At 47.9% G+C, this 129150-nt stretch overlaps 3 protein-coding genes across 3 annotated transcripts; 2 read left to right on the top strand and 1 right to left on the bottom strand.

The window, feature by feature from the left end:
• Positions 1-49183: 49183 nt before the first annotated feature.
• On the top strand, positions 49184-91400 carry LOC146201125 (protein phosphatase 1L). Its single transcript, XM_084595651.1, has 5 exons — positions 49184-49623; positions 51117-51242; positions 60814-61006; positions 70852-70982; positions 82390-91400. The coding sequence occupies exons 1-5, from the start codon at positions 49318-49320 to the stop codon at positions 82762-82764; spliced, it is 1131 nt and encodes a 376-aa protein (XP_084451777.1). The 5' UTR covers positions 49184-49317; the 3' UTR covers positions 82765-91400.
• Positions 91234-93123, bottom strand: LOC146201124 (elongation factor 1-beta-like). Its single transcript, XM_084595652.1, has 2 exons — positions 92690-93123; positions 91234-91568 (listed from the first exon to the last, which is right to left on the bottom strand). Exons 1-2 carry the CDS (start codon positions 93029-93031, stop codon positions 91263-91265), a joined length of 648 nt encoding a protein of 215 aa, XP_084451778.1. The 5' UTR covers positions 93032-93123; the 3' UTR covers positions 91234-91262.
• A 328-nt stretch (positions 93124-93451) lies between these two features.
• On the top strand, positions 93452-115778 carry LOC146201123 (SRA stem-loop-interacting RNA-binding protein, mitochondrial-like). The gene is made up of 4 exons (XM_084595653.1): positions 93452-93812; positions 96637-96695; positions 112051-112158; positions 115680-115778. Exons 1-4 carry the CDS (start codon positions 93752-93754, stop codon positions 115707-115709), a joined length of 258 nt encoding a protein of 85 aa, XP_084451779.1. The 5' UTR covers positions 93452-93751; the 3' UTR covers positions 115710-115778.
• The last annotated feature ends 13372 nt before the right edge of the window (positions 115779-129150 follow it).

The following is a 129150-nucleotide window of genomic DNA, read 5'->3' as shown; positions in this document are numbered from 1 at the left end:
GAGCCCTTATTCAAGCACTCATATATGTCCTTCACCAATGCGAGCCGAAACTGCGCCCACACATATTATCTACGACCGAGTTGACACCACTGTTTCTCTTGTCCGAACAGTCACTCCCGCATGTTTTGGCGAGTCTTCCGCGCGCTTCTCCGCATAGTCCACCCGTGCAACATACTGAGCCTCTCGGTTTTTTAATGGTATCAGATGCCCGCGGAAGGAAAGGCAATTCTGGCTTATTATAAGGTCGATGCCATGTTGCCGCAGCATGTCCTGACCGACGAGACCCGCTATTTCATCCGGTAGCGATACAGCATCAGAACAAATGTAGCTGAGATGGTCAAAGCTTTCATTTCCAACAGAAAACCGGAAAAGGTACAGGCCCCAGTTCCGAGATTCGCTCCTGTGATCCCCTTGCCTATCTCCCCTCCTCGTTAGCACATCAAAAAACTTTTGCTTTATGAGCGTTATCCTGGAGCCAGAGTCGACCAACAGATTGCAGGTGACCCCATTCACCACAAATTTGGCAATTGGGCAGGACTATCCGAACACGCTTACAATAGCACAGCTATTCGGGCTCTTCCTCGCAACAGGCTCGGCTGCGTGGGACCCCACGCGTTTTTCGGGACATTATAGCTTTTTGTTCCGCCCTCGTCAGAGTATGCTGTTGCTCATTTGTCCGATCAAACTCGCGGCTTATCCTGGGACAGTTTCTAGCGATGTGCCCGTAACCGCGACAACCATAGCAGCGAATCTGCCTTTCACGATTCCGGAAACCGCCTCTCTTGTTTGATCTTAATACTTCCGAAAGGAGCGCCTCGAGTCAGTCTAGCCTATCGGCAGCAGGGTTACAGTTGCGTCTGCGCTTACGCCTTTTGGCTCTGTTACCAACCTCACTTTTTCCTGTGTCGCTGCAGGAGACCAACGACTCGTTGCACTCTTCGTCTACGGCTGCCTCAATCCGCCTTTTGTGCGAGTTTTCTGCGCATGCGCGAACTCGTAGCGGCGACCGATGGAAACACATTGGACGGCGTCGACGGCGTTTTTCGGCGCCGCCAGTGCACGGGGGCGTTTGTTGTGATGCACCGCCGTTCGCGAGCCGATTGGTTGAGCTGGTCATGGCTCGCGAAAGGCAGTGCAATAAAACGCCGTATTTTTTTTTTCTTGTTAGTCAGGTGGCAGTCACGATAAAACATGCTAAATACACAGCCGCCTGTGATATCTAAGCTACCTAGCCCTTTCGCACATAAAGATAAGAAGGGACAAAATACATCGCCTTCAGGCCCCGGTGCAACTGAAGCAATCACGCACCGAAGAAATCCTCATTGCAGCTATCACTGGTGCGCTACAGCCTGGGTGAAAACTCCAGTAGGTACTTTTCGTCATGCCTATTTCGCTTAGATGCATACATACCTGTAGTATCTGTGTTTTTGCCGCTCAGAGCATATGACGCACTTGACACTTGCACGACGCACAGTATTTTTTTTTAATTAAAGGCTCGCCTTCGTGCACGCCAAAGCATCTGGACTATGTTCCTTTAATGTACGCAATCAGATGTACTTCGTTAGGGAGCTTGATAATCGCCGTCTTCGTCCAACCGTTTGCAACGGCAAGGAAACCCCCCGGCACAATAAATGAGTCTCCTGGAGGGTTCATGCTCGTTCACTTGCAGAGTGGATTGCTCTGGACGTAGAACAGGGTTGGTTCCTGACCGAGATGCGCATCCGATATGTAGGAGATTCACATGTGTCACCAAGACGTTGATTCCAAAGTAATCGCGGCGGAGGCAGAACGGTTGTGGATCCTTTCACAACAGAATAACCATTCTCTGCGCACCGAGAACCTTTTCACCACTGCGACCACGTCCGTTCTAACACCTGAGGGCAGAAACAGGCTACAGCGCTGAATCATCCATTGCCAGAAAAATGCAGCGCGTTTCCTGCAGGTGTGCATTCCGGCCGGGATAATGCCCTTTTCAGGGGGTGTGTATATGTGCCTCTCTGCCGAGCTTCGTAGATGAAATCCTATAGCTGCTCGATTGTAGATGACGCGAGGAGGAAGCGACGCCCATTGCACCATGCCGGCGCCGCGGTGACAGCATTGTGCTCGGTAACTCAGGACACCCCGCGTATATGCGCCGCTCGAAGTCACAGGAGACGATTCCACCTAGCTCTGCAGCAGCAACAAACCCCTGGCTGCTTTGCCCTTTGAGATCCCTCTCTCTGTCTCTCTGCCTCCGCGCTCTCCTGTCTGCCGAAAACCTGCACGCTGAGAGTGTCTCATCCTGTTGATTCTGTCACGTCGAACACGGCTCGCGCTACACGCTCTTACAATACGAAGATAGTATATGCGTGCGTTATGAGTGGATTGTGAAAACGCTGTACATTCCCCCATACTGCGTGAACATGATATACTTCAATCACTGTCACTACTTTCTGCCCCGAGGCCAAAAAAGGGGGAAGCTTTCGCTTTCTACCTGCGTTGGCGTGGCCGTTTCGTACGGTGCGCTTTCGCGTCGTCTGCTACACTGCCGTCCAATGTGTTTCTCGCCCGCTCCCGCATAATGGCGCCACATCCTCCCGCAAAAGGCGGATAGCCCCTATGGGTGTTCATTTCTTTTTTCGTTTTACTGGAGGGAGTGAGAGGTTGGTTCCAAGCTGTTCCAAGTCCAATGCGCGGGAAGGATTCAAGGAGGCGCTTGGCCGTCGGAGCGGGGCTTCTAGCTGGAGAGGGGGAGCGCCTAGCCGTCCTCACAGCAGCACGCATGCACGCTTTCTGAAAGAATGAAAGGAGAAGCGGGCAGGCTAGCCAACGTAGACAGCGCGGTTTCAAACCCGTGACGGCTTGGAGCTGCCTTCGGCAAAACAGAGCAATCCTATCGTTTATTTTTTCTTAGCAGTTAGGTATGGGCTGGTTTGACCTGAGCGGCAGCTTAGGTAGCGCTAAAGATTTGACTGCTTCAGAGCGCGCGTAGTTCTCAGTGGGATGTCTCTGCATCCAGGATTGCGCTTCTTAAATCGTCTGTCCATAAGCTAAGCAAAATAGTGTATAATTTCAAAGCGTAATTGCAAACGTCAACATTTACGCGCCCTTGGAAGATGTTCTCAATCTTGACAGTTATTTCTTTTCTGCCATTGCAAAACTGCATATGTGTGGGCGCGCGTGTGTGCAGATAACCCATGCTCAGGTCCTCAATATATGTCTGGCCCCGCATACGGTCAGTGCTCTTCAAGTTTTCATTGCAACGAGGAAGGCAAACACACGATCCGTGCAGCGCGCTGCGAAGACGCGGACTTGCGACTCCGAGTACCTGAGTCGCCTCGAATACCAGCCACCCCACCAAACCACGGGAAGAAAAAAAAACGAAATCAAAAGACTGCGAACGCACAAACCAGCGCTCACTGCCGTCAGTGGTTTGAAACCGCGCTGTCTACGTTGACTAGCCTGCCCGCTTCTCCTTTCATCCTTTCAGAAATCACGCATGCGTGCTGCTGTGAGGATGGCTAGGCGCTCCTCATCCTCCAGCTCGAATCCCCGCTCCGACGACCAAGCGCCTCCTGGCATCCTTCCCGCGCATTGGACTTCAACAGCTTGCAGCTACCCTCTCACTCCCTCCAGTAAAACGAACAAAGAAAATGAACACCCATAGGGCGCGCAGAAGTGTCGTAGAGCCTACGTCAGTTTGTGTCACGCAATTGCGCACTCAGGATCTGCAAAAATATCCTCCCGCGAAGAACACCTTCTAGGCACTACAGCCTAGCGAAGCGACGCTCCGGCGAGCGGCAGCAGCCAATGCGTGCGCGAAGAGCGGCAACGTCAATGTGACGTAGGAGGGCTGTGCGGTGTAGTAGGGTGCCTCGATGCGAGCGGGCGCGCATCGACGTACCCTACGGTGGAGCGCCTCTCGGCTCCACCGTCGAGGTGCTGCCATAGAGAAAGAAATTGGTAAAGAGCGGACACACCCATAGGGCCCAGCGGCCCATTTGACTGTAGCGCACCAACCGGCCGGCGGCAACTACTTCCGATCTTTGTGAAAGGCGCACGGTTTGAATGCTAGCATGCACTGGGCCCTGTCCAGCCTTTTTGGCGCATTATTTTGGTTTTACATGGTCTGCTAGTGTTTCTATTTGTTCAGCATGCATAACAACATGAAAAATAGATTCCCAGTTCTCTAAATTGGCCATCAACGTAGCTGCGCCACAGCCTTTGCAAAACAGTGTTGCAGAAAAGACGCCAAGTGCTCTGTGAAATGAACATTTATTTTGCTGCATATAAAACACATAACAGATGCAACAGATGTTGATGGAGGCATTGGCAAAACTTGGCACACATTAGGCGATATACACAGTACAGGAAAATAAATATGCACAAAGCGAGAAATAACACTTACATAGAGAAAAAAATAGCATGACATTGATTTCCGAATTATGGCAAATGATATGTAACAAAACAGGCATTATACATAAACTAGAGACACAGTCACGGCTACCTTAGCAAGGGTAACTTGTACAGTTCAGGGCAGAGAGGAGAACTGACGCTTGGGGGAAAGCCACACCGTTCACTCGTCGCATCTGCCTTGCTTCGGCGGCAGTCCGTGGGTTCATGCAGCGCTGTTAGAAAAGCAATGAACATGATGCAGAAGGTTGCAATGAACTGTAAGGCCACTGCACCGCGCACACATCTGTGAATGTGGGTGCACACTGAAGCTTGGTGAGCAGCAGCTATTGTCCAGAAGAGGAAAGCTATCATTCGTAAAATTAGTACAAAAGCTACTCTTGTAACTTACAGGTCAGGAAATGCAAGTTAACCGAACCTATCTGAAAATGCATTTCTACAGTGAGTGAAATAACAGCCACTTAAGTAACATATTAATGTTCCTCACAAGCACTGAACAGCTGAAGCAATGAAGCTTGCAGAATATTAAACCATTTCTCACTTTAAATTTGTCCCGTTAAATGCAACGCGATACCAGGCAAGACTAGCCGTTCGCAAAACCGCGTCAGGCCCGTTTCACATGCTGCGACTGCAGCGAAATTTTTCGGTGCAGTCGGTGACGCCGCAGTGCGATTTCGCAGAGCGCTTTCACATGCAGCGAACCCGCGTGCGAGTTCGATGAGAGATACCCTCAGGGTTGTTCGATGCTTTGTAGAAAACGCGCACGCAGAGCGTGTTTGATTTATATATTCAGGTGTATTTTTAGATTCTTAGCGATTACTGATACGTATTTATGAAAATGTGCAGTCTTTCAGCATACAAAAAGCGCGTTGCTGCGTCTAATGAAACCACTCGAACGTGAAAATAGGGGTGTCTCATGAGGGCGCGCGCTCCCCTTCGATACTGGGCGTGCCAGCCCGTTTTACGTCATCATACGTCACATGACGTCGCGGCGCTCCTCGGCTCCTCAGTGGTCAGTCGCAGAACGACCGCGCCGACGCTGCGACTGAATTCCAACCTGTTAGAAACGCCTCCGCGGCTGGAGCGACGCTCGTTCTGCGGCTAGACCGACGAGAATCGCACCGTCGCAGTGCGAAAATCGCATCATGTGAAACGGGTCTCAGGCGTTGCCAACACGGCCTGGCCTCACCGCTGCGGCGAGCACGCCATGTTGGCTTCCCCTTCATGCGCGACATTGTGAAGCGCAGACCGCCGTGTTGAGCTAAACTGCCTGAAATACCGCGCAGTTGGACAAGAATGAAGCATTTCTCACCTTGCTGTTGCCTTGTTAAACGCGACACTAAGCAAAACTAGCCGTTCGGCAAACCGCGTCAGCCCTGTCCAACCGCGTCAGGCCTGGCCGCACCGACCGGCGAATACTCCATGTGGCGCAACAGCGTGCCTTGGTGCCTTCATATGCAATTTTTTTCCAACGTGCTGAGCTAGACTGTTCGAAATGCAGCGCAGTTTCGCAGGAACACAACATAATACACCTCGCCGCGGTTGGAAACTTCCGGGGAATACCCAGAAATGTGGCGCAATAAACACAAACACATGCGAAGAGACACAACACACGCGCACGCTACCAACTGTAATATGGATCTGAACACACGTCCTCTTCACCACTCCTCTTCTTCTACACTCAAATACATCTTCTCATCATCCTCTTCTTTGCCATATTACAGTCGGTAGTGTTCACATGTGTTGTGCCTCTTCGCATGTGTTTGTGTTTGTTGCGCCACATTTCTGCGTATTCATCATCATCATCATCAGCTTGACTATACCCACTGCAGGGCGAGGGCCTCTCCCATTTGTCTCCAATTAACCCGGTTCTGTGCTAGCTGCATCCACTTGACCCCTGCGAACTTCTTAATCTCATCCGCCCACCTAACTTTCTGCCACCCCCTGCTACACTTTCCTTCCCTTGAAATCCAGTTTGTTACCCTAAGCGACCATCGGTTATCCTCTCTTCGCACTGCATGTCCTGCCCATGTCCATTTCTTCTTCTTAATTTCCACTGGGTATTATGCAGCACCAACTAGCCCCTCAAGCTGTTATTTTGAACTGCCGGGGCGTCCCGAACTGCGCCTGAACTCCTCTATGCCTGAACAGCCGGCGCGCCTTTTCACGAGCTGCGAAACATAATTGGCACCGGCCGGCGTGGTCAGCGTAAACTGCTTGAAATGCAGCGTACTTAAACAAAAAACGTTGCTCGCCTTGCCGTCGTTCCAAACCACAGTTGTTCCGCGTAGCAGCCCACGAGAGATAAAAATATGCGGTCTGTGCCGCACAGGCGAGGCGCGCTTAGATAACCAGCCGCTTCCACAACTTTCTGTCGTCTGCTCCGGCGGGCTACCGCTGCAGCGAGTGCCGCCGCGCGCGCATCCGCGCTGGTGCCGCCATCCATCAATCGGTGGCAGCGCAACAAGTCACGCGTCATTTCCTGGGGCCAGTTTTCGCAGAGTGTCCGCTCTTTACCAATCTCTTTCTCTATGGTGCTGCCGAGCGGACGACGCGGCCGCGCCGGCTGCTGGCATCTGAAAAACCTTTCAGTATTGTTTCTTCGTATACATAAAAAGTCACTAAATACAGGAGTGTCAACTACAAAGAAATTGTGAAGATCGCCGGCCAATACTGAAGTGCTGTTACGAGTGATAACTGCGACACAAGCGTTTGTTCGCGCAACCACTGCGGCTGCCCAGTAGATCGCCAAACGTCTGCTCGCTCCGCTGCCGAATGCGCCGCTCAAATCGAGCTTATGTTCATTTTATTATAAGATGACCTTCTCAGTACGGTGGTGGTGAAATTCGAACCTCTATTACAGCGCTGACCCGTTCTGAAGCGCGGTCGCAGAAAAAAATACCCACTTTCACGATTCCAACAGTTCTTTTATTCGGTCAGTGCTCAGGTAATTTGTGTCCATCCACTGCGCCACTGAAGCAACGAGTGCGGCAGGCTTCAGATGCGCTCTCATACATTTCTACAATATTTCCGCTATATGTCACCAGGCGACGCTGCTTAGAGGACCCTATTCGTTGAGAGAACGGAATCACTCTTCGCGCGTAGCACTGGGCGGACACAGGGCTCGTCGAGTTCAGGCGCAACTGCACCGTGGATGCTAAACCTCATCGGGTTCCATTGCGGCGGCGTGCTATCGTGGTGATGCGCGTTCGTGGGTGCGGTGTGTCTAGGGTTTTGCAACTGTGTTTGTGCGGTGGCATTGGTGTGGTGGTGTGATGACGTGCGTTAGTGTGGTGGCGTTTTGGCGTGGAGTGGAGCTGTATGGGCATAGAGCCTTATGCAGTGCGCATTATCAGCGGCGGCGATCATGACTGGTAAAGGAGGGAAGAGTAAGAAAAACGATGGCGGGCAGCCCGGATTGAAGTGTGTCTTCCGGCCAGTGGGTTTTCCTGGACGAAACCCCCTTTGGTGACTTAACAGCGGCGGCGGATGGAGAGCCCTTAACATGCGCAATATGCGATCGAATGACGCCGCTGGATGGCCAGGTGGAAGCAGTCAGCGTGGTCAGAGAGGTCTTCGCCCTGCGTATAGCTCAGCGCACTGAGGAAAGGAAACTAGCAATCGCCAATATGGCCGCACGGATTGAAGTAGAGGTGGCGGCGCGGAACAAGCAACGGGAGAATTTGGAGCGCGAGCTACAGGCAGAGCGAGAGCTGCGAGAGGCCTTACAGGAAGAGGTAGCGGCGTTAAGGGACGAAGCCCTAAGTTAGGAACCAACACCCTCAATCGACCAGGCGGCGAGCACTGATCAGCCAGGCACTAAGGTTTCTGACAGCACTGAAGCTAAGAAAGAGTCGGCCAACCTTGACTATACGGACCACCAGTCGCCGGTCCCGGAGTACGAGGATCCCAGGCACCTGGACGCGAGGGCTCCTCAGCGCGGACGAACCTGGACATAGAAGCCTTTGTGTTTGGGGACGAAAATGCGGTGCACTTTAAACACCCCGTACTCCGGACCACCAAATGGAACCGCCGCATTCAATTCCAGATCATGCGGAACGCGATGGTTGGCGAGGTAGCGGCTCTAATGGATGGAACAGAGGTCCTTTGGAGTGTTTCGAAGGCCATTGTGGTAGTTCAGACCGGTCTGATGGACATCGAACGCACTGACAAGGCACCAAGCACGGTGGTGGAGGATCTGTGCTCTAAGCTGGGAGAGTGGATGGAGAGGGTGGTTTATGCTTTGCCAACTGCATGGTTGACATCGGATGAGGGCACTCGCAGTCGGTGCTGGCAGTCGAATGAAGGAATGAGGGCGGCCTGCAGAGAATTGGGCCCCAGGGTGGAGTTTGTCGCGATGAGCTGGGCAATGAAGTCGGTGGCGGATGGCACGGAATACAGTGCAGGCATGGCGGAGGCGTTGGGAAACCGGCTGGGCCGGCGCCTCAGGTCTTTTTAGGACTGCGCCTCCCCAGACTAATCCAGCACATCCAGTCTCGGGCCACTCGTCTCGAGGTCTCGCTGATAGACGCACTGAAGCGGGCCCAGTGTCAAGCGACAGGGAAACCTTAACGGAGGCCAGCCCCGAAGAAGTAGCCTCACTGAGGCAGTCCGTAGCGGCCCGCGGAGAATGCCCACAGTAGTGGGAGGCTGTCACTCGGCGACAACGAAGAGGACCTCGTCGCAAGCGGTAGAGCGGGAGTACGTGAATCGGGGTCCTGAACATGCAAGGCCCCAGGAGAGAACAGAAATGGGCTGAGCTTTCGAACGAGATGCGGGAGTGCAGAATAGGAATGTTTACGTTGGTGGAAACGCACTTTCGTGAGGAGGAGGTCCCCCCAGCGGAACCAGGCATGTAGTGGGAAGGAAGTAAATAGGCAAACCGGCGAAAGGCGGGGCGATGATGTCGCATGTCTTTGGATGGAGCCCCACCAATGGTCTCGAGAGCGGCAGGCATGTGAAGAGCACATGTGGCTGGGGGAGAAGGTGGCCGGCAAGCCGGGCGAGGGCAAACGTTGAGAAAAATAGGTCAATGAGCGCTTGCCTCGGTGTGGACATGCAGGCTTTGCGTGATCGATACGAGCTCCTGATTGTGGGGGACTTTAACGCCCACAATGAGGAGCTAGATGGCCGTACAGACGGGAATGGCAAACTGCTGTTGGAGATGATGGAGAGAGAGACAGCCTGGTTCTCGTCAATGACAGGCAAATGCCAAGGCATGGTCACGTGGTCGGTGCGTGATGGGTCATCATGCATCGATTATTGCCTTATGTCTGAAGGATTATATGGAGCCTTGTATCAGATGGTCATAGACGGGGATGAGAATCTGGCGAGTGATCACAACAGGTTTCGCCTCGTCCTTGGCCAAGACTGGCCCTGTCACCCACAGCATCGGAGAACAGCTCTGCCGGCACGGCCCAGTGAGAGTGAGCTGGACAGGATGGCAGACCAGCTGGAGAAGATAGTGGACGCGACGGGAACATACGAGCAGATGGTGGCAGAGCTGAGCGCTGTTTGGCTGATCGACCTGCGCGGAAAAAGGGCCGGGCGAGCAAGGGCGTTGTGAACAGCTGAAGTAGCGGCGGCTATCAAGCGCCGTCAGGAGGCCAGCCGGCTGCACAGACACATCAGCAAGCAAGCAGATAAAGAGGCCACGGAAAAAGCTTGGGCAGAGTTCCTAACACTTAAAAGGGAGGCGGCTGCCCTAGTTCAGGAGCGCATGCGGACACTTAACGTTTCTTGGACGACCTTCGGCACTACGGTCCTTTAAGCACATCCTCGTCCGCCTCCGCGCATCGGCGGACGAGGATGTGCTTGAGGGACCGTCATGCATGCCTCTTTTGGAAGCGTGGCTTCAGTCGCTTCAGTGCGACGACGGCATGGCGACAGCACCGAGAGACGTGGAGGCGCAGGATGGGCAGCGCACTGCATGAACAGCTACACAGGACGACTTGACAATGCTAGCCGGCTTGCGACGGGCGCCGACAGAGCGAGAACTCAAACAAGCAGCCCAAAGAATTGATGCGGGGATAGCATGGGGTGGACGATATCCTTATATGTCTGATCAAGACGCCGGGCCCCTGGGCATGGGCACGTCTGGGAGATCTGATCCCTCAGGTTCTAACGGAAGCCATCATTCCCAGAGACTGCAGTGGAAACGCAGCCGTGTCCGCCCTCTGTACAAAGGTTCCGGAGACAAGCTGGATCTTAACAGTTACAGGCCCATGGCAATTAGGCCGGTATTGTATCGGCTGACCATGTAGGTCATAAAGGACCGCCCGCAGCGCTGGGCAGAACGCAAGGGTGTTCTCGGAGAGCTACAGGCGTGTTTCCGGACTGGCAGACGCATTGAGAACAACTTTTTTGTCCTCACACAGTGCATTGACATCGCCATGCTGGTCGGTGGCCCGCTCTATGTGGCTCTCCTGGATATATCTAAGGCATACGACCTAGTCAACAGGGAGCTGCTCTGGGAGATTCTGAGCGAGCTCGGCCATGACGAGGGGGACCTTGACTTCATCAGAGCGCTGTACGTGGACACAACAGCGGAAGTCGAGTGGGGGATACCACGGCTCCGATAGAGGTGCAGAGGGGTCTGAGGCAGGACTGTCCGCTGTCGCCGGTGCTGTTCATGCTTTACGTTTCATGAGTGACGCATCGGTTGGAGGTGTCGGGGCACGGCTACGAACTGAAGCATCATGAGAATGGCCTACGGGTTGTGAGTCGCATCTCAACCTTAGTTTACGCGGACGATTTCGCCGTGATGACAGGTTCGCCGGAGGAACCACACAGCCTACTCGACATATGTGGCAAGGAAATGGCTAGGCTGCAGTTGCGGTTCAGCTCTGAGAAATGCGTGGTCATGGCATGGAGTGCGACGGACTCTCAGCAGTGGGCGTGGTTTCTGCAAGGAGGCACAGTGCAAACGGTGGGAGCGGCAAAATACCTCGGCGTGCATCTGAGCACAGGTCCAGACTACTTGTCAGCTTATGAGCGGTACGTGAGGGTGCGAGCCGCTAGAGACAAGGGTATCCTGGGTTGACAGGCGCTCTGAGCTTTCAACCGGTATGAGGTCGTGCTGGCGCTATGGAAGATGGTAGCGGTGCCCTGGTTGACATACGCCAACGTCGCACTGTGCCTCTCTGCTGGGACACGCAAGTTTCTGGAGAGGCGACAGAGGGACGCAGACAGGATGGCGCTGTGTGTCCACAGAAACACGCCTGTAGAGGGAGTGCAGGGGGGACCTGGGTTGGTCCTCCTTTGCGGCGCGAGAGGCAGTGGCGAAGCTGCGCTACAAGGACCGGCTGCTACGTTTGCCCAAGGCGAGCCTGGCACACCAGATGCTGCTCCACGCCATTTTTGTGGGGGTGTCCACGAGGTGGACCCGACGGACAGCTAATCTGCGCCGCCGCTTTGGTGTTCCGCCATCGCTGCTGCTGCCGCGGATCCCTCTAACGTGACAGGAGCGAGGATTAAGCAACAGGTACGGGAGGCGGAAACGGAGGAGTGGCATAGGGGAGCGCGGACAAAGCCCACCCTGAGACTGTACAGTGTCAGCAAGGACGTCATATGCCGAGAGCGTCTTCATGACAACACGCTAGGCAGCGGCTTGTTGACGGAGGCCCGCTGTGGGGTACCATAGAGTAAGATATATATAAAGAGTGGATACTCCTACAGGGCCCCAGCGCCTCGCTGTGCGCACAGGTTAGACGTCATGGGGCTCCGGAATAGGAGCTTCACCTAGATTTGTGAGGGCCTGGGCCAATAGGGCCTCGGTCCAAACACCTCCTTGTACAAAGTGTAAATAATTGTTTGTCACCACCACAACCACCACAGCGGAGTCGGCGAAGCGTGCCAGCCTCAGAGCGGGGCGATTCAAAATACCAAATCTCGGAGCCCGGAATGTTACTTTCAGTTTCGGTTTTTCGCATGCATCTCGTAGTTTTATACACGGGTGTTTGCACCACTTGCGCGAAGTAGTTACCGGCATTGTTTAAACTAGAGGCAGTACCTGAAGCAATACAGAGCGATGTTGCTCGTCATCAACCCACTCTTGCGCCCCCTTTTATAGGGCCCGACAGGAACGCAGAAGTGTTCGCACGGGCATATGGGGCTATAGATAAAGCAGAACCCTTTGAATCCGGAGGTTGCGGCGCATGCTACCTAGCCGTGACAATTAATACTATTTGTACATATTCTTGCCTTACGTTTAGTAAGCAAATATGCTATATTCCGTTTCTTCGACCTGTCTACAGTTTATATTTAATTACATACAGTACTAAAGCTAACCTTTCTTTTGTCTGTGCAACGCCGTCTGGCTGAGTCGTGGAACCTCTAGCTGGGCCGCAAAAGGCGTCGAGTGCCCTCTATATACATATATATATTACAGTGAACTAGAATATTCTAAGTTCACTGTATATATATGTTCCCTCCTCCATGTATATGTTACTCTATAGGGGTACTGTGAACTCGAGAGACAACCTGCAGAGACAACTAGGCACGTGATCCTGGAATTCCCGGCAGTTTGGTCGGCTCCCGTGACCCGAGTGTTGTCAGCTGCCCTGGGCTTCGGGGAACCTGTGGCACCACGGGTAGTGGAGTGCACGAAACGGCGTCTTGAGTTCTGGTGGCAACAGGGGGCACTGCGACCCCAGCGGCAGCTGGCGCCTGTGTTGTGACTGTTTTGATGACCAGAGAGTCTGGACTGAGAAATAACGGGCGCTGTTTTTTTTTGTGCGTTTGTTCCTTCTGTTACATTTTTTTTTGCTCCACCGCGCGACAAGGCAGCGGTGACCCGCTACAAAGGGCATAGCCACCATCACCGTCACCATCAACGTCATCCCCATGTCTATAGCATGGTCTATAGTGTACTAGAATTTCTAGTACACTATACATATGTCGTCTGCTATTCGCGGTGTCGGCTGCACTCTTGCATGCGCGCCATAGATGTTGGTCAGTTTTTTTTACCAAAAATGTTTTAGTCACATGTTCTCTTTTCTTTGAGAATCCTTCACTATAATATGCGACCTTGGTTATCCTCGGACTTGTTTTGGGCTTCGTCTAGAGATTACCAAGGAGGCCGAAATCGACGGGCTCTTGCTGCATAATTTAGGCATACATTATTCCTACGTTATAAGAGTTAGCTTATTTTAGCAACACGCACTCCCGCATATAAAAAGCAACTTGTCCAACGTTTCCACGCGTGTACATGCACCGCGAAAGTGGGGAGGGGTTAGCGTTATGTTCCTGATTACTGAGGTATTGCCGTCGCTCTTTTGGTCCAAAACCAAATAGTGAATCTCAGACAAGCATATCTTGACGCGAGAGCATACCTTGCGAGGAGGAGGAGGAATAAACGTTATTTTAAAAAAATAATGTAAACACTCCCAGGAGGACCTCTTAGTCCAGGAGCCCTCTGGCTGTTCCTTCTAGCTTAGCCCGCTCGACCAGCCGCAACTGATCTGCAGGTTGAGTGGCTAGAAGGGCAGCCTCCCAGGCGGAGGGGGTGGGGTGTTTGACGGAAGGAACGCGGATGGGATGTGGGCATTCCCATAAATAATGGTAGAGGGTGGGTGGGGGGGGGGGCGTTGCATGTGGTGCAGTATGGTGAGAAGTCTGTAGGGTGAAATATGTGGGCAAATGGAGGAGATGGAAACGAATGTGTTTGGAGTTGTCGCCAGTACGTGCTGTCGATGTGAGAAAGCGTGTGATGTGGTGGCGGGTACGTGGCACGGCAACGACGATAGTCAAGAGGTTTGATGGTGGTGTATATTGAAGGTTTGGGGAGGACATCCACTGGCGCCCAGAAGCTTAGTTCTCGGGCAAACGCATGAGCGCGCTCATTTCCGAGGATGTCCTCGTGCCCCGGAACCCATGTGATGGTGATGGGATCGGGAGGGGTAGGTAGAGTAGATAATATTTTAGCAGATGAGTGTGGGAGTGCTCCTCGCAGTTAATATCTGTATGCTGTTTGGGAGTCTGTGCATATTGTGGGGTGCTGAGTCTGCAACTGATTTATGTGTGCAATTGCGAGTGTAATGGCCAAGCATTCGGCCTCAGTGATGATAGTGCAGTGAATGGAGGCGGCATTGAATGTTGAGCGGCGGACGTCCGTGAATACAGCAGTTCAGATGTGAGTAATGTCCGGATTGTGTGAAGCATCCGTGTAGATGATGTCCTGGCGTGTAGAGTACTGTTTGGAAAAATATGAGGCACAGGCTGCGCGACGGCCTTTGTGGCGTTCGGGATCCATATTTCGTGGGAGGGGCTTGAGCTTGAGGAGGCTCCGCAGATGCGGAGGGATGGCTATATGAGTATCAAGTGAAGGATCAGGGGTATTGTAGCCCATTGAGCGCAAGAGATGAGTGCCTGTAGATGTTGTGCGGAGTCGACGTTGTTGGCTGGAGAGGTGCGCCTCTATGATCTCCTCAACATTGTTATGAATGCCTAATTGAAGGAGCCGAATCATACTGGTATGACGAGGTAAATGGAGGGCAGCTTTAACGGATGAGTGGTGTAGGACATTAAGTTTGGTGATGTGATGGTAGGGGAGGTGGTAAGCTAGTCGACTAACGATAAGGGCATCTACGAGTCTTAAAGTGTCTTTTTCCTTGAGGCCATGATTGCGGCTTGAAATGCGACGAGTGAGATGTGTTATCTGGTTGATTTGGCGCTGCAGGAGGTGTATGATGTAGGTGGCTCTAGTGTCCTGTTGAATGTGGAGACCCAGCAGTCAGAGCCGTGGTACTTTGGGAATCGGAGCGTAGTCAAGGCGTACGGTGATGGTTGGAGCACGTGGGGAAGGCTTGATGACCAGGAGCTCAGATTTCTGCGGTGCACACGCAAGACCTATAGCCTGTGTATATGTGTGGATGGCATCTGTAGCGAGTTGTAAAGTATGTTCAACTTGACCAGGGCAACCCTTAGTAGTCCATAGTGCGATGTCGCCTGCATATATTCAGGTATAGTTTCAGGTATACGTCAGGTATAGTTTTGAGTATCCGGGCTAAGGTAGTTAGGGCGATGTTAAAGAGGATGGGTGAGAGGACTGAGTCCTGCGGTGTGCCTCGGTTAGGTAAATAGATGATCGGGAAGGTGTAGGACCCGAGTGTGATATGAGCCGTGCGTTTGGTTAGGAATGCCTCAACGTAGCGCCAGATGCGTAGTCCGCAGTTAGTTGTGGCAAGGGTAGACAGAATGTGGTCATGGCTCACGTTGTCAAATGCCTTTTGTATATCCAGTGCAAGTATGGCCCTTGTGGCATATTTATGGAGGGTATTGTTTAGGATGGTCTCTTTCAAGTGCAGTAGAATGTTTTGGGTGCAGAGATGTGGGCGGAAGCCGAATTGAGAGTGAGCAAAAAAAGCGGTATATTCGAGTTCAGGTAGAAGCCGTCTAAGGATTACGTGTTCATAGAGTTTGCCAAGACAACTTGTGAGAGAAATGGGACGTGGGTTGTCTAAGGAAAGGGGTTTTCCAGGCTTAGGAATGAAGTTGATTGTAGCGTGTTTTTAAGAGGCTGGTAAAGTGCCCTCCCTCCAGTGTTGGTTGTAGTAAGCTGTGAGTTGAGAAAGAGATGTATCATCAAGGTTTCGAAGGAGTTTGTATGTAATTTGGTCGGGCCCGGATGCGGTGCTACGAGTGATGTGGGCGAGGGTGGCCCGTACCTCCGCGGTGGTTATGTCCTCATCTAGCCTTGGGTTAGGTGGGGGAGGGGATGGGGGCGTGGAAGGAGGTGGGAGGGGGGGGGCGAAATATATCGCTGTGTGAGGTATTGAAGGATGTCTGTGCCTTGTTGTGCTGTAGTGTGAATGAGGCGGTGCGTGTTGATGGCTGTCTGTTGTTTGGTGGCTATGGGGTTAGCAGGGTTCGGAGAATACTCCAAGTTTTTCGCGTGCCTAAAGTACCCTGAAGGCTATTGCAGAGGTTTCGCCAGTTGGAGTTTGCCAGATTGGCTACATACTCTATGGCCTCAGTGGTAATATGTGCGATTCGGAGGCGGAGTTTTCTGTTGTGTCGTCTTTTCTATCTCTTAACGAAGCTTCACATTGCCTCCCACAGATGCAGAAGATGAGGAGCAATTTTGGGTGCTTGCGGAGTGTTTTTGATGTGTTTAGGGATGCGTTTAAGTGCAGATTGGAGCTTATCTATCTAGGCGTTCAGTGGGAGATCGCTGTCCTCGGGAGTGACGCGCTGATTGCTCACGAAATTCTTTCCATTTAGTGAGATGCTGGGTCTTGAATATGAACTGTTTTGCGTCATATTGCAGTTGAATTTGGCCCTGCGGGCCGTTGGCCCTGCTGGTGTCGTCGCCTTTATAATATGCGAGAAATCAGTGCGTCGATAAGGAACCTATAACCGTGCAGCCCACTGACTGTGGCTGTGCCTTATGCTGAAGAAAACATGCCTTACTCTTCGTGCGGTAACTTATCTTCATCAAAAACTTCTGCATGAGGGACGAACACTGTGTCAATCGTCCAAAAAAGAAAAGAGACGTGTATTTTGCTATTGCAGCCTGCAATGCAGACGACCCTCCACCGTGTATATTCTGTGACGTCACACGAGCATTCCAAAATGGCGGTCGCTCTCGGTGGGAGGAGCTTCCCGATTCCGATTTCTATCGCGTCTTTTTTTTTTAATATGCGCCGCGCGCTAGGCACTAAAACTTTGCGGGTAGCATTACAGATCTCTATATTATTCATAGAAGTATAAAACGGCAATACGTTGAACGACCCTGTCATCGCCCCATTAAGAAACATCTAGACTTCCTTATATTTGCGTCTACATACGCTGCGGTAGAAGAGGTGGAGGGAATGGGTTTGGTAAGGTATGGAGGAACGTGTACATGGCCCACAGCTAGATTGATGGCACCGGTGTCCCGCTTGCACGTCGAACGTCGCCAAGCCGGTCGTCAACGGGGCTGAGTCTGAGATGAACGTCAGGACAGACGACATCCTTAGCGCAAAAAAACACACGCACACGAGAGAAAAGGCGGGACAAGGGACAAGCGCTACTCCCTTGTCCCGCCTTTTCTCTCGTGTGCGTGTGTTTTTTTGCGCTAAGGATGTCGTCTGAAGCTGAAAACCATCTAGCCCGTCTAAAAGTTCTTTTAAACGTCAGGACAGCGCGCCGCAAGCTCGGCCTACTTGAAAGAGAGTTCCGGCACGACCAGGCCCGGAGGGAGTCGGCCGATAGCCCCATCAGCACAGTCATAAGGGCGCGTAATTGAGAGCGAGAGAGAGAAACAACTTTTATTGCCAAAAGAGTGTAACCGTTAAGGCATATCGGCATGGCGTGGCCCCCAGGTGGGGGCGACGCTCTGGGACCACGAGACAAGCGCCAACGCGTGATTGCCAGGAAACTGCCTGTGGTCTATGTCGGCCATTGTGTGACAATGGTGCAAATTGAGGGAATGTCTGGCGGTATCCCGCCGCGATGAAAGCAGTACAGCAGAAGTGGGTCAGCAGCGTCTCCATCTGAATTTTGCGAAGCGTGACGGTCTGCTTGTGCCAGAAATCGCGGCAAGGGATCTTCGGAAAGAAAAGAGGGTTTGCTGAGGCCTGAAGGTACGAGGAGTAGCGAGACCAATTCATTTCTTGCTTCCGTATGACGTCGGCTTCTTCAGTGAGGAGCTTGGCGACATCGTCATCATCATCACCGCCAGCCTGGTTATACCCACTGCAGGGCGAAAGCCTCTCCCATATTTCTCCACTTAACCCGGTTCTGTGCTAGCTGCATCCACTTGACCCCCGCGAACTTCTTAATCTCATCCGCCCACCTAACTTTCTGCCGCCCCCTGCTACGCTTTCCTTCCCTTGGAATCCAGTTTGTTACCCTCAGCGACCATCGGTTATCCTCTCTTCGCACTACATGTCCTGCCCATGTCCATTTCTTCTTCTTAATTTCCACTAGAATGTCGGTAACTTGAGTTATTTCTCTGACCCACTCTGCACGCTTTCTATCTCTTAATGTTACCCCTACCATTTTTCGTTCCATAGCCCTCTGGGTTGTCCTCAACTTAAGTAGAACTCTTTTGGTTAGCCTCCACGTTTCAGACCCATAGGTGAGTACAGGCAAGATGCAACTGTTGTATACTTTCCTTTTGAGCGATACCAGTAAGCTGCTAGTCATAATCTGCGAGTGCTTGCCAAATGCGCTCCATCCCAATCTTATTCTTCTTGTTATTTCCTTTTCATGGTCCGGATCTGCGGTTACTACCTGTCCTAAGTAGACATATTCGCCTACTACTTCCAGCATTTCGCTACCTAATGTAAACTGCTGTTCCTTCCCGAGGCTGTTGAACATTACCTTAGTCTTCTGCATATTGATTTTCAAGCCTACCTTTCTACTTTCCCTGTCTAGGTCATCAATCATTATTTGCAGTTCATCCCCTGAGTTGCTTAGCAAGACAATGTCATCAGCAAATCGCAGAATACTGAGGTATTCTCCATCTACCCTTATCCCTACCTGCTCCCATTCCAAGTCTCTGAATACTTCCTCTAAACAAGCGACATAACGCTTCTTGGCGACATAACGCTTGCATATTAGAAGGGGAAGTCCTCTCTAGGACAGATAGTAGATGTGCACGTGCCAGGTGATGGACCCTCTCGTTGCCTGGGATACCGCAATTAATTGGCGGAGATCAGGGGCGTAACCAGGGGAGGGGACTATGGGGCTTCACCCTCCCCCCCCCCCCCCCCCCCCGAAATGTTTCTGTCGTGTTCAAAGTTTAGGGTGTGGCAATTGCGCGTTACTGCGGCAGTGTGGTGTGAGTGGTACTCCAGACTGGCAATCATGAGCGGGACACTATGTTGTGTGCCAGCGGCACTGTGTAGTGCAGTGTGTTTTTTACTGTTGTCACGGCTGGGACCGGACGAAGATTTAATAAAGATGGTGATACCAGGATGGGATACTTGGTCGGCATCGTTGCTGCAGCTGCCAAGGGAAGCTAACATCCCTGGTACCCATCTGTGCCGCATGGCCGCCACCCCCAGTGAGGCCTGCAGTGAATTTTACGACTTGTCCCGCCTCAAGGACTGGGAAGATTATGCACAGCGTTTCGAATTCTTCCTGGTTGCGCAAGGTATTATAGACGGCGGTAAAAAGCGGTCTACGTTCTTTCGTCGTTGCTATGATGCCACTTTTCATTTGGCGAAAGCGCTCGTCGCGCCAGCCCAGCTCAAGGATACTCCGTTCGAAACAATACTTGCCATACTCACGGAGCCCACAAGCCACTGGAGCGCGCAAGGCGATTAAGTTCCACCGACGCGACCAGGCAGATGCTGCCCTTCGAACTATGGGGCAGCATCACCACCCTAGACCCCGTGCTGCAGACCGTTTTGTTTTCGGGTTACGGAACGACAATGTAAAGCGACAACTTTTGGGCAACAAAGAAGTTACCCACGCTAGTGCTGTGGAGGAGGCAACCGCTACCGAGGCCATCGATCGGGAAGCCAACCGCGGCGTCCATCCAAGTGTAACATCGCCGCGCATCGAGCCAGTACATCAGGGAACGAGCGTGGACGTCGATAATGAGCAAAACACTACTGAAGATGTCTTGCGTCTACGGAACATTCCTGCCCAGCGGACGGACCCAGAAAGAACAGTGGGCGTCACCTGTGCTGCTTGCGGCGGTCCCCACGAACGGCGCATGTGCCATTTCAGGGATGCCCAGTGTAGGGGCTGTGAAAAAACGGGTCACATATGATGATTGTCTGCCGTTCTCGAAGGCCAAGAGACCATCGCCAGAACTCCGAGACCGATGGCAGGCCGCCTCGCGTTAGAGCCACGCCTGGCACGAATATTTCCTACTGCGACGACCAAACTGCGACCGCTATCCACGATGTGCCTGCATCCGCCCAGAGGACGACACATGTGCACGGTGGTAAAATTGAAGGATAGCCATGCCGAATGGAGGTGGATTCGGGGTCAACTTTTTGACTGATATTTGACGCCACAGCCAGGAGGATTTTTTAGAGCTGCCGATTACCATCGCTGAAACCGCTAGATATCATGATGAAGGATTATCGGGCCAATCGCATAGCTGGGCACGGATATGGCACATTCAGAGTGAAGTTTAAGGCTTTTGATGGTCTGTTACTTCTTATCATTGTTAAGGGCGAGTGTCCTAGCCTGCTTGGACTGGGCTGGTTCAGCGCTGGATATCAACATCACAGGAGTGCAGCATTCAACCAGCCGTCTCACTCAATTGCTGACATTCCAGGAGTGCAGTTCAGTGTTTGATGGAGCATTGGGGTGTTACGAGGGGTCACATATGCAGTTAGCACTCAATCCCGAGGTTGCGCCAATCCGACTGAGGGCCCGCAGAGTACCTTTCGTGCTTCGTCCGAAAATCGATGTGGAGCTGGATAAGCTCATACAGCAAAATGTCCTGGAGCCAGTTGATCATGCAAGATGGGAAACGCCTATCGTCCCTCTCTTGAAGGCTAATGGGGACGTCCGTATCTGTACAGACTGTGTTTAGAAAAAGCTTTGTTAGACATTAGACATTCACATGAGCGGTGACAAATGACCAAAACAGGAATTGCAAATGATTAACAACAAAGGAAAGTGTACATAAAATACATCCTAACGAACAAATACATTACAGATCAGTATTTACATACAAAATAAAATTTCGGCAGTTCGTGATGATGGTATATACACTTTTTAATGGCAATGTACATGAAGGTATAGACAGTGTAGAAAATTTGCCAAATAAAATAAATATAAACATATACAGCAATCGTATGCACAGTATTTATTGACATGTGGGTTGCAATGTGAACAGCTGTGAGTGTACATATATATTTGCATTATATTGCAGGTACCAAGGTGTGTTAAAAACCACTAAATACACGTCCATTCGACTTGTGTGGATACACATGTGTGTTGCGGTGTGTACAGGAGGGAGTTGACATAAATATTTACATTATATTACGGAACCAAGGTGGGTTAAAAACCACCCGTACACGTCCATCCGACACGGAAACAAAAGGGCAAGACCATTGGCGAAGGAACTCTCGTTCACCAAAGTAGAAAAGTTCCTCAGCAAGAAAGCTTACGATCTCCTTTCGTTGACGCGCTAGGAGGGAAAAGCGCACGTCGGCGCCGGCTCGATGCGACAGTCTCACAACGATTGCGCCATAACGCGAAAGCGCCAGCTACAATCAGCAATCGTGCAAAGCGACCGCTAGGACATCTACCATTTATCTGAAATCGATCAATACCTAGACATCTGAAACCGACATGAACTTCCCTCCAAAAAACACGAGCAACGACGCATTACTGGGCCTTGTGACGATTGGATTCTTGAAGTGGGCAGTTGGGGCACTGCGCTATCCGCAAAATGCCTCATCGCTGCAGCTGATCTCGTGTAGGCAAAACCCCCCACTCCAAAAGCCACATAAAGTCACGTAAATTCCCTGACAGAAACGACGCTGTGAGGGGTAACCAACAAGTGGAATCCGCCCTTCGCCTACGTTCCGCAGGCACCAGCGGAAGTAGTAACGTTCCAATTGACTCCACTACTCTGTTCGCCGAGACGTCTAAGTCAGGGCTCACATGGCGGACGTGGCGACGAAATGCCACCATACACGAATAAAACAACAGGCATCCGGAAAGCCTGAGGTCTCCTATTAAGTGGTATGTCAGAGACCAGCTCCCTGACACTTGTGCCTAAAAAATAGAAGGCAAGCACCAGTGCTGGGCACTCATCACCCTGCAGCAAACGAAGAAGGAAGCATAGAGCCAGCAGCCGACAGCAGACTAACAAAGAAGGGAAGGCAAACCCACCCTTCGAACGTGGCTGGCCAAGTGCCGCACGGCATACTAGTTCCGTGCGACCTGCCCAAAAAAATGAACTTACAAGAGATTGAAGGGAACGCAAAATTCTGAGAGGTGGATGCGTTACATGTGCGAGGTACCATATTCGCCCGCAGAAAACAGTGTGGACAAGGTAGCGTTTCTCCAACATGGGTAGTTCAAAGGAACTGTCTGTAGTCACCTTGCTGCGCACCTCGTTTAAGACGGAAGTCCACACGGAAGCTGCTATCCCACGTGCCTCATAATCAATGCCAAGTACGCGGATGGTGTCGCTGTGAATAATTGGTAGGGCACCATTAAGGCGCGCTTCTGGCCTGCCAATTAAAAGATATTTACTTTTTTTTTCAAACCTGAGAGCAGCCCCAGACGCCTTGCCGTATCTGTCAAAAAGATGAAGGCAGGGCAACAGGCTCGCTTCATCACGCAGATACAGCGTAATATCACCCGCGTAAGCAGTCACGCGAAGCGTCTGACACCATGGGAGAGGGAGGCCGCGGATACTTTGGTCTGTAATTATTGCCCTCAAATAAGGCTCTAAGCTGAGAGCAAGCAAAAGAGGCGAGAGGGGACAACCTTGCCGGACACCTCGGGTCACAGGGAAAGGGACACTTTCCCACCTATCCATCGCCAGTGTGCTTTGAATGCCATCATACATGCTTTTAATTAAACATATTGTAACAGTACAGAAGAAGATGAAGCTTAGAACACAAGTGAAGGAGAAAGACGTTGGAAAAGACTCTCGTGCCGGACGCGCTGCCGTTGACCAGCTGAGCTCCCTGCCCTATCTTCTTCTTGTTCAGCGCTCCGACGTCTTATCCCCGTCGTAACAAATTGGTGGTCAGGTGCTGGGTACGACCAGTACGACTACCCTCAAGACGCATCCTCAACCGCTGGAGCTTCGTCGGAGCCGTCGCCTCGCTGGTCTCCCACCCTTTTCAACAAGAATGCAGTAGACTACCGAGCAGCCCCAAACATCAACACGGGACTCTACCCTCGTCTCGCGATGTACCGCCGACAACCACGAATGCGACGCTACCGTTTCGCGAGCCTCGTTCCTTTGCCGGCCAAGCAGGGGAAGATGTTAATGACTGGCTCACTCATTATGAACGTGTGAACCGCTATAACCGCTGGGATTCAGTGGCTAAACTAGCCAATGTTATCTTTTGTTTTGGCGCAAACCACCTTGATGAGATATGAGAACCACGAGGACTCCCTGACAACTTGGGAAAGTTTTGTCGAAGCAATCAAGGAATGTTTCGGTGACCTAGCTGCAAAGAAGAAACAGGCCGAACAGACACTTGCTCAGAGGGCCCAGGCAGCCGGAAAAACTTGCACCACCTACATAGAGGCCATACTCAAGTTGTGCAAGACCGTCTACAGCAGGATGACTGAAGACGATAAAGTAGGCCATCTGCTCAAGGGCATTCCGGAAGATGTCTACCACTTCATCATTGCTATAGTGCTCTAGAATATTGCCCAATCTTCTAGAGCACTATGTCATTGCCAAGGAAAACTTGAGTCCGGTCTCTGACGTTATCCGGCACTGCCGGACATTCGAGGCCCTAAAGACTCGCCGCATTACCCCGAAATTTGGATGGCTCGCAAATGTGACTACAGTGGCTAGTATTGAAGAATCGCCATCTCAAAGCCCCCTGTGCGCCATCCGTGAAATTATTCGAGATGAGATGTCACGACGTGAGCAGCTTGCCCGGCCCAATGGCTTCGGAGGGGACGTATATGCTCTTCCAACCTATGGGGTGCGTGCCCGCCGATTTCCGCGAAAGTCACCGACTTTGCCTGCCGCGAAGACCTATACACTCCGCGACCAAGACCGGAAGAGAGTTTCCAACGAATATTTTGCCATCAGCGTAGAGATCCTCGTCCTTACTCCAGTCGCACATCGCGCCGACCGCCGGACAACTACATCGTCCCGGAACCACCATCTAGATATTCGTCGTGGCCTACCATGCAGGAACCAGCTGACACGCCACTTTTTGACCGACCTCTTCCGGTGTGCTACCGGTGTGGTGTCGCGGGTCACATTTCCCGCTACTGCAATCGGCGCACATCGTTCCGGAATCCCCCGACGGCATCGAACCGACGCACTGTCCAGCCCTACATCGACAGCTATCGGCCAGAACATCCCTCCCGGAGGGGCCGTTTTCAAAACGAAGGGCTCCGCAGCCATTCGCCAGCGTCTGACCGTAGTGTGACACCACCTCCGTCATTTCGTGTGCGCCGCTCCCCGTCTCCACGGCGCCGATCTCCGCTACCAATGACGAAAAACTAGCCAGCGCGACCAATGGAGGTGAGGTCGCTGGACAATGCGAGCTGATACCTATTATTCCTCCGTCTGTGTGCTTATTAAAGAACAAGGTCAATGTGATTGTTGATGGTTTGCCAACGATGGCTTTGGTAGGCACTGGTGCTACAGTTTCAGTAATGAGTTTAGATTTTAAGAACCTTTTGAAGAACAAAGTTATGTTTGTCTGGGACAAAACTGCAAATTTTTATGGAGTAAGTGGAGAGTTATTGTATCCGGTTGGGGTATGCAGCGTTAAAGTTTCTCTGGGGGGCACAGTATTTCCGGCGCAGTTTGCAGTACTGCCCCGATCTACACACGACGTAATCTTGGGAATTGACTTCCTGCGTATGTGCGGTGCTACAGTTGATTGTCGAACGGGAGAGCTAAGTGTTAGTGGTTCTCTTTCTCATGAACTTTTGGAAAAGACGTCAAGTTATGAAGACGTTTTGCGTGTGTGTGATGAAGTCGTCATACCGCCACATTCTGCAGTGTGTGTCCAGGTGTCCTGCTCCCGTGCTATTAACGACTCTTTTGAGGCTACTGTGGCACCTCTTAATTTACAGTGCGTAAAGAAAAATGCGTTAGTGCTGCATTGTTTGGTTCACGTGAAAGAGGGCCGTACAGGACTGTGGACTATAAATTGCTGATCGGAACCAGTTATTTTTCCAGCGTGCTCCAAACTAGCTTCAGGTAGCGCAACTCTCCCGAATTGTGTAGCTGTCGTTACTCCTTCCCTAGACAACCCCGCTACTAACTCACCTGCTGACGAAAAGCTTCTTCCAATGATCAGCGCATCGTTGAACCCCTCACAACGACAGATATTGAAGAACCTCTTGTCCCAGCACCTATCCGTCTAGTTTCGCGCAGTCCGACGGCTTGCAACATTTTCCGCTGTCGCGCGCACGCCACAGGATTGACACGGGATCTGCCCATCCGATCCGTCAAAAGCCGTACCGTGTGTCGCCATCAGAGCGTAAGATCATCACCGAGCAAGTCCAAGACATGTTAAACAGGGGCGTAATACAGGAATCCTCCAGTCCTTGGGCTGCTCCCGTGATATTGGTAAAGAAAAAAGACGGAACATGGAGGTTCTGCATTGACTATCGTCGCCTCAACTCCATCACTAAAAAGGATACAGTCCAGCCCACTTATAATGAACTTGATCGTCACGCGGCATTTGTTCGTTGTATCCAAAGTTCGTAGTAAGTGGCCCACCTATAGTACGGGCAAAAAGAGCAAGCGAGACGAAAGTTCTTTATTTTTGAAAAGAGTCCGTGATGCATGTCTGCTTCTTCAAAGCTTATCGCATCACTGCCGTTTCTAATTTTTTCAGCGCAGTAATATGTTCATCGGCAAGGCCTCTGCTGCACACGAGTTCCTTAAGCGACGCGATGTAACCGATCGCGGTTGAAGCGTTCACAGCAACCGGCGGTAGAGCAGCATCCCCGTCATCGTCCTCGTCGGTCTCTGGGCAGTCAGGAAGGGCTCGCACTTCACGCACAATAGCTTCGTCAGTGCATGGCTCCGCAATGTCGGCGTCGTCATCAGCAGAAACGAAATCGTCCCAGGCAACGTCAGGTCCGGCCAGCTGCGTGTCATCGACGCGTTGTCACAAGTCCTCGTGCGACCGGCCTTCCGGTGGGTGATCTATGGCGTCCTTGGTGCCTGGGCCCATAAAACCCGCCTTGCGGAAGCAATTTGCTATGCACTCCGCGGTGAGTTCCATCCACGCCGCTTTAAACACCTCCACGGCGGCAAGCAAGCTGATGCGAATTGGCATGGCAGCATCAATCGCGATCAACAAGCGTTGGATGACGCGCCGCCGGTAGCACACCTTGAACGCATGAATGATGCCCATATCCAGCGGCTGAATTTTGCAGGTTGCATTGGGAAGCAAGAAGAGCACTGTCACCGCACTCAAGGAAGGCTGCACATGGTGCGCACCAGGCGCAAGTCAAGCCCTTGGGCTCGCGCGTTGAGGCAGCCTTCAACTCCCCGATCTGGGAAAGGCACGGATGCGGGCACGATGTCAACGCTGTGCCATCGCACAGAAAGAATCGACGGCGGAATGCCCTCAGCGCGGAGTGGCAACGGAGCAACAAATGGAGAACCGGTTTTAGCCGGTAGAGCAGGCGCCTGACTTTCCGGATTGGCCGACGCAGATCACGTGATGCATCACAGCGACGCGGGCGGCGCTACTTTTTCTTTCGTCACCGCGCGCGCGCGCTTTTTCGTTTTCATTTTTCAACGCGCGCTTTTTCTTTTTTTACATCATTTTACCCACAAAGGAGCGCCGGGGGACGCTTTGTGCGCTGTGTTCGCGTCGTGTCAGGGGAACACAAAGTGCGCGAAATTCGCCTGCCGCGGGATCGCAGTCGAGCGAAACCGCGCCAAACACCGCCTGCTCGGTCCAAAAGGGGGCCCGACAGCTTCGCGTTCGCTCTAACCGAGTGTTGAGGCCACAACAGTTCGTTCTATGTGAGACACTGTGCCATTGCCCCAATATATATTTTGACGGTAGCATCGCCCTCGTTCGTACTAAGCGAGCGTTCGTTATATCTGCGGCTGTTATAAGTGAGCTGGACTGTATGTATCCTCTCCCGCGCATCGACAATGCCATAGATTGCCTTTTCTCCGCGTCTTATTTCTCTTCAGTTGATTTGCGATCAGGGTATTGGCAGATTCCGATGGACCCGGCTGACAAGGAAAAAACTGCATTTGTTACGCCGGACGACCTATTTGAATTTAACGTGATGCCCTTCGGCCTATGTTATGCGCCGGCCACATTTGAAAGATTTATGGACACAATACTTCGTGGCCTCCAGTGGAAAATCTGCATGGGCTGTTTAGACGACGTTATTTTTGGCCGGACTTTTACTGAACATAACAGGCGACTCGCTATTGTTTTAGATTGCCTACAGAAGGCTGGCCTTGTTCTGAATTCCAAAAAGTGCCGTTTTGGTGAATGTCAAGCGCTGGTACTCAGACATCTCGTCGACCGCGATGAAGTTCGGCCAGATCCACAGAAGACTGCAGCAGTTGCAGCATTCCAATGACCACAGACTCAAAAGGAGCTCCGCAGTTTTCTGGGGCTGTGTTCCTACTTTCGACGATTCATCCAAAGGTTTGCCGACGTCGCCTACCCTCTGACATCTCTTCTACAAAAGGACGTCCCTTTCGACTGGACCTCAGATTGTGACGAGTATTTCCGCCAACTAAAGTTTCTGCTTACATCACATCCCATACTAAGGCACTTCAACCCCTCCGCTCCGACTGAAGTCCACACTGATGCAAGTGGGATTGGTGTTGGCGCTGTGCTTGTGCAACGTTCGACAACAGGCGAACATGTAATTGCGTATGCAAGCCGTTCCCTCAGCAAACCTGAGCGTAACTACTGTTACGGAGCAGGAGTGTCTCGCTATAGTTTTCGCTGTTCAGCGGTTTCGGTGCTACCTATATGGACGCCATTTCACGGTTGTGAGGGACCATTATGCCCTGTGTTGGCTCGTCAACCTTCGTGATCCATCTGGTCGTCTGGCACGCTGGGCCCTTCGTCTGCAGGAGTACGACTTCACTGTTTCGTACAAGAGTGGCCGCAAACACGCCGATGCAGACTGTCTTTCACGTCTTCCTCTTCCTACGACCGAATGTGACTCTGGTGATTTCGATCATTACATCGCCTCCGCCGTGCCCGAGTTTCCCGACGCCTCGGCTCTGCGGACTACGCAAGAGACCGACATAAGCCTCGAGCCACTCCTTGAGGAGGCGCGGGATTCCACTGCTTCCAGCCCATTTTGTCTCCGTGATGGCCTTTTGTACAAAAAGGCTTACTCAAGCACCGGCACGAATTTTCTACTTGTGGTTCCCGAGAGTTACCGCTCGTGCATCTTACGTGCCATGCACGACGACCCCACTTCCGGTCACCTGGGCTCTGCACGAACGCTCCATGGTGCCCGCGACCAGTTTTATATTGGCCAAAGATGCGCCAGACGACTGAGCGATATGTGGCGAGCTGCACTCAGTGCCAACGACACAAACGCCCTGCGTCCACGCCACAGGGCCTGCTGCATCCTGTGACTCCACCACGTGGCGCACTTGAGAAAATCGGAATCGTCCTTATGGGTCCCTTCCCGAAGTCATCCGACGTAAATCGTTGGATCGTGGTTTGTGCCGACTATCTCGCCCGCTACTGCGAAACGGCAGCTCTTCCTTCAGCCACCGCTCACCACGTGTCCCTGTTCTTGCTCCGTTCTGTGATCCCCGCCATGGACCTCCACGAGTGATCATCAGTGTCCGAGGTCGTCAGTTTATGGCAGATGTTGTGGAAGAGCTTCTTCTTTTGTGTGCGTCGCATTTTCGGCACTCCACACTATATCACCCTCAAACCAAAGGCTTGACGGAGCGCACAAACCGCACACTCACAAGCATGCTATATATGTACATCGCATTTGACCACAAGAATTGGGATACTATACTGCCGTTTATAACGTTTGCATTCAACACTGCAACACCTGAGACGACTGGCTACAGCTCGTTTTCCCTGCTATATGCCCGTCCTCCTCGGTATTGTCTAGACAGCATTCTTCCTTACTCCGTCCATGACGAACCGTGCATCGCGGAAACTCTTTGCCGAGCCGAAGAAGCTCGCCGTCTCGCCCATTTGCGAATTCTCGCTTCGCAAGAGCGTTCAAAAGCTCGGTACGACAGCCGGCATAACCATGCGTCTTACGCCCCTGGAGGTTTAGTGTGGCTTTGGCTACCTCTCCGAAAGCGTGGTTTAGCCCAGAAAATGTTGGCGCATTACGCTGGCCCTTACGTTGTGCTTGAACACGTGAGTGAAGTGAACTACCAAATAGCACGTATGACAGCAAGTGGTCGTCGTTCAGTCAGAACCGAAGTTGCCCATGCCGCCCGGTTGAAGCCGTGTCACTCTCGTGGAAACGAATAACTACCTCGCCCGGGGGGCTTCGTCTGCCCAGGGGGAAAATGTAACAGTACAGAAGAAGATGAAGCTTAGAACGCAAATGAAGGAGAAAGACGTTGGAAAAGACTCTCGTGCCGGACGCGCTGCCGTTGACCAGCTGAGCTCCCTGCCCTATCGTCTTGTTGTTCAGCGCTCCGACGTCTTAACCCCGTTGTAACAATATTAAATTTTGCGGAAACTGAAAAGCACCCAAAACTCCGAATATGTAGCCATGATCTATCCGGTCAAAAGCTTTTTCTTGATCTAAAGAAACAAGGATGCCACTAGCTAAGCGTCTCTGTGTGTAATCAATGTCTCGAGTGGCATACGACAAACTATGTATTTCCCTGCCGGGAACAGAGCACACCTGATGACAACCAATTAGGGAGGCCATCACACCCCTCAAGCACCGAACCACGATGATTGCGAGAGCCTTGTAGTGTACATATAGAAGGGTGATCGGCCTCCACTCTTCTGGTCGAGATGATCCAGGATCACGTTTTGGGATCAAAATTATTAGCCCTCTTCGGAAACTGGCCGGAAAATCTAAATGATCAAAGCACTGTCGAAGAGCATTGGTCAGTGCTGGACCGACAACGTCCCAGAAACCCAAATAAAATTCCACAGGGAGCCCATCAGGCCCAGGCGCTGACCCGCGTTTCATTGACTCTAAAGCTGTCTTTACCTCTTCTAAAGAGGGAAGTGCACAAAGCACATCATGCATCTTCGGGCTGACCAGCGGCAACTCAGCTAACATTGGATGCGTCTCTACAGCTCCTACATCAATCGTAGCATCTGAACACGCCATGCCTTTGAAGTGCGTCAAGAAACGCATACAATCCCTAGTTTTATGGGACGCAGAGTGGGGCGCTCCGCTCAACGCTGAGCAATGGATGTAAGTTCTCCGTGCAAATCGAAGCACCTCAGGATGTGCAGATGAATTACGTCTTCCATGCCAGGCTGCCGCCGAAAGGGACGAGGCTCCAATAAGGCACTGATACCGACTATGTAACTCGTCGCACCATGCGCGCATCAGAGAGGTATGCCAACCCACTCTGTGTGCGATGCAGATCTTCGCAGCCGTGTCTACCAGCTCCTGAGACACGCGACGACGTAGTGCACGACCCTCTACCGAACTGTGCATGCGCCAAATTGATTTCAGCGAGTCCCATTCATTTTCTGCACTGTCAGAAAGCGAGACGCGTAAAGCTCGCGACAAGCGCTCACCCGAACGCGAATCGTGTAGTACGCGCACATCAAAACGCCACGGACGAAATGAGCCAGCGCTAGGACAGGGAAGGCTGAGCATGACTGGCCGGTGGTCAGAAATATGAATGGGCGTCTGAGGCAAGGTCACAACATCCATAGCCGACACATACATTGAAAGGGACTGTGGCACATATGCGCGATCTAGCCTGCTCGCAGATGAACCACGACGCCATGTCCAGCAGAAACGCGACCCATATGCATGACTCCGTGGGCATCAGCAAGCGCAAAATGCTGAACCAGGCGCTGCAGTTCACGTGCGTTCCAAGTCGGTCACCCTCGACCAGGGCCATGAACATCTACGTATGAGTCTATACGACAATTAAAATCGCCCACTGTTATTACATGACGGCCGTCTAAAAAGTAAACATCCAACCCTTTAAAGAAGTTATTACTAAGGCTGGAGTCCGCCGGAGCATAAATGCACAATGCGCAACCTCAAAGCCGCAAATAAGCAATCGAACGTTAGCACACGCCCAAACCCGTCATGCGTGAAGTGATGATCGCGCAAAAGGGATCTGTTTAGCACACAATTTCTACGCCACTGGAGCGTGAAGTGACGAATGAAAAGAAGCACTCCAAATGAAAATCGCGCTTAAAGGCCAATACATCAGAAAGAGTAGTCAAATTTGTTTCCTAAAGACACAAGATATAACAGTTTATTCTGAAAGCCAAATCTACTGTTTTTGTCTGTTTTCGCATATTACGAAACTCATGGGCTTTTAAAGAATTTTCAGTCCTAATGACATATCGGGTAGTGAGGTCGGAACGCCATTAAGGCAGATGCGCGCCCTGAGGTGGCACCACGAAAGTGCGTTGCACTCACGTTAGGTGGAGCTCCCCGGCCCTCCTGAAGAAGGACGGGACTTCTTGGGAGGGTGTTCCTTCGGGCGACCTTGTGCCGCATCCGATCCTAAGGCCGGCGACGAACCACAGCGCTTATTCCCTTCTCGCTAGAGCTCGATGTCCATATCACACTCACTGAGCGTTGAAAGCGACGGGGAGTGTCCGACACCAAGGCTGAAAGAGCTGCTGGAATCGTCCTCATCCTGTTTTCAGCTCACAACCTCAGATGACTCCTTTAAGTATTTTCGTAATGCCGGTAGTTTTTTCACGCGCCCCGTTTGCTTCTCCAGGGCTCCGTGAAACTTAGAAACGCCAGCAGTGGCCGGCGTCGCCGCCAGCTTCATAATACGACCAGCCTGCGTTCCGAGGGCACCGCGGGTTTTTGGTGGAGCCTTCTTGCCGCGAACTCCATGCTTGGCCTGGACGCCGCGAACTTTAGACGTGCACTGAGGTTCCGGTGACGATGTGGCGGGAGCTGCCTCGATAGCTGAAGGCTCACACGATGATTCGGGGACCACCACGGTGTCAGCCGCGTTCGCGCAAGTAATCTCAAGCTGGGACGGACCAGTCGTATGCTTTTCCAACGGCACGTCATCACTGCTGGCCGTTCCTTCCGCCCGTGTACCAATAGTCTAATTCGGCAACGTTTTTGATGTCGTGCCCTTACAGAGTCTATTCGTACTTCCTCCTTGCATTTAGCCGACTCAGCTGGCTTGGCAGATGGGGCACTGTAGGCTTCATGGGTGTAAGCGGAGGAAACGCACTTGTCGCTGCGTCCGAGTAGGAACGGGGCACCGGGCACGTCACCGTCGGGTGGTCATCACTGTAGCGTCGGCAGGGCAGAGCGCAGCCTTCGCCTTGGTGACCATGGATACCACAGCTTCCACAAAAAGGCGTTGAACACTGCGCCCGAAAGTTCTCCGAGGAGCCACATCGCCGGCAAACACGCTGCATAACTTTGTAGTCAAAGGCTACGCGATGCCCAGCGACGCGTAGGTAGTTGAGTACTGGTGACAACGCAGACATCTCCATCCGAACATACCACGTCCCAGTGAGAACACCCTTACGGGAGCCCATCTGGCCCGCAGTGACGGGCAGGACTTTGCCATGCTGACTCAGGACCTGTATGAGCGTTTCGGTTGAGACGTAAGACGGTAGGAAAAGGCAGGCTACGGTGGTAACTTGAGGCCCAACAGGGACGATTGGTATACGCTCGCTGCCGATGACGAGGCAGCCGGCGTCAACGATTAGAGCCATAGATGCCATGCTCAAAAAAACTGGGCGCCCATATGCTGGACGCAGTAAACTTCGGGTAAAACCTACTATTGAGGCCGCCGCGTCGACGATGGTCTCGGAGCTGGTCCCCGCAGGGACGACTATGTCGAAGACCTGAGTCTTCGAAGGGTTCCACGGCGTTGAAGGCGCCATGGTGACAAAACCACGGGACGCCCCTAACTTGAAACACGCAGGGACGCCCGCCACTAATCAAGTCTCCACCACTAGAATCACACGATGGTCATCCGATTAGACGCGGCCTGAACAAATAACGCCTACAGCATCTCAGTTAAGGCACGTAAAATGCAAGTGCACAATAAACAAAGCATTTCAGCAACATATGCATATCCAGTACCGGTGGTGAGCCATGCGCTGTCGTCCCTCTCCGGCGCAACTGTTTTTGCTAAGCTCGATTTGGCCCAAGCTTACCAGTAACTGCCGTGACCAAGGAAGCAGAGGAAGCTCAGACTATCGTAACTCACTGGGGAGCTTTCCGTATCCACAGACTTCCATTTGGGGTCAGCATTGCACCCGGCATTTTCCAGAGTCTCATGGAAAACCTTCTGTGGGGAGTACAGCTGCGGTCATAGACCAGTTGCAAAATCTACAAGTCAGCTTCCCTCTGAGGCAGGAATTCATGCACAATAGCTACAGAACCTGACTCAAGGGTAATAGTAAGGTGCAGTGCATGCATCTACTACAGTCCACGCTGCTTCGGATGCCGTCCCCGTCGCACAGGCCATTGGGAGATAACAGTTTTTCGGGCATTCTTAACGGGGGAATCAATGGGGAGCAATGTCACCTTGAGGGCGAGGAAATATTTAGAATAGGGGACCCTAACCGGATAGGGTAAAGCAGAAGACACATGTGCGAAAGCTTGACCGGCGTGCCGCAGCGAACGCCGCGTGCGAACTGCCGCCGCAGTGCCAGACGGGACACATGGAGAACCACGCTGGTCCGGCGAGCGAGCTCCCTCAAGCTTCGCCCACAGCCGGTGTCACCGCGCAGCGGAGACGGGATTGCTTGGCTTGATAAACTTCACATGAATTCACGCTCGTACAAGAAATGACAAAACAGCGACGTTATCAGAAGGATTGTCTACTGTACTCGTGCAATAACAGCATGCCTGCACACGTACGAAGCTTTCGGCAACGATGCCACCCGCGGACGCACTGGGCGACGAACTCCATCGATTCGTGCCTGCCCTAGATAGATAGATGGATTTATTGAAAGGAAAAGGCAGAGAGGTTGACCGGAATAATTCAAATCTGGCCTGCTACTCTGCACTGGGGAAGGGGAAGGAGAGAAGAAAGAAGGTCATGATGGGTGACGATGTGGGAGAAGGCATATGAAATACAGGAGGCTATAGAAATACATATACAGACACAGTAGCTTGCTTTACAAGCGCGAATCAAGTCCGCTGGCACACAAAAAACGGCAAAGAGCACGCACTGCCTAGACACCCTTTTCCTTGTCCTGCCAAGCTCCCAGCAGCAGTTCCTCCGACAGAGGCCTCTTGTCCAAACGCTTCAAGGAAGCGGCTAGCACACTTCTTTCGCACGCATACGCTGGACACACCAATAATACATGGTCCACAGTCTCTGGGATGCCACAAGTTGAACATTCCGGCGAGTTCGTCTGTGCAATTAAATGTAAGTACTTCCGCGTGAAAGCCACGTTTAAACGAAGTCTATGTAGCAAGCATGCCTGATATCACACGGAACATAAAATTTCAGTGTTCGATCGAGCCTCCTTAGCCGAATGTATCGGGCGTCTGGCTGGGCCCAGTAAGCTGCTGTAGTATTATTCATGCAACTCGTAACAAGGCACGTCGTATCCGCTCTTGAAAAAGGCACAGCTGTTTGGTGGCCATTGATGAGTGCGCTTTTCGCTTCAACGTCGGCCTGTTCATTCCCATGGAGCCAGCAGTGGGCAGTGGCCTTGCAGCTGGGCAGATGTGAGGAGCTACATAATGTTTAGTGCCAGGGACAGATAGGCAGTGTGACGTAAGAAGTTTTCCAAAATTTGTAATGCAGTCTGAGTCCGTAAATATACACCATTTTTGATGTGGCTCCCCACATATGTAGCGAATAGATTCCCGAATGGCTATAAGTTCAGCAGCGGTTGATGTAGAGGTATGTCCCAAAAGGAAATGCAGAGTCGTTTTCTGAGCTGGTATGACCACAGCTGCAGCGGATGCCTCTGCTGACACAGATCCATCGGTGTATACGTGAATATAATTAGGATAGTGAAATTAGAATTGGAATTGGCTTATTGATTCCTCGTACAAGCGAGAGGAGGCAGGGACTAAAGGCTATGTGAAAGCCTTAAGAAACGCCAGAGTATAAAAGCTTCCAATCCAACAGACCAGATCGAATTGGCCGAGATATCGAAGCTAATCAATAAGCGCAAGGTGGCCGATATAAGGAAGTATAACATGGACAAAATTGAGCATGCTGTAAAAAACGGGGGAAGCCTTAAAGCGGTAAACAAGAAATTGGGCATAGGCAAAAACCAGATGTATGCGATAAGGGACAAGGCGGGCAACGTCATCACTAATATGGACAAGATAGTCAAAGTAGCCGAGGAGTTCTATACAGATCTCTACAGTAGCCAAAGTAGTCACGACCGTAATGAGATTGGCGGTAGGGAAAAACAGTCAGACGTTCCACCAGTGACGAAGGACGAGGTCAAGAAAGCACTAGAAACTATGGAAAGGTGGAAATCAGCTGGAGAGGATCAGATAACTACAGATTTGCTGAAGGACGGGGGGATATCGTGCTAGAAAAACTAGCCACCCTGTATACGCAGTGCCTGGTGTCATCGACGGTACCGGAACCATGGAAGAATGCAAACATTATCCTCATTCACAAGAAAGGGGACTCTAAGGACCTTAAAAATTACAGACCAATCAGCTTACTGTCTGTTACGTATAAGGTATTTACTAAGGTAATCACTAATAGAATCAGGACAACCTTAGACTGCAATCAAGCAAAGGATCAAGCAGGGTTTCGGAAACGGTACTCTACTATCGATCATATCCATACCATCAATCAGGTGATAGAAAAATTCTCGGAATATCACAAGCCCTTATACATAGCATTCATTGATTACGAAAAAACATTTGACTCAGTTGAAACCTCGGCGGTGATGCAGGCATTGCGAAATCAGGGGGTAGACGAGCCGTACGTGAAAGTGCTGGAAGATATGTATAGTGGCTGCACAGCAACCATAGTTCTGCATAAAGCAAGTAACAAAATTCCCATAAAGAAAGGTGTTAGGCAAGGAGACACAATCTCCCCAGTACTATTCACAGCTTGTTTAGAGGAAGTATTCAGAGACTTGGAATGGGAGCAGTTAGGGATAAGGGTAGATGGAGAATACCTCAGTAATCTGCGATTTGCTGATGACATTGCCTTGCTAAGCAACTCGGGGGATGAACTGCAAATAATGATTGATGACCTAGACAGAAAAAGTAGAAAGGTAGGCTTGAAAATCAATGTGCAGAAGACTAAGGTAATGTTCAACAGCCTCGGGAAGGAACAGCAGTTTACATTAGGTAGCGAAATACTGGAAGTAGTAGGCGAATATGTCTACTTAGGACAGGTAGTAACGGCAGATCCGGACCATGAAAAGGAAATAACAAGAAGAATAAGATTGGGATGGAGCGCATTTGGCAGGCACTAGCAGATTATGACTAGCAGCTTACCGGTATCGCTCAAGAGGAAAGTATACAACAGTTGCATCTTGCCTGTACTCACCTATGGGGCTGAAACGTGGAGGCTAACCAAGAGAATTCTACTTAAGTTGAGGACAACCCAGAGGGCTATGGAACGAAAAATGGTAGGGGTAACATTAAGAGATAGAAAGCGTGCAGAGTGGGTCAGAGAAATAACTCAAGTTACTGACATTCTAGTGGAAATTAAGAAGAAGAAATGGACATGGGCAGGACATGTAGTGCGTAGAGAGGATAACCGATGGTCGCTGAGGGTAACAAACTGGATTCCAAGGGAAGGAAAGCGTAGCAGGGGGCGACAGAAAGTTAGGTGGGCGGATGAGATTAAGAAGTTCGCAGGGGTCAAGTGGATGCAGCTAGCACAGAACCGGGTTAAGTGGAGAAATATGGGAGAGGCCTTCGCCCTGCAGTGGGTATAATCAGGCTGATGATGATGATGATGATTATGATTATGATGATGATGATGATGAAAGCCTGACAGAGGTCCCTGCCCCCTACACAGATTCTGGCATTAAAAATTAAAAATATGTATCAGTAACAGTTTGTCATTTCACACACTGTTAGGATAAAAACGCACATAATACTGACAGTAAAAAATGGTTGCAATTACTTCTACCATATACTAATTGCACAAGAAAAATTTTCATCTCAAAATCATACATTTTGCACAAAACATTTTCATCTACATGGAACAATTTAAGAAAATAAAACTGATATGAATAGACATGATCAGTTCCTATAACTTATGGAAAACAACCTACTTAGATGGCTGTACAAAAGTTATCTCAAAATCATACATTTCGCACAGAACATTTTCATCTACATGGAACAATTTAAGAAAATAAAACGGATATGAATACACATGAACAGTTCCTATAACTTATGAAAAACAACCTACTGAGATGGCTGTATACACTAAGAAAAATAAGTGCTAAAGACAACAAGATATGCCGATTGTATTCTGAAGGCCACGTTCTGCATTGCCTGAAAGCGCACATAAGATGGATCCCATAAGAGATTGTGAAATCTGAGCAGTTATTCAGTTCCGAAATACAGATTTTGCCGTATTAACATTTCCTTGATCTGCTTTTTAAATTTGCGTTTTGAGCAGTTGAAATCTACTAATTCTTCCACTTGACTCATTATTTGTATTGCTTGGAACAGAAATGTTTGTTTTCCGTAATTGGTTCGTACCCTGGGCGTACATATTGCTTTTGGCCTGAGGCAGTTGCTTAGAGTGGAGTGTTTTATTTTTTCCACTATCCTGTTGTCTTGTAAGGAACGCAGCAATTTCAAATAATATACTTGGTCCGCTTTTATTATGTCGTACTGACTGAAAAGTGAAGCTGTTCGCAGGCTCACATTATGGCCATGAAAATTTGAGAAAATGCGGAGAACTTTCTTCTGTAAGAGGACCAGTTTCCTGTAATTATTTGTCGTTGTGCCCCGTACTAAAGCAGCATAAGTAAGTTTACTGTAAAAAAGTGCGTAATAGAGCTCCTTCTTTAACCACACTGGTATTAGATGCATTATTCTATAGAAAACCCCCACAGTTATTGATAGCTCCGCCTTAAGGCAATTAACATGAGTGTTCCAATTCAGGTGTTCATTGAACTATACCCCTAAGAACTGTTGTTCCCTTACTTGGATTATAGGGCCATTATTGTACATGAGGTGCATCTCGCGGCCGCGGCAGCTTAAAAAAAATGACGTCAGGGCCTCTCCTAAGTTCTTTCCTTCCTCCGGCCCCTACGTATTAGACCACGTGATAGCGTGCGGGGATATCTACTATCACGCGCATGCGCGAATCGACGCCACGCGGCTAGCGCGGGGACCGCCGCGCACGCAGCACCCATCAGCCCGCTCAGCAGACAGCCGCGCGCACTAAAACGCACCGACATCAAAACATAGGGTCTAACTAGGAGAGCGAAAAAACGGGGGAGGGAGCGGCTTCATCGGCACTTGGCTTGCGAAGATGATGATGATGATGATAACAACTTTATTTTCCACCAGATTAGGAGGCCCCCAATTCCCGCCCCCGGCACGCAGGCCTAAGGGGCGGGAGCAGAGACCTCCGCGATCAGAAGCAGGCAAAGAGGTCTTGGTTCTTCGCGGCTTCTTCCGCCAGGCGGATGGCTTGTAGCTGTGGAGCAGGGACCTCGCTCCGCAGCAGGGCTTCCCAGACTTCTCTACAATTTATATTTGTTTTAGCCCCTAGGGAGCTAGTACATTCCCAGATTATATGGTCGAGGGTCCCTCTCTCCCCACAGTGCTTGCATTTATCGTTTCTCCTATCTTCCATTTGGACATAATATGCCCAGACCGTGTTTACAAAGTTCCCAGCTTGCAGGCGCCGCCATGCGACTGCCTCCCTATTGTTTAGACTTTTATCCGGTGGTGGCACCAGTCTCCTGCTTAACCTGTAATTTTGAAGAATCTCCGTATAATTTCGCAGACGCTCGTCCATGTTCCGGCAATCGGGTGGCTCCACAGTTACCCGGAAGTAGAGAGCTCGGGCTAACTCGTGGGCCGCTTCGTTGCCAGGAACGGACGTGTGTGCAGGGGTCCAAATTAGGCGAATTTTCCTGTTTAGTCGTCTACTGGCCAGAATCCTTGCCGCTTCCGGCGAGACCCTACCCTTTCCAAAATTCCAAATAGCCGTTTTGCTATCGCTGATTATGAAATTGGCTTGCGTTCAGACGCAAGCGAGCGCTATTGCAACTTCTTCAGCCGTTTCAGTGTTGCGGATTCTAATGGTGGCGGCTGAGACCGGGGCACCTCGGCCGTCGACCACCGAGGCGACCGCCGCCCCCGTTTTGTCACTTGCCGCATCCACGTACGCAACCGACTTGCTCTCCATCGAATCGAAGCGTCTGATTAGTGCTTCTGCTCTCTTCTCCCTCCTCCCTGTATTGAATATGGGATGCATGTGGGGAATGATTAGATTTTCTCGGCAGTCCTGTGGGATACTTGATTTTTCTTGTAGTCCCCTATCTGTCTGCAGGCCTACCATTTCGAGTATAATTCTGCCCCTGGTCGTTCGACTTAATCTTTCCAGCTGCGAAACTCTGACAGCCTCCGCTATTTCGTCCTAGCTATTGTGCACTCCCACAGAAAGGAGCTTCTCTGTGGATGTGGTAATTGGTAAGCCCAGGGCTCTCTTTATGCACCGTCGAATGAGAGAGTCTAACCTCTTCTCCTCCGCCCTGATATTTAAGAACGGCGTGGCATAGCCCACGCGACTGATTACGTAGGCTTGGATGAGTTTAAGCAAGCTTCTTTCCTTCAGGTCTCGTCCTTTCAACGCGATTCTTCTAAATATTCCAATGGCTTGTGTGGCGAATCCCTCTAGCTTTCTGATCGTTCCATCATTATATCCATTTTCCTGAATGAATAGTCCTAAGATTCTGATTTGATCTACCTTTGGAACTGGTTTTCCTTCTACTTTATTGTCAAATCCCCAGCTGCGCTTGCATCGGAGTGATTTTGGGTTATAGATGAATAATTCCGATTTTTGCGGCGAGCATGAGACCCCACCGGCAGCGCGTAGTCTACGACAGTGTCCGCCGCCGCTTCCAGGCGCTCCTCAATGCTCGCATCACTACCATAGTTAACCCAGAGATTGATGTCATCCGCATAAGTACTGAAATTTAGTCCCTTTATGCTCCTCAGAGCTTCTGGGAGGCCCCTCATCGCCATGTTGAAAAGGAACGGGGAGAGAACCGAGCCCTGCGGCGTCCCCCTGCTCCCTAACTTCACTGTGGGGGACTGAATGTCTTGAAACTTTATGCAGGCAGTTCTGTTTGACAAGAAGTCCTTGATGTACTCATATGTTCGTTCACCTACTCCGATTTCTTGGAGACCGTGGAGGATCTCTTCGTGTTTAACTTTGTCAAAAACCTTTGTCAAGTCCACTCCGAGAATCACTTTGGCATCTCTAGAACGCGAGTCGATTATGTCGTATTTGAGTCGGAGCATCACGTCCTGCGTGCTCAAACCCGGTCGAAACCCAGTCGAAAAAAACCACAGAACTGTGTCAAGAATACGACAAAATATCCTGTAGTTCTGTTGTAACCATCAGATTTTTCTGTAGTTCTGTAGTACTTCTCTGTAGTTCTGTAGTTTTCTGTAGTATATTTCCGTTGTCTGTAGTTCTGTAGCACTTTCCTTTTGTAACATCAGACATTTCTGATGTTACTACAGAATGTTCTGTTGTCACAACAGGTTTCCCGTCAAAAACCGCACAGAAATTCTGTCGTAACATGGGAAGCCGACCATCTCGTGCGGCCACAGGTCGTGTTTCTCCATAAAGCGCGTCAGTCGTGTCTGGACTACATGCTCCATCAATTTTCCCATGCATGAGGTTAGAGAAATAGGTCTTATATTTTCTAGTTTCGGGGGTTTGCCCGGTTTTTGGATTAGAATTACGTTTGCCGACTTCCACTGCCGAGGCAGGTGCCCTTTAGTCCAAATTTCTTGCATATACTCAGTGAGAACGCTAATGGAGTCATCATCCAGGTTTCTTAAAATTTTGTTAGTTATCCCGTCACGGCCCGGGGCCGATTTTGTTTTTAGTCCCAATATTTCTGCCCTGACCTCCACCTCTGTGATGTGTGCGTCCAGCTCCTCGTTGGGAGCTCCATCATACTCCGGGAGGGGGGCACTATGGGTATCGCCAATGTACATGTTGACTAGTGCATCCATAAATTCCGCGTCTGTACCCTTAAACGCGTGCCTGGCTTTTGATAATCTAATTCCTGACTGGGATTTTGAGTTGGTCGGATCTAATAGGTGTCTCAGCAGACCCCACGTTCTGGAAAGGCTCATGCTCCCTTCCATCTCGTCGCATCTGCTGCACCAATTCTGTTCGCATAATTTAACAGCATAATTTTCAATTTCTTTATTATGTCTAGCTATCCTCCTTCTAAGATTACGGTTCCACTTTTGCTTCTTTAGTCTGCGCTCCATACCATGTTTTGCCTCCCACATGTGAAGCAGTTTGCTATCAGCTATCTCCGGGGCATCGTCCCCTTCAAGATTCTTTGTTGCCTCTCCAACGTGACGCATGAGGGTCTTCGTCCATTTTTCTATGTTCGTAATCTTCCTTTCGGCAGCCTTCTCTCGCTTTTCCCTAAATAGTTCCCATTGCGTAACCCTCGGTTGACACACACGGCGCGTCTTTACTCCTTTTTTTGAGGATCGAGGCCAGAATGAAACGGTCGCTGCCAAAATTTTGCTCCGAATTTTGCCAGTTCAGATCTTTCACATTTTTGGAGAAGGTCAAGTCAGGGGAAGTGTCTACGCAGACGCTGTTACCCACCCTGGAGGGAAAACTAGGGTCCGTGTGCAAGGTGAGTCCCAGCTCGTGCGCGTCTTCCCATAACTGCCTGACTTTAGGATCTTGTTTAGCGTAACCCCATTCCGGGTGCGCCGCATTGAAGTCACCGACTATTAGCAAGGGGTTACTCCCGGCTGTGATTATTGCTTTGCGAAAAAGGGCCCTGAATCTCACCTTTCTCTGCTTTGGCGTACTATATAAATTTAAGAGGAACAGGCTTGGTTGCTCTTTTCATCCCGTAAGAATTTCCAATAGCACTGCCTCAATTTCTTTCGAATTGATTTCGTGCATGATTGCAGCATATGTTCCTCTTAACCAATGTTGTGACGCGAGATTTCTCACCTCTGTCACTTGAAAAAGATTGGTATCCCGAGAGTTTTGCTGCTTTACCTGTCTCTTGCGGGGCTATAGCTAGTGGTTTCTCATCTAATAGCGTCAAGTACTGTTGCACTAACGCACGCTTGCGTAGGAAGCCGCGACAGTTCCGCTACCAGATTAAAGACTCACTTGGTGCGCCTCTGGCCATTATGGAGTTGATCAAATTTTTCCTCAGCTTTTTGCTGCCATTCTCCGATGGCAACTAATTCTGCCCTTTGAAGTTGTGCTTCGCCTGTAAAGGTTTGGATCTGGCTTTGAATTTGGTTTATTGCTCCCATAATTTGGGTCATGAAAGATTCAAATTTAGCTTCGATTTTGGCTTCTAATCTTCTTTCTAGTGCCACCAATGGATCAGCGTCTTCCCCTTTGCGTTTCATTGGGGGCGGTCTAGCCGATTCTACTATCATCTTTGCCTCCTCCGGTGCCGCAGGCTGCGTGGAAGTCGCAGCCTTGGGGATCAGGGCAGTTGGTTTCTATACCAATTTCGGTGGCGCTCTGTGGGGGGAGAGGGACCCAGTACGCGCTTGCCCTTTTGGTCTATGCAACTCTTGAGTGAGCTTTTAATGATATCTTTAAGCTCCCCAACTTATTTCCTTAATTTATGGATCTCCTCGTCCTTCTTATCATTTGCCTGAGAAGCCCCACTGTCAAAGCTTACATTTTTACGGTCCCTGCTCAGGCTCCGCTTCTTAGTCCACGGGTTCTCCGGGTCCCTGGAACTCGATCTCCAGCTGCGTCTGGATCCAGAACGCCCCCTGGAGCTGAAATTCGACCGGCTGCGCGGCTGTCGCCCTTCGGTAGTCTCTATCGCTCAGGCTGGCATACGTCGTGTCCATTACCCCATCCCCCCACATCATAGTATCCACCACCGGTAGTCTCCTCCAGCCTCGAGAAGGAGTCGTTTCTGGCGCGAAAAGGTTGGCCGCGTGACGTCATGCTCCCTCCTAGTTTTTCCTTCCTTCATGGCCGCACCCAGCAGCCCACACAGCAGACAGCCGCGCGCCCGCGCCATGGCAGATGCGCGCACTAAAACGTACCGACATCAAACTATAGGGTCTAACTAGGAGAGGGAAGAAACGGGGGAGGGAGCGGCTTCATCGGCACTTGGCTTGCGAAGATGATGATGATGATGATAACTTTATTTTCCACCAGATAAGGAGGCCCCCAATTCCCGCCCCCGGCACGCAGGCCTAAGGGACGGGAGCAGAGACCTCCGCGATCAGAAGCAGGCAAAGAGGTCGAAGGTTGGCCTCGTGACGTCATGCTCCCTTCTAGTTTTTCCTTCCTCCGTGTGGTGCCTAGAATAAGCATCTCGCGGTATAGGACAGATCTCGCGCACAACTCTCGCTGACGGGATTTCATTCCATGAGCCTAGAAAGGCTTTCGACTTAAAAAACTCTAGGTGGCACTTTCTCTCTTTTTTTTCACTTCCACTCTCCTCTTTCCTTCTTCCGTCGGATAGAATTGTGTCTCCATGAAAGTACATCCTGAAAGCGGCGGCTGCGTTTCGATGGAGGCGAAACAGGGGTGGCTGATCCTGGCCCTGATGGGGCTGGGACAGGTGGTGGTGGTAAAGACTTTATTTAGTGAAGGCCAAAACAAATAAAATTATGTTGCCGCCGTTCCGTGGGTGGCCTTCCGGCTGCTGGTCGTGGCCTCCAGGTCACACCTGGCGGCGACTTCCGCTGCCCAGGTCGTAAGCCGCCGTTCAATATGCGGCTCCGAGCTGGCCAAAGTAAAACCCCTCAATAAACTAAAAGTAGCGCCAACTTGTGAAAATTGCCGCCCGCCTCCTCTCCAGCGCTATCCTTCGGCGTTCGACCCTCCCATTGGCCGAGCGCCGTCACGTGTTTGCGCGCGCTTTCCACCAGTGCGAAACGACGACCGGCGCCTGCTCCGAAAAGCAGGCGCTAGTCGTGCACCGCGTAGGCGGAGCCACGGTCGAAATACGAGAGGAGGAGCGGCGGCGGGGCGCTACTTGAGGGGTTTTAGGCCAAAGCAGCTTCCCACAGCTACGGGCTGTTTATTTGCCAGGAGACGGGGGGAAGTGTGCCGGGCAAGAGTGCAGAATGTGAGCATAGTCTGCTCGGGAAGAGCTGCAAAGCGTGCATTTGGGCGAGAAGGCATCGGGGTGAATAAGGGCAAGGCGTGCCGGGGAGAGGAAAGTGTGGGCCTGTAAATGGCGCCACATATTCTGTTTGATTTCAGATAGGGACTTGTGAGGGGGATGGGGGATGAGCGGGAGTTGCTGCAATGGAGGGTAATGTAATGGAAGGTGAGGAGGGATTCACGCTGTCCATCCCGGGGTGGAGGGGGCCAGCTCGGTCGGTCATCTCGCGAGTGATGGAATTTGCCGCCTCATTTCCAGGGTGCCCTGCGTGAGCCGGAACCCTGAAGAGTTGGATAGGACGGGAAGGGGGGGGGGGGAGTGCTTAAGAATGTTGAGAGCAGAGGAAGAGATTCTACCCTCTGCAAAGTTGCGGACTGTGGTCTTAGAGTCGCTAAATATGAAAAGAGCCGGTGTGTGGGCAATGGTGAGGGCGATGGCTGCTTCCTCTGCGGCAGTGGAAGTGAGAGCAGGGATAGTGGTGACGGATAGGTGAGTTCGTGTATTGGAAACAGTGGCCAGGGCATAGGCGGGGTGCGAGAGGTAGGGTGCTGCATCAACATACACGGCGTCAGACCGTGTACCGTACTGGCACCAGAGGATGGAGGCGCGGGCAGATTGGCGAGCGGCATGATGCTCAGGGTGCATATACTTTGAAAGGGGCTTGACAGTGAGCATGGAGAAGAGGGAGCTGGGCAAGGGATGAGTGACACAGACAGGGGTCAAGCGAAGGGAAGTAACAAGGGCTCTGCCAGGGGTGGTGCGAGATAAACGATCGAATTGTGCCACGCGATGGGCCTCCACAAGTTGTGAAAGAGTATTGTGTTCGCCCATCGCCAGCAGACGAGAAGTGAGGGGAGGGGGGGAGTGGAAAGCCCGAGAGCCGACTTATAGGTTTGGCGGATGAGACGGTTTACCTTGTCTAGGTAGGTGACCACCGCTTGCAGCGGGGGCTAGCTTGTCACCGAATTTTTATCTGTTGTAGGCCGTCATTGCACCCGCCTCCGCTTAGGTGGTGGACGACGGCTGTAGCGGCGCGCGTCTTTCTCTCCCTCTTCTTTTTCTTTCTTCTCTACTTTCTGTCTTCTGGCGCCTTTCCCTTCCTATAAATAAATCAAGGTGCCCCGCCGCCCCGCCGGGGTGGTGCAGTGGTAAGACGCCCGACTACTGTGCCGGAGTACCCGGGTTCGAACCCGACCTCGGCGGCTACGTTTCGATGGAGGCGAAACGAAAAGGCGTCCGTGTGCTGTGCGATGTCAGCGCACGTTAAAGATCCCCAGGTGGTCGAAATTACTCTGTAGCCCTCCACTACAACTCCTCTTTCTCTCTTTCCAATTTCACTCCCACTTTCCTCTCCCTTACGGCGCGGTTGCGGTGTCCACAGAAAACAAGTGAGACAGTTATCGCGCCTTTCCCTTTCTATAAAATAAATAAATCACTGCCCCGCCGTGATGGTGCAGTGGTAAGACGCCCGACTACTGTGTCGGAGTACTCGGGTTCGAACCCGACCTCGGCGGCTGCGTTTCGATGGAGGCGAAACGAAGAGTCGTCCGTGTGCTGTGCGATGTCAGCGCACGTTAATGTTCCCCAGGTGGTCGAAATTACTCCGTAGCCCACCACTACAGCTCCTCTTTCTCTCCACTTTCACTCCCACCGTCCTCCCTTCCCTTACGGCGCGGTTGAGGTGTCCACAGAAAACAAGTGAGACAGTTACCGCGCCTTTCCCTTCCTATAAAGCCGCGTTCAGACTACGTGCGCAACGCACGTATCGTTCGTAAGGATCGTAAGCGTAAGCGCAAAAAACGTAACGTGTCTGTTCAGACTGCTGTCGTATTGAGCGTAAAATGCGCAACGTACGCATGTCGGAGGACCCGCGACTTTTACGACTAGCACAGATACGTCTGTTACGCGCGACCAATGCGCACAGCCGTTTCGGTTTTCCCTTTCCGGTCACGCGGCTTCCGGTCCTCCCAGATTTCGCGCGCAAGCCACTAGGCGACATCATCCAACGCTCTATACTCTGCTGCAGTGTCTCGGCTCGCCGGTGTTATTGGTGTTGTGTCGATGATTGTGTCTGTGTCGGTGATTATGTCTGTCCGCAGCTTGATCATGTGCAGTGCGGAATCCTCGCTGTGGAATTATCAGCCTCTCATAAAAAAAGTTCGGCAGAGGCCGGCTCTCTACTACGAGTAGCTGAAATCGCACAGAGAGAAGTGCAAAACGATGCCTGGCTGCAAATTGCCAGTGCGCTGAGTCAAAGTAGTAAGTGGTTTATCAATCCGTTTTTTTTCATGCGCGAACAAGCTCTCAACAAGCAAATGTTTCCTCTAGTTTAGAAAAGTGAGGTTATGGAGGCGGGGGATGCCCGCTTCATCCCCGTGCATTCTCGCAGCCCATCGACTCCGTTGACAAACGAGGAAACAGTTGGCCTGCAGCGAAAGGCCGTTGCGGTCGGGCCGCAGAACGGAGCTGGTGCGGACTTGTCGAAGTTTGAAAGAAGCTCACCGTAAAAGAGAAAAAGAAAACAGCATTTTCTGAAGGGGGACGAGGTTCCGCGGACGTTTCCGTGTCTGCCGCGCGCCCCGGCTCATTGTTTGGAGTCAGTAGTACGGCCTTTGAGTCACCGCCCCGGCCCGTCTCCAAGATCGCTTCGGGGCACTGGTAAAATCTCAAGCAGGGATGCAGGCGGACGGTACGCCTGGTTTGGTGCGAGAGAGTGCGATCACGGGACACCGAGCAGGAGTGCGCGATACATTGACAATGAGAGCGGGCGCGTGAAGAAATGTGCGAAGGAGTGAGCAGTGCGTCAGCACGGTGAGCGGACGTTTGAAAACTCTGTGCGAACGTGCGTGTGTGAAACGAAGTGTATTTATAATCGAGTTGTTAATTGTTAATATACCCATTGTTCTTTTTCGTATTTTATTTGTGTGTCCAGTCTTTTCTTTCAAATCTCATTTTGAGCTTGAAGAGCCCAGACCTCCGTTATCAGCCGCTTGCTAACCGGCGCCATGTTGAGAGCGCTGATTGGCCGGTCGTAAAAAACGCATCTTACCGAACGGCCCAGTGTGAACATGCGCGGTCGCAAGCTACGTAAACGGGAGTTCCAGCCACTATGCGCACTGCGATAAATACGATACTTACGACGGATGCGCACGTAGTCTGAACGCGGCTTAACAATCAGGCAGCGGAGGTGGCCCAGCTACAGAGCTAGCAGCAGGCCCGTGCATTTTCTTTTCCTTCTTCCTACAGCCACCACCACAACAACAGGCAATACGAAGAGGCGTCCGTGATCTGTGCGATGTCAGCGGAGCCGAAATTGCTCCGTCGCCCTCCACTACGGCTCCACTTTCTCTCTTTCCACTTTCACTCCCACCTTCCTCCCTTCCTTTACGACGCCGTTGAGGTGCCCATAAAAAACAAGTGAGACAGTTACCGCGCCTTTCCCTTCCTATAAATCCATCAATCAATCTCTCCTGTCTGCACGAGGCAGCGGAGGTGGCTCAGCTAGCAGGCACGTGCATTTTCTTTTCCTTCTTCCTGCAGCCACCACAACAACAACAGGCAATACGAAGAGGCGTCCGTGTGCTGTGCGATGTCAACGCAGGACTCTCCCTTGATGGGGCTGGGACAGGTAGGTCACCGCCGCTTGTGGCGGGGGCTTGCCTGCCACCGAATTTTTATCTGTTGTAGGCCGTCATTGCACCCGCCACCCCTTCGGTGGTGGACGACGGCTGTTATTGCGGCACGCGTCTTTCTCTCCCTCTTCCTTTTTTTCTTCTCTATTTCCAAGGTCGGGTTTGAACCCGGAGTACCCGGGTTCGAACCCGACCTCGCGCGGCGGCGTTTCGATGGAGGCGAAACGAAGAGGCGTCCGTGTGCTGTGCGATATCAGCGCACGTTAAAGATTCCCAGGTTGCCGAAATTTCTCCATCGCCCTCCACTACTGCTCCACTTTCTCTCTTTCCACTTTCACTCCCACCTTCCTCCCTTTACGACGCGGTTGAGGTGCCCATAAAAAACAAGTGAGAAGGTTACGGCGCCTTTCCCTTCCTATAAATCAATCAATCAATCTCTCCTGTCTGCACGAGGCAGCGGAGGTGGCTCAGCTAGCAGGGACGTGCATTTTCTCTTCCTTCTTCCTACAGCCACAACAACATGTCAGCGCACGATTAAAGATCCCCAGGTGGCCAAAATTAGGCCGGAGCCCTCCACTACGGCTCCTCTTTCTCTCTATTCACTTTCACTTTTATCTTCCTCTCTTCCTTACGGCGTGGTTCAGGTGTCCACAGAAAGAAGTGTGACAGATACTGCGCCTTTCGCTTCCTGTGAACCAAGTATTATTATTAGAGCGGCGCTAGCCATCCAGGCACCGAAGGCCACCTTCGGAGATGATGCCCTGGGCTGCAGCCTCCGCCACTTAGGGTAACATAGCTTGGGATCTTGAAACGCAAATGTGTGTGCGCATTTATTACAATGTTTGCCGTCAGACTTAAACCATGCCTAAACCACCTAAACCACTTTGAACAAAGCACGCACGCGTGCAACCATGCCAATGTGCCAACCCTATTTGCGTAGCGTCCTTATGCGTCGCTAGTTGAACCCAGCAGAATAGGTAGTCAAAGAAACAAAGTAACTCCTTTAAAAATAATGAAGAAAAGTTTTCTTTTTTTTTTCTTTTTTCTAGGTGATTTAGGCAACGACCTTACGTCTTCGTAAGAATACCAATCTGATCCAATCCAATGTCAATCCAGTGTTTGGCACTCGACTCGGCTGGCTGACTGGGCCACCGTGGACTGGGCCGATGCCCCATTATGTTTTCGTAGAGTAGGAGTAGCACTGGTATATTTGCACTGGCAGTGGACGGTATCTTTGTGGCAGCGTTAGTGCGATGGACGACGAGCTTGAAGACGAGCTTGTGCAGGAGATCTTCTGGGCGCACGTGAGCCTGGTTTCTCGCGCGGCCCGCACAGACCTGCGGCCCATGGCGGACACTGCAGCTTTCTACTTGCGCCTGTACGTGCTGCGGCCGGGCACGCTGGCCGTGTTTGTGGCCCTGCTGGCGGCAGTGCTGCTGTGCCAGTCGACGACTGAGGCCTGGCTTCGGCTGCTATTGCGACGCTGCGAGCTGAGAAGTGACGCCGTCAAGCAGATGCTGCGGCGCGGCCCGCCTGAGCGCCGCTCCTGGGAGGCCAAGGTCGGTGGTGCTGGTGGCCCTCGCGAGCACTTTCAACGGCTACTTTGGCGGGCTTCACAAAGTGAATGATGGGTTCAAGTGTCTTTGAGGGATGCCAGACAAAGTGTTCTTGGAAAGTGTCTCTTATATTTGATGTTATAACATTCCTCGGAACTGTACTTCGCATAGCTTCATTATTACCAAATGCCGAGACTCGAGGCCTGTCGTAAACTGTTGTTGACAGAATGGGACTTGTAACCGTATTGAGAGCACCGTCACTGATACCTCGCGGCATGCCATTGACTGCTGTTGACAGAATGGACCATCACTGGTGTTTGAGCGATCGCCCTTGAAGTTTCGGCTCCAAAGTTCTTTCTCGGAACGCTCCGCTTTTCGTGGGTTATGTATAAGCACGAACAAGCAGCATGCTGCAACTTTGTTCTTACAATATCGCAGCATGTGACTTAACCTTCTTAATTGTTAAGCTAACGAAGTACAGTTCCTAAGAAGGCAATATCCTGTGGAAGAGCCACTTTCTAGGACCATCACTTTGACTGGCATTTCTTGAAGGAGACAAGACAAGCAGGCAGAGAGACAGTTAGCAACGCTTTTACTTGCAGGGTTTCGACTCGACAGAGAATAACTGAACAATTGAGTAAGCACTAAGCAACAACTCACCTGTCAAATTGATCCGAGGCTCGTTACCATGTTCTCCCATTTTCACGAAGTGGGAAGCCTTTGCAGATAGTTCCATAAAGATCACCAGAGAGATCATTGATGCCTACAAAATTCATAAGCACGAAAACCAGTGCATAAGCTCCACATCAATGGCTCAGTCTAGAAAAGAACTGCGCTTTTATAAATATCAGTAGATGAATGTGCGCAGCCAGCCATGTGTCACTGTTATGTGCAGAGCTCACGTCATGCCGTAAGTTATTTTTTTCTTGCGCTTGTTTTCATTTGATACTGTTTGCCACAGTATTTAAGCAGTGGTAAACCCTGAATAAACTATCAGCTTTAAGTCAAGTGCCGTGTCTGCGTACTTGTCTTGCCTTATGCGCTGCTCCGATAATATCAAACCAACATGCCCAAGCTTCCATCTTGTTTGATGTGGCACTTCTCTGCCAGTTTGTCGCCCAGAAGGCTCGATATCCTGTCTAGTTACTTCTACCTTGCTTCTGTAGTACACTCTGTGGTATGGTTGTTGTCATCACTTAGTGAAGTAAGAGGCCCTGAAATCCTCTACTATCTCCCCTATTGCTCCTTCCCGGCTAGTTCTTCCCAATTCTGAATTCAAATCAGCACCTCATTGTCGTACACATCCTGCATGATGCCAAGATAAGCGGAATGAAGTATATTTCATTCTTTCTCTTCCCATTTTGTCTCGGAAAATGTAAATTATTTTAGTAAATGGGGACTTAAGGTCATAGGTCTCGTAATGGACAAATCTTTTGTTCTTTTTTAGAGTACTCTGTGCTGCAGGTAAAATGAAGAATCTTCTGTTGGATACACAGGCGGAACGTGTTGGGGTGTATGCACTCCAGGGGCGCAGGCCTCGCATGGAAGACCGCTTCAGCATCCTCAGTGATAAGCCACATGACCTGCACCTGTACGGAGTCTTCGATGGCCATGGCGGCGAGGTGAGCCCCGCAGTGCATGGGGAAATGTTGGGCACCTTTTATTTTTTAAAAACAACGCAACAGATAGCGTACAAGTACAAGTGCAAGGCATAAGCATTGCAAATGCTTAAAGTGCACTCATTCTCTGTTCCATTTTGCATTGTTTTTCTGTCTAAAATGAACCGTAATATCAAAATCACTCAAACGTCCTTCCCATTTCAGTAAAGCATCGCTTGTTGCAAGGTTGACGGTGCAGTGGTCAGGTTGCACACAAAAGTTTTAGGATGGCATGGAAGTGGAAAACTTGAATGTACTCACGTGAAGCATTTAGATTTTTTTTTAGTGTCTCATTTCTGAATTGTCGAGTTCACAAAATTCTGCACATAGATTTTTCTCTTAAGGGGGGCCGTCATGGGAAGCTCTTTTATATGCATATGTGTGACGAGCCCTACAGAGGCACTGTCTTTAGTGTCTTTCAGACACACTGAGAACAGACTAAGTAAATGCCATATGTTGATGGCTTACTGTGTTATGATTGCAGATTCCATTTTCACTTAAAGTAAAGCTTTTGTAAAAAGCTGAAGAAATGTCAAGAGGTGAAATACACGCATCTTTTCAGGCCTTGACTTGATGTCATCAGTTTGATTTGAGAAACAACTGTATTAAAGTGTGTTTGGTTTTTTTTGGGGGGGAGGCAGTATGTTTTTTGCTGCTGGAGGAACATCGGCGTAGCCAGCCAGAGGGAGTCACTGAATGGATATTTTACCAAGAACACATGTTGGATGGAGTTGACCTCAGTAATGCCAGCTTGTGCACGTCGATGCAGTCGCTGGGTTCTGTGGTTTTTTTCATCCCATGATTCTGTGGTCCAGAGTACATCCGGTACATTTTAGGGACATGGTGTGGGTATGTTCATGAGAACAGATGACAGATTGGGCCACAACCACCACCACCATCAGCCTGACTATACCCACTGCAGGGCAAAGGCCTCTCCCATACTCCTCCATATAATCAGCCCTTATACATAGCATTCATTGATTACGAAAAAGCATTTGACTCAGTTGAAACCTCGGCGGTGATGGAGGCATTGCGAAATCAAGGGGTAGACGAGCCGTACGTGAAAGTGCTGGAAGATATATATAGTGGCTGCACAGCAACCATAGTTCTGCATAAAGAAAGTAACAAAATTCCCATAAAGAAAGGTGTTAGGCAAGGAGACACAATCTCCCCAGTACTATTCACAGCTTGTTTAGAGGAAGTATTCAGAGACTTGGAATGGGAGCAGTTAGGGATAAGGGTAGATGGAGAATACCTCAGTAATCTGCGATTTGCTGATGACATTGCCTTGCTAAGCAACTCGGGAGATGAACTGCAAATAATGATTGATGACCTAGACAGGAAAAGTAGAAAGGTAGGCTTGAAAATCAATATGCAGAAGACTAAGGTAATGTTCAACAGCCTCGGGAAGGAACAGGAGTTTACATTAGGTAGCGAAATACTGGAAGTAGTAGGCGAATATAACTACTTAGGACAGGTAGTAACCGCAGATCCGGACCATGAAAAGGAAATAACAAGAAGAATAAGATTGGGATGGAGCGCATTTGGCAAGCACTCGCAGATTATGACTAGCAGCTTACCGGTATCGCTCAAGAGGAAAGTATACAACAGTTGCATCTTGCCTGTACTCACCTATGGGGCTGAAACGTGGAGGCTAACCAAGAGAGTTCTACTTAAGTTAAGGACAACCCAGAGGGCTATGGAACGAAAAATGGTAGGGGTAACATTAAGAGATAGAAAACGTGCAGAGTGGGTCAGAGAAATAACGCAAGTTAACGACATTCTAGTGGAAATTAAGAAGAAGAAATGGACATGGGCAGGACATGTAGTGCGAAGAGAGGATAACCGATGGTCGCTGAGGGTAACAAACTGGATTCCAAGGGAAGGAAAGCGTAGCAGGGGGCGGCAGAAAGTTAGGTGGGCGGATGAGATTAAGAAGTTCGCAGGGGTCAAGTGGATGCAGCTAGCACAGAACCGGGTTAAGTGGAGAGATATGGGAGAGGCCTTCGCCCTGCAGTGGGTATAATCAGGCTGATGATGATGATGATGATACTCCTCCAATTAACCCATTCCTATGTTAGCTGCATCCACTTGACCCCTGCAAATATCTTAACTTCATCTGCCCACCTAACTTTCTGCCGCCCCTTGCTATGGTCTCCTTCCTTTGAAATCCAATTTGTTACCCCAAGCGACCATCAGTATTCCTTTCTACGCACTACATGTCCTGCCCATGCCCACTTCTTCTTCTTTATTCCTACTAGAATGTTATTAACTCGAGTTTTTTCTCTTACCCATTCTGTGCACTTCCTATCTCTTAACTTTACACCTACCATTTTTCGCTCCATAGCTCTCTGCATTGTCCTCAACTTAAGTAGAACCCTTTTCGTTAGCCTCCACGTTTCAGCCTCACAGGTGAGTACTGATTGGGCCAATAACCTATATATGCCTACATTTTTAACACTGCTGTTTGCACTCCAACTCCCTAAAGTTTATCATGTAAGAACTTGTGCTTTTTAGTGTAGGTTGAAAATGCTTAAGGCTTATCCTGTGCAAGGTTTGCCTGCTTTCAGTGTTTTGCACGAAAGAGCCGCTAGCCTTCTCCAGAAGGGGTCAGCAGATTCAACCCCATTGACTACATGTTGATTGGGCAAGATTTTTAAACTAGATTTGCACATTGTCATGGTAATGCATGATAAGAAATATGACATCAGAGTCAAGGTCAAACGTTTGAAGCTTTGCCACTCATAATAGGTTCAGGAGCTAGTGGGTTCAGCTCCCGCTGTCAGACAGACAACGGTCGATTTTCTCAAATGGGTGCAAGCTATTACCTAGCCTCGTGCCCTGCTTTACAGGGTGAATGGCCTGGGAAAGGAGCCTGCACCCCTTCAAGTCCTTTTACTGTGGGCTTTGCACAGCTCAATGGAGACTCAGTAGAAACCTCGGAAGTCATGCAGGCATTGCAAAATCGGGGTGTAGGTGAGCCATATGTGAAAGTATTGGAAGATATATATATAATAGCTGCACAGAAACCATTGTTCTGCATAAAGAAAGTAACAAAATTCACATAAAGAAAGGCGTTAAGCAAGGAGACACGATCTCCCCAGTACTGTTCACAGCTTCTTTAGAGGAAGTATTCAGACTTGGAATGGGAGCAGTTAGGGATAAGGGTTGATGGAGAATACCTCAGTGATGTGCGATTCGCTGATGACATTGTCTTGCTAAGTAACTCAGGGGATGAATTGCAAAGAATGATTGATAACCGACAGGAAAAGCAGAAAGGTGGGCTTAAAAATCAATATGCAGAAGACTGCGATAATCTCAAAAGAAACATTTGACAAAAGTGTGTCTGGTCAGGGAATTTAATTTTAATCTTAAGGTAAAGGTCAATGACTCCAACCAAGTTCTTTAACAGAAAATCACGTTTTGGAGCCAACTTGGCTCCTTCATCATGGTGGGACTCCGAGTGAGGTGCAGCTTGTCTTTTTTAGGCCTTGTGTCGACAACCTCTGGGTCAATGGCTGCAATCCATGAATGTATGAAGAGGGAAGGGTGCCCAAGGAGTGATTAACATTCCCCGGTGTTTGCTGAATATGCCACGACTCGAGTAAAAGCCCCTCCGCGGATTAACTTCGGTATCCAGTATAATCGTTCTGTCAGAGTCAATTTTATGGTCGCATGTCTCGCAGTGTTCGGCCGCCACGCTGCGCTAACTGTGCGTTTGTTGGATGTCCGCTCTATATTGTTTCATTCTTTCTGCGAAGTTTTTCGTTTTGCCTACATATGAGGCTGAGCAGACAGAGCAGGGTACTCTGTATACCACGCCTTGGGTCTTTTCTTTAGGTTGAGTGTCCTTGGGATGGGGGAGGAAACATCCAATGGTAGTGGTCAGTTTTTGCGTTGCCAGCACCCCTTTTCTGAGAATATGAGCGAGACGCTGCCTTCCCGAGTGGGCAGGCAAGAACTTCGCCTTCTATGTGGCGTAAGAGCTAGAGTGATACTAATGTGGATGCACTAGCATGTTACTAGTGGGCCCAGTCTCTTCTTTCATCTATGTTGTATAAATAATATTGTCTCTGGTTCGCTAATCACTGTTCCGATCAAGGCAGTCAGTCGTGGTGGCCAAGTAGCATTGGCAGTGATGTAATTGCTGCACCAATTGTGCCAGACTGCTCTAAAAGCCAAAGCCTGTTACATGCTGCTACCTTGACAAAATACTACTAGTCTGTGCCAAAAGTCTTATTTTCTTACATCTGCGTTAGGTGGTTCTAGTGAGAAAAGTATTTTCGTCGAAAACTCTTCAGCCAGCCCTTAATTGCGTATGTTTATGGGCAGGCCTCATTCGAGGTGGGCCTATTGTCACCCAGCGTTGTAGTTGTTGTTGTGGCTGTAGGAAGAAGGAAAAAAAAATGCACGGGCCTGCTACTTGCTCTGTTGCTGAGCTACCTCCACCGCCTCGTGCAGACAGAAGAAAAGGAAAAAGGAGAGGGAGAGAAAGACGCGCGCCGCAACAGCCGTCGTCCGCCACCTAAGCGGTGGCAGGTGCAATGACGGCCTACAACAGATAAAAATTTGGTGGCTGGCTAGCCCCCGCCGCAAGCAGCGTTGACCTATCGTCCCAGCCCTGTAGGGCCAGGAACAGCCACCCAGCGTAATGAAAGCAGACAGGTCATCTTATGGCGTAGGGGACATGCTAGAAATGCGCACGGCACAAAGATTCATAAATGTAATTTCATGTCCTTGCTCAGCTGAAAGGTGGAACTGCACATTACCATAAAGTTCTCTGCGGGCATAAGTTTTGGGATTCTCTTTGTTGTCCTATCCCCATCAGTTGTAGAGCCATGTGCGGCTTGCATGCATCCAATGGGGCAAAGTAAGGGGAAACTGAGGGCAACTCTATCCAATGATTGTCCCCAGTAAAAGTTTATTCCCTAACGGTCCACAACTCCATTTTGCATTGTAGCTTTTCTGCTTCGCAAGCGGCATTATACCAATCGAGGCCACGCAGCTGCAACACTAAGTTGAAAATTTCAATATGACTAGGATGAATGCAGTGCCAGTGCACGCTGCATGCCACCATGGCAGTCAGTTTGGTTGAGGTGAAGTTATATGATTCTACCCTAGGATAACATTTTAATTGCAGTTTTTGCATGGTTTGATGTGAACTGCTTCCAAGAAGAGCTGCCTGCACATGTGCAGAGGTAGGCAGACCTAACAAAGGGCGGATGCTGCTGGGTCCCTGCAGATGCCGACCGTGGTAGCAGATCGTGATGCACTAAAGCTCTCTAGTAATTTTGCTTTTCTCTCTTGCAGTCGACTTCCATTTCAAACATATAGTTTTTGGAACAGCAAAAAGTGATGCACAGTGGCTTATCATTTTTCAGCATATGTGCCACACCATAGCCTCCTTTATACTCTGTGCCTGTAAACGCGCCGCGCGAGCAATAGAGCGGTGCCGTCGAGTAAAGTTGCGCGGCGCTGCCGCTCCCCTCGCTGAGAGCGCCACTAACGTAGGGGTCGAGGCGCACGGGTCGCACGGGTACGAACGTCGGCGCGGTGCGGGAGCGCTGTTTTTCGCTAGCGGGAAAGCTGTTCCTAAGCATGAGTCGTGCATATTCAGCATATTTACTTGTAAAGCCGACATCCACCAAGCATAACAAGTGATCATGATACTTGTTAGGCAATAACACCAACGCTATATGACATTTAATGTCAGGCAGTTTCAAGAAATCGCGCATGGCTCGAAAAACTGTATGACTGCTCCGCTAACACCAATGGTAATAGAAAAATTACAATGCTAGTCTACGCTGCAATAAAACAAAATTTATGAAGAAATGCACCAGCATTTATTAACACATTTCACAACAGCAATTGTGCTACAAGAGTACCATGTAGAAGTGGTGAGATGAATAGCTGCCACAAGTAGGGAAAAATGTTCACGGTGACTGTTGTCACTGATAGCACTTCAGAAGCCAGCTTGATTTACAGATGATTGGAACAACTGCATCGCAGTATGCCATTGAGATCTGTAAGGAGAACGATTTTGGTATCAGCTGTTACTTTCAATGATTCAGCGCGTTGTACAAACGTTTTTGTTTTTTTTTTTAACTTGAAAAGCAAAGAAAGACAAATATGCACATTGCATATTTCTGTTTCGATCACTCCAAAATAATCGTCACAATAGACAAAGCTCGTATTTTATTTTTTTCACAGAATTGCGCAGTTAACGAAACAAAAAATACTGTGCTGGAGCACATGTAACATACCACACAGACGAACTAACCAGGGAGAAAGTTAGCATCGCAGTCCAGAAAATACACGTGCACATTTAATATTATTACTACCTTACTGAAGCGTAATAAACACAATTCTGGTTCTGTCATTATTTCTCACAGGCCTTAATGCGGTTGAGTGCGAGTTTTGCGGTTTCCGATGCTAGAAAGGGACAGAGATTCAGTTGACAAGGAAAACTAATATAGGCTTTGCAAGATTTGGTTTAACTCACTTTAAAATAGTCATCTTCACAATAAGTAAGTCTTGTGTTTCTATTTTTTCACAAAAATTCGCAATTAGCGTATACTACAAAAATTAAAAAAAAAACTTTGCAGGAGCACATCTAACACACTACGTAGACGAGCTAGGCAGGGAAGTAATTAGCATTGCAGTCCAGAAAGCACAGGTGCGCATCTAACATTACTATTGCAGTATTGACGCTTAATAAACAGTGTTTGGTGCTGTTTTACAAGCCTCAAAGCAGCTGCATACTACGCAGCGATCGCCGGAAGGACAAAGCAAAGCTGGCACTTACCAGTTGGTGGAATGCTGTATTCCTGCAGCACCCGAAGGCAGAGAAAAGTAGAAGCATGACCTTGCACACTGCAGAACAGTCCACGAAACAGCGAGATAGTGGCAGCGCGTGGCTATCCGGACCGCTTTGCAACACGGCGCACCCGGCACTCGCCTGGCGAAGGTGACCCTACGTCGCTGTCGCCATCTCTCGGCAGCCAGCGGCGTAACTTGTCAACGGAGGAGGAGTGGCGGCGACGGCCGCGGAGCGCGGAGTTGCCAGGCACAGAGTGTATAAAGGAGGCTATAGGCAACCTGCAATGGAGTTTGCTGAGACATGTGGCGCCACCTGGCGGCCGACGGGATCTAATACTGAGTCGGCGCAGAAGCTGACGCTGTATATGTTGCGGTCGCTGTGTTCTTTCTGCGTTCGCGTTTTGTTATCCCAGTGAGTGTGATTTACTCATTTAGTGACTTCAGTGGTCTCATGCGATGCTTCGACTACTACGGATGTGAACAGGAATAAAAATAAGCGCAAGGGCGGCGAGAAAGACTGCCACAATCACGAAGGAAGGAAACCTAAGCGTACCGCTTGCTGGGAGAACCTGGGGAGAATGATGAGAGAAGGAGATATTGGCTGCGAGAGAGTAATGTAACTGAAATTCGTTTTGTTATGGGGCCATTGGTGTACAGACGCCAAGAAGCTAAAATAAGACGGTTGCCCGTGAGCGGAGGAAACGGTATAAACTTCTGACTTGGGGAGTCGCACGCTGGTTGGAGCACACTACTCAGTATGCGCTCCGCGCTGTAAAATTTGGCGTGTACTGGTATATGCTGTGCAAGATCGAGTTGCATACGTCCAGAAAAGCAGCAAAGCCGCGCAGCCGCAGCATCGTATTCCAGCCGCATTTCAACGGAGGCAAAATAAAAAAAAATGTTCGTGGATCTGTGAACCGGATTTTAATGCGGTGTCTATTCGGAAACCACAAAGCCAAAATATCTTCAAAACTTCCAATTACAGATTCTAGTAAGCATATTTATCTGTAAATTAGTTCTTAAGGTGCTGAAAAAGTCGAAATGGCGGAGTGTAGAGGCCCGTACGATACTGTGTACGCTGAGAGTGGAACTTCGGTCTATCGTTCCGCGCCAAATATTTCTTTCACCGACTGCTCAAGCTACTCAAGAGTCTCTCGTCCCAGACGATATACTATTTCATCATTAGTAGCAACAGTAAAAAATTCTAACTCTTAACGACCTCCTCTAAGAAAGCTTTGCCGTTGAGTGCCAGCATTACCCGCCGGCTTTCCACAAGATTGAGGTACGGAGGCACAAAATGCATGCCAGTTGTTGTTGTTGTTAAGAGCTTTATTTTTCCAACGGTGTAGGAGGCCCCCTAATCCCCTCCCCCGGCACGCACAGTTTTCGTTGATGACGCACGCTACAACCGCACAGTGCTTGCAATCGCCACATCCGTAGCGGGTACCACACCATGCCTCCTGTAACTTCCGCGGCACTATCGAAACGTGCACCACGAACAAAAGTGTTCGTCATGGTATTAAACTAAAGCAAAACCTTGAGGAAATTATTATGCTGCTGTAATCAAACAGCAAGAACAAAAAAAGAAGAAAAAACGGTGATCAATCTCTTCTCAGGTTCTCTCTGCACTTTCAATGTTTGGGTATGAGGTATGAATACAATAGGTAAATGAAAAGCTACGTTTACAACATTTTTCATTCATTTAATTATTTCTTAATTCATCATCACATATCCGACTGATGCCCTGAGAGAATAAATTTCGTTTAAAAAAAAATTTCGTCTACTGACGCGAAATTCAAAATTGTGCACGCGGGTGTTTTGTCGCGAGCGGCGCGCACTTCACGGTGACATGGACACCGTTCACATTTTAAACATGAGCATTCTCGAACAGGTGGTGTCCTTTCGCCGTATTGGTGTTCGGAAGTAGCTCTGAAGACATTCGATTGCCTTAAAACGGCAGAAAATGAGAGCCGAGATGCTTCCAGCCGTACAACGCGAACGCAACCCGACCGTGCCGGCCTACTCAGATTACTAGGCGCCGCCGTTGGCGGCGCTGAACGCTACGCTCCACTAGCGCCGCCTGGCCACTGCAGGTTGCCTATGGCCACAAAAGTGAAAAATCAAGAAATATTTGACTTACTGAAAGATATGATATATATATATATATATATATCATATCTTGATATATATATATATAGGTCAAACTCACTCTGTGTCAAAAGGCATGTTTGACTGCTCCAAAAGGTGCTCCAAAGACTTTTTGGCAATCACATCACTACATTGGCATTTGAAGACTATGCCCATGGCAACAAAATCAAATCCTGGCTGTTAGAGCTGCATTTCAATGGGGGCAAAATTAAAGAAATGTCTAGCTGCAATGCAGTGTCAGTGTACATTAAAGCACACCATATGGTCAGAATTAATCTGAAGATCGCTGCTATGGCCTTCGGATGTTGCACATCACATACGATGATCCTCCTTTAAATGTTGTTGGAGGTGACTAATGCGCCCTGTTCCTAGTTCTCTAGTGCTCTGTTCATGCCCTTTACCGTGGCACAGCCTGGCAGAACACGACCGATGCAACAGCCTCTGTGGTCGTGCTCTCGGGACTTCGCAGTTGTGCTTGGTGTTCAGGCAACAGTTATTGTACAGGAGAGCATTGGTGCCACCAGGGGAGTTCTTCCACCCTGATGTCGCTGCGGTGCGTGTGCTGCAGGTGGCTTCGGAGTATGCTCAGCAGCACCTGTTTGCATCACTGATGCCGAGGCTGGTGGGAGCGGTCGAGCGGCGGCGGCCAGGCGAACCAATGGAGCAGCTGCTGGCGGAATTCACGCAGCTGCTCACAGATGCAATCCTGCAGCTCGACTCTGAGCTGCTGGCTATCCTCAAGGAGCGCCACGACCTCTCCGGTGAGCTGCACTTTATTGAGGTTGGCCAACTGAGCGAGGGGAGCTGTGGCTGGGAAAGCTCTGCTTGCATTACTTGCATTGTATATGAGAGGAGGCAGGTGAGGTTAGGAAGTTTGAGGGGATCAAATAGCGTACCAGGCATGGGGCAAGGTTCAGTGGAGTTGCATGGGAGAGGCCTCTGTCCTGCACGATGACTGTGATGGCTCGCTAGCAGGTGTTAGAGCCAACTCCGAGTGAAGGGTACAGATGCCTTCATTGACCGACATTCAGTTGCATTACTAAAAGAAAGCAAGAGCGCAGACAGATGTGTCTTTACAAGAGAGCCCACATGTTCCTGCATCCGACCTAGCAGAGTGATGCCCAGCACCCCTGGAAGTTTCAAAATAGGCGCCAGGCTTGGCGACAGGACAGCATCTGGAAAGTTCCCTTGGCATACCTGCCAACCCTCTCAATATTTGATTAAAAAATTTTATCTACTCACACAAAAATGGCTTTCTGCCATTTTCTATTCCACGACAAACTGGCTAATCACTTTTCGTAACCCCAGCAATATATTTTTCATCACTGTGCATTGCCATAAGCCGAGTCGTGTTAAAACCCTATTTGGATGCTGAAACTTTTCTCTTTTTTTTTTAAACCTGCTTTTGCATCACCCTTTACTTTTGTTCTTAGGTTGTCTATTATTGTGTTCCTTTTGCAAACCTGTGCATTCTCGCTCTGTTCTGCCACTACTCCCATGCTTACATGTAATGCCTCCAGGCCTTTAAGGGACAAAAAAATAAAATGAAATGTTTTTTAAGGCGAAAGCCTTTAATGGCTCATCGTTGTCGTCAGCAAAAGTGTCACGCTTTTGGGCAGCTCTCGATAAGTTAAAAATAAATTAATAAGAACCTCCATCCCTTGGATCCCCAGCCCAGCACTTTACCACTGTGCCAGGCCCCAGATCGTGAAATGCTGTTCATAATTCCTCTTGTCTACAGTGAGAATGATAGCGAGATTCCGAGAGTGAGATACTGCGCCTTTCCTTTCCTGTAGGTGAATTATAGATCGCCGGTGAACTTTAATGCGTTCAATGAAATTCTGGTTGAGTTCGAAAAGGGGCGCGCGGTGTACCGTTATGACAGGTCATGCCGTCACAAGCATTTCATGCATATACGAAACTGACCCCACTGGGCGTCCGATCCAGGCGTCAATGCGCTTTTCATTTGCCGCTTCCTCGAACACCGCAGGCAGGCGGGCGGGCAGGCGGGTGGGCGGGCAGGCGGGTGGGTGGGCGGGAGCGTTTTCTTTGAAACGGGGTGGTAGCAGTAGCCTGTTGTAGCTCATATTGCTGCTTAGGTAAAGTAGTGTGCGCAAAACTAGTTGACATTTATGCACAATATTGTTTATATAAAAAGAAATTCAAGAGCACCAAAAGTGTATATTCTTAAATATCCACATTTTACATACTTTGAAGCAGCTGTGTACAAAATTTCGTCAATACCCGACAATTGTAAGTACTTGAAAGTTTTTGCACAAAATGCCAAAAATACTGAAAACTGCAAATGGAGAAAAATGCATCTGAAAGTTTGAAGCGCCTGTATTCTTAAAAAACATGGCACAAGCACATAAAATTTTTTCACAAAATGCAAAAATGTGTCTCAAACACAGCCATGTTGTTAGAATTCTTCTGCCCCATACATTGGCCCCTCCCGGTCCTCGCGAATGGTGTCCGTCAGACATGCCCTCTTCACGATGTTGCGGCGGTGCGCTCGGGCTTCCGCTGTTTGGCAGTCACGTTTTCAGCTGCAGCTTGACCTTTTTTCCCGATCGCTGCAAATGTTTTATGATGCAACGGTGTCGGCAAGCCGAGAATTTCACAAAACCAAGACGTTTGTTCGGGCCCGATACCTATCGCGCGTGCAGCTACGACTGCCTTGATGTTCACAGCGAAGCTGTCGCGGGAGCTCCCACTCCAATAGCTGCGGCTTTCACTGGCCCTATCCGCAAGTCTACCAGGCACAACCACTGCATGACGTGTACGTAGAGGAAAGTAGCGATGCAAAGCATTCGCTGTTTTCACAGCGGAGCTCAAGAAATGCCAAAAGGCCCTTTCCATTTTTCGGGCGGCTCGCATACCGCAAGGGCGCACGTTGGGCAAGCAGCCCCGCTTACCAGTAACGTAAGCGCACTGATATCACATATCTCTGCACTTGTGGGATGGCGACTGCTCTGTCATTCTCAAAAAGTCTAATCTTGACCTCCGAGGCGCTCACAAGTTCACTGGGGCTTCAAGTTCACCCAAGTGGCCGTTGCCCTGGCTAGGGGTAGCTGGCGTCTGGTGACTGCCTTCGGCTGTCGTTTTCTGTCGAGGCTTGCGACGACAACCCCGGTACGCTTTCTTCATTTGAGCTTTCCAAGCTCGAAAATCGTGCTGCTTCGGTTCGTCGTTCATCTCTAACAAATTAAAGAAACGGGCTGAAGAGATCGATGTGTGTGGCGCACAATACGAAAGCAGACGATAGCAAAAGTTGAGCTTCGCCACAGTTGCGCATCGGTCTCGGCTAATGGCGGCTACGCTAGAGCACCACGTGATTTAAAGGGCCAATAGAAGCGCTTGATGGTACTGAAAACGCATTTTCTTTATTATATTGAGTCGAAATACGGAACTGCGGAAGATGCTGCCTGTGAGAAGAAGGCTTACTCTACCTCCCCGAGCAAACGGCAATGGCGGGCGGTGCCGCGTTTTTGAGAGGCAGACGCTCGCAACTTGATGAAGTTCATGGAAAGTAGCAGTTTCTCAAGCCATCGTGGCTCAATAAAATGGGTTTTCTACAAACTTTGCGTTCGAACTCAGCTTTCATTTTTGAGGGAATTGTAGCTGAATGCCCAAAGATAATTTTACAGTCAGAAACTCAAAACTGAAAAAGTTCGCGAAAAACTCGCTTTTTCGACGCGCATCTCCCCAGATCAGTGGCACCGTACACTCACTGCAGTGCTGAAAAAGCACCTTGGCAGAAATATGTGTTGTCAACAAATAGCTTCACAACATCTAAAAAAATGTGGGAGGAGGTTAATAAACTAAATGGCAAGTACTCTCCTTTCACGATTCTACATTTAACAACCCCTAGTACACAAACGAGTGTAGAAGAACAAGCAAATATTTTGGGGGAACATTTCACTAGTCTCTAGTTCGGCACACTATACACATTCCTTTTTAAAGTATAGAATGGCAGCTGAAAAACAGACTTCCAACAGCTGAAGGCACAAATGAACCTTTTAACTGTTTAAAACTGTTTAATTGCACTTGAAGAAATAACTAAAGTACTATCTGCTGGCAAACACACTGCACCAGGACCAGACAAAATACATTATGAAATGCTTGCTCATTTGTCTGAATCGTCAGTGCATGTATTATAGAAATTTTTTAATAAAATATGGATATCTGGAACAATACCAGAAGCCTGAAAGAAAGCCATTATACTACCACTCTTAAAGCTTGGGAAGTCACCAAGCAGTTATAGGACAATAGCCCTGATGAGCTGTCTTGCAAAAGTTTTTGAAAGCATTTTGAATATAAGGCTGTTTTCTCTTGAATCCCGGAAGCTTCTTGATATCCACCAGTGCGGTTACAAAACAAATGTGTTCAACTATTGATCACCTTGTCCGACTGGAAAATACTGTCCGAGAAGCCTTTATCTATAAACAGCACTGTCTTGCCATCTTTTTCGACCTCGAAAAAGCCTATGACACCACGTGGAGGTTTAGGATCCTGCGTGATTTGCGAGAGCTTGGCATTCGCGGCAGGGGGCTAAAATATATAGGTGGCTTTCTTTCTCAGTAGTCATTTAACGTACGTCTCAGTTCTACCCTTTCTAAAACCTTCATACAAGAAAATGGTGTGCCTCAAGGATGCATTTTAAGTACTACCGTGTTTATAGTAAGAACAGTGTAGCAAAAATAATCCCAAAATTCATTATGTACTCAGTCTACGTAGACCTCCAGATTGCATGTACATCCTCTAGTGTATCAGCATGTGAGGGGCAAATACAGCTCACAGAAATAAACTGGCAGCATGGGCAGATAAGAATGGATTCATGTTTTTACTCAAAAGTCTGTAGTTGTTCTGTTCTCTCTCAGAAGAGGACTGCACACTGATCCCACCATCAACCTAAATGATGTTAAGCTACCTGTAAAACATGAACATAAATTTCTAGGGCTAACTTTTGACAGAAAGCTTTCATTTCTTCACCACATAAACAACCTGAAAAAGAAAGTTTCAAAATCTCAATATAATAAAAGTCCTATCACATAAACACTGGGGTTCTGACAGAACATGTCTTTTACAAATTTACCGTTCTGTGGTGCGCTCATGTTTATATTATGGTGACATAGTACTATATAGATCTGCAAGGCCATCATATATGAAGCAACTGGACCCCATACACAGTTCAGGCTTGCATATTTCAACTGGTGCATACAGGACATCCCCCATAAACAGCTTATATGTAGAAACCAATGAACCATCACTTACAAGCCGAAGAAACATGCTCACATGCTCATACATTCTAAAGATCCGTTCACTGCCAAACCATATCTGTTACCCAATAGTTACAAAGTGCCCATCTCGAACACTGTTCACAAACAAACTTCAAAAAATAAAACCACTTCTGCTCCGCTTTGAAGAGAAATGTCAAGATTTAGGCTTAATGGACTCATCAGAAAACCTGATCCACTTCCACCATGGTGCTACCTGCCGTCTGTATGTGACTTCACATTAAATTAATTCCAGAAAAAAAACGTCACATGAACACATATCGCAGGAATATTTAGCACTAAGTGAAATAAGTACAGAGAATGTGTGGCGTTCTATACAGATGGTTCAAAATCTGCACAGTATGTTGGAAGCGCAGTGGTACAATTGGAATAGAACAGTACGACTACCACAGTGCACATCCATTTTCACTGTCGAGTGTTATGCAGTCCTTATGGCTCTAAAAAAAATTAAAAATGAAAACATAAAGAATAGTGTCATTTACACTGATTCTTTGAGTATACTAACAGCATATAATCATAGAAATGCAGGCAACGTGCTTATTGGTGACATCGTGCACAGCATAAAAACAGCCACAACCCAGGGACACACCGCAAAGCTTCGCTGGGTTCCGAGTCACATAAGAATTGATGGAAATGAAAGCACTGATATATGCGCTGCACAAGCTCGACATATAGAAATTAAGAAAGTGTACGTTCGCTACAAAGAAGCAGTCAAATTAATGCAGTCTAGGCTAAGAGATAGATGGCAGTCTAAATAGAGTAATGAGGAAAATAATCAGCTACACCTAGTAAAACCTGTCATATCTGAATGGAAGTCATGCACACACCAAGAATGATTCACTGAAGTCATTTTATGTCGCCTCCATATTGGACATACACACCTTACACATGGTTATATTCTTAGAAAAAAGGAAACGTCAACATGCGAGCTTTGCAGAGAAACAATCAAATAATCATATTTTAGGTTCCTGCTCAAAGCTAGAACTAAGAAAGAAGCATTTTCCAATATTTTATTCTGAATATATTCCTCTAGCTTACACATCAGAGGAAATGCTCTTGTGAATATATCATGCGTTTTTATGTTCTTAAAAATAGCAACCTTCTTAACAAACTATGAGATTTTTTAACCATAATTAATAGATCTGCTTCATGCACAGCAGATCTCACCATGCATTTGGCACATGATAGCCTTAGATGCACCATAAAACACAATACACAACAGCACCAAGTAGCTCTTAGCAGGCCTATGTTGCTAAAGTGCCCCCAGCTTTCCCTCTAGGTAAGAAACTCTATGGTCAGGCAACCCTATATGTCTACTCAGTGCGTGGCCATGACAGCTGCCAGCTACTGTTTGCCAGTGCTATGCTCGTAACATTGGCGTGGATGCTGATTTTCTGTGACAGGGGCTTTTTAACGCTATCATGTTAAATACCCTGTGTCGGTTTTGACCGGCAGCAGCGTGGTGGTCATTTCTAGTTGGCGGCGTCCTCGGTGCAGCACGAGATATTCGGCGGCCGCAGCCAGTGATGGCTTGAGACCACATTAAGCATTTGTCGTGACTGCTTGATGAGCCACACAAGGCCAGCTAATAGGATAAGCACAAAATCAAGCATGTATGGCGCAATTTGTGTACATAGTGGATTTTTGGTTCGAGATTACAAAATTGAAGTGAATCTTCTTGGAAGAACTTCAATCGTTTTGACTACTTTTGGTATACAAAAAATTCTCGAAAGCACATTATTTTCTAACTCATGACACCAGTGCACAAAAAAAAAAGTGCCTTGAATCTTCAAAATTCAACTTCAACTTTGAAAACAAACCTTTTCACTTACGTAAACAACTGCCATCTTTTTTTTTTAATGAACTGGCATGCACTTTTGGTTAGCATGTTCCCATCACGTGAGTCAGTGTTAACAACACAACCTTGTTAATAATTTTCATCACCGTGCTCGCATGTAGCCAGCAAAACATCAGTGCCTTTCACATTGTCCTTTTTTCTGCTGTGGCTGCCTTATTGCTCTATGTTCATTAACCCTTTCATGTGCTGTTTATAATTTTTTTTTTATTGGAAACGAGGAACTTTTGGCCTAACTAGTATGTCCAGGCCTCAGCAAACTCATTTGGCAGGTTTTCCAATGAAAAATACAAACGGTTAATTTTTAGTATGTACTTTGTAAAAATATTAAATACAATGCAAAAGTAACAGCATATCAAGATTACAACAGATCAAGATGACTCTGGGGTTTCAGAAACTATAGAAAAAGTAATAGTTACATTTGCTGAAGGGCATTGAGATCAGTGGTGAAAGAAAGGACATCCTGCACCTCCTGAAAACAGCCCAACATTTTCAGCCCAGTACACTAACAAAGCCCAAATGTTTGGATGCATATGAGTGCAAGCTGTCCAAACAGCCTCCCTCTCGCATATCATGGTGGCTCCAATCCCATTAAGATAAATTTAATTAAAACCAACTGGAATTCGATCGGTTTCATTTGGCCTCACTTGTCTTTTTGCCACCTGCAATTTCTTAGTTTCGGTTAGGGTACAGACCAGCACTGATCTGTGACGTAAGCAAGATGCACTAGGGCTGCTGTTGCCAGGCTGGGCTGACTGAGGCTTAGCGCCCTCAGGAAAGCATGGAACCAAAAGCTTTTAAAGCACTTCTCTGATTTCACAGCGCCCCTGTGATGTCATCATTCAGTGCAGGGTAAGTATGAATGTTGTAGAACACATTGTGAAACTATGAAGCCTCCTTACAGAGGCAGAGTGTAGGCACAGTCGCGAGTAAAAAAGATTGGCACACATCATGGATCACAGGATCAGCAGAATGACAACGCATGGTGCTGCAGTTGACGAAGAGGCTGATAACGAGAGTACTGGGCCATTCCTATTCTTCGGTATTAGGGGCTTTAGCGAAATTTATATTTACTAACATAAAAAAAAAATAATAATAAAATAAGCCTTCTTTGGTCATGGCGACTGAGATAAAAAGAAATGCCATTTGCATAGTCATGTAAGGTCAGCACTTCGACAATCGAGCGGTGGCTCGCTTGATGAAAGATTTCTTCCCAACCCCTGCCCCTCCTCCCCCTGCTCCAAAAATGAGAATGGCACGATAAGCATGCCTGCGAACTGCAGTGCCACGTGGTGAGATATCACAGCTCTGCACGCTTCTCAGTTGTGCTAATATTTTTTACTAGTGACTATACCTATTTAAAACATTGTGAAATGTATGGGGTTCAAGTCAGGAGCATTGCCCATAGAAATACATATAAGGAAAACTTGACTAAATAATTTCCCGATAATTTTTCAAAATAATTAGCAGATGTTTTGAAGAAAACATGTGACAAAATATGCTGCGTCATTTTGAAACCAATCAATTTTTATAGTGCCTCGATAAATGTGCATTGTAAAAATGGACTAAAAAAGTAGCTATCCGCTGGGTGCTTCTCGTATTGTCTGACATGCTGCCGCACAGGATACATTTCCTTTTAAATATTGCCGCTCACATGATACAAAGTTTTGAGCTGAAGGCACTCTCACACAGCACATTAAACGCACCTTGCAAAGCAGCAGACGACCAAAATGACTGAAGCGGTGGCCTTGTGGAAGAGCATCCGCCTCGCATTCAGGAGGCACCGGGTTTGATCCCCGGTGCTGCCGACTGCGCACTGGTTTCCAATGGGTACAAGATTTCCCCCGGCTTTGTGCTCGGCTCTTCTGGGATAAAATGCTTGGAATAAGGGGCCATGGACCAAAAATGTTGGTTCAAAAAGCAAAGTCACATAATGGGCTTTTGCCACGCGAGGCAGACTTCTTTTTGTCCGATGGCGGAATGGATCACTGACCCATCGGCGCGACTATTTGAGACCTATGACCCCTTTCCCAAGCATTTCACTCCAAAGAGCCGAGCACTAGGCCAGGGAAAAGCTTGTACCCATTGAAAACCCGAGGTACCCAGCAGGACCAGGCATCGAACCTGGTACCTCCCGAATGCAAGGCGGATGCTCTACCACAAGGCCACTGCTTCGGTAAGAAGAGTTACAGCTCGCATTTATCGTTTGCAAGTGTGTCGTGTGTGCTGCCATATGTTACAGTTGGCCGTTCTCTTTCGTTCCCTTGTCATAACGTATAAAAAGTGCTTTTTGAATGTAGCTTTCCTAGACTTTGCTGCTTGAACGGCCGTTATTAGTAAGCAAATTTATAGCATATGGCAGCATATCAGGCTACAAGAGAAGCTTGCAGGATTCGGAGAAATATCCAATGGATAATGAGCCTGTTGGCGGTACGTACGGCTTCACAACACATGTTTTTAGCAGAGTTTTAAAAATACATTTCCCTCCAGAATGACCTAGCATACTTTATCACAAATTTTTTCAAAACTCTTGTCAACATTTAACAACTGGCCGCTTCTTCTGGTGCTGTGTGAAGCAGGAAAAATGGTGTGCAAGTTGTGTTTAAATGTGTTCCTATGGGTCGCCCTTCCAACTCGCATCCCATACGTTTTGCAGTGTTTGAAAAATACTGTACCACTGAAATGGTATTTCATGCTTTTGGAATCTGTGCTTAGGATGTTCATGGTTGCTGTGTACCGAAAAATGCCATCATAGGTGCTCCGTTAATTTATAAAACTGAAAATTTTTGCTTCCATGCATTGCTATGGGCACTAAGCCTACTTTTCATCTACAGTCTGCTGCGGCGTCGCGAGCACTCCTGTTGTTGTTTGTAAACGCGGTGTTGGTCTTTAGCTTAAATGTGCCTTTCATCAGTTGTCCATTAGTTGTCTGGGTTGCTGGTATCTGGATGCGTGTCGGGGGGGTTGCTCTGCATGGGTACATGCACAGCCGTCATCAAAAGTGTAGAGCCTAGGGGGCCTCCTTCTGAGCCATGTAGTGGCGCTGATTTAGCATTAGTGGAGGTCTTTCTCATAGGAGAGGACAGGACAAAAAAATCTTCTCACTACCAAGAGTTTCGGAACTCGGAAAATGCATTTGAAGCCGCAGGACACCTGGACTCTACACTTATGACAAAGACTGTACATGCTAGAGGGTCTCACAAGGTGTTTACATGAGATAAGGGTGTCATGGACCAATTAAGGTGGTGCACTCAATATGGTCTCTTCTTGACTTATGGCTCCTGCTGTTTAAATTATAGTGGACCCACACGTCAGGCTGTCACCTGATCATGCAGTGCCAGTCTTGTCGATTATAGCTAATTTGTGATAAGTCTGCTGGCAGCTTAGCATAGCAGTCTGCTGCCCCTTATGGAGAGTGGGTGACTTTTGCTGGTGTTCGTTGATGATGATGCAGGTTCAACCCTGCTGGTGGCCCTGGTGCATGGCAGCCGCCTGGTGGTGGCTAATGTGGGTGACTCGCGGGGTGTGCTGGCAGATGCCCGGGGACTCGCTGTACCCCTCTCGTTCGACCACAAGCCCCAGCAGGTAGTATGCATGATGGAGGCAGCTTCTCTTTTTTTAAGGTGAAAGCCTTTAATGTCTCATACTGTCGTGGACAAAGTGTGTCCCGCCTTTGCGGCGGCTGTCGCATGGCGTTCCTTGGCGCTGCGTTCAAGTGTGGGATTGCAGGTGGCAGGAACGCTAGACAAAATGAGACTTCTGGAGGAAAGGCGCAGTATCTGTCACACTTTCTCCGACAAGTGTGCATTTGGATGGTATACCATCGCTCCTGGCGTTCCTTGGCGCGCGTTTAAGTGTGTGATTGCAGATGGCAGGAACACTAGACAAGATGAGACTTTTCTCAGGCTTTCGCCTTTTACTACTTTAGTCGCTAAAGTCCCTCATAATTGTTTTTTTTTTATGAACTGGCATGCACTTTTGGTTGGCATGTTGTCATCATGTGAGTCATTGTTAACATAACCTTGTTTGTAATTTTAATCACCATGCTCGCATGTGAGCCAGCCAACGTTAGTGCCTTTTACCTTGCCCTCTATTTTCCTGTGGCTGCCACATTGCTGTTTGTATATTCATTAACCCTTTCATATGGCGTTTATTGTTTCTGTTGGAAAGAAGGAAGTTTTGGCCTAATTAGCATGTCCAAGCCTCAGCAAACTCATTTGGCAGGTCTTCCAGTGAAAAATACAATGGTTGACTCTTTTACAAGCACATACAAAATTTATTATAAAATTTCAGTTAGAATTACTATACGTAAGAAAAAAGCAGAAATTGAAACTTTTTTTCTATAATGATGATAAAGTAAAAATTAAAACACTATGTTGCACCTCCTCTGAAGCGTTGCCCACGAAAAAATCACAGTAAGGTATTGTAACCTGTTACACTTACTGATGTGTATCACTACTACTTCTTTCTCGATGCAGTAGAGATCTAGAATAAACTGCCAAGTAACGTTGTGGACCAAATAGACATTGAAAAATTTGAAATAGGTGTGAACACGTTCCTGGAGGATTGTTTTGCAACTCTGTAGTTCTGTTTTATTGAGAGTACTTTAGCGATGAGAATTACACTTGTATTTGTATCAGGGTGCACACAGGTGCTTGAAAACCTTGAATACCATTGAATTACGGAAGTCTATTTTCAAGGCCCTTAAAAACCTTGAATTTATGACTGGTCCTTGAAGATTCTTGAATTCCTTGAATACTAAATTTGAACTGGTGTTTTTCGTCATGAAAACGTTTTTGTTGCTAAACTTTTATTCTTGACTGAGTTCTGAATGAACTGCGGGGAAGGAAACGTATAGATTTTTAGCCTATTTAGCGCATTCTCGTTAGGCGGCTGGCAACACTGCAGTGGGCGCGCGGCTGCGTCGTCCCATTGCTATCGCATCGCCATCACTCACCGAGCCCAACGTTTTTAGATAGGTTTACCGAGCCGTGCGGCCGTGTCTACGCTGGCGTTGCCCTAGTGCTTGCATTTTTGGAATGAGCGTGGCTTCTGCCTGTCAGCGCACGTGATATTTTCATATGTGACACAATGCCCGGAAAGAGCAAGTTTCAGGCTACCTGGCTCCATCATGACGAATACAAGCAGTGGATTGCGCCTGATACAACGAGTCCGCATCGGGCTAAGTGCAAGCTTTGCGGTAAAACTGTGGATGTGACGGCCATGGGTGAATCCGCTTTAAAAAGTCGCATGAAAAGCGGCAAGCATATTGGCGCAATGAAGGTAGCGCAAGGGAGCGCGTTGAAAAGGTACCTGACGCCGGTCGCGGTAGAGCAGTCTACTAGCGCGTGTTCCTCGCAGTCGCCAAGCCTAAACGATGCTTGCAAAGCGCACGAGCTTGTCACTGACGCTGAAATTCTTTGGACTCTGAAAGTTGTGACAACCAGGTATTACACCTCCATTTTTATGGGGCATTCCACAGCTGATGACATTCAGGAAAAGTTGCTAAGCGCCCTCGAGCCTTTGCCTCTTGCCAAGATTCTTCAGATATCGATGGATGGGCCCAATGTCAATCTGAAGTTCTTCAAAGGTCTTCAAGAGCACTTGCAACAAAACCACCAAGTTATGTGTGTGGACTTAGGCACTTGTGTACACACAGTGCACAGAAGTGCACGGGACTCAGCGTAGCACGTTAGATAGTCCGTTGCTATGATAATGTACTTGTTGCCTGATTGCGACATCGGAAATGGGCCCAAAAAATCCATTCCAATGGTATGAAACGGGGCACTCGGTGGTGGCTCGATTGGCTGGAGAAGACCCGCCGGTCGCATAGGTGTTTTTCGCCTTTGGCACTTGCGACAGGTTCTTGTATATTGACGCACATACTTTGCGAGTTTCGGCCAGTAATATTTTTCTCGATTGCGCGAAAGTGTTCTGCTGTATCCAAAATGACCAGCGGTAGGATTGTCGTGGCACGCTTCAGTGACCTCACTGTACAGGTCTTCCGGCACGACAAGAAGCCACGATCTCTGGCTGCTGTCAAAATTTTTCTTGTGCAAGATACCATTCCGGATCTTAAATGCAGGGAGAATACGCAGGAAAACCCGAGGTACCGCATCTTCATCTCCTGCGAGATGCGCCAGTTGACGAAGCTGTGGATCATGTCATTGCCGATCTGCCATATCGTCAGGATTCAGGCCCCAAGGAAGCTGTCTTCCTCATCATCTGCGCCTTCTGGTGACGGTCCCACAGGTGCTCGAGACAAGCAGTCAGCATCATGATGTTTTCTTCCAGATTTATATACGATTGTGACTTCATACTCCTGTGGCCGAAGGCTCCACCTTGCAAGCCGGCCCACGGGATCCTTAAGATTGGCCAGCCAGCACAGCGAATGGTAGTCGGTGACCACACGAAACGAGCAGCCGTACAGATAAGGCCGAAACTGGTTTATGGCCCAGATGACGGCGAGGCATTCTTTTTCTGTCGTCGAGTAATTGCCTTCTGCCTTGGAAAGAGTTCGGCTTGCGTACGCAATAACCCGCTCAGCGCCATCCTGGAATTGTACAAGCACTGCCCCTAGTTTTTTGTTGCTGGCATCCGTGTGGAGTTCAGTGTCAGCATTTTGATCGAAGTGGCCTAATATAGATGGTGACAAAAGGGCTTGCTTTAGTTGCCTGAATACTAACTCTTGCTCTTCATTCCACACAAAGTCGACTCCGTCTTTCGTAAGGTGGATACGCGGCGCTGCGATCTGGGCGAAGTTGCGAATGAAACGTCTGAAGTAGGCGCAGAGACCAAGGAAGCTTCTGACAGTTTTCTTGTCCGACGGTGGTGAGAAGGACGCCACGACCGCTGTTTTCTCGGGATCTGGTCTCACGCCTCTGTGGTTGACTATATGCCCAAGAAACTTCAGTTCACCATATGCGAACCGACATTTCGAAGGCTTGAGTGTGAGTCCGACGTGCCATATTGCACGAAGCACCGCTTCGAGGCGCACAAGATGGTCAGCGAAGGTGCTTGAAAAAATAACTACCTCATCAAGATAAACTAGACACGTCTGCCACTTCAGTCCGGCGAGCACCGTGTCCATGATGCGTTGAAATGTCGCGGGTGCTGTACATAAGCCAAACGGCATCACCTTGAACTCGTAAAGGCCATCCGGTGTTATAAACACGGTCTTGTCTCGGTCTCGCTCATCCGCCTCGATCTGCCAGTATCCACTTTTCAAATCAATAGACGAAAAATAGCGGGCGTTACAGAGCCGATTGAGTGTGTCGTCGATTCGGGGCAGTGGATATTTACTCGCATAATGATCGCACTCGCGTAATGATCGCACCCCTGAATTTTGAGGTCAAAATTCCATTTTTTAAATTCCCCGCGTAATGATCGCACCCCGAACATGGAGCCGCCTGGTGGTTGATCTGCAGTCATCCCGCAGCGAATGCATTCCGACGAGTTCCCAACCTAGTCTAGTAACGTTCGAGTTCCCATGATTTCATGCTTTGCGGCGTTCGCCATTTTGCAATTCGGCAGCGTCGTAGCGTGCTTTGTGTTTTTGTGCGAGTTTACGCCATAGAGTTAATACAAAGACTCTAGAGGGAAAGCTGGGCAGGGAAACGAGCTTCTCACTGGTTCGCCGCCATCATCAAATTTATCATTGTGGCCAGCGCAGTTTCTGCTCACTGCGTCAAAAATGAACAAAGGTTTGAACAAAAGTTTTAAAAACCGCTGCCGATAACACAACTGTAGGAAATTTATATACATTGTTTTCAAGTTTCAAGCATATTATATAATCTTTCAAGCACCTTCTCGGCCATAAAGGAATGATGTAGAACAATTGGAAACGATGTTTGCGAGCAGACGTAGCAGATCAACAGTAAACACACACGAGCACCCTTTGACATTTACTCTATGCAGCACTAGCCATCCCGGATAGACCAAGGGCCGTTGCTGTGGAATTCGTCACTGTTTTGTTTTTTAATATACTGTGGTCGTCGTCTTGCGCCAAAGCAAATTTCTGACATATTTTCAGGTGATCGGGCACAGAGGAGATGCATGTGCGCTCGACGGACGAAATGCGTGCGAAGCGCGAAACAATCGCAGGGATAGCCGGCCTTGCGATAACAACTCAGAAGAATCAGGACACCTATGTGATGTTACAGTAGGTACGCGACGCAACATATCACAAGAAATGCTCCACACGCGACGATTCTGCTGTTGTTTACAGCACCTACTGAACAGTAGCCGCCCGCCGTCGATTAGCTGCACGCCGCCATCTTCCCACGATCCAAGTGGCCAGCTTCAAACCATCTTCATGTGCCAGATTTAGCAAGTAAAATTCATCTGGCAACCAATGAACAGTGTGATAATGGCGGCAATCACGCGGTCACCCCTCGAATGCATTGGGTGAACGGGCAGCTTTCCCTCTAGAGTCTTTGTATTAACTCTATGGTTTACGCCATTTCACCATGGGGCGGTATGCCAGTTACACCGCCGCGTTCAAGCTCAAGGCTGTCGACTATGCACTGGAGCATGGCAACCGCGCTGCTGGTAGGCATTTCGGCGTGGACGAAATGAGGATACGCTATTGGAAGAAGCAGCGTGAGAAGCTGATGGCTACGAACAAGACACTGCGGGCTTTCCGTGGACCCAAAACGGGCAAGTTCCCTCGTGTTGAGGAGGCGGTCCTAGAATACGTGAGGGACCTGCGCAAGGATGGTTGTGCAGTGTCATTAGAAATGATACAGACGCAGGCGCGCACATCTGCCAGGAAGCTGGGAATCGCCGCAAAGGATTTCCGCGCTAGCTCTGGTTGGACGACTCGCTTTATGCGACGGAATGGACTTTCCCTGAGGCGGCGGACGTCGTTGTGCCAGCGGCTCCCAGCCGCGTGTGAAAGCAAAGTGATAGACTTCCATCACTTCGTCACTAGGCTTCGCGAAAAGTGCGGTTACCTCATGTCGCAAATTGGAAACGCCGATCAAACTCCACTGACGTTCGACATGCCCCGGAATACAACTGTGAACGAGAAGGGTGCTCGGAGCGTCCTCGTGAAGACGTCTGGCGCAGAAAAACAGCGATGCACAGTCATGCTTGCTGTGACGGCCGACGGGCGGAAGCTGCCACCATACGTGATCTTCAAACGGAAGACTATTCCGAAGGGAAACTTTCCCCGTGGCATCCATATACGTGCACAGATGAAAGGGTGGATGACTGCAGACCTGATGGTCGACTGGATCAAGACTGTTTGGGGAAGAAGACCAGGAGCATTTCTGCTTCCCTCGCTTCTGGTTTTGGACAGTTTTAGGGGTCACCTTGTGGACAGCGTGCGTGCCAAGCTGAAAGAGCTGCGCACGGACATTGCAGTCATTCCTGGCGGCCTGACTTCGCTGCTGCAGCCTCTCGACGTGTCTTTGAACAAACCGTTCAAGGACAACGTTCGACGACTTTATGCTGAGTGGATGGCGATGGGCCAGCATGATTTGACGCCGAGCGGAAAGATTAGAAGGCCATCCGTGGAGATGCTGTGCTCGTGGATCACAGAAGCGTAGAGCAGTATCCCCGACGAGATAGTGGCTAAGAGTTTTAAGAAGACAGGCATATCTAACGCTTTGGATGGAACGGAAGATGACTTCCTGTGGGATTGTGAAGATGCTCCCAGCGACGACACTGCCGTTTCCGAAGAGTTGTGCAGCAGTGAAAGCGAGGATGGCGAGGATTCAGACTTTGATTAGAGTACTGACGAAAAAAAATAAATGGGCATTGTGCACTCCATGTGATGCTTAATGTATGCGTTTATTGCGAAGGTAAGCCTTACTGAGCTTTTATTTTTGGTTGTAATCGAGATATATGTTCTAAGACGTCTTACCTGCAACTTGTTTGCGTTTTCGGTGCTCAAAAATTTTTTGTAGAAAATTTACCCCGTGTAATGATCACACCCCGAGATTTGCGTCAGTATTTAAAAAAAAAAAGTGCGATCATTATGCGAGTAAATACGGTACATCCTTATTTGTCACCTTGTTTAACCGCCTGTAGTCCTTACAGAACCGAAGCGTACCATATTTTTTCTTTACCAGAACAACCGATGCTGCCCACGGACTATTTGAAGGCTGGATGACATCGTCATGTAGCATTTCCTGCACTTGCTCTTGTATTGCTTATCTTGCCTTCAGAGAAACTCTGTACGACGGTTGGCAAATCGGGTGGGCCGCGCCATCGACAATAATTCTATGTTTCGCGACGGGCGTCTGGAGAACCCTGGATGTCGTTGAAAAACATTCGCGGTAGCGATACAAAAGTTCAAGTAATTCGCTTGTCTGGGACGACTCAAGGTTTTTCTCGATGTTAAGTTGCTAAAGTTGTTCCTCGTGTGTTCAGGCAGAATATCCCTCTCAGGGAACACAACAGCCTCACGAGCGTCGCTTATCTCTTCTATATGGGCTGTAACTGCCCCTTTTGTCACTTGCTGCGGCTCGTTCCTAAAGTTCGTCACGAAGATGTTGGCATGTCCTTCATGAACATCGGCTATTCCCTTCGCAACACCAATTCCCTTTGAAAGCAACATTTGTACACTTCCTTCCAGGAGGCATTCGCCACATGCGGAGGTGTCAGCTCGAACAGGTAGAAATACTGTCGAGAGCGGTGGCAAGTTCACATATTGGCATCAACTTTAAGCGCAACTGGGGTGGCTGTACCAAACCTCGGCGATGGAAAACGTGCTCGGAGGGTTAACTTATTCTTCCCTACATTGATGACTGCACAATATTCACGAAGAAAGCTCATTCCGAGAATAATATCCTTGGAGCAATTCTCTAAGATCACAAATTTGGCGGGACACGTCTCACCATTAATTTTGACACGGGCGGTGCATTTTCCGACAGGAATTACGAGGTGACCTCCTGCGGTTCGTATTGGAGGCCCATCCAACTGCATGGTCACCTTGCAAAGTCAGCGACATAACTTTCCGCTGTATACCGCGTAATCGGCGCCAGCGTCAACGAGTGCAGTGGCCGAGTGACCGTCGATTATAACGTCTACATTACTGGAGGCCGCAAAACCGTTTACGTTTCCGCGTGTGTCGTCCGTGGTGTCAGATGTTAACGTATGTGGAGGCTCTTTCTTTTGGCCGAATTCGGCAATGCCACCTCCAGGCGTCGCTGTACTCAGTTTTCCCGACGAGGAAGAGGAGACACGGCGAGACCCATGAGGAGGCATGGGAGGGCGGCGTGGCGAGTGCGAGCGGGATACACGGTCGTCAATTTGCATCGGCAATAAAGAGCGTGGAAGGTATTCACGGTCATCGGTTCACATCGGGGATGATGTGCGTCGAAGATACTCCGGGATATATCGGGTTTGTTCACCGTAACGAGGTAGTCGGTCGCTCTGCCTGAATCCTCGCAGGCCAAGATCTCGGTATGGGCAGCGGCGGTACATGTGGTCAGATTCACCACAGTGGGAACACAACGGTCGGCTGTCCGCAGTTCTCCAGATGTCGGCTTTTCTTCGTCTCCGCGGCTCCAAGTATGTGTTGCTCAAGAATTCACGGCGCCGAGGTCCAGAATCCGTAACTCATTGGTACTGGTGAGGTTCGAGCGGAGGCCGACGGAGAACAGAAGCATAACTCTCAGCCAGTTGTTCTGCAGCAGCAACCACTGGCCCAGTAGAGATGGCTTCGTGTATGAGTGCCTGTCTTATTTCCTCACAAATGGCCATAGCGATGGATAGTGGTGAAGGCTGCTCAGGAGCTGGGGGAAAACCTCCGGAGCTCTTCGCGTACAACTTCGCGAATAATTTCGCGGACGTTGGTGAGGCCAGTACCACTAGGGCCAGACGAGGCAAGGCTCGAGACGTTGGGGTAAGTGCCCAGCCGCTGATAGTGGTTTGTTCTTGTGGTCAATGCGCACTCAATGTTAGTTGCTTCGGCCACAAAACTGGCTACTGTAATCGGCGGATCGCGTATAAAGTCCGGCAAAAATCTCGTTTTGGACGCCCCGCATCAAGGCGCGTACTTTGTTTTCCTCAGTAGCCTGTGGGTCGGCGCGAACATTTAGGCGCTGCACGTCCTCTACAAAGCTTCTCACACTTTCGGCAGGGCCCTGAATTCGAGAGTGAAGGAAATCTTCGGTGTGCTGTCGCTGGTGCTGGTTCGCAAACGTGCGCACCAATTCGTTCTTACAGAGTTCCCAAGAGGTCAGTGAAGCCTCGTGGTTCTCTTGCTGTTGCCTCCAGAGAGAAGTAGATATTCTGAAGGCACTGTTCGGGGGTCCACACATTGTGGCGCCCAACCCGTTTGTAATATTGAACCCAGTCTTCAACATCATCCAGGCCATCGCCACGAAACGGGGTGACAGTCCTTGGCGTCACTGGCACGTAAATGATCCGCGCAGCAGCCGCACTGTCGGTTTGCTGCGGCTGAAAGGCCATGGTGACGATAGCCCTGGCGGTCTTCCCCTCGGGCAAGAGTCCGAATTCCGGAGCTTGGCCTTGTTGACGTTGACTAGCGCGGCTTTCAGGTGCTGCGGCATATTCTAAGAAAATTCGGCGGCCTGGACTTAAGACCGGGCTCGAATTACGTGTAGGGCTGCACTGCATGGGATTCGTACCCGGCGACGCCACCAAATGTCACGTCCTAGTCGAAGGTCGGGACGATAACAGTGACCGCAGGTCAGCAGGGCAGTAGCAGGAATCAGTGCGATGGCGAGGATCCTCGGAACACTGAAAAAGGATCGCCCGCACCGGCGTCTTCTTTCTTCAAAGAACACTCATACTTTCTCTTCTTCGGCTACGATATCTCTGCCATCGCAGATGTTATGGGGCCCATCCTTTTCCTCACCGAGAAAGCTTCCCCCCATGAAACAAGTTCCCGCAACCTATCTTTACCATACTCCTCTTTGCATCGATGCAAAGAAACAATTGTGAGTGTACTTGGTTGCGCAGAAGCATCTCTAATTTTTTTTTTTCTTTTCTTGACAGTGCCTCACGAGTGCTGTTACATGGAGTCGCTGTGGTCCACGGTAGCGCGTTCATCTTAACCAACAAAAGTGGAAAACAGTTCATTTTAGACAGAATTTTTTTTACACAGTCATATGGGAAGCCAACCACGCGATCATTCATTGTCCATGTTATCCGAAAATTCGTCTTTACAATGTTTGTCTTAACAGAAGTCTCCTGTACACTAAAATCATGTTGCCAACATGACGGCGCACTTTGGAGCAGGATGTCTCACTTCAGAGTGAGCTACTTGTTACTGGTCCTTTCAGTGCATTCATTGATCAGAAACAGCGACTCAAGCTTTTCGTTTGCCATCTTGCCTACAACAACATTCATGAGCACAAAATTTATTTTATTTTTTTATATTGGGTGATGATTCTGTCTCGTACGCAACAATGCAGCTATGTTTGCATATTAACCAAAAGGGGCAGATGTGAAAAACTTTGTAACGTCATGCAAAATGCTGTTTTAAAATTTCTGAATGTTCTTTGAGGGTTTGGTACAGAGACGGCATCTATTTAAACTTTTGCACCCACTATATAGTCAAATCTGAATATAACGAATCCTGCGGGACTGCAAAAAATTGTTCGTTATTTTGAAATATTTTTGTAATGAAAACCTAGGCATGAAAATAACATACCTTGGCAGTAGGCACCTGTGTAGACAAGCAAAACCTCAAATAAGAATGCTGCACTATCCAAAACCTGATTTATTTGAAGAAATAAATTATTTTTTTCTGCCGCATGCAGCAAACACGATCACGAACTACATTACACCACTACAGCACATACACCTTCCACTTTGCACAACACCTCATCGGGTGCGTGATTGCACTGAGCAATGAAAGTGCGGACTTTGTCCGTGTGCAAAAAGACATTAGAGTTTGATACGCCCTCATCTTCAGTGCTTCCTGAAGTTTGAAAATCTTGTCTCGGTCTTTCAAAATGATCACGGCGGTCGTTAGAGCAATGCTAGCTGCCTGCAGAGGCCGGTTCGCTTTTTCCCTGCGTCGATTTCTTGCAATGATAGCTGTGTTCCTATCTTCTTGGCACTTCGCTGGCTGCAGTCATCGTCAGACCTTGCACAAAGAAAGAAAGAAAAAAAAGCAGTCTTGCACGCATGAATGGCACAAATGACTGACCGGTGAACGACACACAACATAGGAAAAAATAAAAAGAAAAAAGGCAGGCGGCTAGTCCTAGGCCTGCTGGCTACTGCATAATAAACCACAGCTTTATAGTGACGCTAGGAGCTGGCACGAGATATGCTGATGATGATAGCTACAGCCCATGGACCGTGCACACAGAAACTGTCAAGCGAGAGTTGTGAGCTGCGGCGCTGTTAACTTTAGCTGAATTCGTAATACTGATGTTCCTAGATTATAGAAGAAAAAATAAAATACGTACATTATTCTGAAATATACGCTATTTTGAAATTCGTAGTTCTGAAATAGTTTTGCATTGAAAACATAGGAAACCTGCTGGGGATTCTTAAAACATTCATTAATGTGGTGTTTGTAGTAGCGAGATTTCACTGTATTTGCATACGGTGCAAGCAGACAATATGGAGGTAACATGGGGCAGGGGCACAACCAACTTGACACACTCCCGTGATTGACTAAAGGGGTCTCCTAGCTTTCATTGTGCTGCTAGTTAATAGGCTGGAGCATATTACATGCACTGGCTGCAGTGGCATGGGTATAGCACCGTGAAATAACAGTCCGCTGCCGCTTCGCAGCATGTAAAACCCTGCATCGCAGACAACGCAAAGCAGCACGTAATACTAATTGTTTCCTGCTTTGGGTGGAAGCTGTGCTTAGCAGCGTTCTGTGGTGCGAGAGTGCATTTCAATGCGTGAACATAAGATTCACATAGCTGTACAGCTTGATGAACAGAGCCAATCGCCACTTCTTGTGCTTCTTTGGAATGTTGACAGATGGCGCCACAAGGCTGGCATGGTAAGCAAGGTGATGTATTAAAAGCGCATTGCATTATCAACGCAGCTCAAGGAGCACAAGCGTATACGGGAGGCTGGTGGCTTCATCACCTTCAACGGGGTGTGGCGTGTGGCTGGCGTGTTGGCAACATCGCGCGCACTGGGTGACTACCCTCTCAAGGAGCGCCACCTGCTGGTAGCCCAGCCAGATGTGCTGACCTTCGACCTGTCAGGGGGCGCCACGTGCGCGGTGCTTGCCTCAGATGGTCTTTGGGATGCACTCAGCAATGAGCAAGCGGCAGCACTCGCTCTGGCGCACCTGGACGAGCCCCTCTACGGTGCCCGGGAACTGGCACTCAGGGCGTACACTGCGGGCTCCCTCGACAACATCACCGCACTTGTTGTGGACTTGCGCAACACCAGTGTGAAGGTGAACGGGTGATGGCAAGGTTAACTGGTGGGCTGCCTTTTTGTAAGAGGAGGTTGACACAGCTTTGCAGCTGCCGGTGGCCTAGTCACAAATGTGCACTGTTTGTCAGAACTGATGTTCAGTAGGCTCGTTTCATATCCATGGGGGCCCAGAGAAAGAAAAAGAGGAGAAATGGTCTCGTTCCTACCCTTCTGGACCTTTTATCGAAGCAGCTGTACTCAGCACACGATTAGCTCGCATCACCTGCACAGGTGGCCGATTTCTTTTAACTGAAAGTTACATTTGTACATAGGCTATCGGGAGTTGCTCATTGTGTTTCATGACCTGTTCTGGTGTATGTCAGTGCCATGCTGTAAGTGGCACGTATAAGTGAAGGTGCTCATTGAGAGTCTCCTCAGCCGTCCGGCATCCTTTTCAGACACCTCACTTTGCTGTCTAGAGACCATGTTGTTGTTCAAGTGTTGCTTGTTAGAGAGTTTGGCAGCGAGATGAGGAATTGCCTCTTTTGTTTGTTTGCACTGTGCTGCTCAGTGCAATCGTTTGTGGTCTTACTTGTGTATCTAGAATGGGGTTCATCCTCAGCCTTGTTTGCTTGCTATTGTTTTTTGCCGCTTATGCTCTAGTTCATTGGTCTGGTTTCAATCAGTGACTGAATATCCTTACAGTAACTGTTGTAGGGACAATGAGGGCACTAACCTTTTAATTTACTGATACTGTGCACAGCCCATGGTTTGAAACCAACTTGCCTTGGGACCTGAAGTGTTTTAGCACAAATCTTTACTGTGTCAACAGGGCAGTCATGACTTTCAACATATAAAAGTGTTTTATGCATGCTGCAAAAGATCAGATGTCATAGTCACATATTTATCACTCATCGCTGGTAGCTTGTTTTAGCATAATAGGTATTTTTCCAGTTTGCACAAGGAATTTCATTATGGCAGCCATTTTGCTGTTGTAAAGTTTTTTCATGACCCATTCTGTTTTTTGTGTTCTTGGTTCTGTCCTCCATGCTCATTCTTAAATTAATATCCCTGATTGCTGACATGTCACCTAATGTTGGCTTTAACCGAATCATTTTGCTACATTGATGAGCTTAACCGTAAGTTGGGCATTGCTAGTTATTGTTCCCTAGTATTCTGACTTCTAAAAAGTTTAGTGTTCAACAAACTCTTTACAACAACAAAACAAAACAAGATGGCCAACAAGGGCCTTTCTTTGTTTTTATTTTTGACGGAACTTGCAGGAATTTGTCGCAAGCTAGCTTCTTTGCCCCCAACATTTTGTTGTCAAGTGGTGAGAGGAGGCATTAGCATAAAATGGGAGTCTTTTCTCATTGAGAAAAGAGTTTTGCTCTGCTCTCAGAGCATAGTTTCCACAGAATGCCAATACTTAGCTGCGACAACCTTCAGGCTTTTGCTGTGCATGAAAAAATTAAGTTCCTTCTTGAAAGCTGAGAAAAATGTCAATTTTGTCTCAGCTGGTGTTTTATCTGGCCCTGTGTACATCGCAGTGATGAGCAGTGGCTCTCAGCCGTTCAGCCTCGGGGAACTTGTTTTGCTGTAGAGACTAACAGTCGGTGAGGGCAAGTCTGGTGTAGAAGATGAATGTCTGTTGCCCTGCAAGTATTGGTTGCTCTTCTGATGTCATGGCACAGCCCACCTCAGTCACTGTTCACCTAGTAGCTTCAAACTAACTCACAAAATTCCTTTTGCCTGACCGCTCTAGGCTCATGCTGATGAAACTTTCTGTCATCATCAAGGTAAACATTTGATAACTGACTATGGAACTAGCCAACTTGATCAGTCTTTGCCTTCTTGCAATTCTGGTAACTCTGTTGAGGACCCTCGTTTCGAAAGTGTCTTTTCACTCTCACCCTATTGGTGGAAGTGCCGCTAGCAGATGTCTGTTCAGTTGCAAATGTGAGTGGTGGCAGCATGTCGATGCCACAGCAAAACGGCTGGCAGCACTGATGCTCTTTTCCTATTAATGGAACATGAGAAGAAACGGATGCAGCCAAATTTCAGATTACACAGCAGAGAGGGCTACTTAAAAGCTGCTCCATTCACCCCGGTTTCTTTAATAAATACAAGCAGTGTAGTACTGCAGACATTGTTTTCTGCAATTTTAAGGGCCAGATGTGTACCCAAGGAAGACTCCGCGTGCTAGCAGATGGTGTCTGCGAGTGCAGGCTATGATGGCTATTCAAGCACTGATCACTGATGGTGAGTAACAGAAAGCTAGCTTTGTGGCAGTGGTTCATGCAACAGAGCGCATTTAACATTTAGATTGAAGGAAAAAAAAAAAAGCTGTGGAAGGGATCTGTGATGTGCATTCACTTACTACTCAATGCAATGCACGCTTACTACCACGCTGATCTGTAAGTCGTCGTCTGCAGGGTAGGTAAATGTCGGTCGGTGGAGTGATCACCTCTCTGCGCAGGTCACGTTTTGCATTCCTTTCATGCGGGCACTGCAACACCAGTGAGGTGCTGTTCTTGAGCTTTTTCTTTCTCCGCCGTAAATAAATCAAAGGGATGCATTGGCCAACTTTGCAGACAAAGTTTTCTGAAGTTTGCAATGGCACAGAGTTCACCTATCCCCAATGACACCTGAAAACTGACTAACAAGCAAGCTCGCAAGCTCAACACAGGGTCACAGCACCGTCGCTATCAGGAACCATAAGTGGTGCTTAAGAACCATGTTGGCCATGTCAAACACTTCGGTGTAGTGTCACATTGCTGGTGACTCACCACCTACATGGATAGGTTTGTGTTGCCAGACACTGCACGTGATCATGATGCAGGACATTCCAACAGCTGATAAGGAGTTCTAGAACAGTGAATGCACGTTTGCTTGCAGTAAAACACCAACATTTTATGGGATATTGCACTGTATGTTACATCATTCAGCATATGTGAATGCAGACAATAATAACTTTAGTGATTGTGGAGCCATCTGGTTGTCATAAAATTAACCATTTCTGCAAAGTCCGTTCTCGTTAGGCTTGGGAGCTACTGAATTGCCCAACGAAATAAAGAATGCTCCAAGTTTATTGTTGATGTAATTTTTTATAGCAAGACAAGACGAAGAGCCAATTTATAGCCCTGTAAATAATTTATAGCCAGTTAACCTGCCAAAAAGTACTGAGAGGATCACTCCAAAGTGAGAGGCTTCGTGTCACAGTGCACCATGATGTTGGCTATTTGTCCCGTTCATTCATTGGCGTCTTTTTCCATCTGCTGTGGGGGGGTGCACGCTATGTGTGTTACGTCACTGTCCAGTTTCTTTGGTTCTTTTCACTGCAACCAAGCCACCACATCCTCTTCCGGCATTTTCACCAACTGTCTGAGGGCAAAAACGACACTTATCAGAACGATGCACCCCGAAATACAGATGCAAATTTCCTTTAGTTGCACACAATTATTTATTGCTTTGCAGTGCATCGTGAGTACATAAGTCAGCGTCCTCGACTTTTGCTGAAAAACATCTTGCAAGTTGAGCGGGAAGTTGTGGCATTTGGAGAAAGTGAGCACACAGGTGGCTTCTCTAAGCTCAATGGTGAGCTTTATGGAGGAGGTAAGAATCTTATGGCTTACTGAATACTGAATTTGCCATGTACAAAGTACACATCAAAGTGGTTTATCGATCCCAAGAAAGATCAAAACTTCCGTCTCTTCCTTAATTTATATTTCTCAGTTTGAGGTGACTTCGCTGTAGCACTGTCTTGAATGGATGAACTTTAGGTCATTGTTCCTTACGACGGTTCTTATCTGGAATTTCTTTCAGCCGCATGTGTAAGACTTCTTGTTGTCTCAGGCTTAGGTAATTTCACTTGTGGAGTGTCGTTACAGCTGGTTGCTACTGTTTCTCACCACTGGCATCCTGTATTCAACATCATGAAAGAGAAATGTCCTTTGGAGATTCTATTTGGACTGAATTGTTCTCCATAATGGCCAGCACCTATAAACTTGAAGTGCATCTGTCCAAACATCTTGCAGCTGGCTGTTTTCTATTTTGAGCAAGTTCGCAGCTGTACAAAATTTGACCGAAGCGAAAAACGTGAAATCAGATTCCTTCCAGGCGCACTGAATGCCTGCATTTCATTGCCAGTCACAGAAGGCAGCTCAGCGTATGGAAATACTTTCACATCACTTCTTGCCTTTGAGTCCTTTTGGCCCATTTTTTCCTTTCTGATCAGGAGAATTGCTGCTAGCATAGTTGCTTGTGGGTCCATCAGTGTATTGAGTGATTTGGAGCGTAGGTTGCATAACTGGAATTGTGGGCAGGTGGGTACATGGCAGGTGGTGACGCGTGCCTATGTGCCCTCGGGAAGTGTGAGGGTTACCTTAACAATTCCAAAGCCTTCCACCTTGGCAGTTTGGGCATTTCTGCAAGATTCACTGAGGCCTGCAGGCTGGCGGCCGACAGCTTCCAAATTTGCTTCTTTCAGAGTCTTACTCAAAGCCTACATAGCATTGGCGCTTGTTTGGCTGAAATCAGTGAAGAAGAACTGCTGTAACATTTCGTCATTCTCAGAATGGCTGCCATGCTGTAATAATCAGGCAGTTGTAATGTGCCCCCTATTGTTATGTGCACCCATTTTTTATGGTGGTGAAAACAAAAAGTGCAAACTACAGAAAAAAAATAATAAAAAGCACATTGAAATAGTTGGGCCTAACATTTCTGACTGCACATAGGCTGAACCGACTGCCAGTGGCAACGGACTTAGCCGTCATCTACTCATTGTAATGATGCTGGGGCTGTTCTTGGACTGTTTTCAGTTTCGTATATGATAGTAAAATGCGGCCCAATGTTTATGACAAAAAGTAGTGCATTAGAGTCTAATAAATATGCCTCGTTGTCTGAGCTATGCTCGTAAAGTGTTGCAAGCTCAGTGGTGCTGAAAAGCTGTGCATTTGCTAGCACTCAAAAGTGTTGTGTTCCCTCCTGAATGCGGCGTGGTGCAATGCAAAGGGTGGGCTGGCTTGTTACAGAGCACATCACACTATTGATGCAGTGTCTTGCTTTTGCTGGAAGATTGTGTCTGAACAAAAATGAAAGACAGCACCGCAGTTGTTTCTCGAGTGTCTGTCCTCTGTGGTGTTCCTCTCGCTAAACTCTCATGGAGCAGCGAAGTGCACTGTGTTGTGGTTCTTTGGGTGCCTGCCCGGCAGCTGTGGCTCGAATGTGTGTGATCATAATTTATTTGTTTTGTTGGAGCCAACCTGCTGCTGGTGCTCCCTTGTTGGACTGTCCATAGTTAGCTTCCCATGTGTTCTAAAGGTGCCGTTGTTGTTTAGAGCTGATGTGCATTTTTACTTGTCAGTGCCGTGTCTGTTGGTGCCTGTGAGTGAGCCTACTGTCGGTGCTGTGGCACTGGCCTTGTTACTTTATAGGTGTATCTCCATTCATCTATGTGCTTATTTATTGATGTGTAGAAGGACTTTTTTGTTGCTGCTTTTTCTAGTCCTTTTTTATTAACCCCTAGATTTTAGACTTATTTATTATCCGCCTGTGGAGGCAATCCTTAGTGTTCTATTTCTGGAGTGACTAGACGCCTGCCCAGGTCTTTGGCATAAGTATTTATTGGTGTAGAGTGAAAACAGAAAGTCTGCTGCCATTGTGTGTGTGTGTGAGAGAGAAACTTACTGTGCAATGCGAGATCTGTTGCACACTGTCTCATGAAGCCACGATCATCGGTGACTGAGCAGTACCAAGGCAGGATTGTAAGTCAGTGTGCAGATGAACACATTGAATGAAAGAGGATTGACTGCTTGGCGGGCACTGTTATTGGTGAAACTGTTTTGGCAGTCATGACTTAGGCCCCTAATTTTCTATCGCAGATAATTTTAATTCCACTCATTGAGAACAGCATATCTGCAATATTCTGCAGAAGGCCTTCCGTAAATGAAAACCCCGCGGTTGTTGCTCAGCAGGTTTCTCATCTTATCCCTTACAGCATGACTTTTTTCATAGGCGACACATCTAGTGCTTGTGCACTAAAGAGAGAGAAAATGTGGCTAAAGTTGCGTGAAGAATGCTTAAATATGCAAGTTTTCGCGGAAAGACATGAAACTGGGTGCCTAGCAGAATTTGTAGCCAAGTGACTGCAGTGATTGGAGGGCCTTCACTGCGCAGCACACCTGCCCAGAGCTGATGCATCCTTGTTTTGCTTCTAGCAAAAGGTCTGCTCTCCTCTTAGAGAGTGTGTTGTCCACCAAAGCGTTTATTTTACCATTATTGCCAAATCATGATAAAAATCTGGCACTGAAGGTGACAAAGATGGAAGGCTGGGAGATGCACATGTAAGCTAATTGGTTTTCTTTTTTTGCCAGTCAGGTTTTTGGTTTTCTGTGATACCTGTCTTTTTATGTGGGTGGCTACTGTTGTCCTTTCAGTGCCGGTTTTTACACTAAGCTCAAAAACCTGGAACAGTGTGTCACTGCATCTACAAGTTAGGATGCGAAGGTGAATACAAGCATCACAACATGTGCTAAGAGTGATTTTGTCGCATGTTTGCCTACGTTTTTGTCTTTGCCATAATGCCATCTTTGCGGTAGTGTTCAAACCTGACTCAAGGTTCCGCCCCATCCACTGCTTCGGCATTGTGCGTGTTGCCCGATTTCAGATTCTGTAGCAGAAGGGTTGGTGCTTCGTGTTTCAACCTTGAGTGCAATAACAAGGATTTGAGAAACTATTTGTGATTCTGCTGTCTCTGCCCTGCCTGTGAACAGCAAGAGCCCATGTTTTGGGAATCTTCGTGCTTTGCACTTCAGTCCTCTCCACTTGCTTGGTGCCCGAAATGTGGAGATAACGATGGCTGTGTGACAACAGCCGACTCATCTTTTCTCTGGCATGCTCTCAGACCTGCATAACGCTTGCCATTGCATTGATAATTATGGTGCACAATACTGTTACATTATTTATTGCAGTAGTTGATGAAGCAAGCTTTAGGCAGTGAAAGCTTTTGCACAACTAACGCAGTCTTGTCGGTGCACGTTATAGAAATCCAGGTGGTCGGAAGTTTCCAAAGCTGTCTACTACAGCATGCCTCATAGCCCGAGTCAGTCTGTGCTACAGCATAGCCAGTACAGTGCTCAGCAAGCAAGAGCTATATGCACAAGAATTTGTGCAGAAGGGTGCGAGGCACTGTACACCACGTGCACTGCCTGGCTGTTCATAGTTCTGCTGCCCAAGGCACTAAAGAGATGCAGGCAGCTTCTCACTCACTTCCATATGGCAAGCTCAGTTGCTGGTCCATCTCCATTAGCCTCGAGAATATTCTCTCAACTAGCCTCGAGGTAGCGTGATAGTTTTCCCACTTGATGCGATAGCCGAGACCCTTTTCATGAATGTCCTGGAGTACATGGGGATGCAATCACATTTGGCATTGACTTCACAGTCGCTATCACATGTGACACGTATGTCTGGCTTTTGGCTAAGATCAAAGCGTAGATGGGCTTGTTTAAGTCTTAGCAGTGTCCTTCAGTAGCATGACCAGACTTTTTGCAGCCGCACTTGCAAACTTCCAAGCTTGGCACTCTTCGTCATTATTTTGGCTTGCTTGATAACTCTTTTTTGTGAGCAGGAAAAGGCAGATTCAACCAAGGAGTCCAGAGAGTTTTGCAAATTAGTGATGCACTTTGCATGAGTTGGACTCTAATGACTCAATTTTATTGACTGGCCTTACAAGGCACAGTGCCGGTGCATACTATCTCTTGTCTAGTGCACACACAAACCCCATCCAGGAGACCACTCCAGAAAAGAGCATATTTTGTTCTCGGATACAAGTGTTGGGACGCTGTAGCAGCACCATGGTTACATAGCTATTATTGCAGTGGTTTAAAAAAAAAAAAAAACGATCTTTGTGCAAACATTTGACTCCTAATATGAACTAAGACTCCTGCATTGACACTTCATTCTTGTAGCCAATAATTGGAGTATCAATGGTGGACGAAAGATTGCTCAACTACGCCACAAAACTTTGGAACAGACCCAAATTGGTTTTTCTGAGATTTTTTTGTAAGCTTGATTACATTTAGCTGGGGCTCCCAGCATGCTTATTTTCATAGTTTACTATTCTGTATTAAAAAAATTTGAAGGGTTAAACGCTGCTGAACCTAATATTGAGTGAAAGCATTAGCTGCGGGTGACCGAGCATTATCCATTTCTTCTTCCTCAGCCCACATATAAAGCCCAACGTTAACCAACCCATATGAACGTGTCTTAGTGGCCTGTATTGGTAACGCAAATGCCAGGGTCCTAGCAGGCTGATGCTGACATAAGCATCCCATGTGAAACGAGAGACCCAAGTTGGCAGCTCCTGCCAGCCCATGTGTCACGTGGGTAAGACGTAACTGCGGCCGGGTCACGCGAAGGCTTGAAAGTGCGAGTTTGCTTTCGCAATAAAATTTGGTCATGAGTTGGTGAATGACATGAGCAAATCATGAGACCTGGTGGGCCCCAGCAATTTCTACACACCGACAGAGCAAAAAATGTTTTATTGGTAGCTTAGATCTTCTGGAAGGCGGCAATGTCGACAGACTGGACGTGGTCCTTGAAGTTCTCAATCTCCTCAATGAGCCAGTCAATGCTGACCTTCTCATCCTCAACAACGCAGACAATCTGCAGCTTGTGGATGCCGTAAGCCAGAGGCACCAGCTTGGATGTACCCCACACGTGGCCATCACAGGTCACTGTGCGCACCAGTCGCTCGAGCTCCTTCATGTCAGTCTCATCATCCCAGGGCTTGACGTCCAACACCACACTAGACTTGGCGATGACACCAGGTTTCTTTGCCTTCTTCTCGGCATATGCCTGCAGACAGTGCCAAATACAGTGTCTCATTCTGTACAAGCGTAAACTAGCCACCTGTTCTTTGAATATTGTGCAAGTTGGGGTAAACACTTCACTTGGTACCGCCTAGTATAAGAACTTGTTTTACTTCATCATTCACTGGCATGCAACTAGGAGGAAGCAGAAATTCACCTCCAGCAATGCAGTTTGCAATCACCGAAGTGAATTGGCACAGTTTATTCGCAGTAGCCAGTTAAGAGAAACAATACAGCGATGCCTAGAGAGGTGGGGCTTCTCCTGTTTAAGCTTAACCTACTGCAGCTTGAAAGACTTAAAATTTCGGCATGGTTTAGCTAGGCGATTTAGCACTTAGACTGTACATGGTTTGGGAAAGCGCTAAAATGCCTTTAGTTAGGCGCAGTACTGTTTCTCAGTGGTCACCTACACTTGCAATTAACGGCGTACAATCGGAGGTATGTACAGTCTTTGCCAAAAGTAACCAGGCTGCATGGTTTGCTTTTTACTTGTATTGTACAGCCAACATGGATTCCCAGATGATCACAAATTGTTAAGTGAGGACAGGACCTCGTCTTTACTTTGCACAGATTTACAGCTTCAGACGTGGTACGAGTTCTCTGCTACCAACCGAGAAGCGGAACATACTGCCTGGTTAATTTTGGCAAAGACGGTACATACATATGTCATCGGTTCGAATCCCTGTCCGAGACTAGCCTCGAAATTGATTAGCACATAGACGGTAAATTAGAAGCGAGATGGTATGACACCACATTGTACAGGTTTCGTCACCATTTTGATACGAAATCGCGGTACATTTTTGTTACGACTTTCTGGTCATACTTTCCGCACACACCATTTATGAGCCAAGTAATTAAATTTGAAACGATGAGGTGGTATACACCGCGGTACTCTCCAAGGCATCGTGCTCCAAAGTGTTCTTATGCTGACTAGCAGCTTGCTCGAAAGTGCCGACTGCGTGCGTCTGACCGCTTCGTATTCGACATGGCCAGCAGCATAACTGACAGATCGCACCCAACCTTCTGCCAACGACTTGAACCTCCATCCAGAGGTATGTGGCTGTGTATACAAGCAAAAGAAGCTCGGCTCGCACACTGACAACGCACCTTTACTCGCTCCTGGCGAGCCTTCTCGGCCTCCTCGTCGACCTCGTCGTCCGAGCCGAAGAGGTCAACGTCGTCGTCGTCGTCAGCGGCGGCGGCGGAAGCCTTAGCGGGCTCGCCCTTCTGGCCTGGGAAAGCTGACCGTTCGGATGCCGAGTAGGAGCCAATGTGCCGGTACCAGCGGGCGGCGTGCGGGAACTTTTCAGCCGAGGGGGCGCCGCTTAGCGCGCTGTACGCGGCCGCGTCAGCCTGTGACGGCTGGTAGCCCTCGACGTAACTGCGCAGCACTAGGTGCTCATTCAGCTTGCTCACGCCAGCGTCGGTTTTTAGGTCGCCAAATGCCATGATGAACGCGTCTTGCTGTTCAGCCCAATCACAGACACGTTGTCCGCCTCAGCACGCCGAGGTAAAGAGAGATGCCCCGCTTTGAGCACAAGCTTGTCGTTAAGCATCAGACGAAAAAAAGCCAGTTGTGAATGGCGCTGCATACCAATAATAAAATAAGTAATAAGTAACTCAAAACTTGTAGAGAATACAATGGTACAAAATATAAAAACTTTTCATGGTAGTTAGTTTATTGATAAGATTATTGCAGCAAAATTTTATCTTGGCGAGAGTTTGCTGTTTACTGTAACGACTGCAACCCATGTGTAACCCACCGTGCTGTGATGGTCATAGAGCTAATACACAGTCTTTGTATTAACAGCAGTATTAACTCCATAGAGCCATGGTGTAAGATGCTGTAACCGTAACCACCAAGGTAGACCACTCCAACATTAAAGATAAAACAAACAAAATATTAATGCTGAGCTCAAAGCAATTTGTGCAGAATAGTTTGTGCGCGTTTTTCACTGAATTGCGGTGTTTTTGATTATCAGTATTTAGTCATTCAGCCCAACGTTACTAGAGTTTGTTCTAGTAACGTTGATTCAGCCACTTCAGTACAAACGTCAACACGGCGACGACCAGCCGTACCATGAGCCGTACCGTGCCGAGCTGAAGCTCGCTGGAGCAGTTGCTGATTCTGAAGCAGACGAGGAACGCTTAAAGAAAACCTCAAGGACCATGGCATCACGAAACGCACTGCGAGTGTTTGTAGCCAACTTGCCATGGACCATAGGCAGGAGTAAGTATACGGAAGAATTCATAACGTCCATTTCCTTCGAATGAAACTAGGCAGGTTGCTTTGCGCACGCTCATTGTGAGCACGTGCAGCCGGCATTGCCTGGCTGTAGCATGCTCATGTTTGCGAAGTAAATCCGACTTTCCAGTACGTTCTTATCGCCCGAGGTTAATCTGTTAAGCGCGCACCAATCGCCTTTACACTAACTACACTCAGTTATGAGGTTTCCTTTTTGCTAGTGCCATTCGTAGCATCGTCTTGCTGCTGCAAGCGCTAGCAGAGAGACTTCTAAGGTCCGTTCGATTCAACTGCATGCGCTGCACCAGTTCCTTAAAGTTCTGCGGCTGTGCCACAAGCTTACAGCACCAGTTTAGGCAGTTCAAGTGTAGCTTCGGCACCGGCTGCTTCCTAAGCGAATGGCAGCCTAGCCTTGGCTTCGCCAACAAGCTGCGGTCATCTGTTTGCCGCTCACATCAACCGGCGCCAACATCCCGAATAACGCGACTAATTTTCAAATAGCACATGGAAACGAAGCGTTGCCATGAGCCACCCTCAGTGCATGTAGCGCGTCGTAATCAATAAACGGCGAGGAGACTCGAGAACGGTGCCCAAGTTCGTCAAAAAAAAAATTAATTTGTAGGGTCTCTTGGATGTCTTAAGAGAACGGCGAAAGCCTACCCTTCCTCTCCTATCGTTTGCCTCAGTTGCGGTCATTTCAAATCATCGTTTGACCTAGTGGTCGTTTCGTAGTCATGCCTAGTCATTGTAATCATCATCACTAATCGCTAAGCATCTTTAAGGCCCGTTGACGCTTGCGACTCACTGAGGTTGTGCGACCGTTTTGACCGAACAGCAACTGTCTCAAGTGGTCGCATTGATCGAAAAGTGACAGTCACAGGCCATTCGAGCATTGCTCAATTTTCTAGCTTTGCAACTGCTGTTCGCAAACCGGTAATCAATCAGTGGCTCAGCTGAAGTGAACGTAGGTTAGCCTTACTCTCTGTGGTGAACAGTCAAGATAGACAAGATCTGGAAAGCGACCTGCAGGTCGCATTTGCATGTGTGAACGTTGGTTGGGCTGCACGGCTTCCTGGTAGCATGCAACCAGCTGTCGCAGCTGTGAATAGACCTTTACTCGTTTCCAGTCTGTTCAGGTCATTCAACTCTTTCTTTGACGTATTGGTCATTTAATAGCCATGTTGAGTCATGCCTAGTCATTGTATTCATTACTACTCATAGCTAGGCATTTTTACTCAGTTCCACAGCTGCTGTTATAGAAGTCATTTGACATATTGGTCCTTTTGTAGTCATTAGCAATCATGAGTCATGCCTAGTCATTTCCAGTCAGTTGCGATCATTTCAAGTCATCGTTTGACATACTAGTCGTTGTATTCATTACTACTCATAACTAATCATTTTAGTCATTTTCAATCAGTTGCGGTCATTACAAGTGGTTGTTTGACATATTAGTCATATTGTAGTCATTAGCAGTCATGATGAGTCATGCCTACTCATTGTACTCATTACCACTCATCACTAAGTATTTTTAGTCATTTCCAATTAGTTGCAGTCATTACAAGTCATAATTTGACATTGGTCATTACAAGTCATTATTTATTATCATTATTAGCATGTCATTAGTTTTATCAAAGTCTGTTGATAACTTTTATTAATTACCTGTCACTATGAATCATTTTCGTTCATCTCCCTCCTCACATGTCCACTATTTGAGAGTGACACATAGTGCACAGGTGCGACGCACAGATCACACGCACATATTTTTGCTCCATGAGCCTAGAAAGGGCCACCTTAAAAAAGAAAAATGGCTATGCGTAGCTTACTATTAGCACATCTAAAAATTGAACATGTACAGGGTCCTTCAAAATATGTGCGAACACGGCGAAGCGTGCCCGCGCTCCGTGAGCGTCAGCGCATCCGGCGCGGTCGCGCATCAAAACAATGTGGCGCATGCGCACGCTATGTGCGCATGCGAACGCTTCGAATATGTGCGAATATGCGAATATGTGCGAATATGCGAATATGTGCGAACGCTTCGCCGTGTTCGCACATATTTTGAAGGACCCTGTACATGTATGATGCATAGTCATGTGCGTTTCGCACCAGCTGCCGCAATAAAGGTCATTCGGGAATTGTGATAATGGGGCCGGTTGTGTGAGCAGCATACACAGCATACAGCGTTCATTTATTCATGAATGTGGTGCACAAGCAATTGTAAGCAGACCGAATAATTCATGCGTGGTTGGCTATCTGTGCATGTCGCTCACATCAACCGACGCCAGCATTCTTAAAAAGGTGACGGATTTTCAGACCACGCATAGCAATGAAGTATTGCCATGAACCAGCTTCTTGGTTCGTGTGCACCTAGCAACAGCTAGCAACAGTTTTAATGCACAGGATCATGCACATGCACTCCTACTTTTTATACCTGTGTGTAGTGAGTTGCCATTTCCATGGCAAACTCCCACACTGGCCAAGTGGAATAACTCGTCTCTTCACCATTTATCAAAACATGCAAGCTGTCGTCTGGCTCCATGCGATGGCAGCAGCTGCACTATTTCAAGACTTGGCGCTGAGGAGGTGCAGAGTTTTCCTGAACATTTCGTGAACTGTACCTGCGTGTCATCTGCACTTTAAGAGACGAATGGCGCCGGTGCAGAAGGTGCCATGTTGCACCACTGAAACGAATGGCAAAGTGCAGCATCACAAAAACTAGTTCACATAGTGCAGGTGAATCGAACGGACAGCTATTCTCACTGATGTGGTTGCCATTGACGCTCTCTTCTTTCCGCCTTGCCAACATTTGCAGAGGAACTGCGCGAGCACTTCTCCCAGTACGGATACGTCGTCTCATCGAATGTGGTTTTCGTGAGTACAACTCCAACCTTCCCTTGCTACAGCTTCGGTTGGCATACTTTGGCAGGCCTTACTCGAGCTGCAGCCATTCTAATTGGTTTCTTTCTAAATGCTAAGTTTGGCTTAAGCCAAGTGTACAGGGCACAATTGTGCCCAGCAATGAAAATGCATGGCATTGCTTTGTCTTTGGGTACTTGAAACTTTACACAACTTCCTGGGCCGTAGAACAAGCCTCAGTTATTCAGAACAAGGGAAGCACATGTGTTGGGACTCCTCCTAGGATGACACCCGCCGGAGTGGCGCAGTGGTTATGGCGTTCGACTACTGTTCCCAAGGACGCGGGATCGAATCCCCGGCCTCGGCGGTCGCTTTTCGATGGAGGCGAAAAGAAGGTGCCCGTGTGCTGTGCGATGTCAGTGCACATTAAAAGAACCCCAGATGGTCGAAATTTCCGGAGTCCTCCACTACAGCATCTCTCATAGCCCGAGTCGCTTTGGGACGTTGAACCCCACAAACCCCACAACCCTTATGACAAATTAACATTTTTTCGCATTCCAGGTTTATCATGTTATTGCATTGCCAGATATCATAGAAGGTAACATATTTACTCACGTATAGGCACTAAGCACCTGCTAGATGCCTCCACCATCGACACTCAGGTCAGCTTTACTAGTGCATCTCATGTGGGATTGCTTCTCACGACAGCAGACAGTTCAACGGGGATAAGAGGCATTTTGCTTCAGTGCAGTTCTTGTAGCTGCTGGGTTTCATTGTCTGCAGTCTCATACGGTCCTTGAGAAGTGTAATGGGTGCTTTCTTTTTTATACCCTGTTATACCCTGTTGATGGCTTGGAGCAGCATGGGCATGCCTCTGGCATGTGATGTCATGGTCACGTACTGATTGTTGAGCATGCTATGTGACATCACAAGACCACATGACCTGGCCAAGTTGGCAGGGGCTGCCAACTCTGATGGCTCCTGCGAGGTGGGAATCTAACGTAGAACCCTTGGATTCCAACAGACACGCCACCCCAGTGCCACACAGGTCCGTTCATTTAGCTAGTTTAAAGCGGAGCTTTATATCTGTGTTGGGCAGTCCTTCACACAATTTGGTAGCTTATGACTGTATGCTAGTGACTAACGTATAAGATAACAGAGGCAGAAATTAAGGAACTAGTTATTGAGCAATAAAGCTACACCAAGCTAAAAAAAGCAGATTTAGCTTAAGCATGTAAATCATGAGCGTTTCTTTTTTGATATGTCAGTGCCAACAATGTAAGGGAACTCGTAACTAAAGATGATGGTGGACGTTGGCCTTGTGTGTCACACAGACATGCATCAATGCACCCCCGAAATATTCACTGCATCACCTTTTCTGAAGTGGGGATTATAGGAGTAAAGACACATTTTCATTGTGTATTATGTCTCAGAAACAATGCACAGCACATTACTTAACATGAGTAGCAATGTGGGTTGAGCAAGAAAGCAATAAATAATTTATAATGGCTTTTTCCCCCATGCAGTTTCAGTTTTAGTGGCCGACAATGGCTGTGATGTCATTGATATGCAGAGGTCACATTAAGCGTACAAAAACTGCAGTACATTTGCTGCTTTATTCATATTAATTTGCACCAATCCTTATGCAAGCCTGCCAAGCAATCAGAATAACAAAAAATCAGTAAGCAGCAATTATACCAGTCTTTTTCATGTCTCACTTAACCGAAACATGTTTGCGACATCAGAACCGTCTGGCGGCTGAAACTAAAAGAGCACAAGAAAAAAATTTAATTACGAATTATTTAGCAGGCGTTGCCGGATACTGCATCATGATTTGTGTACACTGCCGTCTTGTGCACTGTTCCAAAGAAAAACGTCAAAAATTTCAGTCTCTACTCCTAAAGGGATACTGCAGCACTTTTTGGAAAAATCTGGCTTTCAGCAGAAACCCACATTTTTTCATGCTGCGAACTCAAATATAAGATTGAAATTAGGCAGAAAAAAGCTGATATCGCCTTTTTTCAGCAAAAATGCGCAGCCCGCTCGAAGGAGCTCACTGTGGGTCACGCCGCCACCTGTGATTGGCCAAAACGTTGCATGACGACGTTTTGAGGACTGGGGAAGCTGGCGATGCGGCTCCTTTGCTGTGCTGCGTGCTGAACGCAGCTCTCTGCGGTTTTGCGAATGTCATTATGACACACCATTTCCACTCGAATGACGATCGGGACTTTCACCGCATATATCAATAACCAGATGCGCCCAAAAGCGATGTGGCAGTTTTGTTGTGGGCAGCGTAAGTTTTGCATGAAAACTTGCTTCAGTTAGAGTAAAGCATTTTGAAAAGTACTGTGTGTCATTATTAGCAGAAACTACATAGCCCTCAGCGAACAATGCAGTAATCGTCTACCGTCGTCTCAGGCCTCCCCCCAAAAAATCATTGTTGTGAAAAAAGGACCCAAGGTGTGGTGTACCAAATCCTGCTGTGAGTGCCAGGTATCTTACTTTAGGAAAACGAAGAATTTTATAGAAAGGGGGAAGCAGTACACAGCTGCCACCAGACAAATTAACAATAAGCGAAGCGCGTTCTGCGAGCTCTGCGATGCATGTGAGGCATTGACGAGGCCATTGTGCAGACCAAGTCAAGTACGCGCAGAACGCTGCTTGAGTCATTGGACATTTAGCATACGTAGAGAACCTTTCCCTCTTATCTATACGGTCTCACGTTCAGTGAATAGACGGCTGACTTACGTTGAAAGCCAAGCTGCAGCTCCACCGCACCCATACCTTCATGAGAAAAGCATTCTTACAAGAGCCTTCACCGTTTTCATTTCAAATTTAATTTGCATCCCCGAACAAGACTATGTAAAATGACCAGGCAGCATCGGGTGCAAAATCACACGGCCATATATGCACAATTTCGATGAATGCTTGCTTGGACGCATCGAAGGAAACCTCGCTCTGTGCTCTCCATGCCTGAATGCGCCCATACTCATCTGAGTGGTTCCACGAACATATCAGGAACGTGGCGTGCTGGAAAGGACCTCGCAAAGCCGTAACAGCCTAGCTGCGACACAACAGTGGGCTCTCCTTAATAATCCGCTCGTTCGCAAAGATCATCAGCGTGTGCTGCTGATGAGTTGTCCGATGTTTAGCACACAAGCCATTGCTTGGAGCTTTGCGCAAAAAAATAAAAAACTGGACACTAGAATACAACCGTGCGCCAATGTTTTATGCTCGTCTCATCACGAGATTCCACTTCGTGAACAGATAAAAATCAATGCTAAACACTACGGTTCACATACAAATGAGACCTGAATAGTCAAGGTAATGGAACTATGATGTACAAAGCCTTACCTCCCTTATGTTCCTTTAATAAACGCAGCTCTAGGAAATGGTGACTGTCAGGACTCTTATTGTGCGAGGAAATAGAAGGAGCCGCGTCACGGTTCAGCCATGCCTTTTAGACAAAGCACTATAGAAATCGCATTAGGAACAAACTGCATGTAGCCACAATCACGAAAATGCTTCGGGTGGAATGTTTCCTTTGGTCAGCTTGAATTTATCTCTCTTCTCAGCAGTGTCGCATTGTGCTGCGAGCTTTTGACATGATGGAAGATGGCATCATCGCGTCCACAGCTGTTAGTGCATGCGAACACATGTAGAGCTCTGTTGTATCAGGTGCACAACACCAAGTTGACGTGTTTTATACGTCCGCAACGCACGCAAGACGAGGAACAGCGCAAGCCGGAAGCTCCCTCTATTGGCTATGAATGTCTCCGGCTACTCAAAGTGACGTCACGACGGGCAGAAAAGCGAGGTTTCTCTCTCCACTTTCCTCCTCTGTAGCAGTTGCGCGAGGCGCGGTAGATTTGAATTGCGCGATTTAAGTGGATGATTGCGCAGGTGTTTTGTGCACAATCGGAAAAAATAACTTCACAGACATGATCAACAAATAATCTGCTTCAAGAATCTGTAGTATTGGCACATTTTAAAACCGCTGCAGTGTCCCTTTAACTCTTTAACTGCCAACCCCGAGCTATCATACATGTCATGGGGGTTCGTACCAATATTGCTAACGGCAAGTCACACCCGTCTGGCTCGGTGTCATGCTGCTTCCGCTGCCAAAAACGAGTTGGGGTCTTTAATTGCATTTGTTGCAATTACAGAGCCCTAATGAGTTTCATGCCTTTTACCCTTGTTTTAAGACTTACAACAGAATTTCATAATGATGCTATACATATAAAGAATGCCGCAGACAGTGATGTTCCAAGAAAACTGTGCTTCTTGGAGCAGTTCTCATAGCAGCGTTGCTGACAATCCCAAATTATTGTCAGCAGTGACTCTAACTTTGTTTTCAAGCTGGTTTTTGCTTCATTTGACAATGAGAGCGACAGGGACGATGTGATGCGAGGACGGCCAAGTTGGGCTTTCCTGCAACACACTGCTTTGAGATCTCCTACGCAGGATTTGACCACTGATCATGAAAACTTGTGTTCAGACAAAGCAACTTGTATGCACTTTTTAGTGTGTTAAAGTGTATGCATCAAAGAAATACTTATATTTTTAATTGAGGGAAAGCCACACTCAATGGCAGTTTTTCTTCTTTTTTTTTTAAGTATTGGGCGAATTCTAACCAGAAAGCATGACTTAATGCATTTTCAGAATCAGAATTGCACGTAAGAAATTATGAGCACTTAAAAAAGAAATTGGCAATATTGGTACATTTTTCAGAAGTTAAATTGGTGATTTAATTGTAGCACTTACTGTGTACTGCCAGTGTACTGTGCATCAGGTGTGCCTGCAGCTTACACATACTTTTTTTTAATTTAATTGGACAACACCTGCATGCCTGTGCTGTTCAGAATTACTGCCCTAAGCTGAGCCGCTAACACAATTTCTCCTGGACTGGAAGGAGGCATGAAATTTTCTACAACTGAGGTGCACTAAGTTTAAAACATGCGAAAGCATTCATCAGTTGAAAAAGGAAGTCGTAGGACACACTCCAACACCCTACCAAACATGAAAAAAAAGTTATCTGCTAGTAAAGCCAAAATTTGGGCGAGTTGGTATGCATTCATACAAAGGAACAGCGCAGCAAAGGTGTCTCGTCCTTAACCCGCCTTTGTTATGCTGTTCCCCAATATGAAAGTTTTTTGCAACTCACAAAAATGTCTTGTATGCAAAATTTATCTAGAAAAATGCTACCTAAATATTGATTTTTCACTCATGCTTGTAGTAAAAGTTTTGCCTTGCCATGGTAGCTCAGTGTTTTAGGGCTCTTGACGCCTAAACCTGAGGACGTGGGATCAAATCCTGGCTGAAGCAGCTCATTTTCGATGGAGGCAGAAAGCAAGGCACTCGTCTACTGTGTGATGTCAGTGCATGTTAAAGAACTCCAGGTGGTCACAATTATCCAGAGCCTGTTACAATGGCACCCTTTACAGTAAAGCCCAAGTTTCTTTGGGATGTTATACTCTATAAACCAAACCAGAAACATTTCTACTGCAGCTACCTACCTGTACATTGAGCAGAGACATTTTGTGAAGGCGATACTGAAACTACAGGAGTTAAATTTTTTAGGGACCAAGAGCGGAAAAACCCGATAGCATGCGGCAGTGTCAGGAAATTTCTCGATCGATCAAAAGATTAATGACATCACAAGACTGCATGACATGAACAAACACTGATTAGTTGCAAGGTGTGCGACTTCGTGCGACCATAACATGGCCAAGTCTGCAGGTGCACTTGCAGTTAACAGGTGTGTGGTCACATGACATAAGCTAGAGTAGTGGCAAGCTTGGTGGCAGTAGACCGATCCCACTGACCGGCCTGCGCATGCGCCGGTTTTTCGGAAGTTGCACCACCGTCATGTTTGTTGTAGTTGGCTGTCGGCTGGTCAGCACGCGTACATGCAACTGCACTATTGCAATTTCCGCTCCACAGGAACTCAACACACCTTTCCCATACCTCAATGCTAAGAAAAATGCGTTGTCATTATTTCACAAATTTACAGTGACTGTTGCATGCAAAGCAAACATTCTAAGGGCCTTAAATTTGTTTAGTTTTTTAACCAGTAGCCTCGTTCAGTTGTGAAGAGCTTGTCAAAAAAAATCTAGGGCTGTGTACAAAAAGTCATATCATGGTAATTTGTAGTTCTGGTGATGTGTGATAGGTGATGGCGAGGTAAAGAAATCATTGTAGTTAATTGATGAATTAAAGAAAAGAAAATGAATGAATGGGATAAAGGGGGTTCTACAGTATCAAAATGCTCAGAATGAAAAGCCGATGCAATCTGATGCTAATAGAAAATTTAGTTTATGTAATTGATCAATTAAGTGAACTGATTGAAAAAAATGAGAAAATGGAAAAATGGGTTTCAAAGGTGTCAAAGTGCTCATAGTGAAAAGGCAGTGCTTGGTGATCTAATAAAGAAAATTTAAAGTGTGTAATTGATCAAATAATTGAATAAAGAAAAATAGGATTCAAAGGTGCTGATTTGCATAAAACGAAGTCATTGCTTGATATATTAATCAAGAAAATTTAGAGGGTGAAGCTGATCAATTATTTATTTGAAATAAAGGAAAAACTGAAAAATTATAAATAGAGGCCAAATACACATACTGAAAGGTAAATGATGATAAAAATGAAAAAGTGTACAAGTAAACACCTAAAATTTTCAATGATTGTATGAAATGAAAAGTGCATTTAACGATTTCAAACTGATTTTGACACCTTTGAACTGCCTTTTCTAATAACACAGGGTTTTCAATTACTTCAATTAATTATTGGAACAATTACACACTTTGAATTTTCTTATCTAGCACCGTCTAGCATCGACTTTTCATCCCGGGCATTTTGACACCTTTCCACCCCTTTTTCCTAATTTTTAATTTTTGAAATATTTCAATTAATTGTTCAGTTACACACTCCAAATTTTCTAATTACAATCATCAAAATTTGCTTTTTGGTCAGAATTTTAGCACCTATGAACCATGGTTTTTTCCCAATTTTTCTCTTTTACAATGTTAAAAAGTTACAAAATTGTTAAAAATTTGACACTAAATTTTCTTGATTCGGTTATTCGCATAATCAAGCATTGGCTTTTCATGGTGACAATTTTGACATCTTTGAGGTCCAATTTTTATAATTTTTGATTATTATTTTTCAATTTAATTACACATTCTAAATTTTCATAAGCAGCACCATCTAGCACTTGATTTTCATTCAGATAATAGGACACAAAAGTTTCCATTTTTCAGTTATTTCAACTGATTAAGTGGCAAATTACACTAAATTTTCCAAGTTAGCGTCATCGAATTGGCTTTTCATTCTGAGCATTTTAATACTATTAAACCACCTATTTTCCTTTTTTTTATTTCTTTATTTCATCTCTTAATCACATTGATTTCATTAGCTCATCATCACCTATTAAAACACCAATCAATTATCAATCAGTAGAAGGACAAATTACCATGGTATGGTTTTTTACGCAGCCCTTCTTATTTCCGACATGCTGTGCTGACAACTATTACTTCTACTACTAGAACAATGGCATTGCCTTAGCGATTGCTTAGAACAACTGAACACTAAATACCCTAACGTGCGCACCTTTCTTTTTGGCGATTTCAACTACCTTGCGATTAACTGGCCAAACATAACATCAGGCAGTGCAAAAACAAAGGACTTCATTGACGTGTGTTTAAATTTTAACCTCACCCAATTATTAACAATTAAATTTTAACCTCACCCAATTATTAACAAAACCGACATGCGTTACGAGTGAATCTTCTAACACTCTGGACCTAATACTAACAAATCACCCTGAAAGTTCATCGACCCTTACCTATCTCCGCAAAATTAGCGACCACAAAGTCTTGCATGCCACTTTCACCTTCGTCCCAGGTCACGCCAAGATTACCATAAGACGATTTGCTTGTACGACAGAGGTAATTACGAAGCTATCAATAACCAACTTCAGACATTTTTTCCTATCTTTGAAACAGGCTTCCAGGACCGATTCGTTGAAGAAAACTGGCTGACTTTCAGAACTAAAATTGCAGAACTAGCGACCGAATTTATTCCCAGCATAACGTTTCGTGCTAACCAAAATAAGCCATGGTTCACTAAATCTTTAAGAATGCTTGAAAGTAAGAAAAAGCGCCTATTCCGTGCAGCTTAACACAACCCTAATGTATGCACGTGGAACAAGTATTATGCAGCCGAGGACGTGTATCTGAAATCTATCCGCAGCGCTAAACGCACATTTTTCGGACAGACCTGCCGAGAATATTAATCCAAAACCCACGAAAATTCTGGCAAATACTAAACCCTCAACAGACACGCGCTATCACTCTTACTAATACACTAGCTCAGGAGGTCAGCAACGTTGAATGTGCAAACATGTTTAACACTGCATTCTCATCAGTTTTAGAAACTGATGTGTCGCTATCTGCCGCAGCTCCTCATCCGATATCCCCAATGATGTCAATCACATTTTCGGCACATGGGATCGCATGAATTATCGAAAACGTCAAGTTGTCATCCTCAGCGGGCACTGATGAAATCACTTCCAAAACTCTTAAAAATACTCGGCATGTCTGCGCAATTTACCTTTCACTACTTTTCGCACACTCACTTGACACAGGTAACATACCCAGTGATTGGAAAATGGGAGAGGTCATTCCAGTCTACAAACCAGGTAACAAAGAATCTCTTCTTAAAGGGCCACTGTCCAGGGAAGGACCTTTTAAGTGAAGGAGCCCAGTGTTTCAATCATGTACCGGAGATAGTCTGTGCAAAATGCTACAGTGACACGCGTGCCGCAAAGCAACGAAAATACAAATCAAAGCTCTCTCATGCTCTCCTTCGGGAAGCCAGCTTTCCCGTTCCCTGCGTTGGCCCGTCGAGCCGCAGCTATGACGTATTTGTCGAAAACGACGTCCAGTGGTCCGTCTCGCTGTCTGAGGGTGAATGATTGGTGTCTACCGCTCGCTGCGCGCTTTTCTCTTGCCACGGCCAGACAGAATCCAGCGGCGCGTGCTCCCTTGCCTCTCTTTTTTTTTTTTTTTTTTTTTCTTTTTTCGCGCACGCGGAGTGCCACGCCCCACCTCCCGCCAAACACGGAGGAAGGGGAATTTGTCTTGCGGAGGCTAGACAACCGGGCAGGAGAGTGAAAAACCTTTGCGAGGGAACGAAGGAGACAAACACGACAGAATCGGCTGATTGCAGTGGCTGTAACTGCATTATTAATTTCAAAAACATTTTGCGGCCTTGCGTTCTGGGGGCGAAGTCTCACAGTTACCGGGGAAGAAAATGTTTTCGACCAGAGGGTGGACAGTGGGCCTTTAACTACTGTCCCATTTCTTTAACTAGTGTACCATGCAAAATCATGGAACATGTCATTTATTCTCACATAATGAAATTTCTTGACTCGAGCAATTTTTTTCATCCTTCACAGCACGGCTTTCACAAAGGATTCTCCTGTGAAACACAATTAGCCATTTTCATTCATGATCTGCATATGAATCTGATGCAATATTTCTAGACTTCGCTAAAGCTTTCGACAAAGTGCCTCATAAACGCTTGGTACCAAAACTTGCGCAGTTAAATTTACACTCTAATGTACTAGAATGCATAAAGAAATTTTTAGCACACTGCACACAGTTTGTCTATGTCAATAACCAGTCTTCTGATTCTCTTCCAGTAACATCAGGCATCCCACAAGGGTCTGTGCGCGGCCCCCTATTATTTTTGATATACATAAATGATTTACCCTCGCATGTTACTTCTAAAATCCACATGTTTACCGATGACTGCGTCGTCTACCGCACGGTTACTAACACATCTGATCAACTAGCTCTTCAAAACGACTTAACTTGTGTACAAGACTGGCGCAGCCAGTGGCTCATGAAACTCAATCCAACTAAATGCAAGCACGTGTCGTTTCACCGCAAACGTAACCCCATTCTTTTCCCCTACTTAATCTCAGGCATCCGAGTAGAACATAGGCGTAATCCTGTGCGAAGATCTAACCTGGAATGTGCACATCACCAACATCCTATCATCAGCTAACAGATCTCTTGGTTTCTTAAGATGGCTTTTGCGCCGTGTTCCACAAGACGTAAATCTTCTCGCATACAAGTCACTAATACGAACAAAAACTAGAATATGCATCCCCCATTTGGAATTCAAACCAAATGTTCACTTGAATCCCTACGGAATCGGGCCGCTAGATTCATTCATTCCTGCTATTCATACAATGCCAGTATTTCATCTTTAAAAGCTAAGTCCGGTCTAACAAATATGGCATGTCGTCGTCGAATCGCTAGTATGTGTTTGTTTCATAGGTTTCTTTCCAGCTCACTTCGAATATCGCCCTACATCAACCCTCCGGCACGCATTTCATCCCGCATTTGTCATCCCCTGCAAGTTGCGCATCTGCAATCCCCTACTGCAACGTTTGCGGCAGCATTCTTTCCTCGCTCAGCTGTAGACTGGAATGGCCTTCCACACTAACTTTCTAGAATCACCTGCCCACCCACATTTTGTAATTGTATAACTGCCATATCCAACCAATAATATGTTTATTTCGTATATAATCTTCATACGTGTACCCATCCCTTATGTAACACCCCTGAACTGGGGGTCTTCAAGGTAATAAAGTGAAGTAAAGTGAATTGAAGACTGTTCGGCCGAACGAGCTGTATGAGCAATTGCCTAAATACATGAAACTAGAGTAATATATGTGCCATGTGCTGTTATAGTGTCCAGGAACGCGACAGGTGAATTTTCCCAATGCACTCCGGCATACACTTGAGCTAAAACTTGTTCGGAAACATGGCACGCAGACACTCCAGGTGGCTGGAGCAGCCTATTGACTATATGCGGTGGCGTCGTGAAACTGGCCAGTGGGATCGGTCTATTGGCAGGCATGCTTAGACAACTCTGCATATTAGAATGGAATGGAGCCAGGATCAGTATCTGCTGTAAAAGAAAAACAAAACATGGAGTTGCTGGGTTGAGTTCACAACCTATTTTATTATAAGAGCTAAATACAGTAAGGAAAAAAAGCATAACATAAACATTCATGGGCAGTGATCATGATCAATGCAGTGCAGTATACATTAGCAGTGTAGCAGTTATGTATGGCCCCTTCATGGATCACTGCCTTGTCGTGGCGGAGGGGCTTGCGAAACTCGATGAAGTCGTGAGCTCTGCTGTGTAGGGCCACCCAAGATAGACAGGTCACGGCAGAGAGTTCTGACAAAATGTGATTCACTGGAGAAGGTAATGGCAACCCACTCCAGTATTTCCTGCCAAGAAAACCCTATGGCCAGTCACAATACCATTATCGATATGGCGCCGGAAGATGAGCCCCCCAGGTTGGAAGGCGTCCCACATGTTACTGGGGATGAACAAAGGGCGATTCCTAGTAGCTCCAGGACGAATGAAGCGGCTGGGCTAAAGCCAAAAGGACGCTCAGTTGTGGATGTGTCGGGAAGCGACCGGAAAGTCCGATGTTGCAAGGAGATATATCACATAGCAACATGGAATGTAAGATCTATGACGCAAGGTAAACTGGATATCGTCAAGCGAGAAATGGACAGATTGAACATTGATATCTTGGGTATCAGCGAGCTCAAGTGGACCGGAATGGGAGAATTTAACTCCGGCGACCATTATGTCTTTTATTGTGGGCACGAATCCAAGAGAAGGAATGGGGTCGCTCTCATAGTAAACAGAAGAATGGGCAAAGCAGTGCTAGGGTACAACCCCAAAAACGACCGAATGATTTCACTTCGGATCCAAGGTCACCCTTTCAACATAACAGTTATCCAAGTCTATGCACCGACCACTGCTGCTGAAGAAGCTGACGTTGAGAGATTTTATGCGAACCTACAATGCCTTTTAGACCGCACCCCATCATCAGACGTCGTTTTTCTCATAGGAGACTGGAATGCTAAGGTCGGGAGTGAAGAAATATCCGGAATTACAGGCAAGTTCGGTCTTGGTGAGCCAAATGAAGCTGGGCAGAGGCTAGTAGAGTTCTGTCAAGAAAACAACCTGACCATAGCGAATACTCATTTTCAACAGCACAAGAGGCGCCTGTACACATGGATTTCACCGGACGGTCTGTACAGGAATCAGATCGATTATATTATTTGCCGGCAGAGATGGAGAAGCGCTATACAAGCAGTAAAAACAAGGCCTGGGGCCGATTGTGGCACCGATCATCAGCTTCTTGTTGCCAAAATTAAGCTTCGATTGAGGAAAACGCAGAAAACTAGAAGGCCTTTCAGGTATGATCTGGATCAGATTCCATTAGAATATGCTGTGGAAGTGAGGAATCGATTTCAAGAATTAGATCTAGAAGACAAAGAGCCCGAAGAGATGTGGACTGATGTTCGTGATATAATACAAGAAGTTGCTACTAAGGTAGTTCCAAAGCAAAAGAAATGCAAAAAAGCAAACTGGTTATCTGAAGAGGCTTTGCAAATAGCTGAGGAAAGGAGGATGGCAAAAGGTATGGGGGAAAGAGAAAGATACAAGGTTCTCAATGCGGATTTTCAGAAAATAGCAAGGAGAGATAAGAATGCCTTCCTGAACATACAGTGTCAAGCAGTTGAGGACAACAGCCAATTAAGAAACACAAGAGCTCTGTATAAGACAATCAAAGATATCAAAGGAAGCTTCTGTGCTAAGCTGGGCGTGATAAAGGACAAACGAGGCAAGGACCTCACTGAAGCCTCAGAGATAAAGAAGAGGTGGCAGGAATACACAGAAGAACTGTACAAGAAGGACCCGGATGTGCAATCCCAACATAGGACGGTTGTGATTACTGATCTCGAGCCGGGCATCCTGAAGAGTGAAGTTGAATGGGCCTTAGCCAGCCTTGCTAAGAACAAAGCAAGCGGAATTGATGGTATTCCAGCTGAGTTGCTTCAAAACCTCAACCACGACGCTGTTAACACACTGCATACATTATGTCAAAAGATTTGGACAACCCTGCAGTGGCCACAGGATTGGAGGAGGTCAGTTTACATCCCCATTCCAAAGAAAGGCAGTGCCAAAGATTGTTCCAACTACCGCACGATCGCGCTTATTTCGCATGCTAGCAAGGTGATGTTAAAAATCCTGCAAGGTAGGCTGCAGCAGTATGTGGATCGGGAGCTTCCGGACGTGCAAGCTGGGTTTCGCAAGGGCAGAGGAACTAGAGACCAAATTGCCAACCTTCGCTGGATCATGGAAAAAGCAAGAGAGTTCCAGAAACCCATTTACTTCTGCTTTATTGATTATGCGAAAGCGTTTGACTGCGTAGATCACAGCAGATTGTGGCAAGCTCTCCGAGAGATGGGAGTTCCAATTCACCTCATCTGTCTCCTCAGGAACCTTTATGAAGGGCAAGAGGCCACAGTCAGAACTGGGCATGGTCTTACTGATTGGTTTCCGATTGAGAAAGGGGTGAGGCAAGGCTGCATACTGTCGCCCTGCCTATTTAACCTATATGCAGAGTGCATCATGAGGAAGGCCGGTCTGGACGAGTCTTCAGCTGGAGTGAAGATTGCTGGAAAACGTATCAACAACCTTAGATATGCGGATGATACCACTTTAATGGCAGAAAGTGAAGTGGAACTCAAGAGACTTCTGATGCGCGTACAAGAAGAGAGTGAGAAGTTTGGGCTTAAACTGAACATTAAAAAGACGAAGATCATGGCGTCTTGCCCTATCAAGTCCTGGAGCATCAATGGACAAGAAGTGGAAGCTGTGACAGATTTTCTGTTCTTGGGCGCCAAGATTACCTCGGAAGGAGACTGCAGCCATGAAATTAGGAGACGCCTGCTTCTGGGAAAGAGAGCAATGGTTAGCCTTGACCGCCTAGTAAAGAGCAGAGACATTAGTCTGCCAACCAAGATCCGTATAACCCGTGCTATGGTCTTTCCAGTTGTGATGTATGGATGCGAGAGTTGGACTGTGAAAAAGGCTGACCGCCGAAGAATTGACGCGTTTGAATTGTGGTGCTGGCGAAGACTCTTAAGAGTCCCTTGGACTGCCAGAAGATCAAATCAGTCGATATTGTCGACCATAAACCCTGACTGCTCATTGGAGGGTCAAATTCTAAAGTTAAAGCTCAGCTACTTTGGTCATCTGATGAGAAGAGAGGAGTCGCTGGAGAAAGATTTGATGTTGGGAAAGGTTGAGGGTCGCCGGAGAAGGGGTAGGCAGCGAACGCGATGGTTAGATGGCATTCTCGAGGCATTGCAGATGAAGCTATGTGATGTTAAGAAGATAGTGAGAGACCGGAAAGCGTGGCGTGACATGGTCCATAGGGTCACGAAGAGTCGGACACGACTGAACGCCTGAACTGAACTGAGTTATGTATGGCGTATGTGCAAAGTGTGATTATGATATGTATCTCTCTGCATATATTCCGTAAACCATGTTCATGAATTTAGTAGCAGTTAATTTGATCGATGCTAGTTTTGCGTTATATCCGAGTCTTTCATCGCTCCCGCAAAAGTACAGGAGATCTCCTTTCATTTTTCCACTTGTCAGCCGTGGCAGGTGGCTATTCCCCATGCCATCCGTGATAGGTGGCAGAGGCTTCAAAGCTATGCTCTTTCTGTGGTGGTAAGCTGTTTATTGCTAACACAATTAAAAGCAACAGTTTAACACATTGGAGAGCAGTGAGAAAACTTGTTGCAGCAATGCTGCTCCTAATGCTCTTGCATTGCACTCTTGCGTGACTTAAGCGTCCCCATTTGGGTTTTTTTTTTTTCTTTTTCAACTACTTGAAATGCCTTAAGCCTGCAAACATTGAGCCTGTGCAGATTTGCCAGTGAGAAGTATGTTAAAAACAGCCCATCATTCGTTTATTTTCCGGAAGTATTGAAAGAAAGGGCTAGAAAATGTTGCGATGCAGTCATCAGCGAGATGACAAAATCGAAAATAAACGAGTGCACCTCCTCAGTCATAACTTTCATCCCTTGAGATAATGGCAGGCTGCTAGTCCTCGATTAGTCACAATATGCATTATATCTTCAGCATAGCTTGGAGATCCTTGCAGGACTCTAAGCTAGGACAAGGTAAACCTATGATATGCAGTGAGTGTGGAGATGGGATAGCCACCTCGTACGCAAGAGAAGTGTCGTCAGAACTGTCATCTTGCTGTGGTCCAGCAGCTGTTAAGCAAAAAAAAAAACGCCCCATTCGAGTTCAAAGTTTTGGTAGTTGGCCATAGTAGCAGATAGTTGTAGTGTGAGCATTCATGAAATAAAGGCCCTTGCATCTAGCCATCACGGCCCACTCGGCTGTGTGCAGCAGTGTCCAGTGTGCCACCTTGTGATGATTCAGCAACGCTCTCCTTGTGCAGGACAAGAAGACAGGCATGTCCAAAGGCTTTGGCTTCATCACATTTGGCACCAGGGACGGATTTGTCAGCGCCACCAAGCAGCAGCAGCATGTTCTTGAAGGCTCGACGGTGAGGCCTGTTTTGACCGTGCAGAGAGGTCCACCCAAGTCCAGATATTGACTGGGCTTCAGTGAAAGTTTTAGCACAAGTGGTCTTGGTTTCTGTAGTGGGGAATAGTTCCTGCTTGCTGTTCTTGCTGCCAGGCAGGGTTTCTGTCCCCACGATACATCAGCTTCAATCATCTGGCACTGTATTACAGCGGCATGCACTTTCTGTTCGTCACTTCCTGAAAGGGAGAGGATAATGGTCACCAACTAGGTCAACGTGCAATGAAGCATGGGAATGGGTAGTTAAATGGGCATTGTTGGCATTGTGACGCATCACCAGTGCACATTTTATTGGCGCTGAGCTTCCTGTACGCCTTATGAGTTGTTTCGTGCTGAAAAAAAAACAGCAAAAAAACAAAGCCAGATTTCTTTGTGCTACAGAACTTTACGGAATGCCTTTTTATGTTTCAAAAACTGTTATGGCATCATCGTGTTCACGGTTACGAACTTGTTTTTGGTGCCATCAGTCAGTGCAAGTTAATAAGTTAATAGCTTAGCTCATTGGATTTGTTTTCAAGATTACTTGCATCTGCCATTCGAGAAAAAAGTTTTCATTCCATTTCAACAGCCCTATTTTTAGAAGTTGCTTAATGCATTCACTATGTATGAGTGATTTCCGCGCAAAAATCAAGCCATAACAAATACCAATATCTTTATTGTAATAAGATTGGTGGTTTTCTGGCACGTGCTAACAGGTACTGGGTCCTTCAAGACCAGCCTGATTCCTGCTTTTTCATACCATTCAGTTTGTGAACATAAGGAAGCACAGGCTGTGTGTGTGTGTGCGTGCGTGCGTGTGTGTGTGTGTGTGCGTGCGCGTGCGTGCGTGCGTGCGTGTTGCCTGTCGACCCCTCATAAACAAAACTTCTTGTTGATTTAGAAAGTGTTCCATTTGTGAGAAGTTTCATTAAAGCAAAGTGTACGTATATTTCATGAAGCACAACTGTATTTAAATTTTACCGGCACTTACTGATGTGCAGTCCTGGCACTCATTACTTGAGGAGGATTGATCCTTAGCTTGCAGTTCAGCAACTATCTCCTCAGAGCTTTCGTCACATTTGCATTCACAGCCTCATAGTCTTGTTGCGAGAAAGGGGCACCCCTTGACTGAACGTGGCTTCGTCTTCTGCAGCCTCGATAGTATGTGCCTTTTTGTAGGGCATTGTTTTGTATGCTTCGAAGTTTACACGGTGGAAGCACTTTTCCGCAGTTGTCGGCTGCATGTTTTTTGAGGCGTGGGTCAAAATGCGTGCAGCAGATAGCAAATCAATGCTGTAATCCTTCTTCCTGTGAGCACACAGTAGCATTTAGTGGAGCAGCTGGAGGTGGTAGAGGACTTCGACATTCTACATCACTACTTGTTTCATTGGCTGTGGCATTAGCTTTGGCATTGGCAGGCGGGGGTTTGTGAATGATTGACTTCAGTCCTTCCACCCAGCCACGGGTGAGGCAATCATCCACGATGAGTCAACTTTCCTCCACTGCCGAGTAACACCCTGTGCCTTCCTCCTGCAGCCAGTTCTCGAAAATTGCCATAGCCATCCACAGTGTTCCATGGTAGGTCACAGGAAGGTGGTCTCGGAAGCCCTTGAAGTAACGTGGTTGCTCAGACTTCCTTGCCACCAACAGCTTCAACTGTTCATCCCCTGCCATGTTTGCGCCCAGTAATATGCTCCTTACTGCATTTCCCACCTGTGCAGGCTTTGCCTTTGCAGGTGAAAGACTACAATGGAAACGCCTTATAAAAAAAAAGCCCATCTCGTCGACACTGAAGATTCCTTGCAGCTCTTAGCTGCTTAAAATCTCCTGCACCCGCTTCCATTGCCAGTTGATGCAGACATCTCGGTTCACTGGAGCACCTCCACTAGAGGTAGTCTTGAAGACGAGACCATGGCGCTTTTTAAATTGGCTCAGCCATCCATTGCGTCAACTCACATTTGCAGAGCTATCTCCCCCACACCTTCTGCACCTAAATGGGACCACTTATAAGAAAATTGGCACAGCAGTTCTGTGGTTTAAGCTTCCGGTCCTTAATACAGTGTTACTTTTAGTTGCTTTATTGAGTTTTCTTTGTTTTCTGCATGCAGTGGTCTGTGTGTATCACAATTAATGGTGTTCTTCCAGCTGTTGTGGCAAGGATTGTGTGCCTACTAGCTTTTATTTTAAAGCAGCCTGCCTTCCGCTGTTTGAAAAATTTGCAGTTGCACACATGGTCGAAAGTGTGTGGTTTTTTTTTTTGTTGTTGTTTTTTTGTCGATATAGGGTTTTCAGGACAGTAATAAACTCCAGCACCAGGTTTGGTTATGAATGAAAGTTGTGCATTATTCTTTCATTTTTCTTTTGTTGTCCAGGCTGGGTGAAGCTTTCAAGTGCAGAGGTTATGAGGAGGAAACTGCATGGCTTTCTTTCATAGCTGTCTGATTACTACCTGGTTGCTGTTTTTTTTATTTCCAAGTACATAGGCCTATGCAGAGAGAGTTATAATTTTCGAAGTGAACATTTTGAACACTTCTTGTGCACAACAAAATTTGATTGGCATAAGAAGCATCTTCAAAGCATTGTATTTTCCCATTGCTCAAGGCCATTACTTGAAAAGAGAAAAGTGTGACTTGTTGAGGTTGTGCTGACTCTTCACAAAGATGACCATCAGAAATTGGAGGAGCTGACATATTTGGATAGGTGTGAGACCGTAATGTGGGACCTCCAATTGGTGGTTGTATTTGCTGTTGGGCGGTTTCTGCTTTTAGGTAGCAACTCCATGGACGCCTGCTGGACATACACAGTGCATTGCTGTGTCACCCTAGTGCAAATGGGCACCCATTTTCACGTGCCTTATGCTTGCTCCCACTCCAGCTTGCATCACCACACTTGATTAGCTAAGTCTATTAGAGGAAAACAGCTGCAGTCAACTCAGGCTCATCCCATGGAACTCAAAGGAACCTCTCACGCGTCTAGCAAATGTCCGTAAAGTAGGGGTAGCCGGGGTCTTGATGGCACACATGCCACAGTATCATTTCATAGAAAGTGCATTAAAGCAAAGCCTTACTTGAAATGAAACAGTAGATTTCAATTGCTAAACATGCATTCAATTCAGCTATGTCGAGCATGTTACTATTTGACAGAATATTCAAAATTATTGAATACTGCACAGGTCTACAAGTATTGCCAAGATACTTTGTTGGGCGAGTTGGCCTTGGAGTAAAGGGCTTAGGCATAGTTGTGAGTCAGCGCTTGTACTGTGGCTTTTTTTTATCTTGTCCTTTGTCTTCGTGTTCGCGCTGTTTAAATTAATAGTCTACAAGTATTGCTTGTTTGCACTCCTTTTCCATATTAGTCAATAGAAAAATTAATAAAGTAACAATATGGATAATTTTCGCTGTAGCTCTTGGGCTGCATTTGACAGTGTTTTTCCATTTGTTTTGCTGCTGCTGTTGTGCTGAATGCAGCCTAATGTTTCTTTCCTTTTTGTATCTTTACTTTCAGCTGGTGGTTCACCCTGCATCAAATTCATAGACAGCACACTGCAAGGCATTTTTGTAGATAGATTCAACGAAGTAAATTAAAGCTGTTCGCACTTCATTACATGGCATACTTGGTATAGTTTCCGATGCCTTTGTGCAGCTGAATGCAGTATGCACAGCACTAAGAGAGCACAGCACACTGGATAAGAACGGGACTCGACGTGGGCCCCGGCTCTCAGTTTAGAATTAGTATTAGGCACTTAATGCTTTTAGTTCCCATTATACACAAAGTGCAGCGGTGGCGTAGAGGTACAACATCCGCCTTGAATGCAAGAGGTTCGTGGTTCAATCCCAGTGCCGCGCAATTTCCCACCAGATTAAATAAAAAAGATCCGCATGTTGATGGAACTGCATAAACAGGCTTGGGGTGCGACGATGTTGGTGAACACCCCCAAAAACGCACTCCCTCACCAGAACAAAATTTGGCCATCCTGGTGTAATGACTGGCCACAACCTCCTATAAATACTCTCAACAAACCCAAGCCCTCAGTCCTCAGCGGCTGCGAAGCGACTTGCCACGGCGGTGATCAGACCTGTAATGCAGCGAAGGGTGCTAAGAATCTAGCTCCGGACAGGCTGCCATTAGAAGCAGACACTGGCAAAATAACGCTAGGCCTCTAGCTAGTGTGGCTAGTTTAGCAGGGCTTTTCGAAGAACTAGTTGCCATTAAATGAGATATCATAAGGCTTAGTGAGGCTAGGAGGCCAAATGAGACATATACAGTCGAGCCCACTTATAACGGCCCCACTTAAGACGAACTTTCGCTTATAACGAACGAGACCGGAGCGACCGCCAAAATATACATTACTTCAATGGCACAAGATCGCACGTATAACGAACGTCCATGAGCGCTGCCGATCGGTTACAGCGAACGGACGGCGTAAACCCGGCGCCCCGATACGAGATAACGATGGGCTCCCATCCCTTTTGGTCTGTTTTCGCAATCCTCCTCGCAAGCAAGCTACCCTTTGCTCGCCGACGCGCGCTGCGAGTGTCGGCGCGTGGTGTGGCCTCCAAGGCCACGCTGCCGCCCCTCCTCGTAACTCCGCTCCCCTCTCCTCTCGCCATTCCCTCGTCTTCGCCGGTCTCCACGGCGCCGGCCGCCGGCATAGTCTTCGAAGTTCCGTCGTTTCGTTTCCTGGCTGTTCCATTGAGCGGCCGTGCCAGGGGCGCGGGGCGCCAGGAGGCAGGCCTCTCCATACGCTAGCGGTTGTACTGTTTGCACGGGCGGACATTCAGTACGGCGGTGACGGTTCGTGGCCTCCGAGATTTGCGGAGGTAATCTCGGAGGCCATGGGCGGTTGAAAGCAACTGCGGTAGGAGCCAATAGGTGGCAGCACTGACGCTCAGGGATGTGTCTCAATGGTCTCCCCGCTGCATACCATGCCCACGACCTCCTCTATAGGCTCCCAAAGCATCGTTGGGCGGCGCTGCGGCTCCTGATGGGCAACGCCATCTGTGGCAGAAAAACACACACTGGGATGCCGCCGGCTTGGCTCCTTGCCTTCGCGACGTGCGCCGCGCGCTTTCTCTAGAACGAGCACGCGCCCTGACGCGCCCCCGCAGGCGCATCGCGACATGCCGCCTGCATTCCGTCTTGATGATTGGACAACCTGCCGCGTATTTCCATGGAGGAAACGTAATTATAAGCGAGAAAATTTTTATTCACGTCTGCACTGTAGAGCAGACGACAGACGGCGATGAGTAAATATGATTGTGAATGTGTTTCCCACGTTAGCGAAAACGTAGGAAGTTTATCTCGAGGTAAGTCAGCTATATAACTATATTGTCGTATATTGTCAAGTAGCCGTTTAGGCCCGTAACCAGAAGGTTGGTTTTAATAGGGGGTTGACCTAGCAGGCACAGAAGAGCAGGTCCAGAGCACCGAGTGACAGCAGCCGACTTCAGCTTCTCCTCATCGAACGCCGCGGGGCCACTTCTTCGAGTCCGCGCACGAGACTCTCGATGAGCAACTGCCTAGCGGCTGCTGTTGCACACGCTACGTTATAATATGTTTAAAAACTGCGCAAGTATTATCAGTACTCTGAAATAAAGCTGCTCGCTTATAATTGTTGATCATCGTTTTGGCCTGTAGCATGAGATCTATATACGGTTTTGTTTTTATTATTACGACGTTACTAAAGCAAATCTCGCAGTAGAGAAGGAGATGTTTCGTCAAAGGCACGAACGCTAGCAGTCTCAAAAGCACATGCATGCTCTGCGCGCTGCACGCGACATAACCGGCTCGCTGGCTCGAAAGGAAGGTGAAATCCAAGCTTGTACTACAATCGTGCTTTATTTCGGTTCTTACTAAATGGTTGTGCTTCATTTATATTTTGTTTGCATTTACGAAACCTGTGAAGCGAATAGGGTGCTCCGTGCGAGTAGTGTCAATCGAGCCATAACTAGGATCGCTTTTGTATTGCACTTCCAACATATTTTTGTTATGAATAATAATAATGTTGGTTCATTTATTGGCCAATTTGCGGAAATCTGTAAAAGCGGCTTAGCCAAGCATGCCCACACACACACACACACACAAAAAGAAAGGCTCGTTCCTAGATATTTTCTTGGTCCACATTCACACATCATTGTCGATCGCGAACGTCGCACGCTGGATATCTGTTGATTTGGTTGCTTTCAGAGCACTCGCAAAGCAGGGAAAGAGCACAGAAAATCGGCAAAGCAAGACGCGCGGAGCGAAGAGCAGGATAATCCTCCACCCCCTTCACTTCGTATGCATGGTGTTAAACCATTGTACTCTTTTGATGCCTCTCTAAGACGTCTTTGTCAACTGTCGAACATTTCAGAGTTTATGGAGAAGGGGAAAAATCACCCTTTTCGTTTCCGCAAAGAACGCGAGACTTCTCAGAATGCTGTCATGCGGTTGGAAAACTGGTCTTGTGGAAACGCTTCTAATGAAATCTGCAAAGTTCCACACGTGAGCCTCGTCTTCTGGCGCTTCGCCTACTATTGTGGCTACCCATGACACAATGCTACTTATAGTACCTCCGTTTCGCATCAGCGGAAGCGTTTTTGTATCGCCAAATAACCGCCAGGCGCAACTCGATCGCCGCACGTGCCTAGGAAGCTAGCGGAGCGTCTGCTCCGGCGACGTCCCATCGTTTCACATTTCGCCACCATGCCAGGAATGCGGCGCTGCCATCGCGCGGAGAAACTTGAGCTTGGGTTCCCTATAAACTTCCGACCTGCTCATGCCGTCGCTCCCCATGACGCCAGATTTGCTTTTGCTTGTTTAGTTTTTTTTTAGTTCGCCAAACTGCCACCGCATTCCGTGGCGCCACAACTTACCCTCATCGCTTCGCTTTCAGTCTCTGTCTCCGCATAGTCCGCGTATTGTCGCGTGCGGGAGGAGGAGGATAAACATTTATTTGACGAGGAGGAAGTCAGGCAGACACTTGCTTTTGCGACATTCAGAGGCGATCTTGCGTCAGTTCTCACTCAGCGAACGCAGTCAAGGGTACGGCAGCAGTAACACCGTTTCCCGGAATGGTTTACTGTTGCGTTCCTTTCTGCAAGTCCAGCGGGCGGCAGTCAAGAATCACGACTGGCATATCGTTCCACGAGTTTCCCGTTACCCAAATTCGAAATGAGTGATTGAAGAAGATCTCTGGACAGGCAGAAGGTAAGATATTGAGAAAGTAGAATTCCATACTCTGTGAAATTCGGCTAAATGGCTGGTCAGTGCTCACGCCACGTTGTCTGCTGGTCTACGATATACAGCTAGAAGTATTGTGTTGTATGTTTGCTGGCGGCTAGAAATACGAGTGCGGCTCCTGGATACAGAGCCAAGCAACTGCAGTTGTATTTTGTCGTGCTCTAGCCTGAGTAAGCCGTGCACATGGCTGTGGCAAAAATTCAGTACCTGACGTACACCAGTTTTGATGAGAAGCTTGCTTTGGCGCATTGTACTGTTTTGCGCAAACGCTATACCTTAAAAAACTACGACTACCTCTAAAACAAAACAAAAAAAAAAAAACAGAAAAGCAACGTGGTCGTTCTCGGCAAGGGGAGACAGGCACAGGTGCAGCTGTCAGTGCACCCAGCCAGTATATTGGAGTGGGGCCAGAGTAGTGAGCCTACAGGCATTTCTTATGTTTCACGCAGTGGTCTCCCCATAAATAGCAAATTTTATGCTTCCGTTGGTTGCCACCAGATATTTGTGGTGCAAGAGTATACACCCGGATATATTCGCAGGCCCAGGGAAACATCCAAATGTACTGTTACTTATACATGTTACTGTTTCAACAGGAGGTTAAAGACTGCCTTCTGACGAAATTAGTTTTTTTTTTTTTTTTTTTTGCCATTATGGAAGTATCAGTGTGTTCTTTAAATGTGTCTTTACAATGAAAATGCCTTGCATGCTGTTAATGCTGTCTTTCTTTTTTTTTTTAATGCTGCTGATGATGCTGTATGTCTAATTTGCAGTATATGTCACCATTTGAGCTCGATTATGTGCACTTTAATATGCTGTAAATTGCCATATGTATTCCCAGGTGACCGGAGCTGGTCGGGCTGCTTCTCAGCTTCTTCTCCCAGTGTACTTCATCTTCATGAAGAAAACTGAACGAACTGTTATTATTATTTTGTGTGGTTCCAACTGCTCCCATATGTTCAGGGAATAAAAATTTCTTTGAACTGATGTAAGCTTGCTTCTGATTTCTCTTTCTTGCAGTGCATACAGCTGCCTGCGGAAACTTTAAAGCATATGGTACTTGCAAGGAATTCCATATTTTCATGCGTTTTCAGCATTGAGCATGGAAATTATGAAAATGTGTAGTGGTCATAAGAAAATTTGTCCACTGGGTGAAAGTATTGGCTGAAGCAAATTTTCGTTTCTGAATTTCATGCTGCAGAGGTTTCTGAGGTGTTAATCTAGCATTAGTAGAAGTTAATCAATATTGACTATGCTGGTTAATTCAGTTTTGCAAACAAGAGGAAGTGACATTTACAAATTCAACCAGAATATGTGTCCTTTTCAAAGGTGAAAATACTATGAGAATAAAAGTTCTCCTACACAAGATTTTCATGGGTATCAAAAGTGGTAACACTACATGAAGTCTGGCTTTCTACATAACATTCTCAAGGATCCGTAGTGCTCACGAGAGTTGCTGAATTGAGTTCTGCTTGTCTCCTAATGCTTTCATCTGAAGTATTAAGGCAGTGCAGCTGCAGTGGTGAACGCGCTGGAGCACCGCCGATGCGAGATATGCGGCAATGCCAGCGAAGCTCGAACAACGGTCGTAACCGCGATAATTAATGGTGTCAGGAGTCATTTTGAAAATATTGTAGGCGTGAATAGTCGCTGTAGCACGTAGCACTTCGATGGTTGTGTTGCACACTTTCGTCCAGAAGGTCGCTGTTACTAAACCCCAACACCTAAAAGACGGCCACTCCTTCCGCTCGCTTTTATCTTCCTTTGTAGACAGGATGATGAAGGTAAAGTTTATCCAGCTGGGATTAGCAGACCGTAAAGGTAACCAACTTAGACGAGCGACCGTATACGTTGTTAATATATGTTCTGCTTGTTCGCGCTGCGGAAACTGTTTTCAAGATTAATGTATCAGCTAGCCTAAGGGACAGTTATTTTTCCATCAAGCAGCGAGGCGCCGCTTCACAAAATGAAGCAAGGCAATGAATATAAGGGTTGCATTCTTCAGGCGAAGCGCTGTATATATATTCTATGCGCTCCCACTGCAAAATCGCTCATGCGCCAGGATCAGGCGGTCAACAATATTTAGGAGCCCTCAATTGCGGTGCATCTCATGGCCAGGATGTTGTTTTGAAACGTTAAACGCCGTGAATCAGTCAATCTACGCGCTAGGAACACGAGAAACAAACCGAATAACGTACGCAGCGGTGCGCCGGAACCGTCGTGCGCGACATTGCGTCGTCTGCTGTGGGGGTTAGTTTAGGCGGCACCTGGCGGCACCTTCGGTCTCTACACGACAATTTTTAGGCCCGCGCGCCTCCGTAGAGGTAGCGCCAGTGATCAGGTCGGAAGTTTATAGAGGAGGTCGTGACCATGCCCCGCTTGCCTCGCGTGATTGTCGCACGTGCGCAGTTGCGGCGCTTTGTTGTCATTTTCGTGTGTGTGGTGTGAGCGCTTCGTCTGTCGGGCCTGAGTCGTATAATTCGGGATGGCGGACGGGAATTGCCTGCCTCCAGCGGTCACGAAACGAAAAGTGCTGGACTTGGCAACGAAGCGAGCAATTGTGACGGAACTGTCTCAAGGTGCTAAAAATTGCGAGCTGGTGAAGAAGTACAACGTGTCGAAATCAACCATCTCGACAATTCTCAAGAATAAGGAAAAGATCGCCAGCTCCGACGCCAACACAGCGGACAGAAAGCGCCTGCGGAAGGCCACCTATGCGGACGTAGAGCATGCGCTGCTGAAGTGGTTCGTCGACACACGGTCTCGCAACAGTCCGATAAGTGGACCAATGATGCTGGGCAAAGCCAAAGACCGCATTCCTACTAGATTTTCCCGACTTCTGCCCAGGCAGTGGCTGGCTACATCGGTTCAAAGTGCGGCATGGGATTGATTTTAAATCGATTGTCGGTGAGGCGCGTTCGGTACGTGACCAGGACGTTGCCAATTGGCTTGCAACAAACCGAGCCATTATTGCAAGCTACGCGGAGCAGGATGTGTATAACGCAGATGAAACTGCATTATTTTATAAGATGCTTCCAGACAAGACGCACTCCATGAAAGGGGAGTCATGCGCTGGCGGTAAACACAGTAAAGTGCGCGTTACAGTTCTTCTGTGCACTAATATGAATGGCAGCGACCGGCGTATGCCGTTTGTAATCGGAAAATCCAAGAAGCCACGTTGCTTTCGGAACCATGTACCCGTGCGCTACAGGCACAATACTAAGTCCTGGATGACACGGGATTTATTCGCAGAGTGGCTGGGCGAGTTTTACCGCGACATGCAGAGGCAAAGCAGGCGCGTGCTGCTGTTGCTCGACAATTGCTCAGCGCACCACGTGCAAACGTCTCTGACGGCAGTGAATGTACTTTTCCTGCCGCCCAATAGGGAAGAAAACCTGGGCCAGGGGGCGCTGCGCCGCTCTGTGCGTCAGCGCCCTCCATGGAGATCCCGTCAAAACCTACGCGCAGTGCGGCCGCGTCGTCTGCTCCCCGCCGCATAGAAAAGCATGCTGTCGTCTGCTCCGCGCTGCTCTCCAGCACGTGTTTGCGCGCGCGCGCTCGGTTGTTTCTCTCCTCCTCCGGCCGCATTCTGGCCGCCGTCGCGCTCCAACAAAGGGGGCAAGAAAAAAAAAACTGGAATGAAAAAGTGACGGCGCGCTTTTTCGCAAAACTCGTGAAAGTGTTTTTCTCTCTTTCGTGTTGAAACGATGGTTGTCGGTTTTTTTAGGTATCTCGTACCGCTCGTATCTCGCACCTCTGTTTGTAACTGGCGGTGCCGCAGCAGCCATCGCAGAACCAAGTCGGCCTCAAGAAACAGATATGTCATTAATGCCATCACTCGGCGCTTATAAAGGGAAAACGCATACGTTAATCGTCCTATCCTCATACGCGATCCTGCTTCGGGAGCTCAAAACTGCGCATTCGCTAGAGGAGATAACTGAACTAGGGATTGCACAGCGTAGCTGTGGAATTAAGAAGACAAAGGTTTACTTGGAGAGATGTCCCCGCCTGCATGAAAAGTCGTCAGGCATTTCCTCGCTCTTCGTCTCACGGAGAGAGGAAACTGCCGAAAGAATGGCATGCCTCGTCTTCTCGTCAGTGATCCAGGTCGTTAAGAAACCTCTCATCGTTAAAGGTAGATAAGTGATTGATTTCGGATGGCAGCGCCACAGCAGCGAACTCCCCCTGACCGCTGTCAGCAGGAACCAAAGGGTAAGGCGGCATGCTTTGTGCCTTTGTCGGGAACGCGTCCTAAATGAGCCGAAAGCAGGCACCACGGCGCCGGCAGCATCGCCTAAAACGTCTGTCCCCAAAAAGTTGAATAGGCCCCTTTCAAGTGAGCAGTCACAAATGGAAAGGAAGCTCCCCAACCAGCGCCCGGAGCACTCCTCGCTGTGTACACGCGTATCAATTCTCAACGAGAAAGCTGGACCCTTCATTCTCTGAGCAACATGAAAGAGACATCAAGAGGCGCCGCATCAAGTCCTTCAATATACCTGTCGCTTGCCTCTGCCTTCGAGTACCGAATTCGCGTTCATGTTTTTTTTTTGTCTGAGTCTGCCAACAAGCGCTCTTTGAAAACAATGTCCGCGGCGATCAATTAATCATAATTTCTCACTTTCGAAAGCACCAATAAAAAGCGTGCCTCCAGCCAGCCTCTATGTCAGCCGGGGCACAGAAAAAAAGCAAAAATAAACACCACTGCAAAGAGCGCCGGCTTTGCGCGCACAGACGCACGACCATCCCCCCTCGTCCTCACTCTCCTTCTCCCGCTCTGCGTGCACGTGCGGCTGCCTGTAGCACGCGCTCCCGAGCGAGCGGGCTACGCAGACTCCGCAGACAGCCGCGCGCAGCGCGGGCGCGGATGCGCGTAGGTTTTGTAGTTCCGCTCCGCTGGAAACCGAGCGCTGGCGTCGCGGAGCAAACACCAGCTTTGGTTCCCTATATCACTTCTAAAGTGCAGCCTCTTGATTTGGGCATAATACGCTCCTTTAAGGCATCGTATAGGCGCCGCATTGTGCAGCGCTTGCTCATCGCCGTTGACCGTCCGGCCGCTAACTTGCCGCTCCGAGTTTCATTGTATTCAGCCCTTGAGATGGTGAAGGCGGCCTGGGCGGAGGTGACGACCGCTTGCGTGCGAAACTGTTTCCGCAAGGCCGGCTTCGTCGACGCAGTACCGGACGTCGGGCCTGATGACTCCGATGATGATGATTCCGGCGGCGATTTGTGGCAGCGCGTCGTCGACTCCGACATGGGAGGCCCTGGCATTGGTTGGCAGGATTTTATTTCTGCGGATGAAGACGCGGATATTGCGGAACCGTGCACGGACGAAGGCATCGTTTCTCAAGTGCGGGCCGAGAGCGACGCGTAAGCACATCTGTAGCAATGGGCTATATAGAGGGCCTCAGACAGCTTGTCTATGCCAAGGGACTCGGCGAAGAGCACGCTAGTGCTTTAAATAAACTGGAGACCGCCCTCATCGCATCTGCACTGCAGAAACAGACGAGCATCACAGACTTTTTTGCTAAGAAATAAATTTCGTGTTTTGACCGCCAACTTTTTTTCTCTCTTTTTTTAGTTTGTGGTCCAGTTACTACGAACTTCGGAATATAACGAACGGACGCCGCGTGACGCTCAGGTTCGTTATAAGCGGGCTCGACTGTACTGTACTGAAGGGCAGGCATGTACTGTGTTATCGAGGTTTGCTGGAGAAACGAGAACTAAGAGTAGTGCTTCTTGTCAATAAGGATATAGCTGGTAGTATATACGAATAATAATCATAATTGGCTCACACTTGTTTCTGTGGACACCTGAACCATGCGTAAGGGAAAGGAGGAAGGTGGGAGTGAAAGTGGATAGAGAGGAGTCGTAGCGGAGGGCTTCAGAGTAATTTCAACCACCTGAGCATCTTTAACATGCGCTGACACCGACGCCTCTTTGTTTTGCCTCCATCAAAACGCAGCCGCCACGGTCGGGATCGAACCAGGGTACTCTGGCACACGATCATCGATGTTAGAATGGGCGAACTCTTCGTAGCATCTCATCGAGAGTCGCGGCTAGCTGATATCATAGAAGATAGGATTCATTCACGCGTAGCAAGCGGAATGCGGACATACGCGTTCGACGTGCATAATGCCATGAGCCTGTATATCGACGTCCGCCGTATCTTTACGAGAATCGAATGGGTACATCGGATGTACCTTTAGACACTGCGTTCAACAAATTGGAATTACTCGGGCATTCCCAATTATTTCCAGACACTAGTGGTCTTCGCTGTGGTGGGTCAGTTAATGTTAACTACACTGTGATGTTAACCATGGAGGCAAACAAGCAATGTGGCCATATACTGTTATACTGTGTGACATTATGCCACGTGGTCAAAATTTTCAGAGCTGTTCACTACAGTGTCCCTCATGGACCGAGCCATTTTGGACATTAACTCTAGAATCCAAACCATGACCAAAGATAATTCTGATCTGCAGGACAACGGCCACAGTGCAATTGCTGTAGATGCTACTACCATGTTTTCCAACAAGCCGTTACTGTCTGCGTGTTGCGGCTTAGCTCAACTGCAGTAAATTTTACTTGGCCGACAATGCCCAATGATACGATCAGAAAACACAAACTAATCTAACGAGGTTTTACGCTAGTATTTCTGTAGTAACAAGCTAACAGGCACTCAAGTACAACCGTGAAGTCGGGACCATTGTGGGAGAATGGAATACAGATATGCTGTAGAAAAAGTGGAGGCTTAAATGGCTTGGAGGTCGCAGGTTTGTTACAATGAAGTATGCACAATTTCCGCCACAATTACCAGTCAGGAATGCTCTGTAATCGTCCAGGGCACGAACACAAGCAGTGAGCGGGAACGCACACATTTCAGAAGCACAGAAAACATAGTGCAAATTACATTGGTTGCGGTCGTTCACAGTGCTGTGCACCCGTGCAATCTGCGTGCAACAGAAAGTCACTGAAATGCTACAGCCTGCCACAACTACAGCACACGATTCTGTCACTTCCAGCTTTCAGTAATGGCTGTCCTTTTAGAGCGCAGCTCTTTGGCGGCCGTTCCCGGGTTTTGCGTCGTCGTCGGCATCGTAAAGGCCGACCCTATGAGCGATTTTCCCGCGGCAAACCTTGCGAACTACCGCCCGGCGGCCGTTCGCCGTAGCCGGGCCTCGCCGGCGGCCGGGCGAATGGCCGCTCCTGGCGCGACCACCGTGAGATGGCAGCACTTGCCGCCGTTCCGCGCCGGCTGCAACTCAGAGGCGTGCGCGCCGACGACAAGACGATACGAAAAACTTCAGAAAAGTGTGCTAAAGTTTGTTGTTCCCGTAAATAATAAGTCAAATATCAATACTGAATCCTTCCTGAGGACTGCTGAGGTGTACCAAGTGGCTGATATAGAAGCGACAGCTGCGATCCAAGCAAAGGTTCTGCTCACAACCAGCTGCCGCCGTTGCGGCACGGCTGCTCCGGTCCGCATGCACGCTGCCTCCGCTAAAAAGTGGAGCCGAAATGAATCATATTTTGCTTTTATTGTTAGAGAATGGAGTTGCGAGTTAGGGAATTTAATGAGTAGACCATTTACTATAGCACGAAGGAATTTCATAGCGCCGTTTCATGTACCGTCTTTGCCAAAAGTATCCGAGCAGCCCAGCCGGCCAGCGGAGCAGGCACGGGGCCGTGCTGCGGCGCTACCATCGCCGTCGCTGACCGCTGCTCTCCGGCGGCGAGCGTAATCTCACTGACGTAAGCATGCTCCCTCACTCTCCTTTGGATAATAAAACTTAAGCGAGTACCACCCCCTCCCCTACCTTCCCCTAATTCCAACTTCCCCTTCGCCCTGGTCACCAAGAGTGATGCCACAAAGATGGCTAACATAAGACGTGACCAGTGTCCCCACCCCAAAAATAAACCATAGTCACCACCACCACCACCGAGTATCATATGCGGTGTCTGATTTTGCGCCTTCAGAACGCTGCGCTACTGAGGAAGTGCGCTCCGCATAGCATCACTCGCTCAGTGCTCCTTTTTGTCTGGCGCTGTGAAGCTGCGCTCTTCATTAGAATGCCTTCGCGTTTAATATTGGTACAGTGCTCCTGTAGTTGCAACGAATGGACAAATGCATGCTTTTCTACTCGTTAGGATTGTCCCGGAAGTATGGGAAGGAATTGATTTCTAAAACTCGATGCGCTTTTCCAGCGGTTCCTAGCCTTCTGTTGTGAACACTGCCGGATTTGCTGTCACGCTTAGTCAAGCTGAAGGAGAGAAAATTAAGACTTCCAAATGTTTCTTGTGCCCCTCTTGCGGCATACCTTGTTTTCCGCTATTTGGTAACGTACGAAAAGCGCGCAGTGTTCTCCGCGTTGGTAATTACGTTGATGTGTTAGCCTGCTGCTAATCTATTCGTTTAATGAGTGAACTACATAAAAATATCATTCTCACACCTTAAACATATCTCACCGATTTTCTCAAGAAGTGCGGTCGTTTCTTTTTTTTTTTTTTTTGTTTCTTTTACGAGGGAACACCGTGCGACCAACCTAACAGCAATACATATTCCTGTGCATTGTTGCGCTTACGTAGGAACTGGGACACAATCGGAGACGACACAGAACAGATGTGCGCAAACTATCAACTGCAGATTTATTTCTGAGTGCATGTATGTATAGGCATTGTCAAAACAAAAAACAAAATTAAAACATAAAACAAAATTCCGCGATCACATCGTCAAGGCAACATATCTTTTAACGTTCTGTCCAGCATCAAAGAACATGCCTTATCTTTCTGACTTGGCTGCTTGTTATTATATTTCCAAAAATTCTTTTTCTTGATTAGAAAGCTCGATAGAAGGTACGCTTACACATGTCCCTTCTTTTCCTGATTGTATGCAGTATGCGTCCCACAGTTCTCTGATTAGTTTCTCCCTTGAACTGAGCAGTATTGCTGTCTGCCGAAAGTTAGGTGTGCATTCTTTTTGGCATCTGGCGCAGTGAGCTGCCAAATTTCCCGGTGAGTTGACAAGACCGCAGCTGCGCCTATGTTCTCTGAGCCTCTCATTGACGCACCTACCGGTCTGGCCAACATACGTCCGCCCGCATGATAGCGGTATCTTATATACTACACCTTCGCGGCATTCCACGAACTTTGTCTCGTGTTTGACGCTACATGACTCCTCTTTCTCGGCACTGTATTCTTCATTTACTTTCGCGCACATAGCTTTCAATTTTTTGGGTGCTGAAAAAACGACTTTTACGTCGTGTCTTTGTGCAACCTTTTTCAGGTTGTGGGAAAGTGCATGGACGTATGGGATAACCACTGGCCTCTTCTTTTCTTTGACATTGTCTTGGTCCCTTATTCGTACTGGCCTTCTCATTATTTTTTCCGCCACTGAAACGAGCAATGGTGTCGGATAGCCTGCTTTTCTCAGCCGTGTTGCCTGCAAATGGAAGCTTTCTTGCATCTTGTGGCTACATGATTTCTTTATGGTCTGCTCTAAACATGACATGGCCATATTTCGTTTGATCAGCTTTGAATGGGCAGAGTCATACGGTAGTAGACCTTTCTCGTTGCGCGTTTTGTACTGCCAGCATAAATGTGGTTCAAGAGTGAGAGCTAGATCAAGGAACTGTAGGTTGTTGTTTGCAGGTACCTCATGAGTAAATGTGAGCCCCTTACCGCTATCATGATAAGATACCGCTATCATGCGGGCGGACGTATGTTGGCCAGACCGGTAGGTGCGTCAATGAGAGGCTCA

The sequence above is a fragment of the Amblyomma maculatum genome, chromosome 2, assembly GCF_055883805.1.
Source record: "Amblyomma maculatum isolate TAMU_Amacu chromosome 2, ASM5588380v1, whole genome shotgun sequence".
In the NCBI taxonomy this organism is placed as follows: Eukaryota; Metazoa; Arthropoda; class Arachnida; order Ixodida; family Ixodidae; genus Amblyomma; species Amblyomma maculatum.
This window is presented reverse-complemented; position numbering and strand designations above follow the sequence as displayed.

What these genes read in the sequence shown, in the direction of transcription:
- LOC146201125 (XM_084595651.1), top strand. Translation starts at nt 49,318, where the DNA reads ATGGACGACGAGCTTGAAGACGAGCTTGTGCAGGAGATCTTCTGGGCG. An exon ending in GCCGCTCCTGGGAGGCCAAG is followed by an intron (nt 49,624 to 51,116) that starts GTCGGTGGTGCT and finishes TTGGATACACAG; the next exon opens with GCGGAACGTGTTGGGGTGTA. An exon ending in TCGACCACAAGCCCCAGCAG is followed by an intron (nt 70,983 to 82,389) that starts GTAGTATGCATG and finishes TTATCAACGCAG; the next exon opens with CTCAAGGAGCACAAGCGTAT.
- LOC146201124 (XM_084595652.1), bottom strand. Translation starts at nt 93,031, where the DNA reads ATGGCATTTGGCGACCTAAAAACCGACGCTGGCGTGAGCAAGCTGAAT. An exon ending in CTCGCCAGGAGCGAGTAAAG is followed by an intron (nt 91,569 to 92,689) that starts GTGCGTTGTCAG and finishes CACTGTCTGCAG; the next exon opens with GCATATGCCGAGAAGAAGGC.
- LOC146201123 (XM_084595653.1), top strand. Translation starts at nt 93,752, where the DNA reads ATGGCATCACGAAACGCACTGCGAGTGTTTGTAGCCAACTTGCCATGG. An exon ending in GCCATGGACCATAGGCAGGA is followed by an intron (nt 93,813 to 96,636) that starts GTAAGTATACGG and finishes CAACATTTGCAG; the next exon opens with AGGAACTGCGCGAGCACTTC. An exon ending in ATGTTCTTGAAGGCTCGACG is followed by an intron (nt 112,159 to 115,679) that starts GTGAGGCCTGTT and finishes CTTTACTTTCAG; the next exon opens with CTGGTGGTTCACCCTGCATC.